At 40.6% G+C, this 144,179-nt stretch overlaps 1 protein-coding gene, 1 long non-coding RNA gene and 3 pseudogenes across 6 annotated transcripts; 3 read left to right on the forward strand and 2 right to left on the reverse strand.

The window, feature by feature from the left end:
• Positions 1-14,852: 14,852 nt before the first annotated feature.
• On the reverse strand, positions 14,853-16,127 carry LOC140507451 (serine hydroxymethyltransferase, cytosolic-like; annotated as a pseudogene).
• A 799-nt stretch (positions 16,128-16,926) lies between these two features.
• Positions 16,927-29,970, forward strand: LOC140503859 (cytochrome P450 2A13-like; annotated as a pseudogene).
• A 1,505-nt stretch (positions 29,971-31,475) lies between these two features.
• Positions 31,476-65,072, reverse strand: LOC140503886 (uncharacterized). 5 transcript variants are annotated; one of them, XR_011966903.1, is made up of 4 exons: positions 64,978-65,072; positions 64,710-64,753; positions 33,332-33,581; positions 31,476-32,557 (listed from the first exon to the last, which is right to left on the reverse strand). It is a non-coding gene; the product is annotated as an uncharacterized lncRNA (long non-coding RNA). The 5 variants fall into 5 exon arrangements; XR_011966901.1 differs by having other exon boundaries at positions 64,710-65,072; XR_011966904.1 differs by lacking the exons at positions 64,710-64,753; positions 64,978-65,072 and adding an exon at positions 42,970-44,321.
• Positions 65,073-65,174: 102 nt separating this feature from the next.
• Positions 65,175-79,708, forward strand: LOC140503884 (cytochrome P450 2A13-like). Its single transcript, XM_072608237.1, has 9 exons — positions 65,175-65,426; positions 67,024-67,186; positions 68,725-68,874; positions 71,561-71,721; positions 72,007-72,183; positions 73,505-73,646; positions 73,946-74,133; positions 77,489-77,630; positions 79,413-79,708. The coding sequence occupies exons 1-9, from the start codon at positions 65,247-65,249 to the stop codon at positions 79,592-79,594; spliced, it is 1,485 nt and encodes a 494-aa protein (XP_072464338.1). The 5' UTR covers positions 65,175-65,246; the 3' UTR covers positions 79,595-79,708.
• Positions 79,709-101,212: 21,504 nt separating this feature from the next.
• Positions 101,213-118,032, forward strand: LOC140503861 (cytochrome P450 2A5-like; annotated as a pseudogene).
• The last annotated feature ends 26,147 nt before the right edge of the window (positions 118,033-144,179 follow it).

Genomic DNA, 144,179 nt, shown 5'->3' on the forward strand with positions numbered 1-144,179 from the left:
TTTCCAGATCTCTTTGGGATACAAATCTATCAGTGGCATTTCTGGGTCAGAGGGTATTCACAGTGTTATAGCTATTTGGGCATAATTACTAATTGCTCTCCAGAATTGTTGGACAAGTTCACAATTCCATCAACATTGTCCCTAGTTTCTCAGATCCCATCTAACATTCGTCACTTTCCCTTTTTATCATATTAGCCAATCTGATCAGTGTGAGGCAGTATTTCAGAGTTGTTTTGATTTGCATTTCTCTAATCAATAGTGAATAGGAGCATTTTTTTCATATAATTATAGATAACTTTGATTTCTTTATCTGAAAAAGCTGTTATATCCTTAGACCACTTATCAGTTGGGAAATGAGTCATATTCTTATAAATTTGAATCAATTCTTTACGTTCTCAATGAGAAAGGAGGCCTTTATTAGAGAAATTTGCTGTAAAATCTCCTTCCTCCTACACTGCCCCCTGGTTTTCTTCTTTTCTTGACTGCAAAGGTTTTGGTTGTACAAAACTTTTAAAATTTAATGTAATAAAAATTTTTCATTTTACATCCTATTTACTGTTTCTTGTTTGGTCAGAAATTATTCCCTCTGCCCTAGTGCTAACAAGTAAAATATTTCATACTCCCCTAAACTGCTTATGGTATCACCCTTTGTGTTTCAATCATGTATCCATTTTGATCTTATCTTGTTATATGGTGTGAGATATTAGTCTAATTTGTGCCAATTTGCATCTCAGTTTTCCCCATCAATTTTTGTTAAATAATGAGTTTTTGTTCCCAAAGGTTGGATCGTTGGGTTTATCTGTAAGGTCTTAAATCTCCAATGTACTGAGACACTCACATTGTCCCCAAACACCATATTTGTATCATAAAAAGAATTTGGTAGGACTCTTCATCTATTTTCCAAGTGGTTTATATAGTATTGGAATCAATTGTTCTTTAAATGTTTGTTAGAATTCATTTATAAATCCATCTGACTCCGGAGATTTTTTCTTAGGGAGTTTATTGATGGCTTGTTCAATTTCTTTTTCTGAAATGGAGTTATTTACGTATTTTATTTCCTCTTTGTCATTCTGGGCAATTTATATTTTTGTAGCTATTCATCCATCTCACTTAGATTATCAGATCTATTGGCATAGAGTTGGGCAAAATAGCTCCTAATTATTGTTTGAATTTCTTCTTCACTGGAGGTGAATTCACCCTTTTCATTTTTGATACTAGTAATTTGGTTTTCTTCTTTCTTTTTAAAAATAAAATTAGCCAAAGGTTTATCTATTTTATTGTTTTTTTCATAAGACCAACTCTTAACTTTACTTGTTATTCAATAATTGTCTTAATTTCAGTTTTATTAACCTTTTCTTTGATTTGCAGAATTTCCAATTTAGTAATTGGGGATTTTAAATTTGTTCTTTTTCTAGATTTTTTAGTCACATGCCAGATTCATGGATCTCCTCTTTCTCTGTTTTATTCATGTAAGCATTTAGAGATATAAAATTTCCCCTAAGAACTGCTTTGGTTGCCTCTCATAAGTTTTGGTATGTTGTCTCATTATTGTCATTTTCTTACATGAAGTTATTGAGTTTTCTGTGATTTGTTGTTTGAACCACTCATTCTTTAGGATTAGATTAGTTTCCAATTAATTTTTAGTCTATTTTTCAATGGCCCTTTATTACATGTAATTTTCATGCATCATGATCTGAAAAGGATGCATTTAATATTTCTGCCTTTCTGCTTTGGATTGTGAGGTTTTTATTCCCTAATACATGGTCAATTTTTGTGTAGGTGTCATGTATCATTGAGAACAAGGTATTCTCCTTTCTTTTAATTTTATTCTCCTTTCATTTAATTTTCTCTACACGTCTACCACATCTAAGTTTTCTAAAATTTTATTCACCTCCTTAACTTCTTTCTTGTTTATTTTGTGATCAGATTTCTCTAGTTTTGACAGGGGAAAGTTGAGGATCCCCCTAGTAGAATTTTATTGTCTATTTCTTCCTGTAACACACTTAACTTCTTCTGTAAGAATTTGGATGCTATACCACTTGGTGCATATATGTTTAGTAATGAAATTACTTCACTGTCTATAGTACTTTTAGTGGGTTATATTTTGCTTTTTCATTTCTTTTAATTAGATCTATTTTTGCTTTTGTTTTGTCTCAGATCAGGATTGCTACCTCTGCGTTTTTTACGTCAGCTGAAGCATAATACATCCTACTCCACTCTTTTACCTTTACTCTGTGTGTATCTCTCTGCTTCAGATGTGTTTCTTGTAAACAACATATTGTAAGATTATGGTTTTTAATCCACTCTGGTATCCATTTCATTTTCATTTTCATTTTGTGGGAGAAATTATTACATTCACATTCACAGTTTTGATTACTATCTGTGTCTTTCTCCACATGCTATTTCCACCACTTTCCTCCTTCCCCCATTTATCCTTTTCTCTCTTCTTTCACCCTTTCCCTCCTGTAAAGGCACCCACACTGCCTTACCCAGGATGGCTGCTAACACAGGTTCTTGAATTTGCTTTACTAGGAAAGATAACTTTAAAAAATATTTAAAAATTTTTTTATTTAAATTTATTTATTTAAGTTTTCCACATTCATTTCCACAAAATTTTGGGTTCTAAATTTTCTCCCCATTTCTCCCCTCCTCCCACCTCAAAACACCGAGCATTCTAATTACCCCTATCACCAATTTGCCCTCCCTTCTAACATCCCTCCCTTCCTTTATCCCCATCTTCTCTTTTGTCCTGTAGGGCAAGATAACTTTCTATACCCCATTACCTGTATTTCTCATTTCCTAGTTGTATACAAGAACAATACTCAACAGTTGTTCCCAAAACTTTGAGTTCCAACTTCTCTTCCTTCCTCCCTCCCCACCCATCCCCATTGGGAAGGCAAGCAATTCAATATAGGCCATATCTGTGTAGTTTTGCAAATGACTTCCATAATAGTCGTGTTGTGTAAGACTAACTATATTTCCCTCGATCCTCTCCTACCCCCCATTTCTTCTATTTTCTCTTTTGACCTTTTTCCTCCCCAAGAGTGTTGACTTCTAATTGATCCCTCCTCTCATTCCCCTCTGTTCCATCATTGCCCCCACCCTGCTTATCCCCTTCTCCTCCACTTTCTTGTATTGTAAGATAGGTTTTCATACCAAAATGAGTGTGCATTTTATTCCTTCCTTTAGTCGAATGTGATGAGAGTAAGCTTCATGTTTTTTCTCTCACCTCCCCCCTTTTCCTCTCCACTGAAAAGTCTTTTACTTGCTTCTTTTACGACAGATAATTTGTCCCATTCCATTTCTCCTTTTCTGCTCGCAATATATTTCTCTCTCACCCCTTAATTTCATTTTTTAAAGATATGATCCCATCCTATTCAATTCACTCTGTGCTCTCTGTTTCTCTCTGTGTGTGCGTGTGTGTGTGTGTGTGTGTGTGTGTGTGTGTGTAATCCCACCTACTACCCAGATATTGAAAAGTTTCAAGAGTTACAAATATTTTCTTTCCATGTAGGAATGTAAACAGTTCAACTTTAGTAAAGTCCCTTATGACTTCTCTTTGCTGTTCACTTTTTCATGCTTCTTTGAAAGTCAAATTTTCTTTTCAGCTCTGGTCTTTTCATCAAGAATGCTTGAAAGTCCTCTATTTCATTGAAAGACGATTTTTTTCCCCTGAAGTATTATACTCAATTTTGCAGGGTAGGTGATTCTTGGTTTTAGTCCTGGTTCCTTTGACTTCTGGAATATTATATTCCAGGTCCTTCAGTCCCTTAATGTAGATGCTGCTAGAGCTTGTGTTATCCTGATTGTATTCCCACAATACTTGAATTGTTTCTTTCTAGCTGCTTGCAATATTTTCTCCTTGACCAGGGAACTCTGACATTTGGCCGCAATATTCCTAAGAGTTTCTCTTTTTGGATCTGTTTCAGGTGGTGGTTGGTGGATTCCTTGAATCCTCATTTTGCCCTCTGGTTCTAGAATCTCAGGCCAGTTTTCCTTGATAATTTCATGAAAGATGATGTCTAGGCTCTTTTCTTGATCGTGGCTTTCAGGTAGTTCCATAATTTTTAAATTGTCTCTCCTGTATCTGTTTTCCAGGTCAGTTGTTTTTCCAATGAGATATTTCACATTATCTTCCATTTTTTCATTCTTTTGGTTTTGTTTTGTGATTTCTTGGTTTCTCATAAAGTCATTAGCCTCCATCTGTTCCATTTTGATTTTGAAAGAAGTATTTTCTTCAGTGAGCTTTTGAATCTCCTTTTCCATTTGGTTAATTCTGCTTTTTAAAGCATTCTTCTCCTCGTTGGCTTTTTGAACCTCTTTTGCCAATTGAGTTAGCCTATTTTTCAAGGTGTTATTTTCTTCAGTATTTTTCTGAGTCTCCTTTAGCAAGGTGTTGACCTGCTTTTCATACTTTTCTTGCATCTCTTTCTTTTCTCTTCCCAGTTTTTCCTCCACCTCTCTAGCTTGATTTTCAAAATCCTTTTTGAGCTCTTCCATGGCCTGAGCCCATTGAATATTTGTTTTTTCTGTTTGGGATACAGGATCCTTGACTTTTACATCTTTCTCTGATGGTAAGCATTGTTCTTCCTCATCCGAAAGGAAGGGAGGAGATATCTGTTCACCAAGAATGTAACCTTCTATGTTCTTATTTTTTTTCCCCTTTTCTGGGCATTTTCCCAGCCAGTGACTTGACTGCTGGGCTTCCTCTTCACACCTACCTCACCTCCATATCCACCCAGCCTCCACCTAGCTGGTGCTTGGGGTCTGAGATTCAAATGCTGCTTCGCAGTCTTAAGGCTTTGGGCAGGGGAGGGGCTGCTATTCAGTGTGAGATTAATTTCAGGTGCTCAGGTGAGGGCAGGGCCATCTCACGGCGTTCAGTTCCCTCAGGAGGTTTATGCAGAGACCTTCAACAATGGATCCGAGCTCCTGCCTGCTCTGGGAGCCCCTGTCCACTGCCGCCTCCACGCTGCCTCCCAAGAGGGCTGAGTTATGGGGGCACCCCACTGCGCTCTCCAAGAACTGAAAAGCCCCTCTTACTGATCTTTGGTGCCTGTTGGTAGAGGGACCTGCGCAGCTGCTGGAGATTCCATCCCTGGAGCCTGCTCGGATCTGCTCCTCTTGATGCCACATGGCCAGGGCAGGGCTGGGCTCTGCTCTGGGTCTGGTGCTCCATGGATCTTTGGTGTTGGTTTCTCAGGTCCCTCTGGAGAAGAAATCTCCTCCACTCCATTATTTTGTGGCTACTGCTGCTCCAGAATTTGTTGGGAGTTCTTCTTTACAGATATTTTATGGGCTGTGGGTTTGGAGCTAGCATATGTGTATCTTTCTACTCCACCATCTTGGCTCCTCCCCATCTACTTTCTTGCTGAGCCAGGAATCCTGCATCTCTCTAAGTTTTGCTTGTACTTTTCTTTTGATGGAATTAAGTGCTACCTTCTTAGAGTGGATGAACTACCCTTCTGGTAAATCCTATAGAGTTCTCTTTTTATATTTATCAGTTTCTGGATTTCCCCATTATTTTCATCAAAGCAGTCTTGGTGTTTGCTAGTGTTCTGACCCAGATGAGTAAATGCAGTGCTATTCACTAAATCTCTGAAAGCTGCCCACTCCTTTTCTGCTCCACTGTTGCCAACTGTGTGTTGGCTTTCCCTCCAAGTTAGCAACAAACTGTTCACATTCAGAGAAGAGCTCTAATTTATTGACATTAAATCTTCTGATAGATATTTTGCCTAGGGGCAGCACTTTTGATGAATGTGAATATTTATCTTGGAAAGGATAAGTCTATGATCAGTCCAGCACTCTGCACCACACATTGCCTGTGTTACTCTCACATCTTGTATGTCTCATCTCCTTATAATCACATAGTCTATTAGATGCCAATGTTTGCTGCTAGGGTGCATCCATGAAGTTTTATTGTGTTTAGGTAAATGGAATACAGTGTTGGTGATTAAAAGGTCATGTGATGCACAAGTCTTCAGTAGTGAATGACCATTACTGTTGCTGTTTCCAACTGTATGCCTCCCTAGGACTCCTTGCCAGGTCTGTAGTCTGAGCCTACTGTAGCATTAAAATCTTCCAGAATTACAAGGTTGTCCTCTATTGGCACATTGATGATAAGGGTCTTCAGGTCTTCATAAAATTTTTCTTTGATCTCATCAGAGTTCATCGTGGTGAGAGCATAGGCACTGATGATGATGGCATGGTGTTTTCCTGCAAGTAACAATTGCATTTTCATGAGCCTATCATTTGCTCCTTTTGGCAGGCATACCAGCTTGCTGACTAGATTAGTTTTGATCGCAAAACCTATGGCACCTTTACTGTGCTCCCCTTCACTGTAGCCACTCCAGAAAAAAATGTGTATCCAGCTCCAACTTCAGTAAACTGGCCTTCATTTTCCAGCCTTGTTTCAATCAGGGCTGCCATTTGGATGTGATACCTGTTGAGTTCTCTTGCAATAAGAGCACGCTGTTTTTCAGGTCTACTGAATTTTCTATTATCTATAAGTGTGCGCACGTTTCATGTACTCATGGTGAGTAGAATCATCTTTGCAGATGTTTTTGTACATTTTGTACATTTTTTTGTGTGTTTTGGTGGCACAGTGGGATTTCCTGCTTGCTGTGGTATTCAGGCCAGGCCTGGGTAAGCAGACAACGTTTAGGGTACCTTCTCTAGCCCCCTTCCTCACACCAGGAAGTGAGTAGTGCAATCCTTAAAAGACTGCTCAAACATCCAGGGGGCTGCCAAATCCCACTGCTGCTTCCAGTGAGAAATGACCCTATGGCCTGGGTCACCTGTGTGCAGAATTGTGATTACAGTTCCCAATGTATCCCCACCTGCTGCTTCATCACTTGCCTGTTGCCACAGGACTTTGAGATATAGTAGTAAAATGGTATGGGTGATGTCTTTTGATTCATGCGTAAATTGAATTTAAATGAAACAAAGTTGCACAAAGTTGTCAGCCTCACTCTCTCTCCTCCAGAGTCATTATAGTCCAATAGCAGGACAGAGTCAAGACAACTGGTGATGACTCAGGATGCAGTGGATGACATTGGCCTCTTTGGTGTCTAACCAAGCTTTAAGCATTGTGCATCACCTGCTTCAACTGCCTTCATGGCCATTGGAACAAATTGTTCTCATCAACCCATTCCACCAGGAGAAGTCTTCACATGCTTTGAGTAGAAACCCCCCTAGCTCATCAATGGTTACCCTCAACCTGGTTTGGCTTGTCTACCGAAACAGTTTACTAGGGTGTGCTCATTGTGCATGCTGCAGCTTCTTGGAGGCACAGGTGAGAGTTGGGTGGAACAGGTGGACACCAAAGGTGGAAGGAGCTCCAAAAAGGGCTCAGCAGCCGTTACACCAAAGATACTGGTCTTCCCTGAACACACCCTGCGTCCTGGTCAGATAAATAAGAGAACCAAGAGAGAGAAGTTTCAAGAAAACTTAGAGAGAAGAGAGTATCAAGGGAAGGAAGGTGATAAATAGTGTCAAGGGCTATAGAGAAGGATGAAGACTGAGAAAAAGATACCATTAGATTTGGAAATTAAGAGATAATTAGTAACTTTGGAAAGAGAGGTTACAGTTGAATGATGAAGGTAGAAGCAAGATTATAATAGAAAATTAAGAGTCAGAAGAAAGGAAGTTGTAACACCAATTGTAGATGGCCTTCCCAAGGAAGTTAGTCATCAAAGGAAGGAAGGGTTTGGGATAATAGCAAGCCGAGGTTGAGATGGGTGGATCAAAGGAGAGGTTTTCAGGATGGAGGAGAGATAGACATGTTTCCAGATCGTAGGAAAACAAAGGGCTAGATAAGAAGAGAATGAAGATAAGAGAGAGAGTGGGAGTGATTGAGGGGGCAGTCTGCTGGGGAAGACATGCCTGTAAAGCAGTTTGCCTTGGACAAGAATGAAGGAGACAATAGTGACAGAAGGCATCAGGGTGGTGTGAGATATAGAGGAGGAGAGATGAAGGCTTTCTAGGTGGAAGGTTTACTTAAAGATTACCCAATCTACCTCCCTTTAGCAATTAGCATCAATTTTTTTCAGTAAAGTATGAGATTCTTGTCTTAGAGATGGGTGGAAGTGGAATGAATGGAAATTTGAAGTGGGGGAATAAAAGTTTTTGGAAGATCCACCATAGTTAGTAAGATAGTGAGCTAATTAGAATGCTGTGAAAGGATTAGCTTGCAGCCAGTGTGGAGCCAGCAGAGGATATATAAACTAAATTTGTAGTGCACCCGTTCAGCAGGGATTTGAGATTGTATCCGACTTTGTTCAGCAGCACAAGTGTAGGAGTAATTCAAGGCTGAGGCTTTTTATGGCAAGATCAGCAGTATAAAGGGGCAAAGGACACAAGAGAAGAAGGTAGTGTGGAATTGAATTGATTTGCCCAGGGATTAATTAGTGGAGGGAAGACAGTGTAGTAGGTGTAGGAGCCTGGGAAAGAATTGAGGTGTGAAGGTATTGGAAGCCTGGGTGTGGAGAAAGAACAGAGTTTGGGATTTCAAGGCAGAGGGAGAGGTAGCAAGACAACAGATCATGATCAGATAAAGGAATTTCACAGTTCATGAATATGAAAGTAGTCTATATTAGTGGTAGATGGAAAGATGAAGGTTATTTTTGTGTGCAACTGAGACAAGGTGGAGGAGTAGATTATAGAAAGTGAAGAAATTGAGGGACTATGAGATTAAGGTCTTTGAGGGAGTTTTTTGGTTGTTGGTTTGGTTGCCTATTATGAGGATATGATTTGAGAAGGGGAGAAGACTGTGCCAGGAACTAAACACTGAGGAAGGGAGGAAGGACAGATGGAGACAGGGTAGTAGACAACATAGCCTTTAAAATACAACAGGGTCATGAGATCAAATATCTAAATTTGGAAGGGATCTGAGAGGCCATCTAGTCAAATACAGTAGAGGAAACTTATTGGCTGGGCATGGGTGAAGGAGTTCAGTAGAATCTGCCTGTTTCATATCTAATACCATGAACAATAAGTGCCTTTTCCTTGTTCTCCTTAGTTATGAATTTCTATTAGTTTATCCTCAATCATTCTGACTGCGATTCTGATACAAGCTTCACTCCTCCCCATCCCCTCCCAACTTTTCCCATCTTGCTTCACATCCAAGTCTCTCTTCACTCTCTTTCAGTTTCTTCCCTCTTCCCCAATCCTTTTTGGGTTTGAAAAGGAAGAGTAGAGTTTCTATTTATGAACCTGAATGGAAGGGAAGAGGGAAGTAGGGAGAGAAAGAGAGAGAGACAGAGGGAGAGAGAGAGAGAGAGAGAGAGAGAGAGAGAGAGAGAGAGAGAGAGAGAGAGAGAGAGAGAGAGGGAGGGAGGGAGGGAGGGAAGGAGGGAGGGAGGGAAGGAGGGAGGGAGGGAGAGAGAAACATTGGGAACAAAGAAATATCCTCCAAAGTTTAAGAAGTCAAAGGTATTACCCTCATGATTCCAGGCTTTCTAGCTGGAAGGTTTACTTAAAGATTGCCTAATCTACCTCCCTCTATATTTTATAGATAAGAAAATTAAGGAGGGCTAGATCCAAAACAGTAGAGAAAAGGCAGGGATTTTTCTGAGCTCTCGAAAATTCCCCTTCAAACAACTTTAAATAACACCTCAAAACAAATTCTGTAATGGCCAAACTGAAAAATGACTGGGTGGATCAATTTTCCAGCCAAAGATAACTTAGAAGCTTGGCAGGAAAGGTCTATCATATCTGTGTGAAAGTGGAGCATGGTCCAGTTTAGTACAACCCTCGCCCCATTAAACCCACATCAGGCCTTGGGGGAAATTGAATCAGCTGAAGTAGCTGTGGCTTCTGGAGCTCTGCCCACAGATAGCAAAGGTGTTGGATAACTAACTATTCAGAAGTAGATTACAGGGGTCTCTTTTCTGTCACTGGATGCTCTTTAAAGCTTATAGCCAAAGGGAGATGGAATACAATTCATAGTTCTGTGGATGGGGAGCGTATGTGGTCTCTTAAGGACCAGAGCAAAAACAAGTAGAGATGTGACCCTACCTCTCCTTTGATTATACTACCTTGAAAGAACACAAAACTTATAGCTCCCCAGAACTTCTCTGGGAGCAGCAGTAAGAAAAGCATATACTTGGCATGGTTCACCCTTCAACCCTAGAGCAGAGCCCAATATTAACATAAAGTTAATTGTTAAAGTTATTGACTTTTGTCAATAAATAGACTGATAAAATGAACAAACAGCAAAAAAAAGAATCGGATTGTAGAAAGTTACTACGGTGACAAGGATAATTAAAATACACACTCAGAAAACAACAAAGTCAAAATTGCTACAAGCAAAACCTCAAAGAAAAATGTGAATTTGGCTTAATCCCCTCCTCCCAAACTGCTGGACAAACTAAAAAAGTATTTTAAAAACTTAATAAAAGAAGTGAAGGGAAAAAAATGGAAAAAAATTAGAGTGATGTAAGAAAATCGTGAAAAAAATTGTCACCAGCTTGCTAAGGGAGACACAGGAAACACTGAAAAGAAGAATTCCTTTTAAAAGTAGAATTGGCCAAATGGAAAAGGAGGTACCAAAGCTCCCTAAAGAAAACAATTCCTTAAAAATTAAAATTGAATGAGTGGAATACAAGATCTCCATGAAACTTCAAGAAAAAATATAATCAAAAGAAAGAAAAATAGAAGAAAGTGTGCACTATCTCATTGGAACAACAATTGACCTGGAAAACAGATTGAAGAGAGCTAATTTAAGAGTTATGGAACTACCTGAAAGCCATGGATAAAAAAGAATTGCAGATATTATCTTTCAAAAAATTGTCAAGGAAAACTGCCCTGATTCATTCCATTTTTTCATTCTTTTGAATTTGATCCATTGATTCGTGAAGTCTTATAGAGTCATTAGCTTCCACTTGCCCAATTCTAACTTTTAAGTTGTTTTCCTCAATTAACTTTTGTTCTTTCTTTTCCATTTGACTCATTGTGGTCTTTAAGAGTTGTTTTCTTCCATGGATTTTTGTGTCTCCTTTTCCATTTCTCTAATTCTACTTTTAAAGCAGTTTTCCAAGCTATTGATTCTTTTTCACAAATCTCTTGCGTTCTTATTTCTTTTCCATTTTTCTTCTATCTCTCATATGGTCTTTAGGCCCCTTTTCGAGCTCTTTCATGAGTTCTTTCTGGGTTTGAAACCACTTGCCATTTTTCTTTGGGATTTTACCATAGTTTTTTTTGAAATTGCTGTCCTCTTCTGAGTTGTGTTTTGGTTTCCCTTGTCACCATAATAACTTTCTATGGCCATATTCTTTTTTGTTGTTTTCTGTCATCTTTTTGGGGGGCTTTTTTCATTTCCTTAAAATTTGAGCTGTGCTCCTGGGGTGGAAGGGGCACTGTCTCAGGCTTCTTGCACCATTGGCTGCAGGCCCTGGCTGTTTACATGACATTTCACTGATGTTACCTGAAGCCCCAAGGGACCCCTTTTACTGGGACTATGCTGAAGAGTGGGATGGACAGTGGCTGGTGTTGCTACAGTCCATAGGGATCTTGCAGGTTACCTGGTGCCGAGCTGGGGTCCTAGTAGTGGTGTCTGGCATGTGATGAGACCTAGTGGGGTATTTCTGTATTTCCTGGGGCTACACTGACACACGTAGAGGTCTGACTGCTACTCTGCAATACAACTACCCAAGACAATTCCAAAGGACTTATGATGAAAATATGCTATTCACTGCCAGAGAAAGGACTCTTAGAGTAGAGTCTGAATGCCAATGTAAGAATTTTTTTAACATTCTTTTTCTATTTTTTGTCTGTATCTCCTTTCCCAACCTGAGCAATATGAAAATAAATTTTGCGTGACTGCACATATATAATCAATATCAAATTGATTCCTGTCTGAGGGAGGGGGTAAGAGAGAAAGGGAAGGAGAAAATTTGAAAGTCAAAATGTTTTTTAAAAATTGGATGTTAAAAATTATTTTATATATAGAGGAAAAAATATTAAATGAATATTTAAAAAAGAGAAAATAGAGGCTCAGAGGTAATGAATGACTTGCCAAAAGTCATATTGGTATTAAGCGGCAGAGTTGGATCCTGTGACTTTGACTAACTTCAGCACTCTCTCCATTGCCCAATGTTGTGACACGTATGGGGTTAAAGAGTCCCCAAGTTCCATGAGCAGTCTCTGGCATGACCTTCCCAGAATAGCAGAGTTAAGTAGCTTTTGATCCAACCCTATTTCATAGAGCTCACAGTCAATTAGGTTTACAGACAATTCATGAGCCAGGATAGATCTTATCCAAGCCTGACCTCAGGAGCTCTCACATGGTTCCTCCAGACCTGACAGACCTCAGTCTCTGATCTCCAGGTTTTCTTTCTGATGTTACTGACCTACAAAGTCAGTCCATTCTCCATTTCCACCCCATACACATATCAGCCTTGCTCCAATCAGTCTCTCTTCAACTTCTTCACATGGTAGGATCTTATGAAGCTCAAATGAGATCATGGATGGAAGACATTTGCATACCCCAAACTTATGTAATCAATCAACGTCTAATCACCAAACCCCCAGGCTGGTGTTGACTTAATTTCCTAAGCCTTCTACTGCATTCCTGCTGAGTCTATGCTTTGTTTATTGAGCAATCGATTGTGAGATGTGGGAAACACTAGCACAAGACTGATCAGCATAGTGTGCCTGTATCCACAAAGGCACTGTATTTGATAATCAAAGCAGAATTGCAATAGCCCAAAAGAAGAGTGAGATTCACAAATTTAGACGCATCTCTACTCCAAATATTCATATGGACTATTTGTGCCCCATCTTTGGTGGAGCTTTTTGAGATCATATTGGTCTGATTAGCCACAGCTGGACACATTGTACTTGAACCCAACATGGGGATGTCATTTTAGGCTTCTTTGAGAAGGAAGAACAACAACCAGCCAATCACTGAGCAATATGGGAATGGGGTGGTAAATATTTAAGTTGGGGGGAAGGGCAGAAGGAGGGGTGGTACACACACAAACTTTTAAGTTTACTCTGAATTATGAATACTTTCTTAAGACTGGATCATAAACAAAACAGTAAATCATACTCTGATTTATTGCAATTACTGTTCCAAAGTGTAAATACTCACTAAAAATCTAATCATGGTTCTTGGAATCCCTTAGAATTCATTCTAGGGTGTCCTTGGATACACACATCCTGGTTCCTGCTTACCAAAAGCAGACTTATGAAAAATTGTCCTCATTCCCCAGGCTTCTCCCTAACCCTGAGTTCTGCTGGGCTATGACCTTAGAGAGGAGGCAAGCAGGGTTATTCGTAGATGAGTAGGAGAGGAAGGTGCTTTGAGACCTAGGTCAGCCCAGGTAAAAATAATGCAATCCCAATGAGTTTTTAACTCTTGCCTAACTTGCCCTTCCCTGCATCTCCTTAAAAAAGCACCACAATCTGCTTACTTCTGTTTTCTAGCTGTGCTCCTTCTCTCCTCCCACAAGCTGCTGCCCAGAGGAAGATGTAGCAGGTATCCAATGTGGGAGTGCTGGCCACCTTCCCAGATAGAGAATCAGATGACCTGGATTCAAATCCCAGCCTTGCTACTGAACTTCATCGCTCACTTGCTTCATCTGTAAAACTAAGTTGTCAGAAATGTTTGTGTTTGTGGATAATTGTTTATTAAGTCTATCATCAAAAATACATTTAGAATTTTAAAAGAACAAAAATGAGTTTAGAGGATCCCCAGGTCAGAGAATCCCAACTCCAAATCCTAAAATGTACTAATTGCACCCCCTTTAACTCCCTAATTAGATCAAGGTATAAATGGTTCACATATGAGGATTTGGGCTAGAAATGTATTATTTTTTATTATTAAAATTAATTTATTTAAATTCAGATACTTTTGAAATCCAAACTTGGTTGTACTTTTAAAGCAATAATTCTCATCACATTCTGTGATTAATTTTATTGTGCTTATTAAAAATGGCTATTACAATTTTGCACTTAGACATCTGAAAAATAGTTTCTTTGGGAAGGTATCAGCTTCAGGTACCCTGATTGTAGGGAACAGGCCAACATCTCATACTACAATAGAAGACTGTCTTTGCAAGTACCATGACTTAGGAAGCGATTGCTCATAGGTGATCCATTCCTCTAGAAACCAGGGTCACATTTGTTATGTACCTCTTCAAAGCACTGAGGGTTAAAGACAGGATTTGTAAGGTAGTTTGAGCATCCTTGACATAATGCTGTAGCAGACACAAAACTTGCCAGGCTTACAATTCAGCTACTTCTTAGCTGAAGTTTCACAATCTTTTCCTCCACAACTAAAATGGACATGATTCAGTTCTTATGGCATCCTACGGAACAATATCATACTGAGATTGAGTAACTTTTACAAGCTATGAGCACGGCTATTTTCTGAATTGCTTCAACAAGTTAAGAGCTTGCCAGTTGACCACTGCAGAGAAGGTTAAGTACAATTCTATAAGTAATACTTTTAAATTACATACACTGAATGGCTAGAGGGTACACCAGTCATACGTAAAAATTAGATAAGAAAGTGAGACTAAATAAATTCACTAATTAGTTAAGTATCCCTCAAATAACTAATAATGAACCTTTAAAACAGAGATTCATGGTTTGTACACGATCCTCTGGAGGGGTACAAGCCCAAGTTCTCAGTTACTACCAAATGGTAATTATTATAACCTAAAGATGTTAGAAAAAGTCATTAAAAAGATTTCCCCCAAATAACCCCTAACCTTCTAACTCCCTTAAGCTCCTCTTCCATTTAAACATTCTTCTATTTTTCTTTTTTTTAAAGAAGGCTTTCAGCACTTGGGTATCCTTTAGGCTAAATATTTCTGAAATGAAGAGACTGTTGACAGTGCTCAGTCTCATTTTAAAATAAGGGATCTTAGAGGAAAAACAGCTGCAAAGCACTCCACTTTGTCTCTGATGGCCTTGATAGTACCCTGATACTTTGCAACCCCTGACAGTTTCTCCTCGAATTCTTTCAAGGTGGGCTGGGAACCAAGGTCTTTCCGAATCTACAGGATCAATTCTATTCCTTCATGAATAAAGTGAGCTACCTTCTGGAGATATTTTTCTAGTAGTCCTTAGTAGGTCAGAGCTGAGACTCCTAGTCTCAGTCCTCTAGGTCTTAATGCATCTTTGTCTCTTGGGCAGGTGTTTTGACAAGCAATAGAACAAGCGATTAGCACCTGCTCAACTCTTCCTCCATTCATGCTCTTGTGGTATAGGTCCACATGAATCACTTGTTACTATGGTAACCCAGCTCCATCATGGCTGCTGAAAGGGCCTTGCCATTGGCAGCCACCTACTGCTGAGAAGTCTTAAATTCAGATGTTAAGGCTTGTTTCAGAGCTTCAGCAAGTTCTGCAATGGCATGGTTGTGAGGCATTCCCTGTAGTCCAGATTGTGTATCATCTCTTTGCCTGTCTTAGAGTCCACATTGTTTACTCCTTGCCTGTAGAAGATCATGTCAGCCTGCCAACCTTGAAAGGTTCTGTGTGTGGTGGTGGTCACTGTATGGTAGTGATGACTCAGCTGCTACTAGCCCACTAATATGGGCCATGTCAGCTCTAAGACATGCTCTATTATCATCTGAAATCTTCTACGTGCAGGCATAGCAGCTAATTTCTGCAATGATCAGCTTTGTTTGAAAGAGGTGGGTATTTTCTTCTAGTTTGTCATAGTCATTATAGCTAATATTTGGGTTTACCATGGACTCCAAAAAGGATGGAAGTGGCAGAGACTTTCTTCTTATCTCTCATGAACCTGTGGGTGAAGTGCTCATCAGGCAGGTCTAGATGAGACCTCCCAGATGGTTCCACCAGGACAGTGTATACTGCCAAATTCACAGGAGATCCTGAGTATGGCTGAACATCGACCTGCCAACTTTGGGGGTCCAGGTCATAGATCTGCAGAGCTCTCTTCTGGCACAGAATCTCTGATTTATCCAGAAATTGGGCACCACCTTAATACTTCTGGCCTGGAGATTCTTCTGAGTATGAATTGTTCAAAAGAACTGCTCAACTTGCAAAACCCTCTGAAGCAACTAGTTCCAACTCAGCCTTCTGGTCATTATTTTCCTTCTGGATGATTGCATATCCTTCTATATCATTGTCTTTCAGTGGCTATGTCAGCATATTTTGGGGGTCTTGTCAGAGGTTAAGATTATGCTTCTTTCCACTGACTCTTGATGCCATATTTCTGGTCTAAGGATTCCTGGTTGGTCACCAATCTTCAGGTAGCAGCAAGATACCTAAGTGTGACCTTCAGTCCAATGGAAGAGAAGTCTGTTAGAGATTTATTTGTCTCATGTTTGGATCAGTTCTTGATTTGTCATGAGTATTATATTTAAAGGAATACTTGGTAACGATAGGTGCAGGATCCCATGCTCCACAGAATGATACAGAAAATATCCCACTGTGGGGGAGGGGGTCTTAGAGTTCATCTGATACAGTTCCTTCCTCACACAAGGAAGAAATGGATGGTCCAGAGAGGGAGGGACTTAGTAAGGTCACAGCCAATGAAAGGTCTATCAGTTTCATCTGCAAGTCCCAAGATGCCCTGTCCTCCAAGCCCTATTACTAAATCCTTCCCAAACTGCCACCATTGTGTTCTGAGACCCACAACTTCATTTCTGGACTTTAAACCTTGCCCATTTCTACTGTTACTCCCTGGGATCCTCAAGTCTCTGAGCCTCCACTGCACTTAATCCCTCTCCCTGTGTGGCCTTCAGCTTTGGCCGGTTCTGGGTCTCAGGAGAGGAATGGGTTTGGACTGAGAATGTTGCATAAGAGAATTGGGATCAGGGCCAGGTGACAATCTCCACCCCCGGCCCAAGCATAAAAGTCAGGAACAGCCCTATCTGGACCCCAGTCCTGGGTTAACATCTGCCCAAACCCCAGATAACGCTGCAGTGGGGCCTCTGCCACCTTCATGATGCTGGCCTCTGGGCTGCTGCTGGGGGCCATATTCTTTTGTCTCTCTGCCCTGATAGTGCTCCCTGTATGGAAACAGAGGAAAGTCCACAGTAGCCTTCCCCCTGGGTCCACCCCCCTGCCTTTCATCAGCAACTACCTGCAGCTCAACACTGGGCAGATGTATGACTCCCTCATGAAGGTACTGAGGCTGGGAGTGGGACAAGAGGGAGAACGTGGAGAGATTGAGACAGAGAAACACAGAGACTGAGTGAGACAGAGAGAGGAACAAGGAGCAAAGAGAGAGACTGGGAGGCAGGTGTTCTGACATACACAGACAGGGAGAGCCATGAAGTCACAGAGACAAAAGATCGAGACAGATAGTCACTGAGGGTAGCAGAGATGGGGGATGATGAACAGAGATGAGACAGAAAGGAAAATACAGTAACAGAGGAAGATATTGAAGTGAATACTAAAAGACATAGAGATGGACTCAGAGACATAGAGAGAGACAGAGAAATACAAGCGTCAAAGAGTCAGATGCACAGAGAGACAAGTGCATAGACAGATTTCAGTGTGCCTGGAGGGAGGCTCTGGGAGGGTCAGAGAGAAGGAGACATGGAGAAAGACAGAGAGATGGAGACAGAAAAAAACTCTCTACTTCCCACTGCTGACTTGAGGAAGATCTTTTCCATTCTGTAGTCCTCAGTTTCCTTCTCTGTAACATGGACAGACTGGGTTAGATGGTCTCTAAGAGCTAAGTTTTATGATCTTAAGATGCTTGAAGAAAATCACAGAACCTCTTTGTGGCAGAGATGGACAGAGTTGGGCTGCAATAAAGGGGTTCAGAGGAATGGTGAAGATGCCAGGAGGGTGGGAGATCCAGCCCGAGGGAGGTGGAGATGTGAGAGCCCACTGAGATCGCTTGGCAAATATAGGGACTCTGCTCTCTGGCCTGGCCATGGAGTTCTTTAGTTTCTCATTACTCTGAAGTATTGTTTAAGGAAGACCAGTGTAGGTGAGGGGCTTGGAATAGACATGCCCTCCTTCTGAAAGGGGCATCAAGAAGACATTTTTAAAATGCATTTGAAAATTCTCCTCCTGGCATTCCTGATTCCCTTCAAGTCTCAGTTAAGATCCCACCTTCCTGTCAGAGCCTTCTCTACTGACCATCTCTCATAGATACTGTCCAAGGTTTGTTTCCACCTAGTTCTTCGCATGTTGTCTCCCTCATTAGACTGTGAAGTCCTTGATGCCAGAGACTGTCTTTGCTTTCTTTCTATCCCCAGGGCTCAGGATGGTGCTTAGTGCACAGTAGAAGTCTAATAAATATGTGTTTATTGCCTTGTCCCAGAAAAATAAAACATAGACAAAGAAGTAAAACCCCCCAGCAATTTTATAACTATGTTGTTAAACTGAAGATCATGGGTTCATAAATTTAGAGTTAAAAAGAACCTGTCAGGCCATTGAGTCCAAATCCCTTTTACAGTTGAGGAAACTGAAGAAGAGATGAAGTGGTTTTCTCAGAGTCACACAGCTAAAAAGTGTCTAAGGAGTGATTTGAACCCAGGTCTCGCTGACTACCACGACAGTGTCCCATGTACCACGTAACATCTCACAAAGAAAGATGAATAAATATACATATGTGTGTAATTTATTTATTTTAATTTATTATATATATATAATTTCTTTATTTTAAAAAATAAACAGAGTGCAAGAGAGGTTTAGAAAAATTATTTATCTTTTGTGTGTCTGAAATGTTTGTGTTTTGTTACTGATGGCAAAGTCACAATTAGATTTTTTTTTTTGAAAGCTTCTGAGAGACGATGGGTGAGAAATTATTTTTCAGGGGGAGAACTAAGAGGGAGGAAATCAAGGGATTCAGAGGAAAAACTCTGGTTATTCTGACTTCTCCATACTCTTCAGATTGGGGAAAAATTTGGGCCTGTCTTCACAGTGCACCTGGGGCCCAGGACCTTTGTAGTTCTGATTGGGTATGAGGCCGTGAAGGAGCCACTTGTTGACTAAGCAGAGGAGTTCTCTGGTCGGTGGGAGCAGGCCACTTTCAACTGGCTCTTTAAGGTTTTTGATGAGTGTCTGGGAGGGAACACACATAACTCTCCCTAGGTGAATGTGGCCTCCTCTAGGCTGCTGTCCAGGGTTCCTCCATGACCTACCATCTTCATCCTGTTTATCCTGTTCCCTCCCCTCCCTTATCCCATCCTTGCCTCTTTCAATTGCCTGCTTGTCTCTTTCCTTCTCTCTCCATTTTGTTTTCCCATTTCTCTTCTTATCTTCCCACCTCTCTCCCTTTCTTATTATTTCTTGTGTCTCTTCATCTTTGTCTCTCCCAGCCTCTCCGCTTTCTCTGCCTATTCTCATCTTTCTATTTTTCTGCCTCTTTATTTCACCTTTCTACTTCTCCCTTTTCCTCTAACTCTGTCTCTGCATTTATCTCTCTTCGTATCACCATCTCCCTCTACCTCTCCATTCCTCCTTATTTCTCTGTATTCTTATCTCCCCAATCTTTCCATGTTTCTCTTGATTTCTTTTCCTAACTCCCTATCTTTACCTGTTTCTTTCACTCTCTCTCTGACTCTGTCCGTATTGTCCATCTTTCTATATTTCCCTTTCTCTCTTTCTTTTTGTCTCTCCATGTCTTCATTTGTCTTTCTCCGATTGCCTTCTTTTTCTCACGCCCTTTCTTTCCCTCCCCCTTTCTGTCTTTTCCCTTCTCCTTATCTGTTTAGTCTGTCCCTATATCACTTCCTACCTCCCCTCTTTCCCTTGTTTCTCTTTCTCTCATTGTCTCCCTATGTCCACCTCTCTTTCTCTGTCTCTCCTTGTTTTACTATCTTCCCCTTCTCTCCATCTCTGCCGGCCATCCAGTGCCTCCTTGTCTCTCTATGTCTTTGCCCCTTCCTGTCTCCACAGCCCTCTCTTACCATTTCTGTTTATCTGTATCTTTCCACCTCCTTTTCTCTCTCCATCTCTCTTTGTTTCTCCCTTTGTTCCTGCCTCTTCTTGTTTCTGTCTCCCTCCTTGGCACTCCTCAGATGCTTACTTCAAGTTTCTTTTCAGGTCTGCCTTAGCCCATTTCGTCCTTCTTGTCCCTGATTAGGTATGGTCTTCAGTAATGGGGAGTGGTCCCAGCAACTCTGACAATTCTCCATCACCACCCTCAGGGATTTTGGCATGGGCAAGAGGGGCAGTGAAGAAGCTGCTTTCCTCTTTGAGGCTTGTCAACCAACAAAAGTTGAGTATGACCTAAGAAGTTTTCAGGACCTTGGACAAAGTCAACTTCAACTATATTGTCTTTCACCAAACTGGCTATTGTTCTCTATGTCCTGTGACTTACTTCTCCCTTACATTTAACACTAGCTAGTGTCTGAGGGTGTATGGGGTGTCCCAGAAGGATTGGAACCTTTGGTGTGAGAGTTTGCAGAGTGTTTTTCAGAGCTTCTCATCCACCTTTGGTGTTCTTCTGCCACATACCTATTAATTGTGGCTCCAAGAAGCTATAGCATGCAAAGAAGCCACACAGTAGAAAAATTCTCTTGGCACATATGATAAACCAGTTTGAAGGTATGGGCCTCAAATCCATTGGTGAGTTAGGGGGATGTGTATCCCAAGAATATGAAGACTTCCTCCTGTTGGAATGGGGGATGAGAAGAAATTGCTCCAAAGCCCATGAAGGTAGTTGAAGCAGGACTATGGAGCTGTTAGAGGTTGATAAGGCATCAAAGACACCAAGGTCATTCACTGAATTCTGGACCATTGCAAGTCATCTTGACTCTTGTCTTCACACTGTATTTCAATGTATCTACTAGAGAGGATGAGACTAATAGCTTTGTACAATTATGCTTCATTTAATATCAGTTCATATGCAAGTCAAGACATTATCCCATGATGTCAACATTCCGCTTTGTAAATAAAGGACAGATGACAGTAGCTGATTTCTAAATCTTGGTGTGGCAGTGTCTTGAATTCGAAGTCAGAGGACCTGAACTTGATTCAAACTTCTTTACTTACTTGTTTTGTGATTTTGAGCAGATGACCTCCCTTTGCTGGGCCTTTGTTTCCTTTTCTGTAAAATGAGAAGGATGGAATAGATGGTGTGTTCTAGCTTCCATTCCATGTCTAAATCAATGATTCTATGATTCTTGATATCTGAATTCAGAGAATGACCTTCTCCCTGATCCAGGAGACCCAGAGTAGGGTTTTAACTTTGCCTTTCACTCAGTGTGGCCTTGGACAAATCCCTTCCTCATGTTGAACTTCAGTTTCTTCTTTTGTATAAAATGAGAGAGTTTGGAGTACTTGAGTTCATCTGGCTCTGATACTCTGTGTTCTAATTCACTGGATAGGTGACCTTGGTCAGAGTTTTCCTATCTGTAAAAACAAGGGCTTTCACTAGATAGATTAGGTAACTGCAAAGGTCTCTTCCACTCCATATACTTGGTAAGGAGAGGCAGCCTGCAGTCATGGAAAGGACCCTGAACTTAGAATCAGGAGACCTGGACATGGATCCCAGCTCTACAACTTGTTACCTGAGCAAGTCACCTCCTCTCTCTGGGGCTCAGTTTCCCTCCCTATAAAATGAACATAATATTGTTTATGGCCTAAGGTACATTCAGGGCATCATGGAATAGTGGACAGAGTGCAGATCTTGGAGTTCACAAGACTGGGGTTCAAATCCTGCACTGATTGCTCCTGGTTTTGTGATCTTGATGGCCTCTAAGATCCTTTAATTATTCTGACAGTAGAGATATTGGCTGTCCTTTGGAGGAGACTGTGAGAATCAGAGACTGAGTCCCTATCTCTTTTTCTCCCTATCTCTGCCTCAACTCACTTACTGTGTGCCTTTATTCTCTTTCCTACTCTGCTGTCACCTGTTTATACCTTTTATACTATTTCTATCCAAAACTGACTCCATGCATCTCTTGGGGGGGGTCTCTGTTCCTTTCTTCTGCTTCCTCTTTTCCCCTCTCCATCTCTCTGCCTCCATCCTCTTCTTTATGTCTCTACCACTGTGCTTCCTTATCTCTGTGTCTATGTTGACTTGACTGGGTTACAGGAGCCCCCATTCACCCCACCTTCATCCTGAGTTGTATAGTCTCCAGTGTCATCTGCTTCATTGTCTTTGGGGATCACTATGAATGTGAGGACAAGCAGTTCCTGTCTCTGTTGATAATGATGCTGGGAAGCTTCTGGTTCACAGCCACATCCACGGGACAGGTGAGCCCCAAGACCTTCTCTCCCACATTCCTGGGTCTCTACTCACCTTCATACCTCAATCCTTAGCTTTCATTTCCGTTCTTTACTTCCTATACTCTATTCCTCAACCTGACCCCACTATTCTCCATCTGACCTCATGCCCATCCTGACCCCCTTCCTCAGTCTGACTTCCTTTCCCCGTTCTTATCTCTATCTTCCACCATGTCCTGCTCACACTCTATCTAATCTTATGCCATGTCTTGATGCCCAACTCCCAGTCAGATTCTCATCTCTCATCCTGACTGATCCATTCCCAATCTGATTCTGTGCCCCCTCCTGATCATCTGTTTTCCATTATGAGCTCCATTCCTGATCTTAATCCAAATCTTTTATGCTGACAGACTGCTCTATCCTCCTCAAAGCCCTTGGGCACTTGCCCCAGGGCCCTGTACCCCTTGACTTGTCTTGTGCCCTCCTCCAGATGTTCTCTGGAGTGATGAAACACCTGCCAGGGCCTAAGCAGCAAGCATTCAAGGAATTGAAAGAACTGGAGGCCTACATTACTGAGAAGGTCCTGGAGAATCAGGCCACCCTGGATCCTAATTTCCCCTGGAACTTCACTGACTCCTTCCTGATCAAGATGCAGGAGGTAATGGCCCAGTGGGCAAGTGAAAATGGAGGAGATGGGCTGAGATTTCAGACTGAGGGTGTTATGGAACTCTGGGGGAAACCCTCAGACATTGGGAAGTGAGATTCACAGATATTGGGCAGCAAGTCTCAGAGGTGAGCAGTAAGCATGAGCACACATTAGGTGGCAAGTCTCATCCTTCCAGAGGCAAGGCTCAAAGATACTCCATGGCACATGTCAGGAGGCAGGTTCACAAATAACCCAGGTCAGGCAGTAACATAGAGCACAGATTCAGATATAACAATGACTTCTGGAGGTCGTTGACAACTTGGGGGTAGCATGGCAAAGAGATAAAGACAGAATGACAAATGGAGAAAGTGAGACACAGAGATGGGTGACACAGAATAACAAAAATGGAGAGACACGCAGAAAGATGGTGATAGGTGAAAAAAAAAGACAAAAAATTGGAAACAGAGATACAGGAAGACAAGGTCAATATAAAGAAATACGAATAGGCATTCTCCATTCTCCATGACCCTCTGCCCCTTCTGACATTCACAATCTGCATATAGGGGTTGAGGTGATGAGGAGCCCAATAATCTAGTCCCAGCAGCCTTGTCTGACTCTCCTCACAAGACCTTGGAAGTCCTTTCCTCTCTCTGTCTGTCCCTTTATCTACAAAATGTAGAATGGAGGATATTAGATTTTTTGTCTTGGTCCTCAAAGGCAGAGTCAGGAGCAATGGGAGACATGGTAAAGTGAGGAATTTAGGTCTGAAGTCAGGGAGAAACAACTTCCTAATAGTGACAACTGTCCAAAGGTGCAATGGACCACCCAGAGAACGAGCAGGTTCACCTTTTTTGAAGGTCTTCAAACAGAAACTGAACCACTACTTGTAAGGAAGCTTAAGGTGAGGGTTTCTATGACTGCTGAAGTCTCTCCCAGATCTACCATCCTGGGATTCTGAAAGGCACCATACTGTAGTGGATAGGGCTGTAGATTCAGGGGTCAAGCATTCCTGGGTTCAAATCCTACCTCAGGCACTTACTAGCTATGTTACTTTGAGCAAGTTCCAACTTTTCTGTGCCTTCATTTCTTCATGAGAGTGGTTGGATTTGACAATCTTTAAAGTCCTTTTCAGTACTAAATTTATGTTCATCTGAATTCTGAGGAATAATAAAATAAAATAATATAAAAATAAAAAATAGCTTTTTGCATCCCTTTGAACTGAGATATTTATCAGGGGCCATTGATGGATTTCCCCCTCTACCCCTGCACGTTCCTGGGGCTCAAGGAAATTGAACTGACAGGGGGGGAAGGAAGCCTTGAGGCTGAAGAGTCTAGAGGTGCAGCAAGTATGTGTATGTGGGGGTGGGGAGCCCCCAAAAAAGAAAAGGAAAATTCCAACACAGAATTCTTCATTCACAACTTAATCATGACCACTCTGAATCTATTTTTTTGCAGGCACTGAGACTGTTGGCACAACCCTTCACTATGGCTTACTTCTATTAATGAAACATCCAGAAGTGGAAGGTAAGCCCCAGTGTTCTGGTCCACTTAGAAATCCTTTGGAAGACCAGAAAGTGCCCCAAACCTGTTTCCTCATCTCCTTATCTTCCATATCCCTCTCACACAGAGAGACACACACACATTCTTGGAAAATTGATTATTCCCCTAACTCCTCACCCTTGCATCCCCTATCTCCAGGTATATCCAACCTCCACACTCTATCTGTTTCCTTGAGCTTCACTAGGGTCTCTCTGACACACGTTTTTTCTACCCCTCCCACAACCACAGCTAAAATCCATGAGGAAATCGATCAAGTGATTGGGGGAACCGATTATCCAAGTTTGAGGACAAAGTCAAGATGCCATACACAGAGGCTGTCATCCATGAGATCCAAAGCTTTGGAGATGTGCTTTCCATGGGTGTGACTCGGAGAGCCACAGAAGACACCAAATTGCAGGGCTACCTTCTTCTCAAGATAGGACACTCTTATTTTCAGCTCCACACCCCCATTCTCCTACCCTAGGAACTTCTCTATCTCTTCCATCCTCTAAATCTGCTTCTAACATCCTCACCCTTCAGTATTCACCCATTTTTTTCATGTAGATGCCTCTTATCCTGCCCTAGGACCTCTCTTATCTTTCTTCTGCCTAGAACATCCCTCCATTTTTCTTCTTCCTGCATTCAGTCATTCCTTATATTCCTCTTCCAAACCCTTTGCTCTGACAAACCTTCAGTTCAGCTCTGTTGTTCCTATTCCTTCTTTCTCTCTATTCTCCCCCATCTCTTCCTCCCCTTCTCTTCACTTCTCTCCTTTTCTGTCTCCATCAATTTCCCTTTCTTTGTTTCCCTCTCCTTCTCCTTTTCTCTCTCTCTTCCCTCCCTCTTCTCTCTGTCTTTCTCTCTCTCTTATTTCTTCTTTCTTTCTCATTCTGTCATTTTGTCTTATCTTTGTGGCAATGGCCAAGCCACTTAGTCTATTCAATCTCAGTGTGTATCAATTTCCTCATGAGTAATGATGAGGATAATTGGTACTATTGACGATATATATTATTTACACATTATGTATAATATCATATATAGATCTAAAATGATAATAATTTTTATTGTTGTGAGGTTCAAAGAAGATAATATGTGAAAAATACTTTGCTAGCCTTAAAACTTATAGAAATTATAGCTATCATTCTTATGTAGTACACCCTCTGGACAACTTGAACTTACAAGTTAGGTCTCCAGGGGCAGTTACTCCCCTGGGGTTCAATATGTTCTGTGAATTTACACTCCTAAAGGTAGAGTTCTAAAGCTGCTACTGATGGACTTATTTTTAGAAGTCAGCCAGTAGACAGTTAGCTCAAAGGAAAAAAATTGAGTTTAGTGCAATGATATCCCAAGAAGAACAATAATAGATCCCACCCCCCATAAACCTAGAGCACACTGTCCCACAAATATACCCAGATGTCAGTGGAAAAAGTGTCCATGCACTTAGTGTACATTTAAAGAGATGCACATCCTTAGAGAACATGTGTGGCCAAAGCATTTCACACCTAGGGCTACAGGGCCCCAATATCCTTTCTCCTCTTGTGGTGTCTTCATCCCTCCTGGGCACAGAATATACTGAACAGGTCTCTTAACTGGGTACCTAGGCTTGCGTGTCTCTGAAACTTAACTGAGCTCCCACCTCTGAAGATTCATTTTCATTCTCTCTGCTTCCTCTTCTCCTTAGGTCTGATGGAAACCAATGTGCCCAAAAGGACTGTAGGGAGTCCTATTCCCTTTCACTCTCCTCCTCCCCCTTTATACTCTGGCAGAAGAAAAAGCAGAAAAGTAATATTCTTCCTCAACTGCTGGTTGCTTCTTTCGTTGTTGGCTCTCTTCTAGACTGCCAGAAGTCACACTCCTTGACATTGCTTCCCAAAATAGGTCCCAGAATAGACAAGCTTCATTTTTCCAGACCACTAAGGCCATAACTGTTTTGTCAATCAAAGGCAAGCTGCCTCTCAAGTGAAAACCAGAGGGTATTTTTACACCAAAAGGGGAAACCAAGTGAAGCATCCTTCTTTGAACCTTTTAAAGACATGAACACTTTCCTGTCTTAGTGACTCATGCCTTCTGTGATTTCATCACCTGAACTGGGGAGGGAGGAAACCCGTTGATTAGGGGTGTTCTGAACAACTCCTCCCATGACACTTTATTATAATAATTGTTAATATAATCAATACACCAATGTGCATTATAATGTGCAATTAATAATGTATTAATAGTACAACATAATAATAATAATTCATTTACTATTAATCTTCTGTCAATCAATCAACCATTAACATTTATTATGGCCTTACTAGGCACTGGGATTTCACGATGGGACTAGAAAAACAAACATAAAATGGCACCTGCCTTCAAGGATCCTACATTTTCTTAGGGGAAATGTGTGCCCATGTAATTGGATACAAAGTATAAGGATAAGAACTGGACCTATTATTTCTTTGATATAGGGAACCATCTCTGCTGATGCAGGTTGGAACTTTCTCTGCAAATTGTTCGCTGACTTGCCCAGGGTCACATAGTCAGCAGGTATTGGGATATTGGAGACAATTTCAACCCAGGTTTTCTTCCCTCTGTTACTAGTTCTTAATCCATTATATAATGCTGTCTTCTCAGAAATAAAGTATTCTCTCTTTCTCTCTCTCTCTTTCCCTCTCTTCTTGTCTCTTTCTTTTCCCCTCCTTCCTTATCTTTGCCTCCCCTTCTCCTGCCCTCCTCTCTGCTTCATCCCTGACTTCCTTTCTTGTTCTTTCTCACCCCCAACTCTAGTACACAGAAGTTTATACTGGGATCAGTGTTGAGGGACCCCAACTTCTTTGCCTGCCCTGAAGCCTTCAACCCTTAACACTTCCTGGACAAAAAGGGCCAGTTTATGAAGAGTGATACCTTTGCCCTCTTCTCCATTGGTAAGCAGGAAAGTCTCTTCTCTTCCCCTCCATGACTCCCACTCTCATCCCTAGTACCAATCAGTATGGACAGAGCCTGGTGAATCCTTCCTTTCTTTTAATATACTCTGAATTCATCCTACTACTCCTCAGGTCAATTTCCATTGACTAAGCTTCTTAAGTGGTAATGGGATGCTTCCAGAGAGGGTCCAAAGGTTCCAGAAAGTACCCCTCCCAAATCTCACCAGCATCTCTTCTTCTTTAAGGAAGAAGTACATATACCAGAAGTCAGAGGCCCTTGGTCAAGTCCCATCTTGAAAGCTCTCTACCTGAGTGACCTTGGGCGCTTCATCTTCCCAGACTTCAGTTTCTTCATCTGTGAAATCAGGCCTGGTACTCAAGGGTATCTGAGGTCCCTTCCAACTCAGCATCTTGGGACAATGTGAACCTGCAATTTTGCTCAAGTCCCTTCTGTTTTCTGGGCCTCAGTTTCCTCATTTGTGAAATAAGGAGATTGGATTAGAAGGTCCTTCTCCATTCTATCATTCAATCCAATAAATACTTCTGAGGTGGGGGTAGGGTGGAGCAAAGATAAGGAAAAACAGTGCCTACCCTGAAGGAGTTTATATTCTGTTGGAAGGGGATCAAGCTAAGATAGATAAATAAGGACCAGATAATTTTTGGATCAAGAGCACTGGCAACTACCAGAATCAGGAAAGATTTGTTGTAGGAGGTGGGATCAAAGGTTACTTTGAAGGAAGTTAAGGAGGCTAAGAAGGAGAGGTGAGGAGGGAGGGCATTCCGGTCAAGAAATCTCTTCAAAGGCATGGAGGTTGGAGATGGAACAGTCACCTAGGGCAATAAGAAATAGGCCAGTATGTTTAGAATGTAGAAAGCCAGATGGGGAATTCTGTAAGATTGGGAAGGATAGTGTCAAGGGAAAAGGGAGGAGAAGGGTCACCTCTTTGACAGACCATGGAGCAGACAGGAACAGTAGGGGAAAGTGTAGGAGGCTTTTGAGGTATACCATAAGTTATAAGAGGAGTCTCACATGGGATGGTTGCCATTTTCTCCTCAAAGGAATCAAGGGCTTCTCCTGAGAAGGAAGTACGAGGGTTGAGGAAAAAGAGCTGCTTTTGTTGTTGTCTAGATAGACCCATACCTAGGTGAGGCAATGGGCAATGACCCAGAGCATGAAAATTAGAAATTCAGTAACTACTGATAATACTTGTGGTCCTTTGTCAGCCTAAAAATACCCAACAAAAGTATAGTAGCTGATGAGCAATAAAAAATAGATAAAGTAGGAAGTTTCCAAAATCTGCCCTTGCTACAGATGAGTGCCTCCTAATAAAGTCTTTTCTGGCACAAGACTCAAGCATGTTCTGTACTACTTCTCCCTCCCCACCCCCCCAAATTCCCTCTCAAATCTCACATTTTACGTCCTAAAGGATTACAGATTTTAAGCAGGAAGGGACCTTTTGAACCATCAAGTTCAATCCCTGTATTTTGTAGATGAGAAAACAGAAGCTTGGAGAGTTTAAATGACTTGACCAGGAAGACAAAGATACTAAATTTCTAAGAAACATTTGGACTTGGATCTTCTTGACTCCAAGCCCAGCAAACTATCATTTTCTTTTTTTTTTAAATTTATTTATTTAACTTTTAACATTCATTTTCACAAAATTTTGGGTTACAAATTTTCTCCCCTTTTATCCCCCCCCCAAACACCAAGCATTCTAATTGCCCCTATGACCAATCTGCTCTCTCTTCTATCATCCCTCTCTGCCCTTGTCTCTGTCTTCTCTTTTGTCCTGTAGGGCCAGATAGCTTTCTATACCCCTTTACCTGTATTTCTTATTTCCTAGTGGTAAGAACGTTACAGTTGATCCTAACACTTTGAGTTCCAACTTCTTTAGCTCCCTCCCTCTCCACCCCTTCCATTTGGAAGGCAAGCAATTCAATATAGGCCAAATCTGTGTAGTTTTGCAGATGACTTCCATAATAGTTGTGTTGTATAAGACTAACTATATTTCCCTCCATCCTATCCTGTCCCCCTTTACTTCTATTCTCTTTTGATCCTATCCCTCCTCATGAGTGTCGACCTCAAATTGCACCCTCCTCCCCATGCCCTCCCTTCTATCATCCCCCCCACCCTGCTTATCCCCTTATCCCCCACTTTCCTGTATTGTAAGATAGGTTTTCATACCAAAATGAGTGTGCATTTTATTCTTTCCTTTAGTGGAATGTGATGAGAGTAGACTTCATGTTTTTCTCTTACCTCCCCTCTTTATCCCTCCACTAATGAGTTTTTTGCTTGCCTCTTTTATGAGAGATAATTTGCCCCATTCAATTTCTCCCTTTCTCCTCCCAATATTTTTCTCTCTCACTGTTTGATTTCATTTTTTTTTTAAGATATGATCCCATCCTCTTCAATTCAAACTATCATTTTCTTTCACCACCTAGCTTCCTCCCAGTCTGAACATTGTCTGTTCTAGGGACCCTCTTATGACTGACAACTCCTGTTCTAAGGTTCCTCCCCCTTCTAACATTCTCTGTTCTAAGAGCCCTCCCCACTATGATCTGCTCTGACTCTGGCTCCCCATGCAAATGTTACTGTTTTGGAGAAGGCTTGGCCAGAATGGAACTATTCCTCTTCCTCACTACCATCCTGCAGAAATTCTATTTCCAGTCTCCACTTCCAACAGAGGTCATCGATATCTCCCCTTAGATGGTGGGCTTTGCCACCATCCCCCAGAGCTACACCATCTCATTCCTGCCTCGAGGATGAGGCTTAACCCAGGAAGCCACAGCTGAAGCAGGAGAAGTCTGTGGGACTCCTGGGTGAGGCAGCAGATGTATTAATAAATTCTGGGCAGCTCTGAGTCATTGATTCCAACCTCCTTAGGTAACGCATAAGGTAACTGAAACTCCCAGAGGGGAAGAGACAAGTCCCCAGGTCACAAAGAGAGGCAGTGGGAGAGCCTGGCCTTGGAAGCAGAGGACCTGGATTCATATCTTGCCTCTGACACTTACCAGCTGTGTGACTTGAGAAAGTCACTTCCCCTCTCTTTTTTGGAAGCATGCTGAGGTTTGCTAGATGATCTTTGAGGTTCCTTCTAGATCTAGATCCTTTGATTTTCATTCTGAAGCTTTCCCCACTACTTCACCCAGGAAACAAACAGTCACTGGCAGACAGAAACAAACTGACTGGCTCAGAAGACTCTTGGCTCATAAATGAGAGATATGTCTTGCATCATAGTACCCCCTTGTGGCTGGTTCTGCCCCCCCCCCCCCCTCTCTCTGTCTCTCTCTCTGTCTCTGTCTCTCTGTCTCTCTCTCTCTCTTTCACTCTCTTTCCCCATATCTCTCTCCTCATCTCTCTCCCCCATTTCTCTCTCTTCATCTCTGTCTCTGTCCTTTTCTCTTTTTCTTTTGTTTCTTTTCCTCTTTTCTGTCTTTTTTTGATCCACAAATTACTTTCTCTGCCTCTGTTCATATCTTCCTCTGACTCTCTCTCTTGCTATCTTTCCCTATATCTGTCTCTCTGTGACTCTGTCTCTGTCTCTATCTATCTGTGTCTCTCTCTAGCTTTCCTATTACTACTATTAGTGAGAAAGAGACCATAAATATTTGTTAACAAATATCTGAAACGTCACAGAATGACTGGCCCCTCCTATTAGACAGAAAGGAAAAGTGAAGCCAAGAGAGGGGAAGGAATTTACTCAAGGCCAAGGGGCAGTCGAGTTGCATACAGTAGCAAGAGGGAAGAATAGATGACTCTAAGTGACGAATATGTAGAGAGAGGTGGGTTAGATGAGAGAGCAGTCAGGTAGACTCAGCTCAGGGTGGTGCTGTGAGTTGAGCATAGGGCTTGGACTCTGGAAGACCAGAGTTCAAAGCTTGCTAAATATGTGGGTGAGTCATCTCTGGGCCTCAGTCTCTCATTTGTAAACAGATAAGGTTGGATTCAGTGACCTCAGAGGTTTCCTCCAACTCTAAGTCTGTGATCCTTTAATCCTATGAATACTTGGACCCAAAGAATTATTATTCACAGGTACAAGTCAACTTAGAGGGAAGTGTCCATTGGACTGCCCTGGGGTTCTGTTCTTGACACTGTACTATTCAATATGTTTCTAAGTGACCTGGGTGAAGGAATAGAAAACTTTTGTAGAATCGCAGAGGACACAGATCATTGATGGAGAGCTATTCAATTGGATAGCAGAGTAGGGATTCAAAAAAGCTTGACTGGTGGGAATGACAGGATGACTCCATGACAAAAAAATGTAATACAGGTAAATGTTAAATCTTATACTTTTATTTAAAAAATTAGTTCAGTAAGAATAAACTAGGTTTCACACAAAAATTCTCGTGGAAATGATCTGAGGGGATTAGTGCAGAGGAGTCAGTAGTGTGTCATGGTAGTGTCCAGAACCAATCAGAGAAAATTTGTACTTTGCCTGTTCAGACTACACTGGGAACATTGTGTTTGCTTCTTGGCACTATACAGTTTAATAGCATAACCTGTGCCCCAGCATTGCAAGTTCTGGACTTAAATGAACTGAATCCAATCTTGGGAGCCCCTCCAAAAAAGTTGTTCTGTATGACTCATTTTGCCCCTAACTAGAGTTTCTTTTGGAAACATCAGAATATACCTTCTATAAAGTTCATGACTATGGAGAAAGAATTCCCAGCCCCTTTACAAGCACTCAGAGTAAAAACATGTAGATGGTATAGGACAGCATTTTTTTTCACTCCACATATTTTACAGAAAAGGGAAAAAAAAATTCAGATTAGCCTATAAATAATCAAGACAAATTTTCACCATGTTTAATGAGTCCTACCTATCCCATTCAGCTTTATAGAGTCCTGTGGTTTGAAATTCCCCTGAAAAGGAAATGAGTTTGGTGTCACCAGAGCAGTAATCCTCTCAACATTCCAGTGAGTTTCAATTGTACCCCAAGGGTGTTTATAGGCCTTTAGCCCTATGGAATTACATTAAGAGTTCAGAGTCACCCCAGAAGAAAAAGGAGTTTGAGGTGCCAGAAGGGTAAATCCCTTCCCATTGAACTTTTGCTGATTGAATCATAATGAAAGCCGAGGGCAAATACCAGGAAATTTGTTCCCCCAGGTTGTGTCTTTGTCTCTTCCTGCTTTTCCAGCTCTGGGGCTACAAGAGTGATCCTCTTCTTTGCAAGAGGCTGGCTTTCACTCTCTGTGAGCTTTTCTTTTCTTTTTTTTAACTAGAAGGCTACGTTCGAGGATCCCCTCTTCCTTTTTTGCTCCCCTCTTTTTCAAGAGGTTGGTCCTATCAAATATTCTCCCCCTTCTCTTCAGAAACTTGGGTCCTGGAACTCTGAAATTGCAGATAAATAAATCTAAAATGAGAACAGAAGAGGAGATACCAAAAATTAGAGGAGAAATAGATTAACTGGAAAGTAAAAAAAAAAAAAAGTCTTCCAGAAATTAAAAATGAAAGTAAATGTTTGTTCTTTGAAAACACTGAAAAAATCTTAATGCGTTATTCAATCTGACTAAAAAGATGAGGGTAGAAAATCAAAGCAGCAAAACAGTAAAAGAGCAAGGAGAAAACATAACAAAATTATAAGATTTAAGTAGAATAATCAGAACCTATTATGCTCTGTTATATGCTAACAAAATTGAGAACATAAAAGAAAAAGATCAATACCTTCAGAAATATAAATTACTCAAACTACCAGAAGACCAATATCACTGTGTACAACCAAATCTTAGAAAATGAAATAGAACTAATTGTATTGGAGTTAACCAAAGGAAAAAATCCTGCTCCCTGTGGATTCACAAAAGAATCCTATTAAATTGTTTTGGACCAAAATAATTTGATTAGAATTACTAAGTTTTTCAAGTTGATTTTTCTGTTTAATATTTTATTTTTTCCTTATTATACGTAAAATCAATTTTTAATATTTGTTTTTATAAAATTTTTAGTTCCAAATTCTCTGCCATCCTTCTCTCCTTGAGAAGGTGAGTATTATTATATAGATCATACATGTGCAGTCATACAAAATATATTTTTATATTAGTCACATTGTAAAAGAAAACACAGAAACCCTCTCCCCCAGAAAAACAAAGAAATAAAGTAAGTTTTTTAAAGTATATTTCAATCTGCATACAGACTCCCATAGTTCTCTCTTTGGAGGTGGATAGCCTTTTTCATCATAGGTCCTTTGGAATTGTCTTGGATCGTTGAATAGCTCCGTCATTCACACTTCATCACCATACAGTATTGCTGTTATTGTGTACCATGTTCTCCTGGTTCTGCTCATTTCACTTCACATCAGTACATCAAAGGCTTTCTAGATCTTTCTGAGTGCATCCTCTTCATCATTTCTTTTTAAAAAAGTTTTATTTTTGACTCAAACGCTAGAACACAAACAGAAAATAGAGAATAGAATCAAAAACATATCACAAATTTAAATATTGAAACTTAATCACAAATTTAAAAAGAAAAAAAGCATGTCATATGTATAGCGGAATGTAAAAGGATTCAATTTATGTAACAATGAATTTCCACTTCAAGAAAGTCTATATAATAAATAACACTTGTGTTGAAAATTGTCCATCTTTTCTTTGCTTCCTCGTGAGTTTTGTTCTTTGCTGTGCACTTTTTTACTTTGTTATTTTTCCCCTCTTCCCAGCCCCCCCCCCCGAAGGCTACTATAAAGTTTACATGTGTTTCTCTATAGCTATAGACATATACATACACAGACACACACACACATATACATATAGAAATATACTATCCCAAGCATATTCTATTCCTGATCTTTGTTTGTGCGAATCTCATTTCCTATGCCTCCTACTTCTTCTACTTTACTTCTACTCACTACCTTGCCCTCCTATTACTTGCCTACCCTCCTCCAAGGATCCCTCCCCTATCCTTCCATTCCCATAAATCTAAACACCCTTCTACATCCACTCTTTACCTAAACCCTCCCCTCCCATCTAAAGATCCCTCCCTTGTCCTCTTCCCCCTCCCTATGTGCGTATCATTTCATTTCTTCTGAATGTAGAAGACTTATACTCTTCTAAATGTATATGTATTGTTCCCTCTTAAACCCATTCTTGATGAGCCCCATTTCCTGCTCATCATTTCTTATAAAACCATCATGTGCCATCGCAATCATATAGCAGAACTTATTCAGCCATTCCCCAGTGGATGGGCATTTCCTCAATGTCTAATTCTTTGCCACCATAAAAAGAACTGCTATAAATACTGTTGTATATGTAGGCTCTTTTCCTTTTTTGGATTTCTCTGGGATATAGACTAGTAGTGGTATTGCTGGGTCAAAGGGTATGACCACTTTATAGCCTTTGGATATAGTTCTAAATTGTTCTTCAGAATGGTTGAATGACTTCACAAATGCACCACCAGTCCATTAGTAGCTCAATTTCCCCACATCTCTTTTAACATTTATCATTTTCCTTTTCTATCATATCAGCCCATTTAATAGGTATGGGGTGATATCTCAGTGTTGTTTTAATTTTTATTTCTCTAATCATTAGTGATTTAAAGAAATTTTTCATCGGACTAGAGATAACTTTGATTGCTTCTTCTGAAAACTTCTCTTTCATGCCTCTCTTATATGAGATAGTTTATCTTATTCTACCTTTCCCTCCCCTCTTTTCCCAATGCATTCTTCTTTCTCAACCTTTAATTCTATTTTTTAAAGTATGATTCCATCATATTGACCTCATACCCATGGCATCTATCTATACATATGCCTTCTAACTGCCCTAATGATGATGAAGAATTTAGGAGTTACAAGCATCATCTTCCTATGGAGGAATGTAAACAGTTTTACCTTACTAAATCCTACCTCTTTCTCCCTCTTCCATTCTTCATTTGAGATCCTCCTAACATGTTTCCTCTATGTAGACTCCTTCTGATCGTCCCACTAGTGATAAAGTTCTTAGGAGTTACATCTATCATCTTCTTATATAGAAATGTAATTTATATATCATATAAATGTAATTTATATATCATATATTTATATATCATAATTTATATATCATATAAATGTATAATTTATATATATTACATATATTTATATAACATACATATATAGTATATAATTTTTATATATTATTTGCAATATAAATATATAAAATGTAATTTTATATATTATATAAAAATATATTATAAATCCCTTATTAAGTTCGACATCATTAAGTCCATTATGATTTCACACTCAGATTATCTTTTAATGTTTCTCTTGAGTCTTTTGTTCAAGTGCCAGATTTTCTATTCATCTCTGGTCCTTTCATCAGAAATGTTTAAAAGTTCTCTATTTCTTTAAGTGTCCATTTCCCCCCAGTTTTTTCCTCGACAACTCTTATTTGATTTTTAAAATAATATTTTTTGCTCTTTTTATCTCTTTCTTTATTTCTTCTAGGAATTCTTGTTGGACTTGTGTCCAACTGAGAAATTTATCTCTTACAACTCTGGTCTCAGACATTTATTAAGACTGTGACCCTTGCAAAATTCTTTGTCTTACTCACTTTCACATTTATAAACTAGGGATTATAATAGCACCTTCTTCTAGGGCAGTAGTAAATGTCTGAGACTGGATTTTAACTTGAGTCTTCCTGATGCCAGGAGCAGCACTCTATTCACTGCATCATCTAGCCTGCAAGATATGTCTACAAACTTCTTAATCTACTATGATTTATAAGAATTAAACTACATGTGTAATTAAGGAATGCATTTGAAAATCACTGATAAGTAATTTATTAGTAGTTTACTAATATTCCCTTTTGATTCATGGGAGATATTTCTTTATCTAAAGACAATCCATATTGGCAGAAAGCATGATCATGGAAGCAAAGACAGCTAACTAAAAGAAGCTTGATTCATCCATATCAAAACAATCCTCTAATATTTGCTATCAACACAATTGGTAAACAAATACAACTATAAGGGTTATTAATATGAATAGTGTCCTTAGTTTCCTAATAACCTGTGACCCATCAAAAGTAATGTAACAATAACAAGGACTTGGAACCAGGGCACTTTTTCCTTTGAACTATGATGACAAGCCTAAAACTCACAGAGACCTTGAGACACAAGATATTTAAGAAAAACCACCTTTCCTTTGATCATACAACCATGAAAAAACTATAAATTAACAAGTCCCTAGAAATATCTCTGAAAACAGCTATGCTAAACTCCTGAAACTTGAGACAGTACACTTTCCACTCTCCACTCTAGAAGCAGGCCCATACCTTAATAAAAAGCTCAAAAGGCAATAATTGGCTGGGAAAATGAGCGAACTGAGGAAAAAAACAGGCTATAGGATCTTACTTCGGTGGCAAGGAAGATCAAAACATCCAACCAGAAGAAGACAACAAAGTCAAAGCTCCTAACCAGAAGAAGACAACGAAGTCAGAGCTCCTACACTCAAAGCCTCCAAGAAAAATGTGAATTGGTCTCAAACTATGAAAGAGCTCAAAAAGGATTTTGAAAATCAAGTAAGAGAAGTAAAGGAAAAACTTGGTAGAGAAATGAGAGTGATGCAAGAAAATCATGAAAAATGAATCAACAGTTTGCTAAAAGATACTAAAAAAATTGCTGAAGAAAATAACACCTTAAAAATCGACTAACCCAAATGACAAAGAAGTTCCAAAAAGCCAACGAGGTGAAGAATGCCTTTAAAAGCAGAATTGCCCAGATAGAATAGGGAGTCCAAAAACTCACTGAAGAAAATAATTCCTTAAAAATTAGAATGGAGGAAATGGAGGCTAATGACTCAATGAGAAATCAAGAAATTCTAAAACAAAAATAAAAAAACTGAAAAAACAATAGAAGACAATATCTCATTGGAAAAACAGCTGCCCTAGAAAATAGATCAAGGAGAGAGAATTTTAAAATTATTGGACTACCTGAAAGCCATGATCAACAAAAGAGCCTGGACATCATCTTTCAAGACATGCTTTGAGATTGTAGAACCAGAGGATAAAATAGAAATGGAAAGAATCCACTGATAACCTCCTGAAAGAAAGCCTCAAAAGAACTTCTAGGAATATCGTAGCAAATTCCAAAGTTCCCAGGTCAAGGGTAAAATATTACAAGCAACCTGAAAGAAACAATTCAAGTATTGTGGAAACACAATCAAGATAACACAAGATTTAGCAGCTCCTACATTAAGGGATCAGAGGGTCAGGAAAATAATATTCCAGAGGTCACAGGTGTTAGGATTAAGACCAGGAATCACCTTCACAGTAAAACTGAGACAGATGTTAGGATTAAAATCAGGAATCACCTACCCAGTATAATACTTCAAGGGGAAAAAATTGACATTCAATGAAATGGAGGACTTGAAAACATTCTTGATGAAAAGACCAGAGCTGAATAGAAAATGTGATGTTCAAATACATGATTCAAGAGAAGCAGGAAAAAGTAAACAGGAAAGAAAAATTATAAGAGATTTATTAAAGTTGAACTGTGTATATTCTGACATGGAAGGATTATATTTGTAACTCATGAGACTTTTCTCATTATTAGGGTAGTTGGAGAAAACATACATACACACACATACACACACACACACACAAAAGACACAGGGTGAGTTGAATATGAATGGATGATATCTAAAAAGTAAAATTAAGGGGTGGGAGAGGAATGTACTGGGAAAAGGTGAAAGGGAAAAGTAGTATAGAATAATTTATCTCACATAAAAAACACACAAAAAAAGCTTGTAATCTGAGGGGAAAGGGGGAGATGAGAGGGAATGAGTGAACCTTATTCCTATGAGATTTGGCTGAAGGAAAGAATAACATACAAACTCAGCTGGGTATGGAAATCTATCTTACCTACAGGAAAGTAGGGAGGAAGAGGATAAGAGGGGGCAGGACTATAGAAAAGAGGGCAAATAGGGGAAGGAGCAATCAGAAGAAAACATTTTTGACAAGATAAAAGGAGAGAATAGAACAAATAGGAGGGGGAGCCAGAATAGGATGGAAGAAAATATAGTTAGTCTTTCTCAACATGACTATTATGGAAGTGTTTTCCATGACTACACATGTATAACCTACATCAAATTGCTTGCCTTCTCATTGAGGGTAGATGAGGATGGGGGGAGGGGAGTGATGAGGAAGTAAATATTGAAAACTAAAAATAAATTTTAAAAATTTACTTTCTTCTATGACCAGTTTGTTGACAAACTCTTTAAGGTGCAGCTCCCTTGGTACAGTAGAGTTGACACTTGGGAAAAGAGAACTGATGAGATTAACAAAGTCCTTTTGTATCCCACTCTCAATGTCCATGTAATCAGTGTCTTGATATCTTATATATCCCAGGTAGTTGTCATCATGACTTTTCTTGGATATTTTTGGAGCAAACCACATTATTAGGATAGATCTGAAGGGGTTCTTCCTCCCAGGTCTGCTTCTCAGGTTTCTGGAGCTTGTAAGAAGACTTAATACACACTTGATATAATTTAATAAAACTTTCTAGCTCAAACCAAACCTTTCTGATTGTATTAGTAGAGATATAAGAAGAATATGTAATTAAGAACAAAATTCATCTGAAACTTCAGAGAATTTCAATTGTTACATCATGAGGGCCTGAATTGGAAAACCAGCTTTTCTTTCTCTACCATTATTAGCTAAATACTTCAAATAGGAAAATCATTTAACCCTCTTCACAATTATCAATGCAATTTTGCAGGTAAAATCTTTATTCCAATTTTAAAAACTGACATATTTCCCTTTAATTTCTTCCTTGTTATTCTTCAGTTGTTTCAGTCATGTCCAACTCTTGATGACCCCTTTTGGGATTTTCTTGGCAAAGATACTAGAGTAGTTTGCCATTTCCTTCTCCAGCTCATTTTCCAGTTTAGGAACTGAGGCAAACAGGATTAAGTGACTTGCCCAGGGTCTCACAACTACTAAGTGTCTGAGGCTAGATTTGAACTCATGAAGATCAGTTTTCTTGACTTCAGGCCTGGCACCCTCTCCACCAAGCCACTAGCTGCCCTCCCAGGAGGAGATTATTCCTATATCATATACACAAATAAAACTGTAAGTCAGAGGAAAATCAAGAAAGATGTTTTGTATTTACATTTAATATTTAATAATATTTATATTTAAGATAACTCAAGTTTCAGTACTAACAACCCATTGTATGCCCATAATCATTAGAATGTGGTTCCATTTTATAATCTGAAGTGCTTTAATTTGCACACATATATACTTCCAAATTCAAGGCCCCAATTACAGACATTTGCTCTGAAAGGAAAATGAGGGACATGATTATGAAGATATGGAGAAACCATAACAAGTAAAAGACTCCCTTAGCTGTATTTTGATTCCAGGCAAAGGTGATAACTAACAGCCAGTTACAGCTCCACATTTTTCAAAAGGTGTCAAAAGTCAACCTCGAAATTATCCAGGTGGGAAAATTTCTTTTTGAGAAAGGAGATAACTCAATGAGAAACCAACTTAAAAGGAGCCTACATTTGCCTTCACAAGGTCACCCTCTCATCTTTCTCCCAAGGATAAACATCAACCTATCTCTATAGCAATCACTCTATCGACTGAGCCATCTGGTGGCCTAAGAGAGTCAAGGATGACACGTAGGTTGTGGGCCTGGGAAACTAAGAGGGTGATGGTCATCCTAAACAGTAAAAGGAAAGTTAAGAAAAAGTGTGCTCATTATCATCACTATTATTCAGTATTGTAGCAGAAATGCTACCTAGAGCAATTAGAGAAAAAAAAGAAATTGAAGGAATTAGAACAGGCAAAGAGGAAACAAAACTGTCACTCTTTTTTTTTTTTTAATTTTTTAACTTTAATTTTTTATTTTTAATGTTCTACAATCACTACAATAAAACTTAGACTTTCCCCTTTACCTACTCCCCACTAGTCCCCTCCCTCCAGAAGATGGCATACAATTCTATATAGGATCTACACATACTTTCCTATAGAATACGTTTTCACTGTAGTCATGCTGTGTAGATGAACTAAAATAAATGGCAGAAATCATATAACAAATCAAAACATAATACACACACACACACACACACACACACACACACACACACACACACACACGATCTGCTACATTCTGCGAAAGAATTCCGTAGTTCTTTCTCTGAGTGTGGAAGGCATTTTGCCTTGAAAGATCATTGGGAAATTTTTTTTTAAGTTCTTGCGTTGTTACAAAGTTCTTGCACACTGTGGTCTCTGCTGTGCACAAAATTCTCCTGGTTCTGCTCCTTTCACTCAGCGTCAGATCATAGAAGTCCTTCCAGGCCCTTCTGAAGTCTTCTTGTTCATCATTTCTTATGGCACAATAGTACTCCATTACATTCACATACCATAATTTGATCAGCCATTCCCCAATTGATGGGCATCCCCTTGATTTCCAGTTCTTGGCAACTACAAAGAGTGGTGCTATAAATATTTTTGTACATGTGGGACCCTTTGCCACTTTTATGTTCTCTTGGGGATACAGTCCTAGAAGCGATAATGCTGGGTCAAAGGGTATGCACATTTTTGTAACCCTTTGGGCATAGTTCCAAATTGCTCTCCAAAATGGTTGGATGAGCTCACAGCTCCATTAACAATGAATTAGTGTTCCAACTCTCCCACATCTCCAATATTTATCATTTTCCTGTTCTGTCATGTTTGCCAATCTGATAGGTATGATGTGGTACCCCAGAGTTGTTTTGATATGCATCTCTGTAATCAAAAGTGATTTAGAGCATTTTTTCACATGATTATAGATATCTTTAATTTCTTCCTCTGAAAGTTGCCTGTTCATATCCTTTGACCATTTATCAACTGGGGAATTATTTTTCATTTTTAACACAGTTCATATTATATAAAACCATTCCAACTTTTGGTCAGGTGATATTTCTTTTAAAGCATTCACAATAGAGGCCACAAACGAATTTTTTTTTTTAACATTAACCAACTGAGACACAAATAATAACTACGTATGCTAACTTCACAAGCCCTTGACCTAATTGTCTCCATACTATTACTAAGAATTAAAGGACCTTAACTTATTGTTGTTGGTCTAAAGTCCTAAGCCTAATAGCTTAATTTTAGACTTAACCTCAGATGTTCCCCTACCAACAATCTATAATTTAATAGATCTGGTATTAAGCTTACAAACCTTTTGACTATAGGAAATTCCCACTAAGAGTAGGGACATTGCAGGGAAACAATATCTCCCGAACTTCATGTCAGTTCCAGGCAGGAGTAGATTGTCAACTTGCCTTCAGTCAGGCTTAAAGTTGCCAGATGTCAGTGGAGAAACTGAGTCAGGAGAATCCTACCTTAACCCAGGCTGAACAGCCACTCTTCCACCCTTCCCATGAGATCACTTTTTGCAGTTCATACCAGCATTTCACTGGCTTACTGGCATCATGGATTGGAAACTCAGACCACCTTTCTTTCTATCCATACCTGGAGTTAGACTCAGAAGAATAGTCAGTTCATAGTCTCATAGAATCTTAAAATAGCAAGTTCCAGTAACCAGGTTTCAGATGGGACTATAATTTCACATTGGCTAAGGAACATCTTTTGAGGCAAGTCTTAAGTGGTTTACATGCCTTTCCATACATGTTCTAGTTCCTGATTAAATAAAAGTCATAAAATCATATTTACCATTAAAACCTTAACTTTTCCATCAGTGCCAAATTTTACCCGAGGTTTCCTGCCTCTAGGAAACTTAGACTAAAATTCTTTCCCCTAAACTAAATCTGTCGCTGACTTAGTCTCAGTAATTAATTCAGTCAATTGTTTTAATACTAATGGCTTTTACATCACTTTGCAACATGTCTAATTTTTCTCCCCATCTCTCCCCTCCCCCACCCCCTAATAACTTACATTCTGATTACCCCTTCCCTTAATGTACCCTCCCTTCTATCACACCCCACTCTTCCCATATCAACACCCCATCTTCTCTCTTTTCTTGTAGGGCAAGATAAATTTCTATACCCCATTACCTGTGTTTCTTATTTTGCAGTTATATACAATAATAATTCTCAACATTCGTTTCTAATACTTTGAATTTCAACTCCTCTCCCTCCCTCCCTCCCTCTCTACCCATCCCCAATGAGAAGGCAAGCAATTCGATACAGACTAAACATGTATTGTTTTGCAAAAGACTTCCATAATAATTATGTTGTGTAATACTAACTATCATGTCCTCTACCCTACTCTATTCCCCCCTTATTTTTTTAATTCCCTCATTTGACCTTGTTCCTTCCCAAAAGTGTTTATTTCTAGTTACTCCCTTCTCCCATTTGCCTTCCCTTCTATCATTCCCCTCACCTCACTTGTTGCCTCCTCCCCTACTTTCCTGTACTGTAAGATAGATTTTCATACCAAATTTAGTGAGCATGTTATTCCCTCCTTAAACAATATGTGAAGAGAGTAAGCTTCACTTTTTCCCTCTCTCTTTCTCCCTTTTCTCCTCCATTGAACAAGATTTTTCTTATCCCTTTTATGAGTTATAATCTGCCTCATTCCATTTCTCCCTTTCTCCTCCCAATATTTTCCTCCCTCACCCCTTAATTTTTATTTTATCATTTTTTTGTGGATAGCATCTCTTCTGATTCAACTCAACCTATACTCTGTCTATATGTGTATGTGTATCTGTGTGTGTATGTATGTATGTAGAATCCCTACTTACCCATATACTGAGAAAAGTCTTAAGGCATACAAATATTATCTTTCCATGTAGAAATGTAAACAGTTTAGTTTAGAAAGTCTTTTATGATTTCTCTTTCCTATTTACCTTTTCATGCTTCTCTTGATTCTTGCATTTGAAAGTCAAATTTTCTCTTTAGTTCTGGTCTTTTCATCATGAATGTTTGAAAGTCCTCTATATCATTGAATAACCATTTATTCCCTTGAAGTATTATACTCAGTTTTGATGGATAGGTGATTCTTGGTTTTGATGCCAGTTCCTTTGACTTCTGGAATATCCTATTCCAAGCCCTTCAATCCCTTAATGTTGAAGCCCCCAGATTCTGTGTTATCCTGATTGTATTTCCACAACACTCAAATTGTTTCTTTCTAATTGCTTGCAGAATTTTCTCCTTGACCTGGGAACTCTGAAATTTGGACACAATATTCCTAGAAGTTTTTCCTCTTCGGGTCTCTTTCAGGAGGTGATCTGTGGATTCTTTCAATATTTATTTTGCCCTCTGGTTTTAGAATATCAGGACAATTTTCCTTGATATTTGCACGGAAGATAATGTCTAGGCTCTTTTTTTTTTTTTATCTTGGCTTTCAGCTAGTCCCGTAATTTTTAAATTGTCTCTCCTGGATCTATTTTCCAGGTCAGTTGTTTTTCCAATGAGATGTTTCACATTATCTTCTATTTTTTCAAACTTTTGGTTTTGTTTTTTAACTGCTTGGTTTATCTCATAGTCATTCAGTTCCCTTAACTCAATTATCTTTTTCAAAGAACGATTTTGTTCAGTGAGGTTTTGAACCTTCTGTTCCTTTTGGCTAATTCTGCTTTTTAAAGCCTCCTTCTCCTCACTGGCTTTTTGGACCTCTTTTTCCAATTGAGTTAGCCTCTTCTTAAAGGTGTTATTTTCCTCAGCATTTTTTTGTTCTCCATTAGCAAGCTACTAACTCACTTTTCAAGCTCTTCTGTTGCCTGATCCCAGTTTAAATTCACTTTAGGGGTACTGGAGGCAGGGGCCTTGACTTCCTGTGACAGTATGCCTCGTCCTTCCTCATGTGAAAGGATGGGAGGAGACACCTATTCATCAAGAAAGTAACCTTCTATGATCTTATTTTTTCCCTTTTTTGTGCATTTCCCCAGCCAGTTACCTGATTTCTGAATCCTTCGTCAAGAGTATGGTCCTGTTGCCCCTCCGCTCCCCAGTACCATGTTCAAAGCTGAGGTTTGACTCAGCTGCTCCTTACCACCAGAGGCTTTAAGCTGAACTGCCTGGACAATGGACCCAGGTTGGTTCCCGGCCACTGTAGCTACCTGCAGTCTCCTGTTGCTGCTGCTGTTGCCTAAGACTATTGCTGGAGGAACTCCATTGCCCTCTCACCCAGCTGGGAAAGCTGTCCTCCAAAGTGACCTTTGGAGCTTTCTTTGTCACTTGTGGAGTGAGGAATCTGGGACCCTCCCTGCTGGAAACTCTGTCCTGGAGGTGTGTTGAGGTCCTGTTCCTCCCAGTGCCATGTGGCCAGGGCTGGGCTCTGCTGCACACAGTGTCCTGTGAGATAAACCTTTCCTTTTGGCCTTCCAGGTTACCTTTCACTGGAAACCTCTTTCCTTCTGTTGTTCTGTGGCTTCTGCTTCTCTAGAATTTGTTGAGTCATTTTGTACAGGTATTTTGTGGGCTGTGGGGGAAGTGCTAGAGTATATGCATCTTTCTACTCCACCATCTTGGCTCTGCCCCAACTATCACTCTTTGAAGATGATACGTTGGTATACTTAAAGAGTCCTAGAAAATTAACTAAAAACTACATGAAATAGTTAACAACTTCAGCAAAGTTGTTATGTAATATATAAAGGTATAAAATATAACATAAATCATCAGCTTTTTTTTGTATTACCTACCAAGTCTAGCAGCAAGATACTGAAGTCGAATTCCATTTAAAATTACTGTAGACAATATACACTACTTGGGAGTCTACCACACAGAACCAGGAACAATTTGAACAAAATTGTAAAACACAAATAAAGTCTGATCTAAACAATTATCAAAATATGAATGGCACAGGTGTAGACTGAGCTAACATAACAAAAATTTTAATTCTACCTAAATTAATTTACTTTTTCAGTCTCATACCAATCAAATTACCAAAATAATTTTTTAGAGCTAGAAAAAACAATGACAAAGTTCATCTGGAAGCTCATCAATGAAGAAATGTGAAGGAAGGTGATGTAGTAGTGCCAACTCTCAAACTGCATTATAAAGTGACAATTATCAAAACGATCTGGTAGTGAACAAGAATCAGAGTGGTGGGTTATTGGAATACATTAGGAACATAATACATTGCAATAAATTATCATAATCTAGGGTTTGATAAATGCAAAGATCCAAACTTTTGGGACAAAAACTACTAGGAAAATTGGAAAACAATAACCAGGCAAAATTAACATCACCACATAAGGTCAAAATGGGTACACGAATTAGACATAAAAAGAGATACCATAAGCAGATGAGGAGATGAAATAGTTTACCTGTCAGACAAGTCTTTATAGAATCTCATTTTGTGGTGGCAAAGAATTTGAAACAGAGAGGATGCCCATCAATTGAGTGGTATGTGATTGTAATGGAGTATTATTATACTATGAGAAATGACAAATGGAGAGATTTCAGAAAGATCTGGAAAGACTTACACAAACTTATACAAAGTGAAGTAAGCAGAACTGGGAAAACATTGTACACTCTAACAGCAATATTGTATGACAAAGAATTGTGAATGACTTGGCTATTTTGAGAAATACAATGATCCAAGACAATCCCAAAGGACTCGATGAAAAATGTTATCTGCTTTCAGAGAAAGAACTGTATTCAGACTGAAGAAGACTATTTTTTCTTCCTTCCCTTTTTCCTTTCTTCCTCTTTTCTTTCTCCTTCCTTCCTTCCTTCCTTCCTTCCTTCCTTCCTTCCTTCCTTCCTTCCTTTCCTTCCTTCCTTCCTTCCTTCCTTCCTTCCTTCCTTCCCTCTTTCCTTTCTTTCTTTCTTTTTTTCTTTCTTTCTTTCTTTCTTTCTTTCTTTCTTTCTTTCTTTCTTTCTTTCTTTCTTTCTTTCTTTCTTTCTTTCTTTCTTTCTTTCTTTCTTTCTTTCTTTCTTTCTTTCTTTCTTTCTTTCTTTCTTTCTTTCTTTCTTTCTTTCTTCCTTCCTTCCTTCCTTTCTTCCTTCCTTCCTTCCTTTCTTTCTTTCTTTTTCTTTCTTCCTTCCTCCCTTCGTTCCTTTCTTTCTTGCACAAAATGAGTAATATAGAAATGTTTTACATAATTACACTTGTTTAATCTATATCATATGGTTTACTGTTTCAGGGAAAGGGAAGGGGAGAGAGGGAGGTTTAGAATTTGGAACTCAGAGCTTTTAAAAAATTCACTAAAATTGTTGTTGTATGTAGTTGAGGGAAAAATTATTAAAAATGGAAAAGAAAAATTGTCACGATATCCCAGTCTTCTCCCTAAACTTGAGTTCTGTCAGACTAAGACCTTAGATAAGAGGTAACCAGGGCTTGGCACTAGATGAAAAGAGGAGAGAGGACCTGGATCAGCCTAGGTAAACATAATTGTCAATCCCCTTGTCTAACCTGCCCCTCTCTGTACCTTCCTAAAAGACACCCACAATCCATTTCTGTTTGCTATCTCTGCCCCCTCTCTCCTCCCCCAAACTGATGCCCAGAGGCCGATATGGCAGGTACTCAAATTGAGGGTGCTGTTTATGACCACTTCCCAAATGACCTAGGTTCAAATACCAGCCTTGCCTCTGGCTAACTCTCTTATCTTTACCTCTCAGTTGCTTCATCTGCAAAATGAGCAGGTCAGAAATGCTCATATTTGTGGATAATGGTTAAATCCATCCTCAAAAATGCATTTTCAATTTTAAAAGAACAAAAATGAAGTTAGAAGATTCTCTGGTTACAGGAACCCAACTCTAAGTCTTAAGATTTAATAATTGCCTTCCCTCCCTCCCTGTAACTCCCTAATGAAATCAAAATATAAATGGTTTGCATATAGAGGTTTGGGTTAGAGATTTATTTGTCTCGTTTTTGAATCAGTTCTTCGTTTGTTGTGATTATATTTAAAGGAATACTTGTTTAACAATAGTTATTGGATCCCATGCTCCACAGGAAGAGAGAATATCCCATGGAAGGGATTCGTAGAGCTCATCTGATACAATTCCCTCCTCACACAAAGAAGAAAAGGATGGCCCAGAGAGAGGGACGGACTTACTTAAATAAAAGATCTATTCTGGGCTTTCCTTTTGACTCCCTACAGCCTCATCTTCAAGTCTTAAAGACACTTTTTTCCCTCTAAGCCATAATACTAGGGCTTCCTACCTCCATCTCTGGTCTTAAAGTCCTCTGCAATTTTCATCTCTACATTCTGAGGTTTCCCCTGAACTTGTCTGCAAGCTCCAAGACATTCCCTGGAGACTCAAGGTCCCCCAAAACAAACGCTATCCTGTTTTGAGATCCCCATCTCTGTCTCTGGACCACAACACCCCCTAGAGCCTCCCCTATTTCTTCTTTTACCCCCTGAGATTCTCAAGTCTCTGAGCCCTTACTGCATTTGATCCCTCCCCTTCTTTGGCCTTCAGGCTTGACTAGTCCTGGGGCTCAGGAGAGGAATGAGTTGGGATTGAGAATGTTATATAAGAGGACTAAGACCAATGCCAAGTACTAACCCCTACCTCCAGGCCTAAAAATAAAAGACAAGAACATTTCAACTTGAACCCAGTCTTGGCTCAGCACCTTGAAACTCCTAGACAACATTGTAGAGGAGGCTTCTGCTACCTCCACAATGTTGGCCTCTTGGCTGCTCCTGGGGGCCCTATTCTTTTGTCTCTCAACCCTGTTGGTGATCTCTGTATGGAGAGAGAGGAAGATCCACAGCAACCTTCTCCTGGGGCCCACCGCACTGCTCATCATTGGCAACTACCTGAAACTCAACACCCAGCAGATGTATGACTCTCACATGAAGATACAAAGGCTGGGAGGCTGGAGACAAGAGGAAGAACATGGAGAGACTGAATGTAGTAACACAATAGCACACAGGATGAGCTGATAACACAGATTCTTTGACCTGCTTTTCTAAAGGAAAGACAGCTTCAAAGGGGTCAATCATCTTACTTTAATTGCAAATAAGTAGAAAGAAGTGAGTATAGAAAGTACAAGCAGAGAAACTGGCATAGACATTCAACAGACAGGACTCCAATTGTCTGAACAAAGTAATACAACCACCAGACTGGGAGAGCACCAACATCTGAATAGTCAAGGGGCCTCTTAATAAATGGCTACTCAGAGTCCCATCTGGGGAATCAAAAGGTCCTTCTCATGAGCGAGCCCCCAAAGCAAAATGCCAAACTCCCAGAATATGTAACAAAAACTCGGCCCCTGTTTGGCTCTGAGCCAGAAAGCACAAAACCTATGCGACTCAGCAGTACTGTAAATTATCAGGGTTCAAAGGAGATTAATCCTTTGGATGTTTACAATTTAGTCTGAGCCTGGGAAACTGAACTCCAAAAAGAAAAATATCAAAAAATCCCACTTTGCTTACACTTACACAGAGACAGAGAAACACAAAAATTGAGGGAGAGATAGAGAGAGATGCAAAGAGAAAAGAGAGAGACTGAATGGGTAGAAGACAAGTGCTCAGACATACAGGGAGAGCCATGAAGTCACAGAGATACTGAAACAAATACTCAGCGTGACAGAGAAAGACACAGAAAAGCAGAGAGACTGTAAAGACATTGAGAGATAGATATAGAGATGTGAAGAAAGAAACATCCAGAGAGGTACAGAGTAGAAAACAGACAAACACATAAAGATAGGGAAACAGTTGGATATAGAGACATAGGTATGGAGAGACAGACCCATAGACAAAGATATCCAGAGGAGCAAAAGCAATAAGACTCAGAGACAAATTAACAGGGAGAGACACAGTAACAGAGGAAACAAGAGACACAGAGAGTAACTGTGACAGAGAGAATCACAGAGCACATTACAAATACATAAAGAAAGACATACTGGAACAAAGACAGAAACAGGCAAAACCAGAGAAAATGATAGTCAAATAGGCAGGGAGAGACACACAAAGAATTTAGCAGAGAAGAAAAAAGTAGAGACAGAGAGGAAAACACATAATCCCAAAGAGAGAGATACAGAGAGATATATTCAGACACATAGAGTGAGACAGAGGAACACAAACAGCAAAGACACATGAACACACACACACACACACAGATATCTCTTACATGCATAAGTAGGTTCCAGGGTGCCTGGAGGGAGGCCCCTGATGAGAGAGAAGAAGACACGGAGGAAGACAGAGATAGAGAGAAAAAGTCTCTGCTTCTTGCTACTGATTGGAGCAATGTCCTTTCCTCTCTCTATTCCTCAGTTTCCCTCTCTACAACAAGGCCAGGTTAGATGGTCTCTAAGGTCTATGTTTTATGTTCTTATGGGAAAGAGGCTCCAAGAATAGCCCAGAACCTCTTTGTGGGGAGGCATGGGCTCAGCTGGGGTACAAGAGGAGGAGTGAGGAGAAATGGTGGACAAGAAAACTGGCAAGTCAGCTGGAGGGCCTGAGAGAGAGGACCTGAGGGAAACAGTGAAAAATTAAGAAATGAGAGGTCGGAGAGATTTCTTGGCACAAAATGAGGACTAGAGGCACAGGATCAGACGTGCTCTCTCTGCCATGGCCATGGGGTTCTTTAGGTTCTCATGACTCTGCGGAATTGTTTCAGAAAGCCCAGCATAGGTGAGGGCCTTGGAATAGATATGCATTCCCCCCAAAGAGAATCAAGAAGATATTTAAATATGCGTTTTGAAATACTCCTCCTGACTTCCCTGGCGCCTTCCTAGTCTCAACTGAGATCCCACCTTCATTAAGAGGCAGTAGGTGAAGAGGGAAAAGGGAGATAGAAAGGGGTAGATGATCTCCCATAAAAGAGGTATGAAAAAGCTATTACAGTGGAGGGGAAGATATTGAGTGGGAAGGCAGGCAATGCTTTAACCTTATTCTCATAAGAGTTGGCTCAAAAAGGGAATAATCTACCCACTTAGTGTGATATAAAAATCAGTTTTACCCTACTAAAAAAGAATGAGGGCATAAGGGAACAGCAGGACTGATAGACCAGAAGACAGATTAGGGATGGTGGTTATCAGAAGTAAAACACCTTTGAGGAGGGACAAGATGAAAGGTAAAAGAGAGAAGAAAAAAGAAGGGAAAAATAGGATGGAGGGAAATACAGAGTTATCATAACTGCAAATGTGAATGGGCTGAACTCACCTATAAGACAGATGTGGATAGCAGAAAGGATTAGAAAGCAAAATCTTACAATATCCTGTTTAAAAGAAATACATTTGAAGCACAGAGACACACACAGAAAAAAGGTAAGACACTGGAGCAAAATCTATTGTGCTTCAGTTGAAGTAAAAAAGGCAGGAGTATCAATCATGATCTCAGACAAAGCAAAAAGAAGAATAGATCTAAATAAACGAGATAAGGAAGCAAACTATATCTTGCTAAAAGGTACCACAGACAATGCAGTAAAATCAATATTCAAGATATATTCATCAAATGGTATAATATTTAAATTGTAAAAGAAGTGAAATGAAGTACAAGAGGAAATACAATAAAACTGTACTAGTGGGAGACCTCAATTTTCCCCTCTCAGAATTAGATAAATCTAAGCCAAAAATAAAGAAGTAATAACGTAAGGAGTGATCAAAATTCTTACCCCACAGATTTCTGGAGAAAATTGAATGAGAATACAAAGGAGTGTAACTTTTTCTCAGCAGTACATGGCACCTACACAAAAATTGACCATGTAGAAAGATGGAACCAAGATAGTGGAATAAATGCAGAGACTTGCCAGAGATCTGCCCCATACTGATCCAAAAACCTTTGAATAAAGACTATAACCAAATTCTAGAATGTCAGAACCAACAAAAAGATGGAATGAAACAATTTCCCAGCCCAAGACAACTTGGAAGGTCAGCATGAAAGGTCTGTTGCACCAGGGTGGGAGAGAACCACAGAAAACCAGGAGCAGAGCTCCAGATGACTGAATCAGTTGCAACAGTGATGATTTCCAGACCTCCCAGCCCACAGATACCAAAGACAATTTAGAAGGCCAGCAACAAAGGTCTGTATCACCTGGGTGAAAGTGGAGCACAGTACAGCACAGGTTGTGATAACACAGTTCAGGCCCCAGCAAATTAGGAGCAGGCCTTGGGAGCCACTGAATCATCATCATCCTAAGCAGTAGCTGTTTCTGGATCTCTCAGTCCACAGATCACAAGGGAGTCTAATAACTGGTCAGAAGATTACAAGGATCTCTTTGCTAGCACTGAGGCAGACTTCTGTTGCTCTATCCATACTTGAGTCTGGGTCACAATCTGGGGTTGGCAGCCCCAGAGAAAGAAGGAGCACTGGCACAATAGAGCTTGTGGTACAGTAGAAAGGGAACACTCCTCACAGTTACAGGGCATAAAAGAGTCCTTGTGGTCACTGACAGACCAAAGCACAGGCTGGGAAAGTAGTAAACACCTCTCCTTAGATCATACCACCTTGGAAGAAATGAAAACTTAAAGGCCCCTTGAAGTATCTCTGAAAAAAGTTACACAGATCCCTGAACCCTGGGACAATGTACCCTCCATCCCAGAAGCAGAACCCTACTTTAACAAAGAATTGAAAGTGAACTAATAGGCTGGGAAGATGAGCAAACAGTAAAAACTTCTGACCATTCAAAGTTACTATGGTGACAAGGAAGATCAAAACACAGACTCGGAAAATAACAAAATCAAAGCTTTTGCATACAAAACCTCCAAGAAGTATTTAAAACGGGTCTCAAGCCATGCAAGAGCTCAAAAAGGATTTTGAAAATCAAGTAAGAGAAGTAGGGGAAAAATTCGGAGAGAAATGGGAGTGATGCAAGAAAATCATGAAAAATGTGTCAATAACTTGGTAAAGGAAACACAAAGAATACTAAAGGAAAAACAGGTTAGGGTAAGTGGTAAAAGAGGTCCAAAAAGGCAAAGAAGAGAAGAATGCCTTAAAAAGCAGAACTGGCCAAGTAGTAAAGGGGATCCAAAAAGTTCACTGAAGAAAATAATTCCTTAAAATTAGAATGGAGTAAATGGAAGCTAATGATTGTATGAGAAATCAAGAAACAATAAAACAAAATCAAAAGAATGAAAAAATAGAAGACAATGTGAAATATCTCACTGGAAAAACAACTTATCTGAAAAATAGATCCGGGAGAGATAGCTAAAAATTATTGGACTACCTGAAGAGCCTAGGCATCATCTTTCAAGAAATTATAAAGGAAAACTGTCTTGATATTCTAGAACCAGGGGATAAAATAGAATTTGAAAGAATTCACTGAGCACCTACCGGAAGAAATCCTCAGATAAAATTTGCCAGGAATATTATAACCATATTCCAGAATTCTAACATCAATGAGAAGATATTGCAAGCAGAAAGAAGGAAAAAATCAAGTATTATGGAAGCACAGTCAGGATAACACAAGATTTAGCCATTTCTACACTGAAGGATTAGAGGGCTTGAAATATGGTGTTTCAGAGGCAAAGAAGCTAGAGTTACAACCAAGAGTCCCCTACCCAACAAACCTGAATATAATCCTTAGGGGAAAAAAATTAACATTCAATGAAGCAGAGGACTTTCAAACATTCTTGATGAAAAGACCATAGCTAAATAGAAAATTTGACTTTCAGATACAAGACTCAAGACAAACATAAAAAAAGTAAACAGGAAAGGGAAATCGTAAGCGACTTAATAAGGTTAAATTATTTACATTCCTCCATGGGAAGATGATATTTGTAACTCATAAGACCTTTGTCAGTATTAGGGTAGTTAGAAGGAGTATATATAGACAGGGGGCACAGGTGTGAGTTGAATATGAAAGGATGATACCTAAAAAAACAAAAATAAGGAATTAGAGAGGAATGTACAGAGAGAAAGAGAAAGGGACTGATAGAGTGTGGTAATTTTCTCACATTAAATAGGCAAGAAAAAACTTTTATAATAGAGGGAAAGAGCAGGGGAAGGTAAGGGAGAGTGAACGAACCTTGCTCTCATCAGAACCGGCTCAAAGAGGGAATAGCATACACACCCAATTGGGTATATAAATCTATTTTACCATACAGGAAAATAAGAGGGGAAGGGAATAAGAGAAGGTGGGGTGACAGAAGAGAGTGAAGATTGGTGGAGGGGACAGTCAAAACATTTTGAGGAGGGACAGGGTGAAACGAGAGAAAGAATAGAATAAATAGGGAAGGTGAATAGGATGGAAGGAAATACGATTGGCAATAGTAACCGTGAAAAAAAATTTTGAAGTAATTTTTTCCTGATAAAGGTCTCATTGCTCAAACGTAGAAAACAGTCAAATTTATAAAAATAAGAGTCATTCCACAATTGATAAATGATCAAAAGATATGATCAGTTTCTAGATGAAGTGATCAAAGTTATCTATAGCTATATTTAAAAATTCTCTAATTCACTACTGATTGTAGAAATGCAAATTAAAATAATTCTGAGGTACTACCTCATACCTATTAGATTGGCTAATAGGACAGAAAAGAAGAATGACAGATGTTGGAGGAGATTTGGGGAAAATGAGACATTAATGTGCTTTTGCTGGAGTTGTGAACTGATTCAACCATTTGGTAGGGCAATTTGAAACTATGTACAAAGTAACAGCAATATTGTAAGATGAACAATTGTGAATGATTTAGCTATTTTCAGCAATTTTTTTTACCCTAGACACTCCTTAATATTATGCTTTGTTGCTTATCATTGTTTCTTTGAATCTAACCTCCCTCTTACCACCCAGTCCCTTTCTATTAGCCCTTTCTCCTTTTCCTTTGCGTCCGGGTAAGATGAATTTCCATCACAACTCTGTGTCTGAGAAAAGGTTACTATTAGATTTGGAAATTAAAATGTAATTGGTAACTTTGGAAAGAGAGACTACAATTGATTGATGAAAGTGGAAACCAAACAGTTAAAAATAAAGTAGAAAGAAAGGAAGTTGGAGGATCAGTTGTAGATGGCATTCTCAAGGAGTTTAGCCCTGAAAGGGAGGAAAGATTTTCAACAAACCAAGCAGGGATGAAGATGGATGGATCAAGAGAGAGGTCTGGAGGATGAGGAAGACTTGGGCATATTTCCAGGTAGTAGGAAAACAAAAGGATAGATAGGGAGGGATTGAAGGTAAATGAGAAAGTGGGGATGATTGAGGAGATAATCTGCTAGGAAAGACAGAAAGGAATGGGATCCTTGTGCATATAAAGGAATTTGCCTTTGTTGAGAGTACAAGTGCTTCATGATGTGAGATCAGGATGAAGAAGACAATAGTGACAGAAGGCATCTGGGTGATGTGACATGAAGAGAAAGAGAGTTAAAGGAGCTCTTGGCAAAAAAGCATCAAATTTTTCTGTAAAATATGAGATTCTCATCTTACAGGCTGGGCAGGGGGGAATCAATGGAAATTTGAGGGAAGAGAGAAAGATTTTTGAAAGAGTTACCATACCTAGTGGCATAGTGAGCTAATTAGGGAGTTGTAAAAGATGTCTTGCAGCAAAGATGATCTGTTAGAAATTATATAACCCAAATTTATAGTGGGCCTAGTCAACAGGAATTTGAGATTTTCTCTGACTGTTCTGCAGCACAAGTGTAGGAGCAAAGGCAGGTGATGGTAGGAATGATTCAAGTTTCAGGCTTAGCAAGGCAAGATCAGCAATATAATGGGGCAAAGGACATAAAAAGAGGACAGTGCAGAGTTGAATTAATTCACCAAGGGATTAAAATTGGCGAGGGAACAAAATGTAGTTAGTGGAAGGGTGATGATCTGGAAAACAACTGAGGTGTGGAGGAATTGGACATATGGGTGTGGAAGAAGAACAGAATTTTTGATTTCAAGGCAAAGGGAAAAGTGGAAAGAAAACAGCTCGTGATCAGATAAGGGAATTTCAGAGGTCATGAATATGGAAGTGGTATATTTTTGTGATCTATGGCAACATGAAAGTTATCTTTGTGCGTGGCAAAGAAGCAAATTATAGGAAGAGAGTAAATTGAGGGGCTGTGAGGTTAGGGTCTTTTAAGGACTAATATGTGTGTATTGAAGTCTCCTAGTATGAAAGTAGGAGTAGAGAAGCAGAGAAAAACTGAGCCAGTCACTGAACTCAATGAGAAAATAAGGAAGGAGAGTGTCTTAGAGGGTGATAGACAATAGCCACCAGAATGCCATGGGGTTATGAGATCAAAGAAGCTAAGTTGGAAGGGGCCTCAGAGGCCACCCAATCCAACACAATAGAGAAAACTGATTTGCTGGGCATGGGTGAAGGAGCTCAGTGTTTGTTGTTGTTATTTAGCTGTTTTTAGTTGTGCCCTACTCTCCATGGCCATTTTTTGTGATTTTCTTAGCGAAGTTGCTCAAGTGGCTTGCCATTTCCTTCCCCAGCTCATTTCACAGAAGAGGAAAGTGAAAGAAACAAAGGTAAGTGACTTGCTCAGGTCACACAACTAGTAACTGTCTGATGCTGGACTTAAACCAAGATCTTCCTGATTTTTGATCTGACACTCTATCTGCTTTGCCACCTAGCTGTTCAGTTGTGGAGGCACAGGCTCAGTCTCACAGGAACAGTCTCAGGTCAGGTAAAGGTGAGGGTCTCTTGAAACTGCAGAGCTCTCACGAGGCCCCCCAGATAACAGCCGGGAATTGAGGGAGTGAGCCAGGTTACATCCTGTTTTACACCTCTTCTTTGTGGGAACGTGCTGTGGAGAGCATTCCACCCTTGAGATTGGTCAGTGGTCTGAACATGCCTTTGTTCCCCATACTCTAATTGGCTGATAAGCTGGGAGCATGTGCTGTCCACAAGTGAACCATGCATCTTGGAGGGCTTAAGTAGGGACCAAAAAGCCTGAGGAGGGGGGGCTCCCTCTGGGAGAGCTCGCCCTGCATGCTGATATGTAGTTTTATCCTGAATAAAGCCTACACCTCTACTTCACTCTGGTGGTCTCTTCTCCTGTACTTTCATCTGGCTGATCACTGAAGACCTGGTATAGGTAAGTGACCCAGCAGCCCGTGGCATTAGGCTGGACATTCAGTAAGATCTGCCCATCTGATATCTAATACCCATTGATAATAAGAGTCTATTCCTTGTCCTTTTCAGTTATGAATTTCTATTATTCTAACCTAAATCACTCTATATTCAGTTCTGGTGCAGTCTTCCTTCTTCCCCATCCCCTCCCAAACTTTTGTCTTTTGCTCCTGTCAACCCTGAAAATAAATTATCAAAGAGCCACAGAGATTATCCTTTTGAAATTTCTTTCAGGAGGTTATCAGTGGGTACTTTCAATTTCTATTTTACCCTCTGGTTCCAGAACATCATGACAGTTTTTGTTGACAATTTCTTGAAAGATGATGTTTAGGCTTTGATATTGGTCACGGCCTTCAGGCAATCCAATAATAAGTGATCTTTCTTGGATTTATTTTCCAGGTCAGTGGTTTTTCCAATGAGATATTTCACAGTATCTTCTATTTTTTCATTTTTTGGTTTTGTTTTATAATTTCTTAATTTTTCAAAGAGTCATTAGCTTCCATTTGCTCCATTCTAATTTTTAAGGAATTATTTTCTTCAGTGAGTTTTTGCATCACTTTTTCTATTTGGCCAATTCTGCTTTTTAATGCATTCTTCTCTTCCTTGGCTTTTTGTGCTTATTTTACCATTTGGCATAATCTGTTTTTCAAGTTGTTATTTTCTTCAGTATTTTTGTGTCTCCTTTATCAAACTGTTGACTCCTTTTTCATGATTTTTTTGCACCACTCTGTAAGAGACAAACATCTTACCAAGAACTCCACAAAGCCACTGGTTGAACTAGGAAGCACTTTTATTAATATTCTTTCAAGAGTTCAACGAGTAGGCATATCCATTGAGACAAATACACAACTTTTTATTCTCGATTCCCGATGTGTATTTCCCCTCCTGTGTTCCCATTGGCTGGGTACCACAGGGTTTACAGCCTCTCCAGTGTGCCTAAACTCCTCATGTGGGTCTCCACCCATCTTCATGAAGGATCTTTCCAGTTGCCCCTTAGGCACCTGCATCCTTTTTATCAACTTAACTTTTATGCAGAAGCAACAATCTCCTATAGTGATTTCCCACAACTCCCATTTCTTTTTCCATTTTTTCCTTTACTTCCATTACTTGATTTTTAAAATCCTTTTTGAGCTCTTCCATGGTCTGAGACCAACTGATATTTTTCTTGAATGCTTTGGATGCAGGAGCTTTGACTTTGCTATCTTCTTCTGAGTATAAGTTTTGATCTTCCTTGCCACCAAAGTAAGATTCTATAGTTTGGGTTTTTCCCCATTGTTTATTCATTTTCCCAGTCTATTACTTGACTTCTCATCTCTTTGCTAAGGTAGGGCTCTGCTTCCAGTGTGGGGGGCATATTATTCCAAGCTTCAGGGGCTTTGTACAGCTGTTTCCAGAGATACTTCTAGGAACATGTAAGTTTTCAATTTTTCCAAGGTAGAATGATCTAAGGAGAGGTGTTTACTCCCTCCTAGACTGTGCTCAGATCTATGAGTTACCACAAGCACTCTTTTACATTCTGGAACTGTGAGGAGGGCTCCCTCTCCATTATTTCCACAAGGTCTGCTATGCTAGTGCTCCTCTTTGCCCCAACACTACCATCCAGAATGCAGCCCAGGTCCAAGTATGGGCAAAGCAATAGAGTCCTGCCTTAGTGCCAGTAAAGAGAGCCTGTAATATCCTTCTGACCAATTGTTTGATCACCTTACCTTCTGTAGGCTTAGAGCTCCAGAAACAGCCATTGCTGCTGCTGCCACAGCTGCTGATTCAGTCACTACCAAGGCTTATTCCTGGTTTGCTGGGGCCTAGTCTGTGCTGGCACAGTCTGTGATGGACTGAGCTCCTCTCTCAGTCTGGTGCAACAAAACTCTTCTGTCCACCTTTCAGGTTGTCTTGAGCTAGAGATTTGTTTAACTCTGTCTTTTTATGGGTTCTGCTACAAATGGAATTCATTTAGAGCCACTTTTACAGGTATTTGGAGGGGTCTGGGGGAGAGCTCTGGCAAATCTCTGCTTTCATTCTGCCAACTTGGCTCTGCCCTCCCTTCCAAACAAGACATTTCCTAAGGTAACTTATTTTTTCCTGGTCTAAAGAACCCCGTGTTGGCCAACAAGGTCAAATTATGCCAATTAATAAAAACTTAGAAGTGTCTAGTTGATAGATTAAATGCATATGCCCTGCAGCCAAGTTCTTTGGCAGTTCATTCTTAGATCCCAGACTTCCCATATTGCAGCTGAGGGAAACAAACACAAGGTACCTGTTCCAAAGAAATCAAGAGACTTCATCAAGAAGAGGTAGACAAATCCTGTCTTCAGTAAATACACCAAAATTTCAATCCTTGAAGGGAGCAGAGCTTGACCAAAGATGGAAGTTCAGTAACTGAGAAGGAAAAAACACTCATTGCCACCCTTGAACTAGCAAATTGAGCAGAAGGCTCTTGGAAGGTACTACACCTACAAGGTTGCACTGGGCAAGGGAAGAAGCAGGAATTAACCCTTTCTGATTCCACTTTTGACACCAACTGTCAATCCTGAAAATAAATTATCAAAGAGTCATAGAAGTTATAGACAAAAAATCTTCTTTATCCTGTTGGAAGAGGGAAATTAGAATGTGTGCTGGAGTCTTCTCTAGGAGCAAGGAGATCCAAGGCAGTGAGGCTAAGCTTCGAGATGTATATATAGTTGTGGGAAGACAAAGAATCAAGCAATGTAGTGTAACAGCAGTGATGAAGTAAAATAGCAATAGTGAGGTAGTGAGGCAAGGTTGCCTAGTGACAAAATGTCCATTCATAGCAGGGCTTCAGGACTAGTGCTTGCTCAGTCTAAGGGACTGCCAGTTCTGTGATTTAGCTGTGGCAGAGTTCCTCTAAAGGCTAAGTGCAAAGGGCTGTTGTTAACTGAAACTCAGGACACAGTTTGCTTGTTGTGCCTTAGCTCTGGAAAATAAGATTCCCGCTCTCTCTGAAATTATTTTAAGGTTTGAAGAGGAGGAATAAGCTTTCTGTTTATAATCCATAGTAGGGAGGAACAGGGAATTAGGCAGACAGAGAGAGAACATTGTGACCAAAGATATGTCCTTCCAAGCACACAAAGCCAAAGTCAAACCTTCCTGATTCCAGCATTTCTAGTTGGAAGGTTTACTTAGAGATTACCCAGTCTACCTCCTCTCACATTTTACAGACAAGAACATTGAAGTGGGCTAGAGCCAAGATGGTGGAGAAAAGTCAGGAACTCATCTGAACTCTCCCAAGTTCCATTCCAAACAACTTTAAATAATGTTTAAATAAATAATTAAAAAAACAAGTTCTACAGTGGCAAAACTCACAAGAGAACTGAGTGCAACAATTTTCTAGCCAAAGATAACTTAGAAATTTGGCAAGAAGGGTCTGACACACCAAGGTCAGAGTGGAGCTCAGGGCACAGGACAGCAAAAGTCTCACTCCACCAAATCAACTGCAGGCCTTGGTGGTGACTGAATTAGAAGTGGCAGTTGAGGTTTCTGGAACTCTCAGCCCACACACAGTAAGGCAATGTAACAACTGATCAGACGATTACTAGGATCTCTTTGTTGGCCCTTGATGCAGAACTTTTTTACACTATCCATAAGCAGATCTGGGTTTCAGTCCTGGGTCACAGTCCAAGGGTGAAAAGGAGGACTAGCACAACAGAATTTAAAGCCACAGGGGAGCAGAGATACTGGCCATAGTTTCAGGTGGAAAAGAGCACTTATGGTTCCTCACAGACCAGAGAAAAAGGCAGGAGAGTAATGATCATACAACACCTTAGATTATACTATCTTGGAAGAACTCTAAACTTAAAGTCTACCAGAACTAACTCTAAAAATAGCAAAAACAAAAGGCATGAAGTTTACGATAGTGCCCCCTCCACCCAGGGAGCAGAGCCCAACTTTAACATAGAACTAAAAGTCAAGAAATAGGTTGATAAAATGAGGAAACAAACAGATACTGGCCATCGAAACTTAATGTGGTGAGAAGGAAGTTCAAAACACCAACTCAGAAGGAGACAACAAAGTCAAAACTGCTACACCCTCAAAGAAAAATGTGAATTGGTCTGAGATACTAAAAAAAGAATTTTGGGGAGAGGTGAAAAAGGATTTCTAAAATCAAATAAGAGAGTTAGTTGGAGGAAAGATTGGGAAAATAAATAAGAGTGATGCAAGAAAATCATGAAGAAAAAAAGAGTGAACGGCTTGGTAAAGGAGGAACAAAACCACTGACAAGAAGAACTCGTTTGAAAAGTGGAATTGGCCAAATGTAACAGAAGGTACACTGAAAGAAATAATTCTTTAAAAATTAGAGTTGGGCAAGGTGAAGCTAAGAACTCCATGAGACATGAATAAAATATAAAACAAAATCCAAAAAATGAAAAGTAGAAGAATATTGTGAAATATCTCTTTGGAAAAATAACTGACTTGGAAAATACATTGAGGAGAGGTAATTTAAGAATTATTGGATAGCCTTAAAGCCATGCTCAGAAAAGAGTCTAGGCTTCATCTCTGAAGAAATTATCAAGAAAAACTTCCCTGGTAATCTAGAACCAGAGGATAAAGGAGAAATTTAAAGAATCCACTGATTACCTCTTGGAAGAGATCCCAAAATGAAAATTTCCAAGAATATTATAGACAATTTCCAGATCTCCCAGGTCAAGGAGAAAAATAATGCAAGCAAGCAGAAATAAATAACACAAATGTCATAAATCCAAAGTCAGAATAACACAAGATTTAGAAACTTCTACATTAAAGGATTAGAGGGTTTGTCATATGATATTCTAGAGGACAATGGAGGAAGGATTGCAACCAAGAATCATCTGCCAAACAAAACTGAATATAATCCTTCAGGAGACAAAAAAGTGTCCTCAAAAAAATTGGAGACTTTCAAGTGTTCCTGATGAAAAGACCTAAACTGAAGAGAAAACTGACTTTCAAATACAAGACTCAAAAGAAGGATAAAAAGGTAAGCAGGAAAGAGAAATCTTAAGAGATTGCATAATGTTAAATTGTTTACATTCCAACATAAGAAGATTATACTTGTAACTCATAAGTACTTTCTAATTAGTAGGGCAATTAGAAGCAATATACATAGACAGAGGACTTGTATGCAAATTGACTAATAAAATGATATTAAAAAAAATAAGGGTGAGAAGAACGCACTGGTTGAAAGGGGAAGACAGAGGTAGAATGGAGTAAATTTTCTCACAGAAAAGGGGCTTTCAAAGTAAATGGGAAGATGGGGGATTAGTAGGGAGCACTTAAACATTATTCTTATGAGAATTTCCTCAAAGAAAGAATAAAAAACACTCATTTGCATGTTGATATGAACTGATGCAATGTTAAGTGAGTGGAACCAGGAGGACATCGTACACAGTAACAGCAATATTGTATGATGATCAGCTGCGAATGACTTAGCTATTTTCAGCAACACAATTCAAAACAATTCCAAAGGATTCATGGTAAAAAATTTTATCCACTACCAGAGAAAGAACTGATGGCATCTGAATTCAGATCAAAGCAAATTATTAATCAAATTATTTTGTTTATTTTTTTCCTTTGGGTCTGTGTCTTCATTCACAACATAACTAATACCGAAAAATGTTTTGCATGATTACACATATATAACCTATGTCAAATTGCTTATTCTCTTGGGGGGGAGGAGAGAAAGGAGAGGAAATTTGGAACTCAAGTTTTAAAAGTATGTTCAAAATTGTCTTTGCATGTTATTGAGGATATTATTTTATTTCTAAAGGCTACTCTGAGGTACCACCCCACGCCTATCAGATTGGCTAATATGAAAGCAAAGAAAAATTATAATGGAGGGGATGTGGGAAAATTGAGATACTAATGCACTATTGGATTTTTGAACTAATTTAACCATTCTGGGCAGAAATTTGGAACTATGCTCAAAGGCTTATCAAACCATGCATACCCTTGGCCCAGCAACACCACTAATAGGTCTGTATCCCAAAGAAATCTTTTTTAAAAAGAAGAGGGACTTATATGCTATTTATAGCAGCATTTATAGTTGTGGCAAAGAATTAGAAATTGAGGAGATGCTGATCAATTGGGAAATGCTTGAACAACATATGTTATATGGTTGTGAAGGAATATGACTATACTATCAGCTATCATGAGTAGAATGTTTTCAGAAAGCCTGGAAAGACTTACATGAACTGATTCAAAATGAAGTGAATTGAGTGAGGAGAACAGTGTAGCAATATTATATAATGATCAACTGTGAATGACTTAGTTATTCCCAGCAATACAATGATGCAAGAAGATTCTGAAAGATGCATGATGAAAAATGCTATCCATTTTCAGAGAAAGAAATGAAGGATTCTGAATATGAATTGATGCATACTCTTTTTTAACTTTCTTTGTTATTCTTGGATGGGGGGTTATGTTTTCTTTCATAACCTGAGCAATATGAAAATATATTTTGCATGACTGTATATGTATAACCTATGTCAAATTTATTGCCTCCTCAAGGGAGGTGGAGAGAATTTGGAGCTCAAAATTAAAAAAAAATGAATGTTAAATTTTGTGTATACATGTAGTTTGGGGAAAATAAAATATTAAATAAATATATTTTTTTAAAAAAGTAAATGGAGAAGTATTGAGGTATTGAGTCCAGAGATACTGAGTGACTTGCCCAAAGTCATATTGGCATTAAGATGAAGAGCTGGATGCCACGACTTTGATCAAATACAGCACTCCTTCCATTGCCCAATGTTGCATTAAGTAGGGGGTTGAGTCCCCAAGTTCCGTGGTGAGTCTCTGGTCTGACATTCTTAGAACAGCAGAGGCAGGTGGCTTTGGATCCAATTCCATTTCACAGAGTTCACAGTCAACCAGGTTTATAGAGGGTACATGAACTAGTGATAGATCTTAGGGAAGCCTGATGTCAGGACCTCTCACATAATTCCTCCAGATTTGACTGACCCACACTCAAGTGTAGTGCTGGTCTGACCTTCCCAGAACAGCAGAGGCAGGTGCCTTTTGATCTAACTCCATTACAGAGTTCACAGTCAACCAGGCTTAAAGAGGGTACATGAACTAGCAATAGATCTTAGCGAAGTCTGATCTCAGGAGCTCTTGAATGACTCCTAAAGGCCTGACAGACCCCAGGCTCAAGAGCTGTGTCTCTAATATCTAGGGCTTTCTTTGTGGATTGAGTCCACGTTTTGCAGAACAAATCCTTTTACTAAACGGATTAATTCTATGAAGTTTGGATTCAGTCAAAGGGCAGCATTTGAGGACCTACAGGATCATATGTGGGCTTGAGGCCATAGGTTCCCCACCACTGCAATCTTCTACTGAATTTCTGTGAGTTCACAAACTCTTTATTGAGTGAATTCATTCAGAGACATGGGACACACTGGCACAGGATCCCCCAGTATGATGTGAACACCATAAAAGAAAACACATGGAGAGACTGCTTTATGAGCAAAGCAGAATTGCAGTAGGTCAAAAGAAACATGGGATGTGCACATTTAGAGACATTTCCACTCCATATGTTTGCAAGGAAGATCTGTGGCTCAACCTGTGGTAGAGCATTCCAAGTTCTGATTGGCCTGATTATCAAAGTTCGACTCACCGTACCGTACCTCGACCCCAACATAGTGTTTTCATTTCAGTCTTTTAGAAGAAAGGACAACAATAAACCAATCCACAATTGCGCAAAACAAGAGTAAATTGGTAAATATTTAAGGAGGGGGGAGGGCAGAGTGAGGGGGCTCATGCAAATAAGTTTATCTGCCTTGTTATTTCTTTAAGTCCAGATTATGAACAAAACAATAAATCAAGCTCTGATTTCTAGCAATCACTGATTTCTGAGGTATAAGCATTCACAACAAAAATCTCACCATGGTTCTTTGAATCCTTGGAGTTCATTCCAGTGTACCCCTTCCCACCCTGGTTCCCTTTTAGCAAAAGTACACTTAACAAAGATTGCCCTGATTTCCTAGGCTTCTCCTCAACCCTGAGTTCTTCTAAGCTATGACATTAGCCAACAGGTAACTAGGAGAAAGAGGGCTGTGAGGACCTTGGTCACCCAGGTAAAAATACTGTCAATCCCAATTAGTTTCCAATCCTTGTCTAACCTGCCCCTTCCTGCATCTCCCTAAAAAAACACCACAATCCATTTACTTCTGTTGGCTAGTTCTATTCCTTCTCTCCTCCATCAAACTGCAGCCCAGAGGCAGTTATGGCAGGTACTCAGCTTGGCTGTGTTGTCCATAGCGACCCTCCTGGATGACCTGGGTTGAAATCCTAATCTTGCCCCTGGCTACCTATCTGAACTTCCCCTTTCAGATTCATCTGCAAAACCAAGAGGTCACAAATGTTCATATTTGTGAATAATTGTTAAGTCTATCATCAAGAAGATATTTAAAATTTCAAAGAAAAGAACACAAATGAGATTAGAGCTTAGAGGATCTCTAAGTTAGAGGATCCCAACTCCAAATCCTAAGATCTAATTACTGCCCCTTCTAACTCCTGAATTAGATCAAAGTAAAAAACGGGTCACGTGGGCTTTGGGTTAGAGTGTTATTTGCCACACATTTGGATCAGTTCTTGGTTTGTTGTCAATACTGTTTAAAGGAATACTTGGTAAACAATAGGTGGAGATCCCATGCTCCACAGGTGCACAGGATATTTCCCATGGAAGGGGTGCATAGGACTCACCTGATGATAGAGTTCTCTCCTCACACAAAGGAGAAATGGATGGTCTAGAGAGAGGGAGAGACTTGCTTAAGGTCACAGCCGGTAAGAAATCTATTTTTACCCGTCTCCCACTTTGACCTTCTATGGCCTCATCTTCAAGTCTTGAGACACCTTGCCCTCCAAGCCCTATTACTAGATCCCTCACAGCTTCTGCCATCGAATTCTGAGACTCCAAACTCCATGTCTCAGCTAGGATACCCCATTGAGCCTTTCCCTTTTCTACTTTTACCCTCTGGCATCTTCAAGTCTCTGAGGCCCCACTGCACTCAATCCCTCTTCTTCTGTGACCTTCAGATTTGACCAGTCCTGGAGCTCAGGGGACGAATGGGTTAGGACTGAAAATGTTGCATAAAAGAGCTGAGATCAGTGCCAGGTGACAGCCTCCACCCCCTGGCCCAAGCATAAAAGTCAGGAACAGCCCTATCTGGACCCCATTTTTGAGTCAGCATCTGCCCAAAACCCAGGTAACAGCGCAGTGGGGCCTCTGCTACCTTCACCATGGTAGCCTCTGGGCTGCTTCTGGGGGCCATATTCTTTTGCGTCTCAGCTCTGGTCGTGCTCTCTGTGTGGAAACAGAGGAAGATCTGTCGAACCCTTCCCCCTGGACCCACCCCCCTGCCTTTCATCGGCAACTACCTGCAGCTCAACACCGAGCAGATGTATGACTCCCTCATGAAGGTACTGAGGCTGGGGACAAGAGGGAGAACATGGAGAGACTGAGACAGAGAAATAGAGATTGAGAGAAATAGAGAGAGAGGAACAAGGAGCAAAGATACGGAGAGATTGACCTATAGACAAAGACACTCAGAGGAGCAAAGAGACAGTGAGATCCAAAGACAAATTAACAGGGAGAGACATAGTAACAGAGAGAGTCACACAAAGAATAACAGTGACAGAGATAGAATCACGGAGTATATTAGAAACACACAAAAGAAATACTTAGAAGTAGAGACAGAAAATATGACAAATGGTCAGAAACAGAGGCAAACTAGCAGAAAAGGAAAAGCAGAGACAGAGATGAAAACACATAATCCCAAAGAGACAGTGACACAGAGTGATGGACTCGGAGACACAGAGTGAGACACAGAAATGCAAGCATCAAAGACAGATGGAGACGGAGATAACTCTCATGTGCATAAGTAGCTTCCAGGGTAGTTGGAAGAAGGCTCTGGGAAAGTCAGAGAGAAGGGGAGATGGAGGCAGAAAAAAGTCTCTGCTTCTCACTACTGACTTGAGGAAGGTCTTTTCCATTCTCTAGTCCTCAGTTTCCTGTCCATAACATGGACAGACTGGGTTAGATGGTCTATAAGGGCTAAGTTTTATGATCTTATGGGCAAGATGCTCTAAGGAAAGTGCAGAACATCTTCATGGGAGGGAAGGACAGAGCTGGGGAGCAAGAGAGGGATTCATAAGGATGGTGGAGAAGAGGCCAGGAGGATGGGAGAGCTGGCCTGAGGGCTGGAGAGAGAGGACCGAAGGAGAGGGTGGGAGGTGGAGATTTGAGAGCCCAGAGAAATCTCGTGGCAAATATGGGGACTCCTGCTCTCTCTGGCCCACCCATGAGGGTCATTAGCTTCTTATAACCCTGCAAAATTATTTAAGAAAGCCAGTGTAGGTGAGGGGCTTGGAATAGACATGCCCCATTAGACTGAGAGGTCCTCGAGGGGAGGGACAGTCTTTGCCTTTGTCTTTCTATCTGCAGTGCTTAGCACACAGTAGGTTTCTGACAGTGCTTGTTACCTTGACTTGTCATAGGAAAAAAAAAGGCAAAGAAGTAAAAAAACAGCATTTTTTGTTCTGATCTTGTTCAACAGAGGGTCATGGGCTCATAGATTCAGAGCTGGAAATAACAAGACAAACCATTGTATCCAAACTCCTCACTTTGCACATGACAAAAGTGAGGCAGAGGTGAAGTTACTTGCTCAGAGTCACACAGTAAGTGTTTGAGGAAGGATTTGAACCCAGGAACCCATGCTTCCTCAAAAAAGAAAAAGAAAAATTTATATATAGATGCCTATTTTACATATATATGCATATTTACCCTTACACATACATTTTAAAATAAACAAAGTGTTCACAAGGATTCACAATCCTGTTCCTTGTTCCTTGCGTACTGAAATGTTTGCGATGTCTAGATCACAATTACACATTGTTTTGAAAGCAGCTGAGAGATGGTGGGTGAGGGGTTATGTTTCAGGGCAGAGAACTAAGAGGGGGGAAATCATGGGGCTGAGAGGCCACTCTCTGGTTATTCTGACGTCTTCACCCCCTCCAGATTGGGAAAAAATATGGACCTGTGTTTACAGTCCACCTGGGACAGAGGACCATTGTAGTCCTAACTGGGTATGAGGCTGTGAAGGAGGCGCTGATTGACCAAGCAGAGGAGTTCTCTGGTCGGGGGAAGCAGGCCACATTTGAATGGATCTTTAAGGGGTTCGGTGAGTGTCTGCGCAGGGACACACACATGCACACTCACATACATACACACACCACACACACATACACACCCCACACAGACATACATATACACATATAACACACACATCACACACATACACAACTTCCACACACACACCTCATACACATACACACCACATACATCCCCCCCACATACACACACACTCATTTGCATACCCCAATTCCCCTAACAACCCTACACACACTGCACACACATCAAACGTGCACACACACACACACACACACACACACACACACACACACATACACACATACATCTCCCCAGGCCAATGTGATCTCCTCTAGTCTGCTGATCAGGGTTCTAAATCTTCTCTCCTGACTGGCCTTTCCCTTTATGACCATGGCCTCCCTCCACCACCTGCTCCTCTCTGTTTCTTTTTCTTTCTTGGTTTCTCCATTTGTGTCTCATCTGTCTCCCTGTTTTTCCATCCTTCTCCATTGCTTTGTCTCTTCATCTTTCTTGGTCTTTCACAATCTGTCCATTTCTGGCTATTCTTCTCCCTGTATTTTTCATCTTTCCCTTGTCTCTCCTCTCCGCACTTTTCTTTCTCTTTCCTTCACCTTTCTCCACCTTCTATCTTTCTCTGTCTCTATTTGACTATCTCCCTTTGACTTTCCATCTCTCTGTCTCTCAACTTCTGCATCTTTCTGTCTGCCCCTTTATCTCTATCTCTCCTTGCCTCCTTCTGTCTCTCCTTGTCTAACTATCTCCCCAAATCTCTCCATTTGTCTGCCTTTCTGTTTCCCTCCCTATATCCCCAGTTCTTCCATATATCTCCTGATTTATCTTCCTATCTCCCCACCCTTCTTCATTTCTTCTCCTTTCTTTTTCTCCCCATATCCCTTATCTCTCTAGCTTTCTCTTTTGGTTTGACTTTTTCCTCCATCTCTTCCTGTCTGCCCTTCTCTCCATATCTCCCTTTTTCTTCATCTCTGTCTTTCCCTAACTGCTTTCCCATTTCCTCCCTCTCTCACTCTTCATTTTTCTGTATTTTCCTCTCTCCCCATCAGCCCAGTCCTTCTGTGTCTCTCTTGGTGTCTCTTCTTATCTTCCCATTTCTCCTTGTTTCTCGTTCTCTCACTATATCCCCATCTGTACCTCTTTTCCATTTTCTGTTTCTCCTTGTTTCACCTTCTTCCCTATATCTCCATCTTCTGCCTTCCCATCCCCCCTCCATCTCTCTGTCCCTCCCTGTCTCCCCAGTTCTCTCCTCTCTTCCCCATTCTTGCTATTCCTGTCTCACCTCCCCCATTTCCCCATTTCTCTGTCTCTCCCTTTATCCCTTTGCCTCTCCATCTCTTTTTTCTTCCCTGTCTCCATACCTTTCCTCATCTTCTTTCTCTCTCCCTCTCTTTCCTATTTCCTCCCTCACTCCCTCTCTTTCTTTCTCTCCTGGTTTCATTCTGGACACCCACCTCTCATCCTATATCAGGACCTGGGATCCTGCAGGATCTCCAGTGTTCCCTGAGCTCCTTCCTCCCTCTTGCCAATGAGCAGGTGTGGCCTTCAGCAATGGAGAAACGGCCCGGCAGCTCCGACGATTCTCCATCACCACCCTCAGGGACTTTGGCATGGGCAAGAGAGGCATTGAGGAGCGCATCCAAGAAGAAGCTGGCTTCCTCATTGAGGCTTTCCGAGGCACAAAAGGTGAGTGGACGCTAAGAATGTTCTGCAGCCTTGTGCATGGTCAGCATCAACTATCTTGTTATTGTTGTTGCTCAGTTGTTTCAATCATATCTGACTTTCTAGATGCCATTTTGGAGTTTTTCCCAGCAAAGACACTGGAGTGAGTTGCCGTTTCCTTGTCCACCTCATCTTACAGATGAGGAAACTGAGGCAACAGGGTTAAGTGATCTGTCCAGGGAGTCACTTGTCTGACATTTGTCAGACAACTAGCAATTGTCTGAGGCCAGAACTGAACAGATACGAAAATGAGTCTTAATGATTCCAAATCCAGTGGTCTATCCACTGCACCACCTAGCTGCCATCAGTTAAAATGTCCTGCCCTCGAACTTGGTTGCTGTCATCCCTGACCCCCAAGAATCTATCTCTGTGCCCTGTCACTTGCTTTTGCCTTGCATCTAACACTAGCTGATCTCTATATCTTGGTGTAATGAAAATGCTTAAATATCCATATTTGAGGTCCTCCACTCATTTACTTGGTGATTTGAAATAGGTGACCTCGCTTCTCTGGACCTCAGTTTCTTTTCTGTAAAATGAGAAGGATGGATTATATGGTGGCCTCTAGGTTCCCTTCCATATCTAAATGAATGACTCTATGATTATTGGAGTCTGGGTTCAGAGACTGATCCCCTCCCTAAACCAGGACACCCAGATTAGAGTTTTAGCTTTGCCTTTCACTCACTATGTGACCTTGGGCAAATCCCTTCCTCATCCTGACTTTGAGTTTTTTCTACCCTCTAAAACAAAAGGAGTCGGATTTTTTTAAAAATGATACTAAAGGAAAACATTTATATAACACATCAAGGTTTCTAAAGTACTTTATATTTCTCTTTTGATTTTCATAAGAACACTAGAGAAGTAGATACTATTATTACTCCCATTTTAAAGATGAGGAAACTGAAGCAGAGGTCAAGCAACTTCCCATGTTTACACAGCTAGTCTGAGGTCAGATATGGGCTTAGGTCTTCACAATTTCAATAAGCCAGCTAGGTGGTGCAGTAGATAAAGTGCTGGACTTGATATCAGAAAGACTCATCATGAGTTCTAATCTGACCTCAGACACTTCCTAGGTGTGTGACTCTGGGCAAGACACTTAACCCCCTGTGCCTCCTTTTTCTCATCTTCAAAATGAGCTCGAGAAGAAAATGAAAACCTTTATTTCTGTCAAGAAAACCCCAAATGGGGCCATGAAGCATTGGACATGAATGAAATGACTGGATAGCAATGAGTGTGATCTATCTCTGTGCTTTTCTACATTCTCATTCAGTGAATGGGTGAGGTTGGTCAGAATTATCCCATCTAGAAACAAAAGAGTTTTGGACGAGATTGCTGCAAAGGTTTTTTCCAGCTGACATGCTAGATAAGGGAAGGCAGCCTGGGATCAGGAAAGGGTCCAGAATTTAGAATCATTAAAACTAGACATGGATCCCAGCTTCACCACTTCTTACCTGAGCAAGTTCCCTTCCCTGTCTAGGCCTCAGTTTCATTTCATTTCAGGGCAACCTTGGAGTCCAAAGGCAGGGGTAGATGAGAGAGATATGTGTGTGTGTGTGTGTGTGTGTGTGTGTGTGCGTGAGAGAGAGAGAGAGACAGAGACAGAGACAGAGACAGAGAGACAGAGACAGAGAGATAGACAGACAGACAGACAGAGAGAGGACAGAGGGGGCAACTGCTCCTCTGGAATCTAATTTCCCTTCTCTATGGGATTTGGGGATGAGAACAATGACTGTCTTTTGGAGGATGAGAAAACTGAGTCTCTGTCTCTCTGTCTGTCTCTATCTTTGCCTCTTTCCCTTTTCTATCCCTATCCATTCCATATGGATCCTCCTCCCCAGAAGGCTCCATCCAGAGCACCACCTAGATGCCATCAATTAAAATGTCCAGCTCCACCTCACTTTTTCAACTTCATCTTTCTGCCTCTCTCTCAAACCCTGTCTCCATGTATCTGTTGGCCTCTTTACCTCTGTGGTGGTCTATGTTTCTTTTTTCTCTTCTTTCTATTAACTCCTCTTGATCTCTCTGCCTTTGGCCTCTTCCTCCTTGGGTCTTCTTCATCATTATATCACCGTGCTTCCTTACTTCTCTTCCCAAATAAATGTACATTTTCATCTCTAAAACCTTGCAAGATAGACATAAGCTAGGTTTCTTTCCTATGCACTAAGCCTTAAACCCATATCACTCAGACTTTCTTTGATTGGCCATCAATGGATTCCTGGTCAAGCCTCATTTGACTCAGAGTTAATGTAAACGGCAATAGCTTCTGTTTTGACCAAAAACATTGAGAGTCTCCCCCTCCCAGAATGATTTTTTTTTAATAGGGGAAGACTTTGCCTCTTTTCTTGCTTGGCCTTAATTGCTGATTGGGCCTTACCTTAGACTGACACCTGTTAAAGATCTTAGCTTAAAACAGTCAAGGTCTCTCACTTATACCAGGGTCATCTCCAGTTGTCCTGATCAATATCTGCCTCTGGACACAGATGGATTTGGAGGATGAGAAAGTGACTTTGCACAGCCCTCCCTCACTTAAATCCAATTCACTTTCATGTCATGGCATCACTTCCCTGATGTCATGGTGCTTTGTGAAGGACAAAAGGCAAATAACAACAGCAATCCTTATTTCTGTGCCTCTGTTGACCTGGTTGGGCTACAGGAGCTGCCATCGACCCCACCTTCTTCCTAAGCCGCACTGTCTCCAATGTCATCAGCTCCATCGTCTTTGGTGACAGATTTGAATATGAGGACAAACAGTTCCTGTCCTTGTTGCGTATGATTCTGGGAAGCTTCCAGTTCACAGCCACATCCATGGGACAGGTGACCCTCAAGACATTCTGTCCCACTCACTTGGGTCTTGACTTATCTTCAACCCTTAATCCTCTTTAATGCTTTCCTGTATCTCCTGTACCCTATTCCACAATCTGACTTCCTGATCACAATCTGACTGTATGCCCTGTCCTGATGACCAGTTCTCCATGATGACCCTCATTGATACCCTAAGAGTTCATCTTTCATGATGATTACCCTATCATTTTTCTCACATCCCTCAAGAACCTACCCCCAGGGCCCTGTACCCTATGACTTGTCTTGTGCCCTCCCCAGCTATATGAGATGTTCTCTGGAGTGATGAAGCACCTGCCAGGACCTCAGCAGCAAGCGTTCAAGGAACTGAAAGGGCTGGATGATTTCATCACTGAGAAGGTCCGGGAAAACCAGGCCACCCTGGACCCTAACTCCCCCCGTAACTTCATTGACTCCTTCCTGATCAAGATGCAGGAGGTAATGGCCCAGTGGGCAAGTGAAAATGGAGGGGATGGGGTGAGATCTCAGATGGAGGGAGTTATGGATCTTTGGGACAATCCCCAGACATTGGGAAGTGGGCATCATAGATATTGGGCAGCAGGTCTCAGAGGTGAGCAGGAAGCACGAGCAGACATTAGGTGGCAAACCTTAGGCTTCCAGAGACAAGGCTCAAAAGCATCTTGTGGCACATGTCAGGAGGTAGGTTCACAAATACCCCAGGGTCAGGCAGTAACACAGAGCACAGATTCAGATATACCAAGGACATCTGGAAGTCATTGCCAACTTGGTGTTAGAATGCCAAAGAGAGAAAGAAATACAAATGGAGAAAATGAGACACAGAGATACAGGGACATAGTATAACACAGAAACAGAGAACGATGAAGATAGATGCAGAGACAGAGACAGAAATTGGGAAACAGAAACACATGAAGGCAAGGCCAGCACAAAGAAATATTTTCCATTCTCCACACTCCCTGCCCCTTTAGACATTCATCCTCTGAGTATAGGGCTTTGGGGGATGAGAAACCCAATCATATAGTCCCAGCAGCCTTGCCTGACTCTCTATAGAAGACCTTGGGAAGTACTTTCCTCTTCCTGGGTCCCTGTCTCTTCATCTATAAAATGTAGGATGGAGCATATTAACTTATTGTCTTTGTCCTGGAGGGAGGAAACAGGAGCAATAGGAAAAAAAGGTAAATGGAGGAATTTAAATGTCTTGGACAAAAGACTTCCTAACAATGAGAACTGTCCAAAAGTGTGATGGGCTACCCAGAGAGCTAGTGGGTTCCCCCTCCTTGGAGGTCTTCCAACAGAGGTTCTACGACCACTTGTCAGGAAGATCAAGGTGAGGGTTTCCATGGTTGCTAAAGTCTCTTCGAGCTCTATAATTCTGGGATTCTGGAAGGCACCATACTGTAGTGGGTAGGGCTGTAGACTCAGGAGTTCCACATTCCTGAGTTCAAATATCACCTCAGACAGCTATGTTCATCTGAACAGGTCCCAATCTCTGTACCTTAACTTTCTGATGAAAGTGGTTGGATTTTACAATCTCTAATGTACTTTTCCACACTAAATTTATGTTCATCTAAATTCTGAGAATAGGTATGTATTTGAGTTCCTTTGAAGTGACATATCCTACAGTATTCAGGTGCCACTGAAGGATCCCATTGCTGGCACTCAAGGAAACTAAGATGGCATTTAGGGAAAGGAGCCTTTGAGGGGGAAAAGTCTAGAGGTGAAGCAAGTGTGTGTATGTGGGGGTCGGGTCACCTGGGATGTGTCCACATTTTCCTCCCAGGAAAAGAAAAATCCAAACACAGATTTTGACATGAGGAACTTGGTCAAGACCACTCTGAGCCTGTTTTTTGCGGGCACTGAGACTATTAGCACGACCCTTCGCTATGGCTTCCTTCTGCTAATGAAGCATCCAGAGGTAGAAGGTGAGCCCCCTTCCCATAGTTCACTTAGAAGTCCTTTGGTGTCCTGGGAGTTGCCCATAACATCCATACATAACATCCATATATTCATACAGACAGACAGACACACACTCACACATGCACACATCATCATTATCATCATGATCATTGTCACTGGAACGTGGATTATTCACCACTCCTCGTTCCAGCCTTCTCTCACCTCAGGGTATACCCATTTTCCCCATGCCATCTGCTCCCTTAGGACTTCCCCAGGTTCTCTCTGACCCTCCTGAATCCTATTTCCTCACCACCACCAACCACAGCTAAAATCCATGAGGAAATTGATCAGGTCATAGGACGGATCCGACCACCCAAGTTTGAGGACAAAGCCAAGATGCCATACACAGAGGCCGTCATCCATGAGATCCAAAGGTTTGGAGATGTGATTCCCATGAATCTGCCCCGGAGAGTCACGAAGGACACCAAATTCCGAGGCTACCTTATTCCCAAGGTAGGAGTCCCTCGCTCTTAGCATCTCCAGCTCCAACATCTACATCCTTCTGCCCCAGAACCTTCTCCATTTCTGTCATCCTCTAAATGCCCGTATGTGTTCTGACACCTGAGAGTTCCCCCACTCTCTTCTCTTAAGTCTCCTCATCCTGCCTTGTGTCTCCTGGAACTTCGTTTGTGCCCTATATTAGCACATCCATCCATCTGTCTTGCTCCGATTCCAATATTCTCCTGAGAATAATTTTGATATCTCTGCTCAATTTGATCAACATTTGGTTAGTTCATTGTGATTTATGGGTATTAGTGATTGTCTAGAAGAAAGATAAAGAGAGAATTAAGTTTAATTGTTAGCATAAGAATTATTTAAGTTGGAATGAATTAACCCCCTATGTCTTGATGATTATACTGCTTTTACCTGGTAGATTTATACTATATCAATTTTTAGTTTGTTATTTAGGCATGTATTAACCTGTTTTAGGAACGGATTGAGACTTGTATCACACCTCACCCCGCTCCCACCCTCTGTTCTCTAAGAGCAGCTATGTACCAGAAAACACAGATTCTCCATTTTACTTTGTTCTTGTTCATCTAATGCTCAAAATATGCTAGTAGAAATTCCCAGAATTGTCTTGCCCAGCCATTGACTAAACACTCATGATTGATGATGTGTGAAAAGCCTAATGACTAAATTTTGGTGATTGATGGACATTTCTCTCTGACCAGTCATTTAGACTTCCCCTTTTGGAACTGACCAATGGAAGTATTGGACCCCTCGTTCTATTTTTAGTCCTCTCATTCCTTATAAATATTTGTCACCTTCAAGCAGAAGGGGTCCCTGATTGTAGAGTCTTGAATCCAATTCATTAAGCACCACCAGTCTTCCTAATGCACTGATACATGTTAAGAGCTCTGTCTCAGTTTCCCTTTATTGCAGAATGGCTTTTGTGGGTCACATTTTTCTCCAATGTAACCTCAACTGATTTCTCTGAATCCCATTCTCTCTCCCTCCCTTTCTCGCTCTCTCTCTCCTTGTATGTTTTCCTCAAGTTATTCTACACCCTTAAATATAATGATTTTAATTTCCTGATTTGAAACGAAGGGTACAGTTTTATATTAAGTGCCTCCTATGTGCCAGTCACTATGTTATGCACTTTATAACTATCTCATATGATCTTCACAACAGACGCACAAGGTAGGTGTTATTATTATCTTTGTGATGAGGGTGACAAATAAGAAAATTGAATCCGACTGAGACTTAGTGACTTACCCAGGGTCACCCACTTTGTAGGTTTCTGAAGTGGAATTTGAGCTTGGGTCTTCCTGATTTGTGGACCACTATTCTACCCACTGCACCACTTAGCTCCTTCTAAAGTTCTGAAATATTCTCCTCTTTCGAATTAGCAAAAAAAAAAAAAAAAAAAAGTGAACCTCAGTGCTGTCATGTCAAAATGTGTGGTCATGAATTGTATTTATGCTAAAACGATCCTTCTAGTAATTGAAGCAGGATTAATTGCCCAGCCAAGATATTGCTTTCCTACTTGTACTGATTGATTGTCAAATGAGACACATTTTAAGTTTTTCTCCTTGCATGTTTTATATAGTAAACTTAGCCTGTTTCAAAGACTTAGTTTCAGGATGTAGTTTGAAAAATAGTTTTATTACTAGCACTTGCCCAGGAGGTAATAATCCCAGAATGTGATCAGTGTAAATGAAGTATGAGTTTGGAAAGAACCTAGGATGGAAAAGGATATTGAAATGAAGAGAAAGTGTGTTTGAACGAAAAGCCACCTTGTGGTTGAAAAATGAAGACGGCAATAGCACATGTTGTTTGACTCAGAGCAGTTAATTTATTATCTTTTAGCACACCCTTGGGGCTGCCCCTTCAACTTGAACTAATAGGTTGGGTCACCAGAGGGCAGCTAATAGCCCAGGGTTCGAGATACTTTGTGAGTCCACACTCTTAAAATGAGAGCTCACAAGCCCCCACTGATAAACTTACCTTTCATACTCTGCCAGTAGACAGTTACCTCAAAGCAAAAATAGTTACTGAAATAATATCATAAAAACAATAGTAATAAACATTCCCTCCTTCCCATAAACCTGAGGCACACTCTTCCACCACTCCACAAACTGTAAATGGAAAGAATGTCCATACAATTAGAATATCCTTGGAGTGATGCACAAGCTTAGAGAACACATATGGTTAAGATGAGTCAGACCTCTGGGGCTATGGGGCCAAATATCCTTTACCTTCTTGTGGTATCCTCATGGTGCTTCTCTTGGGCACAGAGTCTATTGAGGAGGTCTCCTAACTGAGTCTTTGGTATCATTCTGAAGTTTGAATCCTACTTTTGAGGATTCACTCTGATCCTCTCTGATCCCAGCCTCCTGTTCAGTCATTAGTTCTGATGCAAATCAGTATGACCAATGGTGGTGAAGGGAAGAGAAAGATATTCCCTCTCCCTTTCCTTCCCTTTCCTCTTACCCTCTGGTAGAGGTGACGTTGGAAGAGCAAAGATTCTTAAGAGCTTAGTTATTTCTTCATTGCTGTCTCTTCTTTTGACTGCCAGAGGTCACACTCCTGAAAGCTGCCTCCTGTTTCCAATGTGTCCAGACCAGAGAAGCTCCCTTTTTCCAGGCCACCAAAGGCATAGTTGTTCTTCTGTCAGTCAAAGGCAAGCTGCCTCTCCAAAGAATCCAAAGACAAATTTTTCACTCTAAAGGGGACTTTCCCCTTCTGTTACAACTGAAGTGGGGAAGAGGGAAAATGCATTGATTAGGGGTGTTCTCACCAACAGTCTCTCCATTACACTTAGCATTATCACTGTTAATATAATTCAATTCTTATTAATTCTCTCTGCCAACCATTCAATCACTAACACAATCAAGATACTGGAATTGATGGAAACACAAAGGCAAAAATGAAACAGGCCCTGGCCTCAAGGACCTTACATTCCATCAGGGCAAACAACATGTGTCCGTATAGTGGGATACAAAAATAAGGCTAAGGGCTGGACTTGGGATTTCATTGACAGGAGGACTCCCTCTGCTGATTCAGGTTGGCACCTTCTCTGCATATTACAGTCTTAAGACTGAGTGACTTGCCCAGGTAACATAGTCAGTATGTATTGGAGACAATTTGAACTTGGTTATTCCTCCATCTGAGACTAGCTTTCCATACATTCTATAACCTCATTTATTCAGAAGCAATATACTCTTTCTCTGCCTCTGTCCCTCTCTGTCTCCTCCCTTCCCTCTCCCAGGTTCTCTCCTTGTCTTTGTCTCCCCTCTTTCTGTCCTCCTCTCTTCACTTTACCCATCATTGTCTTTTTTGTTCTCTCTCACCCCCACTTTAGGGCACAGAAGTTTTTGCCATGCTTGGCTCAGTACTGAGGGACCACAACTTCTTTGCCTGCCCTGAAGCCTTCAATCCTCAACACTTCTTGGATGAAAAGGGCCAGTTCAAGAAGAGTGATGCCTTTGTCCCATTCTCCATTGGTGAGTAGGATAACCTTCTCTCTTCCCCTCCACGACCCCCACTCTCATCTCTAGTACCAACCAGTATGGACAGAGCCTAGTGAATCCTTCCTTTCTTTCAATCTACTCTCAATTCATCCTGTTATCACTCAGGTCAATTTCTGTTGACCAGTCTTCTCAAGTGGGAGTGGCATGGTTCCAGATAGGCCCCTCAGAGGGTCCAAGAGTTCCAGAAAGGACACCCCCCAAAAATCTCCAGAGTCCCTTCTTCTGTAAGGACGAAGTACATACACTGGAAAGAGCCCTGGCCCTAGAATCAGAGGCCCTTGTTCAAGTCCCCTCTCTAAACCTCCCTAGTGGGTGACCTTGGTCAAATCATTTCATCTCCCTATACCTCAGTCTCTTCATCTGTAAAATTCAGTTCTGGTACTCCAGAGTGACTGAGGTCCCTTCCAGCTCAGCATCTATCATCTCAGGCCTCTATGAGCCTGCAGCTTTGGCCAAGTACCTTCCCTTCTCCAGACCTCAGTTTCCTCATTTGTAAAATGAGGTTATTGGACTAGATGACATTTAAGGTTTTTCTCCATTCTAACATTCAAGAAAATAACTACTTATGAGATGGGGGGCAAAAACTAGGAAAAGTTGTCTCTGCCCTCAAGAGTTTACATTCTACTGGAGAGGGCCAAGTTTAGGAAGAAAAGAGAAGTAATTAAAAAACAATTTGCAAATGGAGAGTACTGACTACTAAGACAATGAAGGAAGGCTTCCTGTTGGAGATGGTACTAAAGTGCCTTGGAAGTTAAGGATCCTAAAAGCAGGGGGAGGAGAAGGGCACTCCAGCTGAGAGCTGTTTTGATGAAAATGGAATGATCAATTTAGGCAACAGCAAATACACCCATTAGTTTAGAATGTAGAAATCCAGGTGAGGAATTCTGTGAGATGGGGAGGGATGGAATCAAGGGAACAGGACGGAGGAGGGTCCCTGCTTTGACAGACCTTGGAGCAAAGACAGAGAGAACCGAGGATGGTATAGACAGCGTGGGAAGCATTCCATAGATTAGAAGAGGGATCTCCCAAGGGACGGCTCGTATTGTCTCTTGAGAAGAGGCAAAGGGCTCTGCTGAGAACGAGGTGTAAGAAGGTTGAGGAACAAGAGCAACTCCATGTTGCAAAGGTTCTCCTACCTCTGATGTCCTGTCATCTAAACACACCAAAAAACTAGGGTGTCGCAATGGGACATTGACTTTGGGCATCAAAATTTAGTAGATATTGATAGCACTTGTGATCCTTCATCAGCTTAAAAACAAACAAAAAAAGCTTCGTAGCTAATTACCAAGAAGAATTAAACAAAAGAGGAAGTCTTTTGTGGCACCAGACCCAAACATATTCTGTACTACTTGTCTTTTTCTAAGTTATCTACCATTACTCTCTGGTATAAGATCCCTCTCAGATATGACTTTTCTTTGTTTTAATGTCGCTTCCGTGTGTGGCAATCTTTTCCCTTTAAGGGATTATAGACTTAAGGCTGTAAGTTACCTCGGGGCCATAGAGTCCAAATCTCTAATTCTGAGGGTGAGAGAGGGAAAGTGATTTACTTAAAGTGATGTAATTAATCAAGATCCAATTTGTCACCAGAACACTTTCCATTGTGCCTTCTCGTTTTCTCCCAGTTCTGACATTCTCTCTGCTAAGGGAGGGTCCTTACACCCTGGGAGAGCCCAGGACTGACACTCTATCTTCTAAGAACCCTCCAAGCTCTAAGGGCCTTCCCCACTCTGAACTGTTCTGACTCTGGCTCCTCAGGCAAACGCTACTGTTTTGGTGAAAGTTTGGCCAGAATGGAGCTGTTTCTCTTCCTCACTACCATCCTGCAGACCTTTCGCTTCCAGTCTCCACTCCCAAAAGAAGCCATTGATATCTCCCCCAAGATGGTGGGCTTTGCCACCATTCCCCGCACCTACACCATGTCATTCTTGCCTCGCTGATGAGACTGAGCTCAGGCAGCCACAGCAGAAACAGGAGGAACTCGTGCAACTCCAGGGGTGGTGGTGGTTTAGGATGTATTAATAAAGTCTGAGCCTCAGGAAGCTCTGTCTGTATCTCTGTTTGGCTCCTGGAATCTGTGACACAGCATAGAACTCATTGAATATAATCCCTTCAAGTTACAGATGAGGTGACTTGTTCCAGGTCATACGGAGAGTAAAGAAAAAAATTGAGACTGGAAGTCTTTTAGTTTACAAAGGAATTTTGCCTTGCATCATACCCCTCACTTGTGACTAATTTCTACCTTAGTCTCTGTCTCTTTGTCCCTTCTGTCTGCCTCTGTCACTCTTCCATCTTTGTCTTTGTCTCCCCTGGCTCTTTCCTCTGTCTTTCACTATCCATAAATGTTTCTCTGCTTCTTTGTCTTTCTCTATGTCTCTCTTTCCCTATGTCTATCTCTCTATGACTATGTCTCTGTCTCTGTTCCTGCATCTCTGTGTGTCTCTCTCCAGTTCTGTTATCACAGAGCAGATTTCTTTGGGAGGAAGAGTTAAGTCATATATGCTTGTCAACAAACTTGTGATCACTCAAAGAATGACCAATACCTTCTATATACAGATGGAAATATTGAGGCCAAGAGAGTGGAAGGGATTTACTTAAGACTAAGGCAGGCAGCTAGGTGGCATAGTAGATAAAGTACCAGATCTGAAATCTCATTTTGCTGAATTCAAATCCAGCTCCTGATACTTACTAAGAGGGTGATCTTGGGCAAGTCACTTAACTCTGTTCACCTCATTTTGTCATCTCTAAAATGAGCTGGCAAATTGTAATGCCAATCAATACAGTACACTTGAGAGCTGTTGCTGTGAATACATACACATACATGCACATGTACATGTACATACATACTTGTACACACACACATATATACATGTTTTTAGGGTTGACTTGCACAGTATAACGAGTTCTGTATTCAAAACAAAACCTTATTCAAGAAACTAAAGCATTCATAGTTCAACACAACATGGCCTTAAGGAGTCACCAAATTACACAACACAATATAGCATTTCTCTTTCTACTTATTTATACAATCAGGGGATCCCAGACCAAGGTATTCTCTTGCTCTGCACATCCCCAGGGATAGGAAAGAACACAATATACTCTGCCCCTAGGTCAGAATAAGTTACAATCCCTTCAGTCCAAACAGAGTGTCCAAGTAAAGCCCTCTTGGCGGGGTGTCCTTCTCTCCACGCTGCTGTTGCAGGCTCCCCTCTGTCACTCTCAGATGCACACAGGCTCTCATAAACAAGAGTCCAAGTTCTAATACTGGTCCGACCCCCACTTCGAAGTTCTGATAAATACCTAGGTGACAAAGCCAAGAGGGTGGGTCTCTGGAAGTCACAGTACATTCCCGACAGCTCCACCACCTGGGTCCCAACCCATTGCAGGGATATGCAGCAGAAAGCAGGTTCACTGCTCCTGCCCTGCCGCAAAGCCTCCATCTCGACTTCAGGCTGAGTCCCAAGTTCCATGGTTCCTTCTTCTGCAGGCCCATCTTCAAAAACAAAAAGGGTGAATTCACTACTAGTGAAGCAGAAATTAAAGCAATAAGTAAGAGCTACTTTGCCCAATTGTATGCCAACAAATCAGACAATCTAAATGAAATGAATGATTTTTAAAAATATATTTTACCCATGTTAACAGAAGAGGAAATGGAATACTTAAATAACTCCTTTTTAGAAACAGAATTTGAACAAGCCATCAATGAATCCCCTAAGGAAAAATTGTAAGGGCCAGATGGATTTATAAGCAAATTCTACCAAACCTTTAAAGAACAATTTATTCCAATACGACATAAGCAATTTGTGAAAATAGGTAAAGATGGAGTCCTACCAAATTGCTTTTATGTCACAAATATGGTGTCAATATCTAGATCAGGAAGAGCCAAAACAGAGAAAGAAAATTATGAACCAATTTCCCTAATGAATATTGATGCAAAAATTTTGAAAATATTAGATAGGCACTTACACCAATATAGGACGATGATTACACACTGTGACCAAGTAGGATTTATATCAGGAAGGCAAGACTGGTTCAATATTGGGAAAACTATGATCATAATTGCCCATTTTAATAACAAAGCCAACCCCTATGAATATCTCAACAGATGGTGAAAAAGCTTTTGACAAAATACGGCAACGATTCCTATTAAAAACACTAAAGAGCATAATAATAAAGGGAACATTCCTTTAAAATGTTAAGCAGTGTCGATAGAAAACCATCCACAAGCATCATCTCTAATGGGGATAAGCTAGAGACCTTTCCAATAAGATCATAGGGGAAGCAAATAGGCCCATTATCACCACTATTATTCAACATTGTGCTAGAAATGTTAGCTTTAGAAAGAAGAGAAGAAAAAGAACTTGGAACAATTAGAATAGGCAAGGAAAAAACAAAAGAATCACTCTGCAGATGATATGATGGCATACTTAGAGAATCCTAGAGAACAACTAAAAACTACTAGAAATAATTAACAAAATGGACAAAGCTGCAGAATGTAAAATAAACCCACATAAATTATGAGCATTTCTATAGATCCATCAAAGTCCATTAGGAGGATATAGAAAGAGAAATTCCATTCGAAATAACTGTAGACAGTATAAAATACTTGTGAGTCTGGCTGCCAACAGAAACCTAAGAACTATATCAGCACAGTTACAAACTTTTTTTTTTCACACACATAAAGCAAGATCCAAACATTTAGAAAAATAGCAATTGTTTATGGGTAGGCCAAGCTAATGTAATAAAATGACAAATTAATATACTTCTTCAGTTTCATACCATTCAAATTACCAACAATTATTTTATGGAGCTCGAAAAAAGACCAACAAAATTCATCTGAAAAAGCAAAAGATCAAGAATATAAAGGGAATTCCTGAAAAATGAAAGGAATATGACTTAGGCATACCCAATATAAAACTATATTATAAAGCAGCAATCCTCTATCTATCTGGTACTAGCTAACAAATAGCATGGCGAGTCAGTGGAGTAGATTAGGTACACAACACACAGTAGTAAATGACCACGGTAATCTACTGTTTGAGAAACTCAAAGAACCTAGATTCTGGTGTAAAAGCTCACTATTTGACAAAGACAACTGAGAAAACTAGAAAACAGTATGTCAGAAACTAAGTATAGACCAACATCTTGCACTTTATACCAAGATAATGCCAAAATTGGTACGTGATTTAGACATTAAAGAGTGATGTCATAAGCAAATTAGGAGAACAAAGAATAGTTTACCTTTCAGATCTTTGAGGAAGGGAAGAATTTATGACCAAACAACTTATAGAGAAAAGTAAATTGGATAATTTCGATTGCATTAAATTAATGTTTTTCACAAACAAAGCCAATGCAATCAAGATTAGAGGGAAACAGATAGCTTAGAAAAATTTTTACAACCAGTGTCTCTGATAAAGGCCTCATTTCTAAAATATGTAGAGAACTGCATCAAATTTATAAGAATACAAGACCTTACCCAATTGATAAATGGTCCAAGGATATGAACAAACAGTTTGCAGATGAAGAAATTAAAGCTATCTAAAGTCGTATAAAAAATGCTCTAAATCACTACTGAACAGAGAAATGCAAATTAAAACAACTCTGAGCTACCTCATCACACTTATCAGATTGACTAGCATGACAAAGCAGGAAAGTGATAAACGTTGGAGAAGATGTGGGAAAACTGGAACACTAATGCATTGTTGGTGGATTGTGAACTGATCCAACCATTCTGGAAAACAATTTGGAACTATGCCCAAAGGGCTATAAAACTGTGCATACCCTTTGACCCAGCAATCCCTGTTCTAGGTCTGCATTCCAAAGAGATCATAAAAATAAGAAAATGACCCACAAGTACAAAAATATTTATACCTGCTCTTTCTGTGGTGGCCAAGAATGGGAAACTGAGGGGATGCTCATCAATTGGGAAATGGCAGAACAAGTTGTAGTATATGATTGTGAAGAAATATTATACCATAATAAATGATGAAAGGGATGCTCTCAGAAATACCTGTAGAGAGTTACATGAACTTATGTGAAGTGAAGTGGCCAGAACCAAGAGAACATTGTACACAGTAAAAGCAGCATTGTATGATAATCACCTATGATGGACTTAGCTCTTCTCAGCAATAGAATGATCTCAGAGAAGTACAAAGGACTTCTGAAGGAAAATACTATACACACAGAGAGAAAGAACCTATGCAGTCTGAATGTGAATCTAAACATACTATTTTCACCTTATTTTTTCATAGTTCCCACTTTTGCTCTGTTTCTTCTTTCACAATATGACTATTGTGGAAATCCTGGCATTTCTCCTAGAGTTGTTGGGCAGCAAACACTATATTGACTGTACCTCGGGCCTTTCTGAAGCCACACTGGCTCTCAGGTATATGCCCATGTTCCAGGTGAAAGATCAGCCTATTAAGGAGGACTCTAGCAAGAATTTTGCCAGCAGTGACTAAGAGAGAGGTCCCTTTGTGATCGTCCCAGGACAATCTATTCCCTTTACCCTTACAGAGATGGATAATGGAGGCATCCTTGAACTCCTGGGGGGATAACCTCCTCTTGCCATATAGCATGGAAAATTCAGTCAGCTTTTGTATGAGCAATGGTCCCTCTGCCTGGTAAATCTCAGCTGGAATAGAATCAGCACCAGGTGCTTTGCCACATGAAAGGAGCCTAATGGCCCTCAAAACCTCTTCTTCAGTTGGAAGTTCAGCTAAGGAGGGATTGACTTCAACATGAGGTAAACAGTCAATGTCCTCAGTATTGATTGATGATGGTCTCTTGAGAACACTATGGAAGTGTTCAGCTCATGTCTGTAGGATCATGTCCTTATCAACGCGGCTCCATCAGCACTGAATACACTTACCTTGGTATTGTACTTTCCACTGATGTGCACATTGACAATGTGGTGGATGCACGCATTGCCAGAGCTAGCTCAGTGTTTGGAAGGCTCCAAAGAAAGGTTTGGAAGAGAAGAGGTATTAGACTGACTACCAAACTGAAGGTCTACAGAGCCGTTGTGCTGACCTCATTGTTATATGCTTGTGAAACATGAACAGTCTTATCAGTGCCATGTTAGGAAACTGAATTGCTTCCATTTGAACTGGCTTAGGAAGATTCTGAGGATCATCTGGCAGGATAAGGTACCAGACACTGAAGTCCTTGCTTGACTCAAACTATGCTTCAGAGGGCGCAACTCCAATGGGCTGGCCACGTTGTTCCAATGCAAAACGCACACTTGCCAAAAAGACTCTTTTATGGAGAACTCCCATGAGGCAGGCTATCACATGGTGGTCAGAAGAAAGGATACAAGGACACTTTCAAGGTCTCTCTCAAGAACTTTGGATTTGACTGTGCAACATGGGAGACACTGGCACAGGACTGCTCAGCATGGTGTGCCCACATAAGAAAAGGTACTGTGCTCTTTGAGCAAAGCAGAATGAGGAGAACACAAAGTACATGCAGGATATGCAAATTTGGGATATCCACCCCAAACGTTCAGAAGGACTATTTGTGCCCAACCCATAGTACAGCAGTCTGAGCTGATATTGGTCTGATCAGCCACAGTGGGACACACTGAAATTTCCCTTTACAATGGTGATGTCATTTTGGTCCTCTTGAAAGACGAAGGACAATAACCAACTATTTGTGGAAATAGGGTTTACATGATTGCACATATATAATTTATATCAAATTGTTTACTATTATAGGGAAGATGCGGGGGAGGGAAGACATTTGGAACTCAAAATTTTGTTGAAAAATGATGACTGAAATTTGCATTTACAGGTAATTAAAAAACTATTAAAAAGGAATAAAAGTGAAAAAATAGGCCTAAAACATCATGGACTAAACTTCACAACTACCCACTTACAGGTGAATCAAGGTTTTCTTGTTGGGAATAGATTACAAAATGGGAGGGTACATTAAAATGAGAGGAGGCAGATATTGATAGAGTAGAAGGTATCATGTACTCTAATCAATTCAAGGGGAAAATAACTCGTATAGTCAATCAGGAAGAAGAAAGCCTACAGGAGGATGGATGAGAAGGCAAAGGGAGAAATTAGGAGGAGGAAAGAAGGACTAAACCTTATTTGAATGGTTTGAGGGGGGTAACACTAATGAATGCCCCTATGGGAGAAATTATATTTAACAACGGAGATGGGGAATTCAAAATGAGTATTTTCTGCAGGGATCTGCTACTTAGAGAAGTCATTCATCCTGTCTCAGGATAAGTGGAATCAGAGGTTTTAGGGACAACCCATAAGGCAGCTAGGTGGTGCAGTGGATGAGTGCTGGGTGTAGATTCAGGAAGATCTGAACCCAATTTTGGATTCAGATACTAGCTGTGTGACTCTGGGAAAATCACTTAACTGTTTGTCTCAGTTTCCTCATGTGTACAAATGAACTGGAGAAGGAAATCAGAGTCACTTTAGCATATCTGTCAGAAAACCCTATAAAGAGCTCAGAAGGAGTTGGACATGACTGTATTGATTGTATCAGGGAAAACTTAAACCCTGAAAAGTGGGAGGATCTGATTGAAAGAACAATTTTTGAGGTCAATGGAGGCAAATTACCAAGAGAAAACCAGTCAATAATAAACCAAATAGTTAGGAACATAAGAAACATCCTAATATGGGGCAATATCCTCTCTAGTACCTGCAGGGATAGGTAATTTTCCAAGAGTGAGGCACAACAACAAAAAAGTGGGGTCAAGAGAGCAAGCTCTAAAGGGAGTAATCAAAACCTAAATGAAGAACATAAAAAATTTAATTCCCTGAGGATTATGGAGACTAAAGAAGGACTAAATAACTATAAGTGGCATGTTCGAATGAAAAAAGTCTAGAATAATTAGAAGATAAATAACAAAGAGAATGAGGAAATAAAATCCATTGGATAAAGCAAAGCACAAGAAAAGAAAAATTAAAAACTTATCAAACAAAATCAACTTAAAAGTAAGAGATGTCTTTTTGGGCCTCGTCAAGAAGGAAGGACAACAACTAACTCACCAACCACTGAGCAATATTGGACTGGTAAATGTTTAAGATGGGGGGCAGAGTGAGGGGATTCATGCAAACGCGCTTTAAGCTTACTCTGAATTACTAATACTTTCTTATGTCTAGATTAGAAACAAAACAATAAATCAAACTCTGATTTGCAGCAATCACTCTTTCTGAGGTGTGAACACACACAGTAAAAATCTCAGCGTCATTCTTGGAATTCCTTAGAGTTCATTACAGCTCATACCTGCTCACACCCATCCTGGCTCCTACTCACCAAACTAGACTTAAGAAACATTGTCGTGATCCACAAGCCTTCTCCTTAAACCAGAGTTCTGCTAGACTATGACCATAGAGATGAGGTAATCAGGGTTAATCCTAGATGGAGAGGGGAGGAAGGGCCATTGATACTTATGTCAACCCAGGTAAAAATAACTCCAATTCCAGTTAATTTCCTGCAGTTGCCTAACCTGCCCCTCCCTGAATCTCTCTAAAAAATACCAGAACCCACTTACTTCTGTTTGTTAGCTCTGCTACCTCTCTCCTCTCACAAACAGCAGCCCAAAAGCAAATATGGCAGGTACCCAATGTGGCAGTGGTATCCTTGACCTCTACCCTCCGAGGCAGAGAATCAGATGACCTTGATTCAAATTCCAGCCTTGCCACTGGCTAGCTGTCAGACCTTCACCTCTCATTGTCTTCATCTGTAAAACCAGCTAATCAGAAACGTTCATATTTGTGGATGATGGTTGAATTTATCCTCAAATGCAGTTACAAGTTTAAAAGGAAAGGACACAGATGAGGTCAGAGGATCCCCAAATTAGAAGACATCAACTCTAAATCCTAAGACTTAATAATTGCCCCTCCCCAAGTCCCTTATTAGATCAAAGTATAAATGTCACATACATGAGTTGGGGTTAGAGTTTTACTTGTCTCTTTTTTGGGTCAGTTCTCAGTTTGTTATGATTATATTTAAAGTAACACTTGGTTTACAGTAGGTGGAGGATTCCATGCTCTACAAGCAGAGAGAATATTCTGTGGTGGGTGTTCTTAGGGCTCATCTGATGAAGTTTCTTCCTAATACAAAGGAGAAAGCAATGTCCCAGAGAGAGGGAGGACTTACTTAAGGTCAAAGCCAGTAAAAGATCTCATCTAGGCCCTCTCTTTAATTCCCTACAGCCACACCTTCAAGCCTTAAGATGCCTTGTCCTCCAAGACCTAGTAGTAGGGCTTTCTAACTCCATCTGTGGTCTTAGAGTCCCCCAAAATATTCATCTCTACATTCTGGGATTCCCCCTGAATTTGTTTCCTAGCTCCAAGACGCCCCTTGTAGACTCAAGATCCCTTTGCAAATATACACCATCATGTTCTGAGATCCCCAGCTCTATCTCTGGACCATGGCACCCCTTTGAACCTCACTCATTTCTATTTTTAGCCTTTGGAAATATGAGGTCTCTGAGCCCTCACTGCACTTGATCACTCTCTTTCTTTGACCTTCAAGGTTGCATAGACCTGAGGTTCAGAGAGGACTAGTTTGGGACTTCTAATGTTATCTAAGAGAGCTGGGACTGGTACCAGGTGCCAACCCTTACCTCCAAGCATAAAAGAAAAAAGACAGTCCAATTTGGTCCTAGCCTTGACTCCACACATTACAAGCCCTAGACAACACTGTAGAAGTAATCTCTGCCAGCTCCATCATGCTGGCCTCCAAGTTGCTGCTGGGAATCCTATCGTTTTGCCTTTCAGCCCTAGTGGTGCTCTCTGTCTGGAAAGAGAGGAAGGTCCTCAGCAGACTTCCCCCTGGGTCCAATTCCCTGCCTATCATTGGCAACTACCTGAAGCTCAACACCCAACAGATGTATGACTCCCTCATGAAGGTACTGAGAGTGGAAGTGGGGTGGGAACAAGAGAGAAAAATGGATCAATTGATAGAAACACAAAGTTCAAGAGAGACATCGTGAAAAATGCAAGGAGCAAAGAAAAAGAGAAACTGGGTGGGGAAGAGACAAGAGCTCAGACAGATGGACAGGGAGATCCATGAAGTCACAGAGACACTGAAACAGATACTCAATGTGACAGAAACAGACATAGAAAAGCAAAGAGATAGTAGAGACACTAAGAGATAGACATAGAGGTACGAAGAGAGAAACATCCAGAGAGGTACAGAGCAGAAAACAGACAGCACATGAAGATAGGAAAACAGTTGAATATAGAGACACAGCTATGGAACCATAGACAAAGACACCCAGAGGAGCAAATACAGTGAGACCCAAAGACAAATGAACAGGGAGAGACACAGTAACAGAGAAAGAAACACAGGGAGTAACTGTGACAAAGAGAATCACAGAGCACATTAGAAGCACACAAAGACAGATGTTCAGAACCAATGACAGAAATAGATAAAGACCAAGAAAATGAGAATCAAATTGGCAGGAAAACACAGATGAATAAATTAGCAGAAAAGAAAAAAGGCAGAGACAGAGATGAAAACACATAACCCCAAGAGACAGAGATGCAAGAGATGGACTCAGAGACATAGACTGAGACAGAAACACAAGCAGCAAAGAGACAGACAGACAGACAGACACACAGATATCTCTTACTTGTATAAATGTGTTCGAGGGTGGTGGTGGGGGGCTCTGGGTGAGAGAGAAGGAGACATGGGGAAAGAGAAATGGAGACAGGAAAAAGTTTCTGCTTCTTGTTACTGATATGAGCAAAGTCTTTTCCTCTCTCTAGTCCTCAGTTTCCCTCTCTACAACATAGCCAGGTTCGGTTAGATGGTTTCTGAGGTTTATGTTTTGTGATCTTATGGGAAAGGGCCTCCAAGAAAAGCACAGAACCTGTTTGTGTGGAGGGATGGGTTCATCTGGGATACAAGAGAAGAATTCAGGGGAAATGGTGGCCAAGAAAACTGGAAAACCAGCCTGAGGACTTGAGAGAGAGAACTTGAATTAGGCAATGGAATATGAGGGATGAGAGACCAGGGAGATATCTTGGCAGAAAATGAGGAGTAGAGGAACAGCATCAGATATGCTCTCTGTGCCATGGCCATGGGGTTCATTAGTTTTATGACTCTGCAGAATTGTTTAAGGAAGCCCAATGCAGGTTGGGGGCTTGGAATGGATATGCCCATCCTCACCCAAGAGCATCAAGAGGACATTTAAATGTGCGTTTTGAAATACTCCTTCTGGCTTCCCTGGCTCCCTCCAAGTCTCAGCTGAGATCCCACCTTCAGCAAGAGACACTGGGAGAAAAGGAAAAGGGAGATAGAATGGGGTTAGTTATCTTCCACAAAAGAGATATGAAAACTATTACAGTGGAGGGGAAGATGTTGGGTGGGAAGGCAGGCAATGCTTGAATCTTATTCTCATTAGAATTGGATCAAAAAGAAATAACTTTCCCATTCAGTTTGATATAAACTCTATCTTACCCCACAGGCAACTAAAAAAGAATGAGGGTATAAGGGAAGAGCAGGACAGACAGAATGGAGGACAGATGAGGGGAGTTGGTTATCAGAAGTAAAACATCTTTGAGGCGGGACAAGATGAAAGGTAGAAGAGTGAAGGACAAGGAGGGGAAAAATAGGAAGGAGGGAAATACACAGTTATAGTAACTGCAAATGTGAATGAGATGAACTCACCTATAAGACAGATGAATATAGCAGAATGGATTAAAAAATGAGAATCTTACAATATGCCATTTGCAAGAAACCCATTTGAAGTGCAGAGACACACAGAGAGAAGGTAAGGGACTGGAGCAAAATCTATTGTCCTTTAGCTGAAGCAAAAAAGACGGAGTTGCAATCATGACCTCAGACAAAGTAAAAACAAAAATAGATCTAATGAAGAGAGATAAGGAAGCAAACTATATCTTGCTAAAAGGTAACATAGACAATGCAGTAATATCAGTACTCCAGATATATGCACCAAATTGTATAGTATCTAAATTGTAAAAAAAAATTAAGTGAATTACAGTGGACAATATACAATAAAACTAAAATAGCTGGGGACCTCAATTTTCCCCTCTCAGAACTAGATAAATCTAAACATAAAATAAACAAGAAATAAGCTAGGGAGAAAACAAATTTCTTACCCCACAGATTTCTGGAGAAAATTTAATGAGAATACAAAGCAATACATCTTTTTCTCAGCAGTACATGGTACTTACACAAAAATTAACCATGTAGGAAGATGGAACCAAGATGGTGGAGTAAAGAGAGGGACTCACTGGAATTGTGCCCCAAACACATTGAAAAACCTTTAGATGATGACTATAGCCAAATTCTAGAGTGGCAGAATGAACCAAAAGATGTGATGAAACAATTTTCCCACCCAAGACTACTTGGAAGGTCAACAGGAAAAGTCTGTTGCACCCGGGTGGGAGAGGACCACAGCAAACCAGAAACAGAGTTCGAGATGACTGAATCAGTTGCAGCAGTGGTGATTTCCAGACCTCTCAGCCCACAGACACCAAAGACAACTTAGAAAGTCAGCAGTAAATGTCTGTTGCACCTGGGTGAGAGTACAGCACAAGACAGAACAGGCAGTGATGGCACAGTTCAAGCCCCAGCAAACGAGGAGTAGGCCTTGGGAGTCACTGTATCAGCAGTAGATACAGGTGATAAGGGAGTAAAACAACCTATGAAAAGATGGCAGGTGTCTCACTGAAGCAGAACTCTGTTGCTTTGCCCATACTTGAATCTGGGTCATAATTCTGGGTAGCAGTCGCAGAGCAAGGAGGAGCACTAGCACACCAGAGCTTGTGGCGAAAGTGGGAAGGGGATCTTCTTCACAGGTCCAGGGCATAAAAGATTTCTTGTGGTCAGTGACAGACCAGAGCACAGGCCAGGAAAGTAGCAAACACCTCTCTTTAAATCATGCCACCTTAAGAGAACTAAAAATTTACAGATCCCTAAAAGTACCTCTGAAAGCAGCTACACAAACCCGTAATGCTTTGGATGGTGTGCCCTCCACCCTAAAGTACCCAGAGCCGTACTTTACCAAAGAGTTAAAAGGCAAGTAATAGACTGGCAAAATGAGCAAACAACAGAAAAAATTCTGAACATAGAAAGCTACTATGCTGACAAGCAAGATCAAAACATACACTCAGGAGAAAATAAAAATCCAAAACTTTTACATCCAAATCCTCTAAGAAATTTTTTGTTAAAATTTGTCTGAGACAATGGATGATCTCAAAAATTATTTTGAAAATCAAGTAGAGGAAAAACTGGGAAGAAAAATGAGTGAAGTAAGAAAATAATGAAAACTGAATCAACAACTTGGTAAAGGAGAAACAAAAATACTGAGGAAAAAACACTTTAAAAACAGACTAGGCTAAATGGTAAAAGAGGAATCAAAAACAACTAGGAGAATGCCTTAAAAATCACAAGTGGCCAATTGAAAGCTAGGTCCAAAAGTTCACTGAAGAAAACAATTTCTTAAAAATGAGAATGGAGCAAAATGACTTTATGAGATGTCAAGTAACAATAAGGCAAAACCAAAAGAATGAAAAGCTAGAGGACAATGTGAAATATCTCATTGAAAAACAGCAAACCTGGAAAATAGATTCAGGAGAGATAATTTAAAAAACAGTGGACTACCTAAAGAGTTCAGAAATCATCTTTCAAGAAATTATCAAAACAGCTAAGTGAGTCTCTGCTTCCTGCTGAACTTAAAAGTTCTTTGTCACAGTCCCTGTGCTATTTTGAAAAATGCCAAATTGTGACTAGTGATGAATTTACATGCTTTATATACCCTTCATGAAATGGTCCCCATTGACCCCAAGTCACGTCATTCCTCCTTATTTCCCTGGGGCTTTATTCTACTGCTCAATCCACCCCAAGTCTTTGGCCTAGGTGGGGTAGGGATGGGGGTGGGGGAGGTCCCCAGGTCTGCTGGAGGAGAGTGTCATTATGTCCTGACTCTTTAAGGGAAAGAGACTGACAGAGGAGGGAGACAATCCAAGATGTAAATGACAATGAGAAGTGTTAGACAGATCTGATTTTCTGGCATCAGTTACTGTTTCAATCCCTTATAGCTCTATGCCCACCAGAATTACAATTCAAGAACAACAAACAATTTAGTGAGTCACCCTGCCAAGATGTAGGGCACAAGAGACATAAAGTTCAGATAAAGTTTAGTCTACTATAGGCTGTGGGGTTCCAAGTATAGTTCACTCCAAAATGCCTGAGATTTACTTAAGGCCTTTCAAAACAAGTGCCAGGAATGTAGCTGACATCTGTCTGTAGCTTCATTTTTCACTTCACTACCCAACCCTAGACTTCATAAAACGATCCCCTGAAGTGACACAGGGCTCTTTTCTCAGCTCTGCCTGCATTGATTCTCAGGCTCATACTGAAGGATAGATATTCATTTACTATTCTTTGTTCCTCCCCCTGTGAATAAATCAATAAATTATTTAACACTATTTTCCAAGACCCATACTGTGAGCTGGGCATGAAAACACAGACAAAGGTAGTCCCTGCCCTCAGATTATATTCTCATATGAGAAGTGACAAGAGAGAGGCCTTTTGGATTAGTAAATTACAGGAATAGGAAGCAGATGGAAAAGATGAACACAGTCCTTATAGGAGAAATGATAGAATTGATATGATTATGGTTCAAGTACTGGATGGCAGGTGTGGTTGTCATTTTTTAGTGGTAGAATAGTCTGGGAAGTGAAATGAAGGATAGCTGGAGCTAGGCTTACATGTGGTCAATGTAAGCAGTCATGGATGAAGACAGTGGGACCCAGGGCAGGATTTGGGAGGTAGGATTCCTCCAGATAATGTCTGCCCTAGGCAACCAGCACTTGGTAAGATAATGGCCAAGGAGTGAAATGTACCTATAGATCTTCACCTTTCACTGCCCACATCCCACACAACCTGGGCATACTTGGGATTAGTCATTTCTCTGTCTTTAAGATCCAGTCAATGACTCAGTCAGGCTCCTAAGACTTTACCAGTGGGCTTGGAAGTGCTTTGAGGGCAAAAGGTTTTGTATTCAATTCTGACCCTTTTCAGGATGTAAATAAATTTTGCAATGAATATATTTGAAACTCTCCCCTCCCCAAAGAAATTATCAAGGATGTTCTCGAACCAGAGGGAAAAATAGAAATTGAAAGACCCCAGTTGAAAGTACTCTGAAAGAGCTCTCCAAACCAAACCTGCCAGAGATATTATAGTCAAATCCCAGAGGTCCAAGGACAATGAAAATATTGCAAGCAGCCAGAAGGAAAAAATGACTATCTTGAAGCCACAGCCAGGATGACACAAGATTTAGAGGTTTCTACGTTAAAGGACTAGAATGCTTGGAGTATGATATTTCATAGGGCAAAGGAGCTAGAATCACAGTTAAAAATTCCCTCTCAAAAAACAAGGGGAAAAATGGACATTCAGTGAAATAGAGGACTGTCAAGCATTCTTTTTTTTTCTTTAAATTTACTGTCAGTTTTCAACATTTACTTCCACAAAAGTCTTGAATTTCAAAATTTCTCCCAATCTTCTTCCTCCCATCATCCCAGGACAGCGTGTATTCTTTTTTTATTTTTTTGTTTTTTATTTTTTAAAATTTATTTATTTATTTAACTTTTAACATTCATTTTCACAGAATTTTGGGCTCCAAATTTTCTCCCCCCTTGTCCCCTCCCCAACCCCTAAACACCGAGCATTCCAATTGCCCCCATCACCAATCTGCTCTCTCCTCCATCATTCTTCTCTGCCCTTGTCTCCATCCTGTCCTCTGTCCTGTTGGGCCAAATAACTTTCTATACCCCTTTACTGTATTTCTTATTTCCTAGTGGCAAGAACAGTACTCAACAGTTGTTCCTAAAACTTTGAGTTCCAACTTCTCTTCCTCCCTCCCTCCCCACCCCTTCCCTTTGGAAGGCAAGCAATTCAATATAGGCCAAATCTGTGTAGTTTTGCAAATGACTTCCATAATAGTCGTGTTGTATAAGACTAACTATATTTCCCTCCATCCTATCCTGTCCCCCATTACTTCTATTCTCTCTTTTGATCCTGTCCCTCCCCATGAGTGACAACCTCAGATTGCACCCTCCTCCCCATGCCCTCCCTTCCATCGTCCCCCCAACCCTGTTTATCCCCTTGTCCCCCGCTTTCCTGTATTGTAAGATAGGTTTCCATACCAAAATGAGTGTGCATTTTATTCCTTCCTTTAGTGGAATGTGATGAGAGTAAACTTCATGTTTTTCTCTCCCGTCCCTTCTTTTTCCCTCCACTAATAAGTCTTTTGCTTGCCTCTTTTATGAGAGATAATTTGCCCCATTTCATTTCTCCCTTTCTCCTCCCAATATATTTCTCTCTCACTGCTTGATTTCATTTTTTAAAGATATGATCCCATCCTCTTCAATTCATTCTGTGCACTCTGTCTGTATGTGTGTGTGCGTGTGCATGTGCATGTGTGTGTGTGTAATCCCACCAAGTACCCAGATACTGAAAAGTTTCAAGAGTTACAAATATTGTCTTTCCATGTAGGAATGTAAACAGTTCAAATTTAGTAAGTCCCTCATGACTTCTCTTTGCTGTTCACCTTTTCCTGGTTCTCTTCATTCTTGTGTTTGAAAGTCAAATTTTCTTTTCAGATCTGGTCTTTTCATCAAGAATGCTTGAAAATCCTCTATTTCATTGAAAGACCAATTTTTCCCCTGAAGTATTATACTCAGTTTTGCTGGGTAGGTGATTCTTGGTTTTAGTCCTAGTTCCTTTGACTTCTGGAATATCCTCTTCCATGCCCTTTGATCCCTTAATGTAGAAGCTGCTAGATCTTGTGTTATCCTGATTGTATTTCCACAATACTTGAATTGTTTCTTTCTAGCTCCTTGCAATATTTTCTTCTTGACCTGGGAACTCTGGAATTTGGGCACAATGTTCCTAGGCATTTCTCTTTTTGGATCTCTTTCAGGCATTGTAATATGGATTCCTTGAATACTTATTTTGCCCTCTGGCTTTAGAATCTCAGGGCAGTTTTCCTTGATAATTTCATGAAAGATGATGTCTAGGCTCTTTTTTTGATCATGGCTTTCAGGTAGTCCCACAATTTTTAAATTGTCTCTCCTGGATATATTTTCCAGGTCAGTTGTTTTTTCAATGAGATATTTCACATTATCTTCCATTTTTTCATTCTTTTGGTTTTGTTTTGTGATTTCTTGGTTTCTCATAAAGTCATTAGCCTCCATCTGTTCCATTCTAATTTTGAAAGAACTATTTTCTTCAGTGAGCTTTTGAACCTCCTTTTCCATTTGGCTAATTCGGCTTTTGAAAGCATTCTTCTCCTCATTGGCTTTTTGAACCTCTTTTGCCAATTGAGTTAGCCTATTTTTCAAGGTGTTATTTTCTTCAGCATTTTTTTGGGTCTCCTTTAGCAGGGTGCTGACCTGCTGTTCATGCTTTACCTGCATGTCTCTCATTTCTCTTCCCAGCTTTTCCTCCACCTCTCTAACTTAATTTTCAAAATCGTTTTTGAGCTCTTCCATGGCCTGAGCCCATTGGGTGGGCTGGGATACAGAAGCCTTGACTTCTGTGTCTTTCCCTGATGTTAAGCATTGCTCTTCCTCATCAGAAAGGAAGGGAGGAAATACCTGTTTACCAAGAAAGTAACCTTCTATAGTCTTATTTCTTTTCCTTTTTCTGGGCATTTTCCCAAGCAGTGACTTGAATTCTGAGTATTCTCTTCACACCCACTTCGCCTCTGGATCCTCCCAGCCAGCACTTGGGGTCTGAGATTCAAATGCAGCTTCCCAGCCTCAGGGCTTTGGGTGGGGGCGGGGCTGCTATTCAGTGTGAGATTAAGTTTAGGTGCTCAGGTGGGGACAGGGCCGCCTCTCAGGCTCAGTTCCCTCAGGGGGTTTATGCAGAGACCTTCAACAATGTATCCAGGCTTCTGCCTGCTTGGGGAGCCCCTTTCCACCGCTACCTCCTTTGCTGCCTCCCCAGGGGGCCTGAGTTATGAAGGCACCCCACTCCCCTCTCAACCCACCAAAGAGAACCTCTCACCAACCCTTGTCACCTGTGGGTGGAGGGACCCACGTGGCAGCTGGAGATTCTGTCCCTGAAGCCTGCTCGGATCCGCTCCGCCTGGTGCCCTGAGGCCACGGCAGGGCTTGGCTCGACTTCCCTGTCCACAGTGTGATGGACCTTTTGTGAGAGGTTTGCAGGGCTCTCTGGAACAGAAATCTCCTCCACTCTGCTGTTCTGTGGTTTCTGCTGCTCCAGAATTTTCCAGGGGTTCTTTTTTAAAGATATTCTATGGGTTGTGGGTTCGGAGCTAGTGTATGTGCATCTCTCTACTCCGCCATCTTGGCTCCGCCCCCCGACTCTGTCATCTTCTTGTGAGTATGTGTTTTGATTTTCTTTGTCTTCAAAGCAAGATTTTATAGTCTCAGGGTTTTTCTGTTGTTTGCCCATTTCCTCAGCCTATTACTTAACTTTTTAAATCTTAGTTAGGGCTCTACTTCCAGTGTGGAGTGCATGCTGTCCTAACCTTCAGGGATTATGTACAGTTATATTCAGAGATACTTCTAGGGACCTCTAAGTTTTCATTTCTTCTAATGTGCTATGATCAACAAGAGGTGTTCAGTACTCTTCTTGTCTGTGCTCAGGTCAGTGAGTGACTACAAGCACTCTTTTCTTTTCAGAAGTGTGAGGAGGGTTCTCTCTCCACTGTTGCCACAAGCTCTGCTGTGCCAGTGCTCCTACTTGCCCCTACACACCCACCCAAGACTGCAAGCCAGAACCAAGTTTGAACAAGTCAACAGACTCATACCTCAGTGCCAAGAAAAAGACCCCTGGTATCTCATTCTGACTAGTTCAATTCCCCTTACCATCTGTTGGCTGAGAGTTCCAGGAAAGGTCCCTGCTGCTGCCAAATACAAGACTCCAAAGAATTATGAAAAGGTAAGCAGCAAAGAGAAATCTAAGGGATTCTATAATGTCAAATTGTGTACATTCCAACAGAGAAAGATTATGTTTGTAAATCCTAAGCATTTTCTAATTATCAGGGCAATTACAAGCAATATACACATAAAGACAGCAAGTGTGCACGTTGGCTATGATGAAATTATATTTCAAAATAAAGTCAAGGGTGAGAAATAGGAATGCACTTGGAGAAAGGGGAAGACAGAGGTAGAATGGAGTAAATTTTCTCACATAAAATCGGCATGAAAGAACTTTTACAGTGAATGGGAGAGGGGGGTTTAGTGGGGAGCACAAAAAGCTTACTCTTATGAGAATTGACTCAAAGAAGGAATAAAAAACACTCAGTTGGGTATAGAAATGAACTGGTGCAACATTAAGTGAGTGGAACCAGGAGAATATTGTACACAGTCATGGCAATATTGCATGATGATCAGCTGTGAATGACTTAGCTATTTTCACAATTCAAAACAATTCCAAAGGACTCATGATGTTATATGTTATCTACTACCAGAGAAAGAAGTGATAGCATCTGCATGCAGATCAAACATACTATCATTCACATTACTTTTTCCTGGTTTTCCCTCTGTGTGTGCATCTTCATTCACAACATAACAAATATGGAAAAATATTTTGCATGGCTGCACATATATATAACTCATGTCCAATTGCTTATTCTCTTGGAGTGGAGGTGAGGGTAAAGAAGAGAGGGAGAAAATTTGGAGATCAAATTTTTAAAAGTATGTTTAAAATTGTCTTTACATGTTATTGAGAATATTATTTTGTTTTTAAAAATCTTGTACCGCTGCACACCTATCACATTGCCCAATATGCCAGAAAACAAAAATGATAGTATTGGAGGGATGCAGAAAAATGGAGATATTAATGCATTGTTGATGCATTTTTAATTGATTTAACCATTCTGGGGAGAAATTATTTCCAAATGGTTACAAAACCATGCATACCCTTGGCCCAGAAATACCACTAGTAGGTCTGTATCTCAAAGAATGTGTTTTTTAAAGGAAAGGGACCTATATGTACTATTCATAGCAACTCTCAGAATGGTGGTAATGAATTAGAAATTGAAGGTATGCTAGTCAATTGGGAAATGGTTGAACAAGTTCTTGTATATGATTGTGAGGGAACATAATTGTACTAAAAGAAATTATTGTAGATCTGTGCCCAGCCTGATCTCAAGAGTTCTTACATGACTTCTCCAGATCTGGATGACCCCAACTCAAGTACTATGCTTCTAATTCCCTGGAATTTTCTTTCTGAAGTCAATGACCTCCAAAGCCAGTTCATTTTCCATTTCCACACACGCCCCATGCATATATCAGCCTTGCTCCCATCAGTCTCTCTCCAACTTCTACACATTGTAGGGTGTTGTGAAGCTTAAATGAAATCATGGATGGAAGACATGTTGCACATTTTAAAGTTATATTAATAAATAACAATTAACCACCAAGCTTCCATTTTGACATTGACTTCATTCCCCACCAGGGATGGGGAAACTGAAACCTTGAGACCACATCTGAGTGCAGCCTTTTGGATTCAGTCCATATTTTACAGAACAAACCTTTTTATTAAGGGGATTTGTTCTATGATGTATGGATTCAGTCAAAGAGCCAGACTTGAGGACTAAGTGGCCTGGAGACCAAAGATTCCCCATCCCTGCAATCTTCTACTGCATTTCTGTTGTGTTCACGAACTGTTCATTGACTGAATCAATTCAGAGACATGGGGCACACTGGGACAAGATCCCGCAGCATGGTGGGACCCCATACAAGAAGGTGCATGGAGACACTGCTCCATGAATAAAGCAGAATTGCTTTGTAATTCCAAAGAAACATGAGATGTGCAAATTTAGAGACATCTCCACGCCAAATGTTTGAACATTTGTTTGCACCTCTGGAGCCATTATTTGTGTGACATAGTGGGTTAATCTGTGGTAGAGCATTCTGAGCTCGTATTGGTCAGCTCTCCAAAGTCAGGCTCATTGTACAGTATCTTGACCCCAACATAGTGATATCATTTCAATCTTTTAGAACAAATGAAAACAATAAACCAATCCACCACTGAGCAATACAGAGTGAGCTGGCAAATATTTCAGGTGGGGGTTGGAAGAGCAACGTGAGGGAGCTCATGCACACACACTTTTAAGTTTTTCTGAATTATTAACAATTCTTTCAGTCCAGATTATGTACAAAACAGTAAATCAAGCTCTGATTTCTAGTAATCACTAATTTGTGAGGTATAAGCAGTCACAACAAAAATCTCACCATGGTTCTTCAAATCCCTTACACTTCATTCCAGTATACCGCTTCTCACACTTGCACCCTCTTGCCAAAAATACATTTAGAAAATGTTGTCCTGGTTTCCTAAGCTCCTCCCTATCCCTGGGTTCTCCTAGGCTATGAACTTAGTGAGCGGGTAACTGGGGTTAATCCTAGAGTGTAAGGAGAAGGAGGGCTATGGGGACCTTGGTCAGTCCAGGTGAAAACATTGTCAGTCTCAGTTTCCAACACTTTCCAAACCTGCTCCTCCCTTCATCTCCCCAAAACCCACCATAATCCATTTACTTCCGTTTGCTGGCTCTGTTCCCTCTCACCTCCCCCAAATTGCAGCCCAGAGGCATATATGCTTGTACTCAATCTGGGGATACTGTCTAAGTCCACGCTCCAGGATAGAGAATCAGATGACCTGGGTTCAAATCTTAGCCTTGCCACTGGCTACCAATCTGAACTTCATCTCTGAGTTTCTTCCTCTGCAAAACCAAGAGGTCATAAATGTTTATGCTTGTGATTAATTGTTAAGTCTGTCTTCAAAAACACATTTACAATTTTAAAAGAAAAGAACCCACATAAGCTTAGAGCTTAGAGATCTCCAAGGTAGAGGTTCCCAATTCTAAATTCTAAGATGTAATTACTGACTCTTCTAACTCCTGAATTATATCAAAGTTTAAATGGGTCACATATCGAGCTTTGGGTTAGAAATTTATTTGCCTCATATTTGGATCAGTTCTTGGTTGTTGTGAATACTGTGTTTAAAGGAATACTTGGTAAACAGTAAGTGGAGATCACATGCTCCACAGGTGCAGATATCTCACTGGAGTCCTTAGGGCTCATTTGATAATGCCGTTCTCTCCTCACAAAGGAGACATAGATGGTCTAGAGAGAGGGAGGGACTTGCTTAAGGTCACAGTCATTAAGAGATCTATTCTTACCCCTCTCCCCCTTTGACCTCCTATGACCTCACCTTTAAGTCTTGAGACACCATGCCCTCCAAGCCTTATTACCAGATCCCTCACAGCTTCTGTCATCGCATTCTGAGACTCCAAACTCCATCTCTCGGCTATGGTACTCCATTGAACCTTGCCCATTTTTATTTTTACCCATGAGTAAAATCTCTCAGCCCCCACTGCACTCAATCCCTCTCCCTCTGTAACCCTCAGATTTGGCCAGTTCTGGAGCTCAGGGGATGAATGCATTACGACTGAAAATGTTGCACAATGGAGCTGAGATCAGTGCCAGGTGACAGCCTCCACCCCCCGGCCCAAGCATAAAAGTCAGGAACAGCCCTATCTGGACCCCATTTTTGAGTCAGCATCTGCCCAAAACCCAGGTAACAGCGCAGTGGGGCCTCTGCTAACTTCACCATGGTGGCCTCTGGGCTGCTTCTGGGGGCCATATTCTTTTGCGTCTCAGCTCTGGTCGTGCTCTCTGTGTGGAAACAGAGGAAGATCTCTCGAAACCTTCCCCCTGGGCCCGCCCCTCTGCCTTTCATTGGCAACTTCCTGCAGCTCAACACCGAGCAGATGTATGACTCCCTCATGAAGGTACTGAGGCTGGGGACAAGGGGGAGAACATGGAGAGACTGAGACAGAGAAATACAGAAAGTGAGAGAGAAACAGAGAGAGGAAAGAGACAGAGAGATTGACCTATAAAAAGACACTCAGAAGAGCAAAGAGACAGTGAGATCCAAAGGCAAATTAACAGGGAGAGACACAGTAACAGAGAGAGTCACACAAAGAGTAACAGTGATAGAGACAGAATCACGGAGTATATTAGAAACACACAAAAGAGGTACTCAGAAATAGAGACAGAAAAAATGACAAACTGGCAGAGACAGAGACAAAGTAGCAGAAAGGGAAAAGCAGAGACAGAGATGCAAACACATAATCCCAAAGAGACAGTGACTCAGAGAGATGGACTCAGAGACATAGAGTGAGACACAGAAACACAAGCATCAAAGACAGATGGAGATGGAGATAACTCTCATCTGCATAAGTAGCTTCCAGGGTGGTTGGAAGAAGGCTCTGGGAAAGTCAGAGAGAAGGGGAGATGGAGGCAGAAAAATGTCTCTGCTTCTCACTACCGACTTGGGGAAGGTCTTTTCCATTCTCTAGTCCTGAGTTTCCTCTCCATAATGTGGACAGACTGGGTTAGATGGTCTCTAAGGGCAAAGTTTTATGATCTTATGGCAAAGATCCTCTAAGAAAAACATAGAACTTCTTCATGGGAGGGATGGACAGAGCTAGGGAGCAAAAGAGAGATTCATAGGGATGGTGGAGAAGAGGACAGGAAGGTGGGAGAGCAAGCCCGAGAGCTGGAGAGAGAGGACCGAAGGAGAGGGTGGGAGGTGGAGATTTGAGAGCCCAGAGACATCTCTTGTTAAATATGGGGACTCCTGCTCTCTCTGACCTGGCCATGAGCTTCGTTAGTTTCTCATAACCCTGCAGAACTATTTTTTGAAAACCAGTGTAGGTGAGGGGCTCGGGATAGATATGCCCCATTATACTGGGAGGTCCTCAAGGGGTGGGACAGTCTTAGCCTTTATCTTTCTATCTGCAATGCCTAGCACAGAGTATATTTCTAACAATGCTTGCTCCCTTGACTTGTCATAGGCAAAAAAACAGACAAAGAAGGAAAAAAACAGACAAAGAATGAAAAAAACAGCATTTTTTTGTTCTGATCTTGTTAAACGGAGTGTCCTGGCCTCAGATTCAGAACTGGAAAGAACAAGACAAGTCATGGTATCCAAATACCTCACTTTACACATGAGAAAACTGAGGCAGAGGTGAAGTTACTTGCTCAGGGTCGCACAGTTAGTGTTTGAGGAAGGATTTGAACCCAGGTCCCACCATGTTTCCTCTAAAAAAAAAAAAGAAAAATTTATATATTGATGCATATTTTACATACGTGCATATTTACCCATACATATACATTTTAAAATAAACAAAACTGTTTACAAGGATTCAAAATCCTCTTCCTTATTCCTTGTATGCTGAAATGTTTGTGATGCCTAGGTCACAATTAGAAATTGTTCTGAAAGCAGCTGAGAGATGATGGCTGAGAGGTAATCTTTCAGGGAAGAGAACTACGAAGAAGGAAATCATGGGGCTTAGAGGCCACTCTCTGGTTATTCTGACTTCTCCATCCCCTCTAGATTGGGAAAAAATATGGACCTGTGTTTACAGTCCACTTGGGACAGAGGGTCATGGTAGTCCTGACTGGGTATGAGGCTGTGAAGGAGGCGCTGGTTGACTAAGCAGAAGAGTTCTCTGGTCGGGGAGAGCAGCCCATCTTCGACTGGCACTTTAAGGGATTTGGTGAGTATCTGTAGAGGAACATACACATGCACACTCACACACATACACACACCACACACAGACATACATATACAGACACCACACACACATCACACACATACACACCTTCCACACACACACCCCATACACATACACACCACACACATCCCCCCCATACACTCATTTGCACACCCCAATCCCACTAACAGCCTCCCACACACTGTACACCAAACGTGCACACACATACATCCAGGCCAATGTGATCTCCCCTAGACTGTTGGTCGGGGTTCTGATCTTCTCTCCTTGCTTCCTCTGAAGAGCATTGCCTCCCTCAACCATCTGCTTCTCTCTGTTTCTCTTTCTTTTTCTGTTTTTCCACTTGTGTCTCCTCATATGTCTCCCTGCTTTTCCAGCCCTCTCCATTGTTTTGTCTCTTCATCTTTCTTGGTCTCTTGCTATCTCCCCATCTCTTTGGCTATTCTTGTATTTCCTTCTCCCTGTATTTTTCATCTCTCCCTTGCCTCTCCTCTCCACACTTTTTCTTTCTCTTTCCTTAACCTTTCTTTGCCTTCTGTCTCTCTTTGACTTTATCTCCCTTTGACTTTCCATCTTGCTGTCTCTCAAGTTCCACATCTTTCTCTCTATCCCTTTATCTCTGTCTCTCCTTGTCTGTTTCTGTCTCTCCTTGTTTATCTCCCCAGACCTCTTCATATGTTTGCCTTTCTGTTTCCCTCTGTACATCCCCAGTTTTTCCATATGTTTCCTGATTTATCTTCTTATCTCCCCATCCTTTCCCATTTCTCCTCCTTTCTTTGTCTCCCCACATCCCTCATATAGCTTTCCCTTTTGGTTTGATTCTTTCCTCCATCTCTCCCTGCTGTCCTTCTCTCCCTATTTCTTCATCTCTGTCTCTCTGTCTTCCCATTTCCACCGTCTCTCTCCCCACTTCTCTGTCTTTTCCTCTCTCCCCATCAATGCAGTTCTTCCATGTCTCTCTTTGTGTCTCTTCTTATCTCCCCATTTCTCCTTGTTTTGAATTCTCTCACTATATGCCCATCTCCTCCACCTCCTTATTATTTTCTGTCTCTCTTTGTTTCACCTTCTTCCCTATCTCTCTGTCTTGGGCCTTCCCATTTCACCCCCTTCCATCTCTCTGTCCCTCCTGTCTCCCCAGTTTTCTACTCTCTTCTCCATTTTTGCTATTTCTGTCTCACCTCCCCCCTCTCCCCATTTCTCTGTCACTCCCTATATCCCTCGGTCTCCATTCCTCCACTTGTTTTATTATTTCACGTTGTCTCTCCATCTCTTTTTTCATTTATGTCTTCATACTTTTGCTCATATCTCTCTCTCTCTCTCTCTCTCTCTCTCTCTCTCTCTCTCTCTCTCTCTCTCTCTCTCTCTCTCTCTCTCTCTCCTCCCCCCTCCATTTCCCACTCTCTCCCTCCCTTTCTTTCTCTCCTGGTTTCACTTTGGACATCCACCTCTCACCCTATACCAGGACCTGGGATCCTGCAGGATCTCTGCTCTTCCCTGAGCTCCTTCCTCCCTCTTGCCAATGACCAGGTGTGATCTTCAGCAATGGAGAGAGGGCCCGGCAGCTCCGACGATTCTCCATCACCACCCTCAGGGACTTTGGCATGGGCAAGAGAGGCATTGAGGAGCGCATCCAAGAAGAAGCTGGCTTCCTCACTGAGGCTTTCCGAGGCACAAATGGTGAGTGGACCCTAAGAATATTCCAGAGCCTTGTGCCTGGTCAACATCAGCTATCTTTTTGCTGTTATTACTCGTTTCTTTCAATAATATCTGACTATCGAGATGCCATTTTGGAGGTTTTCTCGGCAAAGATACTGGAGTGAGTTGTCATTTTTTTCTCCACCTCATCTTACAGATGAGGAAAGTGAGGCAGAGGTCAAGTAATTGCCCATGTTTACACATCTAGCTTGAAGTCATATAGGCTCAGGTCTTCATGACTTCAATAAACCAGTTAGCTGGTGCAGTGAATAAAGTACTGGACTTGATATCAGGAAGACTCATCATGAGTTCAAATCTGACCTCAGACACTTCCTAGCCATGTGGGCAAAACACTTAACCCTCTGTGCCTCCTTTTCTTCATCCACAAAATGAACTCGAGAAGAAACTGCCAAGAAAACCACAAATGGGGCCATGAAGCATGAGACATGAATGAAATGACTGGACAGCAATGAGTGTGATCTATCTCTGTGCTGTTCTACATTCTCAACCTCTGAATAGGTGAGCTTGATCAGAGTTATCCCATCTATAAAAAAAGGGTTTTGGACAAGATGGCTGCAAAGGTCTTTTCCAGCTGACATGCTGAATAAGGGGAGGCAGTCTGGATTCCTGAAAGGGCCCTGAACTTAGAATCAGGAGAACTAGACATGGATCCCAGCTTTACCACTTGTTATCTGAACAAGTTCCCTTCCCTGTGTGGGCCTCAGTTTCACTTCATTTTAGGGCAGCCCTGGAGTACAAAGGCAGGGATAGATGAGGGAGATGTGTGTGTGTGTGTGTGTGTGTGTGTGTGTGTGTGTGTGTGTGTGTGAGAGAGAGAGAGAGAGAGAGAGAGAGAGAGAGAGAGAGAGAGAGAGAGAGAGACAGAGACAGAGACAGAGACAGAGACAGAGAGGCAGTGAGAGACAGAGACAGAGGGGGAACTGTTCCTCTAGCATCTAATCTCCCTTCTCCTTGGAATTTGGAGATGGGGACAATGACTGTCCTTTGGAGGGCCAGAAAACTGAGTGTCTGTCTTTCTCTGTCTCTACCTCTCTTCCTTCTCTATCACTGTCCAATCTCTATGGATCCTCCTCTTTAGAAGTACACAGCTCCACCTCACTTTTTCAGCTTCATCTCTCTCTTCCTCTCTCTCCAACCCTGGATCCATGTATGTGTTGGCCTCTACTTCTATGGTGGTCTATGTTTCTTTTTTCTCTTTTTCCTATTAACCCCTCTTGCTCTCTCTACCTCTGGCCTCTTTCTCCCTGGATCTTCTTTGTCATTATATCACTGTGCTTCCTTATCACTCTACCCAAAGGAATGTAAATTTTGACCTCAGAAATCTTGCAAGATATTTGAGATTTTTAAACTAGGTTTCTTTCTTTTTTTTATTTAAATTTAAGTTTTCAACATTCATTTCTACAAAATTTTGGGTTCCAAATTTTCTCCCCATTTCTCCCCTCCCCCTGCCCAAAATGCTGTGCATTCTAATTACTTCTATCACTAATCTGCCCTCCCTTCTAACATTCCTCCCTTCCCTTATCCCCATCTTCTCTTTTGTCCTGTAGGGCAAGATAACTTTCTATACCCCATTGCCTGTATATCTCATTTCCCAGTTGTATGCAAGAATAATACTCAATAGTTGTTCCTAAAATTTTGAGTTCCAACTTCTCTTCTTCCCTCCCTCCCCACCCATCCCCTGTGGGAGGGCAAGCAATTCAATATAGGCCATACCTGTGAGGCTTTACAAATGACTTCAATAATAGTCATGTTGTGCAAGACTAACTATATTTCCCTCCATCCTACCCTGCCCCTCATTTCTTCTGCTCTCTCTTTTGACCCTGTCCCTCTCCAAGAGTGTTGACTTCTAATTTCTCCCTCCTCCCACTGCCCTCCCTTCCATCCTCCCCCCCACCCTGCTTATCCCCTTCTCCCCAACTTTCCTGTATTGTAAGATAGGTTTTCATACCAAAATGAGTGTGAATTTTATTTCTTCCTTTAGTCAAATGTGACGAGAGTAAGTTTCATGTTTTTTCTCTCACCTCCCTGCTTTTTTCCTCCACTGAAAAGTCTTTACTTGCGTCTTTTATGAGAGATGATTTGCCCCATTCCATTTCTCCCTTTCTTCTCCCAATATATTTCTCTCTCACCGCTTAATTTCATTTTTTAAGGTATGGTCCCATCTTATTAAATTCACCCTGTGCTCTCTGTCTCTGTCTCTGTCTCTCTTTCTCTGTGTGTGTGTGTGTGTGTGTGTGTGTGTGTGTGTGTGTGCGTGTGTGTGTAATCCCACCAACTACCCAGATACTGAAAAAAGTTTCAAGAGTTATAAGTACTGTCTTCCCATGTAGGATGTAAACAGTTCAACTTTAGTAAGTCCCTTATGACTTCTCTTTGTTGTTTACCTTTTCATGCTTCTCTTCATTCTTGTGTTTGAAAGTCAAATTTTCTTTTCAGCTCTGGTCTTTTCATCAAGAATGCTTGAAAGTCCTCTATTTCATTGACAGACCATTTTTCCCCCGGAGTATTATACTCAGTTTTGCTGGGTAGGTGATTCTTGCTTTTAGTCCTACTTTCTTTGATTTCTGGAATATCATATTCCACGCCCTTCGATCCCTTAATGTAGAAGCTGCTAGATCTTGTGTTATCCTGATTGTATTCCCACAATATTTGAATTGTTTCTTTCTGGCTCCTTCAAATATTTTCTCCTTGACCTGGGAACTCTGAAATTTGGTCACAATGTTCCTAGGAGTTTCTCTTTTTGGATTTCTTTCAGGAGGTGATGGGTGGATTCCTTGAGTGCTTATTTTACCCCCTGGTTCTAGAATATCAGGGCAGTTTTCCTTGATAATTTCATGAAAGATGATGTCTAAGCTCTTTTTTGATCATGGCTTTCAGGTAGTCCCATAATCTTTAAATTGTCTCTCCTGGATCTATTTTCCATGTCAGTTGTTTTTCCAATGAGATATTTCACATTATCTTCCATTTTTTAATTCTTTTGATTTTGTTTTGTGATTTCTTGATTTCTCATAAAGTCATTAGCCTGCATCTGTTCCATTCTAATTTTGAAAGAACTATTTTCTTCAGTGAGCTTTTGAACCTCCTTTCCCATTTGGTTAATTCTTCTTTTTAAAGCATTCTTCTCCCCATTGGCTTTTTAGACCTCTTTTGCTAACCGAGTTAGCCTATTTTTCAAGATGTTATTTTCTTCAGCATTTTTTTGGATCTCCTTTAGCAAGGTGTTGACCTGCTTTTCATGCTTTTCTTGCATCTCTCATTTCTCTTCCCAGTTTTTCCTCCACCTCTCTTACTTGATTTTCAAAATCCTTTTTGAGCTCTTCCATGGCCTGAGACCAGTGAATATTTATTTTGGATGTTTGGGATACAGAAGTCTTGACTTTTACATCTTTCCCTGATGGTAAGCATTGTTTTTCCTCATCAGAAAGGATGGGAGAAGATATCTGTTCACCAAGAAAGTAACCTTCTATAGTCTTATTTTTTTTCCCCTTTTTTGGGCATTTTCCCAACCAGTTACTTGACTTTTGGGTACTTTCTCAAGAGTAGGGTATACTCTGGGAATGTGTAAAATCTCATTTCCTCCAAAGTGGCACAATCAAGTGTGCACACTGGTCTGGGAGCAGAGAGAGATTTCTGTGTCCAGAATCTCAGCGGGGGGGGGGGGGAAGGTTGGGGTTTGGGATTCATTCAAGCTATGGGGGGAGGGCCACCATTCAATTCGAGACAAAGACCAGTTCCCTCAGGGCCTCTACACAGGGCCAAGATAATGATTAGCTCCTTAGTACCCCCAGGGGTTTTTACTACCAACAATGGATGCGGGCTGCTGTGGAGGCTGTCATGAGAACTGCTGGCACCCACCGGATGTGGCCTCTGCACCAGCCTCTGCCTGAGGCCAGAGCTATGGGAAGGCCCTTCTCCCTTCTGGGCCAGCTGAAAAAACCCCGTCACTGACCTTTGGTGCCTGTGGGTTGAGGGATCTGTGAACCTGCTGCTACTGGGACTGGGGATTCTGCCCCCGAGGGCTGTACACAAGCTGCATAGCCAAGGCTGGGCTGGACTCCACTCCGAGTCTGGTGGAACAGACGTTTCCCATGGGCCTTTTAGGTCACCCTGTGCTAGAAATCTCCTCCACTCTGTTGTTCTCCACTTCTGCTGCTCCTAAATTTGTTGAGACTCCCTCTCTACAGGTATTTTATGGGCTGTGTGGGGAGAGCCTCCATATGTGTGCCTTTCTACTACACCATCTTGGCTCTGCCCCCTAAATGCTTGTCACTAGATTTCTTTCTTAAGGACTATGCATTAAACCCATATCACTCAGACTTTCTTTGACTGACCAACAATAGATTTCTTGTCAAGCCTCATTTGACTCAGAGTGAATATAAATTGCAATTGTTTCTGTTTTGGCCAAAAACACCAAGGGTCTCCTCCTCTCAGATTGATTTTTTCATACGTGAAAGAGGTCATTCTATGTCTCATTTCTTACTTAGCCTTAATTGCTGATTGGGCATTACCTCAGCCTGACACTTGTTAAAAATCTAAGCTTAAGAAGGTCAAGGTCTCTCACTTGTATCAGGGCCATCTCCAGTTGTCCTGATCAATATCTGCCTCTGGATACAGATGGCTCTGGAGGACCAGAGAGCAACTTTGAACAGCCCTCCCTCACTTAAATTCAATCCACTTGCATGTCATTGCATCACTTCCCTGATGTTATGGCCCTTTTTGAAGAAAGAAGGACAAATAACAACAATAGTCCTGATTTCTGTGTCTCTGTTGACCTGTCTGGGCTAAAGGAGCTGCCATCGACCCCACCTTCTTCCTGAGCCGCGCTGTCTCCAATGTCATCTGCTCCATTGTCTTTGGTGATCGATTTGAATTTGAGGACAAACAGTTCCTGTCCCTGTTGCGTATGATGCAGGGGAGCTTCCAGTTCACAGCCACATCCATGGGACAGGTGACCTCCAAGACCTCTGTCCCACCCACTTGGGTCTTGACTTATCTTCATCCCTTAATCCTTTACTTTCCTGTATCTCCTGTACCCTATTTCACAATCTGACTCCATGATCCCAGTCTGACTGTATGCCCTTTCCTGACCACCCATTCTCAATGATGACCCTCATTGATACCCTAAACTTTCATCTTTCATGATGATTACCCCCCCCCCACCCCCCGGATTCTTCCCACATCCTTCAGGCATCTACCCAAGGGTCCTGTACTGCATGACTTCTTTTGTGGCATTCCCAGCTATTTGAGATGTTCTCTGGAGTGATGAAGCTCCTGCCCGGGCCACAGCAGCAAGCATTCAAGGAATTGCAAGGACTGGAAGATTTCATCACTGACAAGGTCCAGGAGAATCAGGCCACCCTGGACCCTAAATCTCCCCGAAATTTCATTGACTCCTTCCTGATCAAGATGCAGGAGGTAATGGTCCAGTAGACAGGTGACAATGGAGGGGATGGACTGAGATCTCAGAACAAGGATGTTATGGATCTTTTGGGGAATCCCCAGACATTGGGAAGTGGACTTCACAGACATTGGGCAGCAGATCTCTGAAGTGAGCACTAAGCATGAGCACACATTAGGTGGCAAATCTCATGCTTCCAGAGGCACGGCTCAAAAGTATCTTGTGGCACATGTCAGGAGGTACGTTCAAAAACATCCCAGAGTCAGGAAGTAACACAGAGCGCAGATTGAGATACACCAACGACATCTGAAGGTCATTGCCATCTTGGGGTTATAATGGCAAAGAGAGAAAAACAAAATTATAAATAGAGAAAGTGAGACAGAGACAGGGGACATGGCGTAATAGAAACAGAGACAGAAAGATGAAGACAGATGCAGAAACAGAAACAGAAAATGGAGAACAGAAACACGTGAATACAAGGTTAACACAAAGAAATGTTCCCGTTCTCTATGCTCCCTGCCCCTTTAGACTTTCACAAGCTATGTGAAGGGACTTGGGGTATGAGGAACCCAATCATCTAGTCTCAGCAGCCTTGCCTGTCTCTCTGCATAAGGTCTTGGGAAGTGCTTTCCTCTTCCTGGGTCCCTGTCTCTTCATCTATAAAATGTGGGATGGAGCACATTAAATTATTGTTTTTGTCCTGGAGGGACGAAGAAGGAGCAATGAGAGAAATGGTAAATGGAGGAATTTAAATATCCTGGAGAAAAGACTTCCTAACAATGAGAACTGTCCAAAAGTGTGATGAGCTCCCCAGAGAACTAGCAGGTTCCCCCTGTTTGGAGGTCTTTCAACAGAGGCTGTATGACCACTTTTCAGGAAGCTCAAGGTGAGGGTTTTCATGGTTGCTAAAGTCTCTTCCAGCTCTATAATTCTGGGATTCTGGAAGACACCATACTGTAGTGGGTAGGGCTATAGACTCAGAAGGCACATATTTCTGGGTTCAAATATCACCTCAGATAGCTACATTCATCTGTACAGGTCCCAGTCTCTGTGCCTTAACTTTCTGATGAGAGTGGTTGGATTTTACAATTTCTAAGGTGCTTTTCCACACTAAATCTTTGTTCAGCTATATTCTGAGAACAGAGATGTATTTGAGTTCCTTAGAAGTGAGATAACCCAGAGAATTCAGGTGCCAATGAAGGATCTCATTGCTGGAACTCAAGGAAATTAAGCTGGCATTTGGGAAAATTAGGCGTTGAGGTTGAAGAGTCTAGAGGTGATGCAAGTGTGTGTATGTGGGGTTCAGGTCACCTGAGGTGTGTCCACATTTTCCTCTCAGGAAAAGAAAAATCCAAACACAGAATTCGACATGAGGAACTTGGTCAGCACCACTTTGAACCTCTTTTTGGGGGGCACTGAGACTGTTAGCACAACCCTTCGCTATGGCTTCCTTGTGCTAATGAAGCATCCAGAGGTAGAAGGTGAGCCCCCTTCCCATAGTTCACTTAGAAGTCCTTTGGTGTCCTGGGATGTGCCCAGAACATATTACATCCATCAATCCATCCCTCCATCCATCCCTCCATCCATACATGCATGCATACATGCATGCATGCATACATACATACATACATACATACATACATACATACATACAGAAACACTCGCACATGCACACGTCATCATTTTCATCATCATCGTTTATGGAACATGGATTATCCTCTTCACTCCTCGTCCCAGCCTCCTCTTACATCAGGATATACCCACCCTCCACATGACATCTGCTCCCTTGGGACTTCCCCAGGTTCTCTCTGACCCTCCTGAATGCTATTTCCTCACCCCACCAAACACAGCCAAAATCCATGAGGAGATTGATCGGGTGATTGGACAGAACCGACCACCCAAGTTTGAGGACAAAGCCAAGATGCCATACACAGAGGCCGTCATCCATGAGATCCAAAGGTTTGCACATATCATCCCCATGGGTGTGCCCCGGAGAGTCACGAAGGACACCAAATTCCGGGGCTACCTTATTCCCAAGGTAGGAGTCCCTCACTCTTAGCATCTCCAGCTCCAACATCTACATCCTTCTGCCCCAGAACCTTCTCCATTTCTGTCATCCTTTAAATGCCCGTATATGTTCTGACACCTGAGAGTTTCCTCATTCTCTTCTCTTAAGTCTCCTCATCCTGTCTTGTGTCTCCTGGAAACTCACTTGTGCACTATATTAGCAGGTCCATCCATCTGTCTTGCTCCGATTCCAATATTCTCCTGAGAATAATTTTGATATCTCTACTCAATTTGATCAACATTTGGTTAGTTCATTGTGATTTATGGGTATTAGTGATTGTCTAGAAGAAAGATAAAGAGAGAATTAAGTTTCGTTGTTAGCATAAGAATAATTTAGGTCTGAATGAATTAACCCATTATGTATTGATGATTACACTGCTTTTACCTGGTAGATTTATATTATACCAATTTGTTTGTTATTTAGGCTTGTATTAACCTGTGTTAGGAATGGATTGAGATTTGTATCACACCTCACCCCGCCCCGACCCTCTGTGCTCTAAGAGCAGCTATACACCAGAAAAACACGGATTCTCCATTTTACTTTGTTCTTTTGCCTCCAATGTTCAAAATATGCTAGTAGAAATTCCCAGAATTCTCTTGTCTAGTCATTCACTAAACACTCATGATTGATGATGTGTGAAAAGCCTAATGACTAAATTTTGGTGATTGATGGACTTTTCTCCTTGACCAGTCATTTAGACTTCCCCTTTTGGAACTGACCCATGGACCGACTGGACCACCTGGTTCTATTTTTAGTGCTCTCATTCCCTATAAATATTTGTCACCTTCAAGCAGAAGGGGTCCCTGAATGTAGAGTCTTGAATCCAATTCATTAAGCACCACCAGTCTTCCTAATGCACTGATACATGTTAAGAGCTCTGTCTCAGCTTCCCTTTATTGCAGAATGCTTTTTTGTGGGTCACACTTTTCTCTAATGTACTCTCAGTTAACTTCTCTTAATCCCATTCTCTCTCTCTCTCTCTCTCTCTCTCTCTCTCTCTCTCTCTCTCTCTCTCTCTCTTTTATGTTTTCAACAAGTTAGTCTAAATCCTTAAATATAATGATTTTAATTTCCTGATTTGAAACGAAGGAAACAGTTATATATTAAGTGCCTCCTATGTGCCAGTCACTATGTTACGCACTTTATAAATATCTCATATGATCTTCACAACAGACCCACAAGGTAGGTGTTATTATTATTTTTGTTATGAGGGTGACAAATGAGAAAATTGAATCCGACTGAGACTTAGTGACTTACCCAGGGTCACGCACTTTGTAAGTGTCTGAAGTGGAATTTGAACTTGGGTCTTCCTGACTTGTGGACCACTATTCTACCCACTGCACCACTTAGCTCCTTCTAAAGTTCTGAAATATTCTCCTTTTTTGAATTAGCAAAAAAAAAAAAAAAAAGTGAACCTCAGTGCTGTCATGTCAAAATGTGTGGTCATGAATTGTATGTATGCCAAGAGGGTCTTTCTTGTAATCGAAGCAGGATTAATTGCCCAGCCAAGATATTGCTTTCCCGCTTATATTGATTGATTGTCAAATGAGACAAATTTTAAGTTTTTCTCCTTGCATGTTGTATATAGTAGACTTAGCCTGTTTCAAAGACTTAGTTTCAGGATGTAGGTTGAAAAATAGTTTTATTAATAGCACTTGCCCAGGAGGTAATAATCCCAGAATGTGATCAGTGTAAATGAAGTACAAGTTTGGAAAGAACCTAGGATGGAAAAGGATATTGAAATGAAGAGAAAGTGTGTTTGAATGAAAAGCCACCTTGTGGCTGAAAAAATGAAGACAGCAATAGCACATGTTGTTGTTTGACTCAGAGCAGATAACTTATTATCTTTTAGCACACCCTTGGGGCTGCCCCTTCAACTTGAACTAATAGGTTGGGTCTCCAGAGGGCAGCTAATGCCCCGGGGTTCAAGATACTTTGTGAGTCCACACTCTTAAAATGAGAGCTCAGAAGTCCCCACTGGTAAAGTTACTTTTCATAGTCTGGCAGTAGAGAGTTACCCCAAAGAAAAATGCTTACAGAAACGATATCATAAAAACAATAGTAATAAACATTTCCTCCTCCCCATAAACCTGGGGAATACTCTTTCACAACTCCACCAACTGAAACTGGAAAGAATGGCCGTACAATTAGAATACACTTGGAGTGATGCACAAGCTTAGAGAACACGTGACCAAGACAAACCAGACCTCTGGGGCTATGGAGCTGAATGTCCTTTCCCTTAGTGTGGTGTCCTCATGCTACTTCTCCTGGACATAGAGTCTATTAAGGAGGTCTCCTAACTGAGTCTTTGGACTGGTTTGACTCTGAAGTTTGAATCTCACCTTTGAGGATTTTTTTTTCTCATCCTCTCTGTTCCCAACCTCCTACTCAGTCATTAGTTCTGATGCAAATCAGTATGACCAATGGTGGTGAAGGGAAGAGAAAGATATTCTCTCTTCCCTTCCTTCCCTTACCTCTTATCCTCTCATACAGATGAAATTACAAGAGCAAAGATTCTTAAGAGTTTGGTTATTTCTTCATTGCTGTCTCTTCTTTTGACTGCCAGAGGTCACGCTCCTCAAAGCTGCTTACTGTATGCAATGAGTCCAGACCAGAGAAGCTCCAGTTTTACAGGCCACCAAAGGCATAGTTGTTCTTCTGTCAGTCAAAGGCAAGCTGCCCCTCCAAAGAATCCAAAGACAATATTTTCATTCTAAAGGGCTGACAAAGTGTAAATCCCTGTTGGTCTTGGGACTTTCCCCTTCTGTTGCAAATGAAATGGAGAAGGGGGAAATGAATTGATTAGGGGTGTTCTGACCAACACCACCTCCCATTATACTCAGGATTATCACTGTTAATATAATTCAATTCTTATTAATTTTCTCTTTCAATCATTCAATCAGCAAGATGAGCAAGGTACTGAAACTGATGGGAATACAAAGGCAAAAATGAAACAGGCCTTGCCCTCAAGGACCTTACATTCTATCAGGGCAAACAACATTTGTCTGTATATTGGGATACAATAACAAGGCTAAGGATTGGGCTTAGGATTTCATTGACACAAGGGACTCCCTCTGCTGATTCAGATTGGCACCTTCTCTGCAAATTTCAGTCTTAAGGCTAAGTTACTTGCTCAGTAGCTAGTATGTGTTGGAGACGACTTGAACTTGGTTATTCCTCCATCTGAGACTAGCTTTCATTACACTCTATGACCTTATTGCTTCAGAAGGAAAGCATTCTCTGTCTCTCTCTCTCTCTCTGTTTCTCTCTCTGTCTCTTTCTGACTCTCTGTTTCTGTCTCTGTCTCTTTCTCTCTCCCCCCTTTCCCAGGTTCTCTCCCTGTCTTTGTCTCCTCTTCTTCTGCCCTCCTCTCTTCCCCTGATCAATCATTTTCTTTCTTGATCTCTCTCACTTCCAATCTAGGGCACAGAAGTTTTTCCCATGCTTGGTTCAGCACTGTGGGACACCAACTTCTTTGCTTGCCCTGAAGCCTTCAACCCTCAACACTTTCTGGATGAAGAGGGCCAGTTCAAGAAGAGTGATGCCTTTGTCCCCTTCTCCATTGGTGAGCAGGAAAGCCTTCTCTCTTCCCTTCCATGATCCCCACTCTCATCTCTAGTATCAACCAGTATGGACAGAGCCTAGTTAATTCTTCCTCTCTTTCAATCTACTTTTAGTTCATCCTGTTACCACTCAGGTAAATTTCCATTGACTAAGTTTCTTAAGTGGGAGTGGGATCGTTTCTGATAGACCCCAGAGGAGGGTCAAGTGTTCCAGAAAGTACACCCCCCCCCCCAAATCACTAGAGTTCATTCTTCGTTAAGGAAGTACTTACAATAGAAAGAGTCCTCACCCTGGAGTCAAAAGCCTTTGGTCAAGTCCCCTCTCTAAAATTCCCTACCTTGGTGACCTTAGGCAAATCCCTTCATCTCCCTGGACCTCATTTTCCTCATCTGTGAAACTCAGGCCTGGGACTCTGGAGGGGCCGAGGTCCTTTCCAACTAAGTATCTATCATCTCAGAACTCTATGAGTCTGTAACTTTGGCCAAGTACCTTCCCTTCTCTGGACCTCAGTTTCCTCATTTGTAAAATGAGATTGTTGAACTAGATGGCATTTAAGATTTTTTTCCATTTTAATATTCAGTCCAACAAGTTCTTATGATATGGGAGGGGGCGAAGACTAGGAAAAATTGTCTCTGCCCTCAAGGAGTTTACATTCTACTAGAGAGGGCCAAGTTTAGGTAGAAAAGAGAAGTAATTAAAAAACAATTTGCAAATGGAGAGTACTGACTACTAAGACAATGAAGAAAGGCTTCCTGTTGGAGATGGTACTAAAGTGACTTGGTAGGAAGTTAAGGATCTTAAAAGCAGGGGGGAGGAGAAGGACATTCAAGCTTAGAGCTGCTTTGAAGAAAGTGGAATGATCAATTTAGGCAATAGCAAATACACCCATTAGTTGAGAATGCAGAAATCCAGATGAGGAATTCTGTGAGATTGGGAAGGATAGAATCAAGGGAACAAGATGGAGGAGGGCTCCTGCTTTGACAGACCATGGAGCAAAGACAGAGAGAACAGAGGATGGTATAGACAGCTTGGGAAGTGTTCCATAGGTTGGAAGAGGGATCTCCCAAGGGATGGCTCTCATTGTGTCTTCAGAAGAAGCAAAGAGCTCTGCTGAGGAGGAGGTGTAGGAACGTTGAGGAACAAAAGCAACTACATGTGGCAAAGGTTCTCCTACTTCTGATGTCCTGTCCTCCATAATTAGGGTGTGACAGTTGGACATTGACCTGGGGCATCAAAATTCAGTAGATATTAATAGCACTTGTGGTCTTCATCAGCTTAAAAACAAACAAAAAAAAACAGAGTAGCCAGTTATCAAGAAGAATTAAACAAAGGAAGAAGTCTTTTGTGGCACCACACTCAAACATGTTCTGTACTACATGTTTTTTTCTAAGTTATCTACCAATGCTGACGTTCTCTAGCCTAAGATCCCTCCCAGCTATGATTTTTCTCGGTTTTAATGTCACTTCCATGTCTGGCAATTTTTTCCCTCTAGGGGATTGTAGACTTAAGGCTCGAAGTTACCTCGGGGCCATAAAGTCCAAATCTCTAATTCTGAGGGTGAGAGAGGGAAAGTGATTTACTCAAAGTGATGCAATTAGTCAACATCCAATTTATCACTAGACCACTTTCCATTGTGCCTTCTAATTTTCTCCCAGTTCTGACATTCTCTCTTCTAAGGAAGGGTCCTTAGCCCCTGGGAGAGCCCAGGACTGACACTCTGTCTTCTAAGGACACTTCAAACTCTAAGGGCCTTCCCCACTCTGACCAGCTCTGACTCTGGCTCTTTAGGCAAACGTTACTGTTTTGGTGAAGGTTTGGCCAGAATGGAGCTGTTCCTCTTCCTCACTACCATCCTGCAGAGCTTTCATTTACAGTCCCCACTCCCAAAAGAGGCCATCGATATCTCCCCCATGGCGGTGAGCTTTGCCACCATACCCCGCACCTACACCATGTCATTCCTGCCTCGATGATGAGACTGAGCCCAGACAGCCACAGCAGAAACACAGGAACTATTGCGACTCCTGGGTGGTGGTGGTTTAGGATGTGTTAATAAAGTCTGAGACCCCAGGCAGCTCTCTTGTCGCTTTGTTCAGCTCCTAAAAACTGTAACACAGCATAGAACTCATTCAATATAATCCCTTCAAGTTACAGATGAGGTGACTGTGGGGAAGTGACTTGTTCCAGGGCATACAGAGAGTAAAGAAAAAAGTGAAACTGGAAGCTTACAAAGGAGTTTTGCCTTGCATCATACCACTCCCTTTTGACTAATTTCTATCTTAGTCTCTGTCTCTTTCTCCCCTTCTCTCTGCCTCTGTCACTCTGACATCTATCTTTGTCTCCCCTGGCTCTTTCCTCTGTCTTTCACTATCCTTGAATGTTTCTCTGCTGCTATGTCTTTCTCGATCTCTCTCTTTTCCAATGTCTGTCTCTCTATGACTACGTCTCTGTCTCTACTCCTGCATCTCTGTGTGTGTCTCTCTACAGCTCTCCTATCACAGAGAAGATTCCTTTGGGAGGAAGGGTTAGGTCATAAATGTTCATCAACAAACGTGATCACTCAAGGAATGACAAATAGCTTCTATATAAAGGTAGAAAAATTGAGGCCAAAAAAGGGGAAGGAGTTTACTTAAGACCAAGGCAGAAAGTTAGGTGGCATAATAAATTAAGTACCAGATCCGAAATCTCATTTTCCTGAGTTGAAATACAGCTTCTGACACTAACTGGGTAATCTTGGGCAAGTCACTTAACCCTGTTTACGTCACTTTCTCATCTGTAAAATGAGGTGGAGAATTGTAACGCCAAACAATCCAGTACACTTGAGGGTTGTTGTTGTGAATATATACATATACATGTACATATACATATACATACATACATGTACAAACACAGAGACATATATATTATATATATATTCTTTTTTTAGGGTTGAATTGCACTGTATAATGAGCACTCTATTCAACACTAAAACTTATTCAAGAAACTAAAGCATTCATAATTCAAAACAACATGACAACTTATTACCAGGGTGGCCACATGGCCTTAAGGAGTCATCAAATTATGACACAAATGAGACACAACATAGCATTCCACTTTGTACTTATTTATACAATCAGGGGATCCCAGGTTAAGGTCATCTCTTACTCTGCACATCCCCAGGGGTAGGAAAGAACATAATATACTCTGCCCCTAGGTCACAATAAGTTACCATCCCCTCAATTCAGTGTCCAAGTAAAGTTCCCTTGGGAGTGTGTCCTCTCCATGTTGCTGTTGCAAGTTTCCACCTGTCACTCTCAGGTGCACACGTACTCTAATGAGCCAAGTTCTAATACTGGTACAGTCCCCACTTTCAAGTCCTGATCAACAGTTGGGTGGCAAAGTCAACAAGGAGCTACAGCACATTCTCGATTGCACCATAGACAGCTCCACCGCCTGAGTCCCAACCTATTGCAGGAGAATGCAGCAGGAAAGCAGGCTCACTGCTCCTGCCCTGCTGCAAAGTTTCCATCTCTATTTCAGGCTGAGTCCCAAGTTCCATGGTTCCTTCTCCTGCAGGCACATCTTCAAAAATGAAAAGGGTGAATTCACTACTAGTGAAGCAGAAATTAAAGCAATAATTAAGAGCTACTTTGCCCAGTTGTATGTCAAAAAATGAGACAATCTAAATGAAATGAATGATTTTTAAAAATGTATCTTACCCACATCAACAGAAGAGGAAATAGAATACTTAAGTAACTCCATTTTAGAAAAAGAATTTGAACAAGCCATCAATGAATCTCCTAAGGAAAAATTCTAATGTCCAGATGGAATTACAAGGGAATTCTACCAAACATTTAAAGAACAATTTACTCCAATACTACACAAACTATTTGAGAAAATAGGTAAAGAAGAGTCCCAACAAATTACTTTTATGACACAAATATGTTGCCAATATCTAAATCAAGAATAGCCGAAACATAGAAGGAAAATTATGGACCAATTTTCCTCATGAATATTGATGGAAAAAATTTTGAAAATACTAGAGAGGCACTTGCAGCAGTATAGCACAAGGATTATATGATATGACCAAGTTGGATTTATACCAGGAGTTCAAGGTTGGTTCAATACTAGGAAAACAATGAGCATAATTGGCTGTATCAATAACAAAACCAACAGAAATTGTATGATTATCTCAATAGATGCTGAAAAAGCTTTTGACAAAATACAGCAAGCATTCCTATTTAAAACACTAAAGAGCATAGTAATAAAGGGAGAATTTCTTTAAAATGACAAGCCGTATCCATCAAAACCATCCACAAGCATTATCTGTAATCAGGATAAACTACAGACCTTTCCAGGAAGATTAGAGGGGAAACAAAGAGGCCAATTATCATCACTACTAATTAATATTTTGCTAGAAATATTAGCTTTAGAAATAAGAGAAGAAAAAGAACTTAAAACAATTAGAATGGCAATGAGGAAACAAAAGAATCGCTCTGCAGATGATATGATGGCATACTTAGATAATCCTAGAGAACAACTAAAATCTACTTGAAATAATTAACAAATTTAGCAAAGTTGCAGAATGTAAAATAAATTCATATAAATTATGAACATTTCTATGTATCCAGCAAGGTCTATCAGGAGGATATAGACAGAGAAATTCCATTTAAAGTAACTGTGGACAACATAAAATATTTGGGAATCTGCTTGTCAACACAAACTTAAGAACGATATCAACAAAATTACAAACTCTTTCTCACATAAATAAAGCCAGATCTAAACATTCGGAAAAATAGCAATTATTCGTTGGCAGACCAAGTCAATATAATAAAATGACAATTTTACCTAAATTAATATGCTTATTCAGTGTTATACCATTGAAACTACCAAAAATTATTTTATGGACCTGGAAAAAATGATAACAAAATTCATCTGAAAAAACAAAAGATCAAGAATATAAAGGAAATTGATGAAAAAATGCAAGGAAGGTGACTTAGGCATATCAGATATAAAACTATACTATAAAGTAGCAATCATTTTAACTATCTAGTACTAGCTAATCAATAGCATGGTGGATCAGTGGAGTAGGTTAGGTACACAACACACAGTAGCAAATGACCACAGTAATCTGCTGTTTGAGAAGAACCTAGCATCTTTTGGTATAAAACTCACTATTTGAAAAAAAAAAGCTACTGAGAGATGTCCGAAATCATGTCAGAAATTAAGTATAGACCAACATCTTATACTATATACCAAGATAAGGTCAAAATTGGTACATGATTTAGACATTAAAGAGTGATGTCATAAGCAAATTAGGAGAGCAAAGAGTAGTTTACCTTTCATATCTGTGAAGAAGAGAAGAATTAATGACCAAACAAGTTATAGAGAACATTATGAAAAGTAAATTGGATAATTTCGATGGCATTAAATCAATAGGTTTTTCACAAACAAAGCCAATGCAATCAAGATTAGAGGGAAACAGAAAGCTTAGAAAAATTTTTACAACCAGTGTCTCTGATAAAGGCCTCATTTCTAAAATATGTAGAGAACTGCATCAAATTTATAAGAATACAAGTCCTTACCCAATTGATAAATGGTCCAAGGATATGAACAAACAGTTTGCAGATGAAGAAATTAAAGCTATCTAAAGTCGTATAAAAAATGCTCTAAATCACTACTGAACAGAGAAATGCAAATTAAAACAACTCTGAACTACCTCATCACACTTATCAGATTGACTAATATGACAAAACAGGAACATGATAAATGTTGGAGAAGATGTGGGAAAATTGGAACACTAATACATTGTTGGTGGATTGTGAACTGACCCAACTCTTCTGGAAAGCAATTTGGAACTATGCCCAAAGGGCTATAAAACTGTGCATACCCTTCAACCCAGCAATCCACTTCTAGGTCCTTATCCCAAAGAGATCATAAAAATAGGAAAAGGACCCGCATGTACGAAAATATTTATGGCAGCTCTTTTTGTAGCGGCCAAGAATGGGAAATTGAGGGGATGCCCATCAACTGGGAAATGGCTGAATAAGCTGTGGTATACGATTGTGAAGAAATATGATTATACTTTAATAAATGATGAGAAGGATGCTCTCAGAAAGACCTGGAAAGACCTGCATGAATTGACGGAAAGAGAAATGGCTAGAACCAAGAGAACATTGTACACAGTAACAGCAGCACTGTATCATGATCACCTATGATGGACTGAGCTCCTCTCAGCAACAGAATGATCAAAGACAAATACAAAGGACTCGAAAATGCCCTCCATATCCAGAGAAAAAACTGATAGAGTTTGAATGAAGATCTAAGCATACTATTTTCACTTTATTTTTCCATAGTTTCCCCCTTTTGTACTGTTTTTTCTTTTGTAATACGAAAAATGTGGAAATACGTTTTACATGATTGCACATATATAATCTATATCAAACTATTTACTGTCATAGGGAAGATGGAGGGGAGGGACAAAATTTCGAACTCAAAATTTTGTTGAGAAATGACTATTAAAATTTGCATTTATGCATAATTGAAAAAACAAAATACTGTTAAAAAAGGAATAAAAGTGAAAAAAAAAAAGCCTAAAACATCATGGAGTAAACTTCACAACCACCCACCTACAGGTGAATCAATATTTTTTTGTTGGGACTAGATTGATTACAAAATGGGAGGGCACATTACAATGAGAGGAAGAAGATGATGATAGAGTAGAAGGTATCATGTACTCTAATCAAATCAAAGGGAAAATAACTCCTATAGTCAATCGGGAAGAAGAAAGCCTACAGGAGGATGGGTGAGGAGACAAAGAGAGAAATTAGGAGGAGGAAAGAAGAAAGGAATAAACCTTTTTTAAATGATGGGAGTAGGGATAACACTAATGAATGCTCCTATGGGTGAAGATATATTTGACGAGGAAGATGGGGAACTCAAAATGAGTATTTTCTTCAGAGATCTGCCACTTAGAGAAGTCATTCATTCTGCCTCAGGATAAGTGGAATCAGAGGTTCTAGGGAGAACTCATAAGGCAGCTAGGTGGTGCAGTGGATGAGTGCTGGGTGTAGATTTAGGAAGACCTGAACCCAATTTTGGCTTCGGATACTACCTGTGTGACTCTGGATAAATCACTTGACTGTTTGTCTCAATTTCCTCATCTGTAAAAATGAACTGGAAAGGAAATCAGAGTCACTTTAGTATCTCTGCCAAGAAAACCTTAGAAAGGCGTGAGAAAGAGTTGTTCCTGACTGAAATGACTACATAAGGGACAATTAAAACCCTGAAAAGTGGGAGGATCTGATTGAGGGAAGAGTTTTTGAGGTCAATGGAGACAAATTACCAAGGAAAAACCAGTCAATAATAAACCAAATAGTTAAGAACACAGGAAGAATCCTAACATGGGGCAGTATCCTCTCTAGTACCTGCAGGGATAAGTATTTCTTCAAAAGTTAGGCCAACAACAAAAAAGTGGGATTAAGAGAGCAAGCTCTAAAGGGAGTAATCAAAACTCAAATGACGAATATAAAAAATTTTAATTCCCTGAGGACTATGGAGGCTGAAGAAGGACTAAATAACTGTAAGTGGTATGTTCTAAGGAAAAAAGTGTAGAATAAATATAAAATAAATAATAAAAAGAATGAGGAAATGGAATCCATTGGAGAAAGCAAAGCACAAAAAAAGAAAAACATTAAAAACTTACCAAATAAAACTAATTGAAAGGTAAGAGACGTCTTTTTGGGGCCTGTTCAAGAAAGAAGAACGACAAGCCTTCTCCCTAACCCAGGGTTCTGCTAGACTATGACCACAGAGATGAGGTAATCACTGCTAATTCTAGATGGAGAGGGGAGGAAGGGCCATTGACACCTATGTCAACTCAGGTAAAAATAACTGCAATTCCAATTAGTTTCCTGCAATTGCCTAACGTACCCCTCCCTGCATCTCCCTAAAAATACCACAATTCATTTATTTCTGTTTGTTAGCTCTGCTCCCACTCTCCTTCCACAAACTTTAGCCCAGAAGCAAATATGACAGGTATCCAATGTGGCAGTGCTATTTCTGGACTCTACCCTTCCAGGTAGAGAATCAGATGACCTTGATTCAAATTCCAGTCTTGTCACTGACTACCTGTCTGACCATTACCTCTCATTTTCTTCATCTACAAAACCAACAGATCAAAAACGTCCATATTTGTGGATAATGGTTAAATCTATCTTCAAAATACATTTACAAGTTTAAAAGAAAAGAACACACATCAGGATAGAGATTAGAGAATCCCTAAGTTAGAGGATCCCAACTCTAAATCCTAAGATTTAATAATTGCTCCCCCATAACTCCTAAATTAGATCAAAGTATAAATGACTCACATATATAGGTTTGGGTTAGAGCTTTACTTGTCTCTTTTTTTGGGTCAATTCTTGGTTTGTTGTGATTATTTTTAAAAGAATACTTGGTTAACAGCAGGTGGAGGATTCCATGCTCCACAGGCAGAGAGAATATCCCATGGAGGGGATCCTTAGGGCTCATCTGATACAGTTTCCTCCTAACACAAAGGAGAAAGGGATGGCCTAGAGAGAGGGAGGACTTACTTAAGGTCATAGCCAGTAAAAGATCTATTTTGGGCCCTACCTTTGACTCCCTACAGCCTTACCTTCAAACCTTAAGATGCCTTGTCCTCCAAGCCTAGTAATAGGGCTTCCTAACTTCTTCTGTGGTCTTAGAGTCCTCCAAAATTTTCGTCTCTACATTCTGGGATTCCCCCTGAACTTGTTTCTGAGCTCCAAGATGCCGCTTGTAGACTCAAGATTCCTTTGCAAATATACACCATCATGTTTTGAGATCATCAGGTCTATCTCTGGCACTCTTTTGAGTCTCATTCATTTCTACTTTTACCCCCCAGGAATATCAAGTCTCTGAGCCCTCACTGCACTTGATTCCTCCCTTTTTTTGACTTTCAAGGTTGCCTAGACCTGGGGCTCAGAGAGGACTGGGTTGGGATTGTGAACGTTATCTAAGAGAGCTGGGAATGGAACCAAGTACCAACCCTTCCTTCCAGCATAAAAGAAAAAGACAGCCCAATTTGGACCCAGTCTTGACTCCACACATTGCCAACCATAGACAACAGTATAGAGCTAACCTCTGCCACCTCTACCATACTGGCCTTCAGTCTCCTGCTGGGGGTCATATTCTTTTGTCTCGCAGGCTTTTTGGTGCTCTCTGTCTGGAAAGAGAGGAACGTCTACAGCAGCCTTCCCACTGGGTGCACCCCCCTGCCTATCATTGTCAACTACCTGAATCTCAACACCCAACAGATGTATGACTCCCTCATGAAGGTACTGAGACTGGGAGTGGGGTGGGAACAAGATGGAGAAAAAGATAGACTGATAGAAACACAAAGTTTGAGATAGATATTGAGAGAAATGCAAGGAGCAAAGAGAAAGAGAGACTGGGTGGGGAAGAGACAAGTGCTCAGACAGACAGACAGGGAGATCCATGAAGTCACAGAGACACTGAAACAGATACTCAATGTGACAGAAACAGACACAGAAAAGCAAAGAGACAGTAGAGACACTGAGAGATAGACATCAAGATATGAAGAGAGAAACATCCAGAGAGGTACAGAGTAGAAAACAGACAGACACATAAAGATAGGGAAACAGTTGCATATAGATCCACAACTATGGAGAGACAGAATCATAAACAGAGACACCCAGAGGAGCAAAGACAGTGAGACCAAAAGACAAATTAGCAGGGAGATACACAGTAACAGAGAAAGAAACACAGAGAGTAACTGTGACAGAGAATCACAGAGCGCATTAGAAGCACACAAAGAAAGATATTCAGAACCAAAGACAGAGAAAATGACAATCAAATTGGCAGGAAAACACAGAGAAACAAACTATCAGAAAAGAAACAAAGCAGAGCCTGAGATAAAAACACATAACTTTAATGAGATGGATACACAGAGAGATGGACTCAAAGACATAGAGTGAGATAGAGAAGCACAAGCAGCAAAGAGACAGAGAGACAGACAGACACAACCCCCTAACACAGAGATATCTCTTACATGTATCAATAGGTTCTAGGGTGGTGGTGGGAGCCTCTGGGTCAGAGAGAAAGAGATATGGAGAAAGACAGATAAATGGAGATGGGAAAAAGTCTCTGCTTCTTGTTACTGATTTGACCAACGTCCTTTCCTCTCTCTAATCCTCAGTTTCCCTCTCTAAAATATGGCCATGTTAGGTTAGATGGTCTCTAGGGTTCATGTCTTATGATCCTATGGGGAAAAGCCTCCAAGAAAAGCACAGAACCTGTTTGTGGGGAGGTATGTGTTCAACTGGGGTACAAGAGAAGGATTCAGGGGAAATGGTGGCCAAGAAAACTGGAAAGCCAGCCTGAAGACCTGAGAGAGAGAACTTGAGGTAGATAATGGAATATGAGAGATGAGAGGCCAGGGAGATCTCTTGGCAGAAAATGAGGACTAGAGGAGCAGCATCAGACATGCCTGCTGTGCCATGGCCATGGGGTTCATTAGTTTCTCATGACTCAGCAGAATTGTTTAAGGAAGCCCAGTATAGGTCAGGGACTTGGAAAATGATATGCCCATCCCCATAGAGCATCAAGAGGACATTTAAATATACACTTTGAAATACTCCTCCTGGATTCCCTGGCTCCCTCCAAGTCAGTCTCAGGTGAGATCCCACCTTCAGCATGTGACACTGGGAGAAAAGGGAAAAGGGAGATAGAATGGGGCAAAATATCTTCCATAAAAGAGGTATGAAAAAAGAATTACAGTAGAGGGGAAGATGGTGGGTGGGAAGGCAGGCAGTGCTTGAACCTTATTCTCATTATAATTTGCTCAAAAAGGGAATAACCTTTCCACTCAGTTTGATATAAAAATCTATCTTACCCCACAGGCAACTAAAAATAATGAGGGCACAAGGGAAGAGCAGGATTGATAGAATGGAGGACAGATTAGGGGAGATGGTTATCAGAAGTAAAGCACCTTTGAGGAGGGACAAGATGAAAGATAAAATAGAGAAGGACAAACAAGGGAAAAATAGGAAGGAGAGAAATACACAGTTATAATAACTGCAAATGTGAATGAGATGAACTCACCCATAAGACAGATGGAAGTAGCAGGATGGATTAAAAAACTGGAATCTTACAATATGCCATTTGTAAGAAACCCATTTGAAGTGCAGAAACACACAGAGTAAAGGTAAGGGACTGGAGCAAAATCTATCGTCCTTCAACTGAAGTAAAAAAGACAGGGGTACCAATCATGTTTTTACTAGTAAAGTAAAAACAAAAATAGATCTAATTAAGAGAGATAAGGAAGCAAACTATATCTTGCTAAAAGGTAACATAGACAATGCAGTTATAGCAGTACTCAAGACATAGACACCAAATTGTATATTATCTAAATTGTAAAAGAAGATAAATGAATTACAATAGGAAATATAAAATAAAACTACAGTAGCAAGGGACCTCAATTTCCCCCTTGGAACTAGATAAAATCTAAGCACGAGATAAACAAGAAATAAGCTAAAGAGTGAACAAAATTCTTACCCCACATATCTCTGGAGAAAATTGAATGAGAATACAAAGGAATATACCTTTTCCTCAGCAGCACATGGTACCTGCAGAAAAATTGACCATGTAGAAAGATGGAACCAAGATGGTGGAGTAAAGGGAGGGAATCGCTGGAGCTCTCCCCAAAACACATCCCAAAACCTCTAAATAATGACTGTAACCAATTTCTAGAGTGAGAGGACCAACAAAAAGATGGAATGAAGCACTTTTCCTACCCAAAACAACTTGGAAGGTCAGCAGGAAAAGTCTCTTATACTAGGGTGGGAGAGGATCACAGCAAACCAGGAACAGAGTTTGAGATGACTAAATCAGTTGCAGTAGTGGTGGTTTCCAGACCTCTCAGTCTACAGACACCAAACACAACTTAGAAAATATGCAGGAAAGGTCTGTTCTTTCTGAGTGAGAGTGGAGCACAATACAGCAGTGACAGCACAGTTCAGGTCCCAGCAGATGAGGAGTACACCTTGGGAGCCATTGTATCAACAGTAGCAGCAGCAGCAGCAGCTACTTCTGCAGCTCTCCGTCCACAGATGATAAGGGGATCACAGAACTGGTCAAAATATTACAGGTGTCTCACTGAAGCAAAACTCTGTTGCTTTGCCCATACTTGGATCTGGGTCATAATCCTGTGTGACAGTCCCAGAGAAAGGAGGAGCACTAGCATACCAGAGCTTGTGACCAAAGTGGAAAGGGGAGCCTCCTCACAGTTCCAGGAAATAAACGACTGCTTGTGGTCACTGACAGACCAGAGCACAGGCCAGGAAAGTAGTAAGCACTTCTCTTTAAACCATAGCACCTTAGAAGAACTAAAAATTTACAGGCCCTTAGAAGTATCTCTGAAAACAGCTACACAAATCCCTGAGGTTTTGGACAGTGAGCTCTCCACCCTGGAAGCAGAGCTGTACTTTACCAAAGAGTTAAGAGACAAGTAATAGGCTGGCAAAATGAGCAAACAACAGAAAAATTCTGACCATAGAAAGTTACTATGCTGACAAGGAAGATCAAAACATACACTCAGAAGAAGACAACAAAGGCAAAACTTCTATATCCAAAGCCTCCAAGAGAAAAATCAATGAGGAGAATGCCATAAAAATCAGAAGTGGCCAATTGAAAGCTAGGTCCAAAAGTTCACTGAAGAAAATAATTTCTTAAAAATGAGAATGGAGCAAAATGACTTCATGAGAAATGAAGAAACAATAAGACCAAATCAAAAGAATGAAAAAATAGAGGACAATGTGAAATCTCATTGGAAAAACAGCTAACTTGGAAAATAGATCCAGAAGAGATAATTTAAAAAACAGTGAACTAGCTAAAGAGTCTAGAAATCATCTTTCAATAAATCATCAAGGAACACTGCCTTGATGTTCTAGAACTAGAGGGAAAAACAGAAATTGAAAGAACACTAAAAGAGATCCCAAATACAAACCTCCCAGGAATATTATAGTCACATCCCAGAGGTCTAAGGTCAATGAAAATATGGCAAGCAGAAAGAATGAAAAAAAATTAACTATCTTGGAACCACAGCCAGGATAACACAAGATTTAGCAGTTTCTACATTAAAGGACTAGAATGCTTGGGATATGATATTTCATAGGGCAAAGAACCTGGGATTACAACTAAAAATCTCCTACCCAACAAAAGAGGATAATCCTTCAGGGGGAATAATGCACATTCAATGCAATAGAGGACTTCCAAGAATTCTTTTTTTCTTTAAATTTACTGTCAGTTTTCAACTTTCACTTCCACAAAAATTTTCAATTTCAAAATTTCTTCCCATCTCCCTCCCACCACCCCAGGAGAGTGTGTATTCTGATTATCCTTTCCTCCTTTCTATTACACTCCCCCTACTCCCTGAAATCCCTTTCCCTTCTATTTTCCTATAGGGCAAGACATATTTCAAACTATTCAGCATCTGGGTACAGGGTGGGATAACACACACACACATGCACATGCACACGCACACACACATAGAAACAGAGTGCACAGAGTGAACTGAAGAGGAGGGGATCATATCTTAAAAAAAATGAAATCAAGCAGTGAGAGAGAAATATATTGGGAGGAGAAAGGGAGAAATGGAATGGGCAAATTATCTCTCATAAAAGAGGCAAGCAAAAGACTTTTTAGCGAAGGGAAAAAGAGGGGAGGTGAGAGAAAAACATGAAGTTTACTCTCATCACATTCCACTAAAAGAAGGAATAAAATGCACACTCATTTTGGTATGAAAACCTATCTTACAATACAGGAAAGTGGGGGATAAGGGGATAAGCAGGGTGGGGGGGATGATGGAAGGGAGGTCACGGGGAGGAGGGAGCAATTTGAGGTCAACACTCATGGAGAGGGTCAGGATCAAAAGAGAGAACAGAAGTAATGGGGGACAGGATAGGATGGAGGGAAATATAATTAGTTCTTACACAACACTACTATTATGGAAGTCATTTGCAAAACTACACAGATCTGGCCTATATTGAATTGCTTGCCTTCCAAAGGGAAGGGGTGGGGAGGGAGGGAGGGCAGAATGGCAGACAGGGGGAATTAGAACACTCCGTGTTTTGGGGTTGGGGGAAGGGACAAAAGGGGAGAAAATGTGGAACCCAAAATTTTGTGAAAATGAATGTTAAAAGTTAGATAAATTAATTTTAAAAAAAGATGTATTTCAATACACCATTGCCTATATATTTCCTAATTTCATGTAAAAACAATTTTTAACATTCACTTTTAATGCTTTGAGTTATATTGTGAAATCCTAGCTATATTTTCCTTTTTTCCTAACCCACCCTCCATTTATTCTATTCTCTCCTTTGATCTTTCTACAAAGGTCTTTTTTTCCAATTACCTCTTCCCTGAGTCTGCTGTCCCTTCTAGTATCCTCCCTCTCTTATCCCTTTCCCCCCTGTTTTCCTGTATGGTAGAATCAACTTCCTTACACAACTGAGTGTATTCCCTCATGAGGCCAAATCCGATGAAAGTATGGCTCCCTTATATCCTCTCACATTCCCCCTCGTCCCCTCCATTACAAAAGCTCCTTCTTGTCTCATTTGTGTGAGGTGATTTATTACATTCAACCTCTCCCTTTCTCTTTCTCCCAGTACATTCCTCTTAAATTTTAGTTTTAGATATCATCCCTTCATATTGATCTCACCCTGTGCTCTCTCTGTCTCCATACACACACACACACACACACACACACACACACACACACACGCACACACACACACACGTACATAAATAGAAAATACACGTATATTCCCTCCAACTACCCTAACACTGAGAAACATCTCATGAGTTACAAATATCATCTTTCCATGTAGTAATGTAAACAGTTCTCCTTTGATAAGTCCTTTGTGGTTTTTTCTTTGCTGTTTACAGTTTCATGCTTTTCTTGATTCTCATATTTGAAAGTCAAATTTTCTATTCAGCTCTTATCTTTCCAACAAGAATGCTTGGAAGTCCTCTATTTCATTGAAATTCCATTTCCCCCTAAAGTATTATACTCATCTTTGCTGGGGAGGTGATTCTTGGTTTTAATCCTAGTTTCTTTGACCTCTGGAATACAACATTCCAAGACCTCTCATCCCTTAGTGTAGAAGCTGGTAAATCTTGTGTTATCTTGATTGTTTTCCCACAATACTTGAATTGTTTCTTTCTGGCTGATTGCAATGTTTTCTCCTTGACCTGGGAACTCTGGAATTTGGCTACAATATTCCTAGGAGTTTTCCTTTTGGTATGTCTTTCAGGAGGTGATCAATGGATTCTTTCCATTTCTATTTTCTACTCTGGTTCTAGAATATTAGGACAGTTTTCCTTGATAATTTCTTGAAAGATGATGTCTAGATACTTTTTTTTGATCATGGCTTTCAGTTACTACAATAATTTTAAATGATCTCTCCTGGACTCATTTTCCAGGTCAGTTGATTTTCCAATGAGATACTTCACATTGTCTTCTATTTTTCTATTCTTTTGGTTTTGTTTTATAATTTGTTGATTTCTCATAAAGTCATTCGTCTCCATGTGTTTCATTCGAATGTTTAAAGAATTATTTTCTTCAGTGAGCTTTTGGACTTCCTTTTACATGTGGCCCATTCTGTTTTTTAAGTCATTCTTCTCCTCAGTGGCTGGTTGAACTCCTCTTGCTATTTGACCTAGTCTCTTTTTTAAGGTGTTATTATCTTCAATTTTTTGTGTGTCTCCTTTACCAAGCTGTTGACTCATTTTTCATGATTTTCTTGCATTACTCTCACTTCTCTTTCAAATTTTTCCTCCACTTCTCTTAGTTGAGTTTCAAAATCTTTTTTTGACCTCTACCATGACCTGAGACCTATTCATTTTTTTGGAAGCTTTGGATTCAGGAGCCTTGACTTTGTTGTCTTCTTCTGGTTGCATACCTTGATCTTCCTCATTACCAATGATATAAGAAAATAACTTTTCATGGAGCAAGTAAGAATCTATAGTCTGCTTTTTTCTACTCCTTTGCTCATCCTCCTAGCCAATCATTTGACCTTTGAGCTCTTTGTTAAGTGTATCACTTCAGAAACAGTGGCAGCTTAGGTAGGAGCTGTTGCTGCCCTGAGGCCAGTGCCAGGGCTGGGAGCCCTGGTCTCTCAGCCAGGTGAGAGACCCTTCTCACTCACCTTCACAGCTGTCTTTGGTACTTGTGGGTTGAGAAGTCTGGAAATTGCCTCCAGGGATTCAGTCCCCTAAAGCCTGCTCCATCTCTGTCTGTGTTCATGTGGCCCATGCTAAACTATGCTCTGCTCTCAGCCAAATGTGATAGACTCTTCCTGTCGACCTTCCAGATTCTCTTGGGCTGCAAATTTGTTTCCGACTGTTATTTTGTGACTTCTGCTGCTCTAGAATTTGTTAAGAGTAATTTTTAAAGGTTTTACGAGGGGGTTAGGGGAAGAGCTCAAGCGGGTCCCTGGTTCTACTCTGCCGTATTGGCTCTGTTCCTTCGCTTTCAAGCATTCTTGATGGAAAGACTTGAGTGGAATAGAAAGATTGACTTTCAAATACAAGACTCAAGAGAAGCATTAAAAAGTAATCAGGAAAGGGAAAACATAACGGACTTAGTAAGGTTAAACTGTTTACATTCCTACTTGGGAAGATGATATTTTCAACTCATGAGACCTTTCTCATTACTAGTGTATGTAGGTAGAATGCGTGTATATAGAGTGCACAGGTGTGAGCTGAATATGAAGGGATGATATCTAAAAAAATAAAATTAAGGCATGAGAGGGGAATGTACAGAGAGAAAGAGACAGGGAGAGGTAGAATGGTGTAAATTATCTCACATGAAGGAGTCAAGAGAATGATTTTATAGTGGAGGGGAAGAGCAGGCAGAGGTGAGGGGGAGTGAATGAACCTTATTCTAATCAGAATAGGCTCAAAAAGGGAGTCACATACACACCTAATTGGGTGTAGAAATCTATCTTACCCTACACGAAAGTAGGAGGGGAAAGGAATAAGAGAAGGTGGGATGATAGAAGGAAGTATAGATTTGGGGAGGGGTGGTCAAAACACTTTTGAGGACGGATAGAGTTAAAAGAGAGAGAGAGTAGAATAAAGAGTGGTGGTGAATAGGATGGAAGGAAATACGTGGGCAACAGTTACTATGAAAAAAATTTTGAAGCAATTTTTTCTGATAAAGGTTTTATTTCTCAAACATATAGAGAACTGAGTCAAACTTAAGAAAAAATAAAAGTCATTCATCAACTGATACCTGATCAAAAGATATAATCAGTTTTCAGACGAAGTAATCAAAGTTACCTCTACCCATATTTTAAAAATGTTCTAACTCACTATTGATTGGAGAAATGCAAATTAAAACAATTCTGAGGTACTATCTCATACCTACTAGCTTGGCTAGTAGGACAGAAAAGAAAAATGGTGGATATTAGAGGGAATGTGGGGAAAATGAGACATCAATGCACTTTTGCTGGAGTTGTGAACTGATACAACCATTCTGTAGAGCAATTTGGAACTATGTACAAAGTAACAGCTTATTGTAAGATGAATATCTATGAATGACTTAGCTATTTTCAGCAATACAACGATAAAAGACAATTCTGAAGGACTTATGGTGAAAAATGGTATCCATCCCCAGAGAAAGAATTGATTGATGGTTTCTGAATACAGATTGGAGCATGCATTTTTTTACTTTATTTTTCCTGAGTATTTTGCCAATGTTTTCTTTCACAATATGACTATTATGGAAATGTTTTGCATGACTACACATATATAGCCTATACTGAATTGCTTGCCTTCTCAGTGGGGGAGGGAGTTGGAGAGAGAGGAAGGAAGAGAATTTAGGCCTCAAAATTTTAAAAATGAATGGTAAAATTGTTTTTCTTTGTAGGTAGGGAAAATAAAATGTTAAATATTTGACCATATATTAAGTCATAAAAACCTCACAACCAAATGCAGAAAAGCAGAAATATTACGTGCATCCTTCTTGAGACCTTAATGCAATAAAAATACATTAAATAAAGGACAGGGGAAATATAGATTAACATTAATTGGAAACTGGTAGAATTCCAAAAGATAAATGGGTCAAAGAACAAATTGTAGAAACAATCAATAAATTCTTTAAAGAGGATGCCAACAATGAGACACTATACCAGAATTTACGGGATGCAGCCAAAGAAGTAGTGGGGAGAACATTTATACCTACAAATCCTTAGATTAAGAAAATAGAGAAAGAGCAGATCAATCAATTGGGCATACAACTAAACAACCCAGAAAAAAAAAACAAATTAAAAATCCTCAGTTAAACGCCAAATTAGAAAGTCTGCCAATCAAAGAAGTAAATAAAATTGAAAGTAAGAAAACCATTCAAATAATGAATAAAGCTCAAAGTTAGTTTATGGAAGTCCTTCATAGTTAATCATTGTACAATATTGCTATTGCTGTGCACAAAGCACTCCTATTATTATAAATTTGATTCAATTCTCTACATAATTGAGAAATGGGGCCTTTATCACAGACACTATTTGCAAAAAAATTTTCACCAGTTTTCTGCACCCCTTTGAATCTTGGTTGCATTGGGTTTGGTTGTACAAAAACTTTTCAGTTTAATGTAATCAAAATTATCCATCTTGCACTTCATAATTCTTTCTATCTCTTCTTTAGCCAACAATTCTTCCCTTCTCCACAAATCTGATAAATACACTAGTTCTTGCTCCATCGATTTGTCCATAGTATCAATCTTTATACTTAGATAGTGTACCCATTTGGACTTTATTCTTGTGTATGGTGTCAGGCATTGGTCTAAGCCTAGTTTCAGCCACACTGTTGTCCAGTTTTCCCAGCAATTTTTGTCAAACAGCGAGTTCTTATCCCAGAAGCTGGGGTCCTTGGGTTTATCAAACAGTAGATTGCTATAATCATTGTCTTGAGTACCTAGCATATTCCACTTGTCCAGTCTTTGGCTTCTAAGCCAATACCAAGTGGTTTTGATAACTGCTGCTGTATGCAACTTGAGATCTGGTAGCGGTAGGCCACCTTTCCTAGCATTACCTTTCATTAGTTCCCTTGATATTCTGGACCTCTTGTTCTTCCAGATGAATTTTTATATTATTTTTTCCAGCTCTAGAAAATAATTCTCTGATACTTTGATTGGGATGGCACTAAATAAGTAAATTAATTTATGCAGAATTGTCATTTTTATTATATTGGCTTGGACTACCCATGAATAACTGATGCTTTTCCATTTACTTAGATTTGACTTTATCTGCGAGAAAAACGTTTTATAATTTTGTTCACATAGTCCATGGGCTTGTTTTGGCAGGAAGACTCTCAAATATTTTATAGTGTCTATTGTAGCTTTAAATGGGATTTCTCTTTCTATTTCTTGCTGTTGGACTTTGTTTATAATATATAGAAATGCAGCAGATTTGTGTGGGTTTATTTTGTAACCTGAAACTCTGCAAAAGTTGTTTATTATTTCAAGTAGTTTTTACTTGATCTTCTAGGATTCTCTAAGTGTATCAACATATCATCTGCAAAGAGCGATAACTTAGTTTCTTCTTTGCCTATTCTAATTCCTGCAATTTCTTTTTCTTCTCTTATTGCTACAGGGAACATTTCCAGTACCATACTGAATAAAAGTGGTGATAATGTACATCCTTGTTTCACCTCTGATCTTATGGGAAATGTATCTAGCTTATCCCCGTTGCATATAATGCTTGCTGAAGGTTTTAGGTAGATACTTCTTATTATTTTATGGAAAGTTCCATTTATTCCTATGTTCTCCAGTGATTTCAATAGGAATGAGTGTTGTATTTTCTCAAAAGGTTTTTCTGCATCTATTGAGATAATCATATGGTGCCTGTTACTTTGTTGTTGATATACTCAATAATGTTAATAATTTTTCTAATATTGAACTAGTCCTGTATTCCTGGTATAAATCCTACTTGATGGTAATGCATTGCTTTTGTGATTAGATGCTGTATTCTTTTTGCTAAAATCTTATTTAAAATTTTTGCATCTATATTCATTAGAGAAATTGGTCTATAATTTTCTTTGTCTGTCTTGGTTCTTCCTGGTTTAGGTATCAAAACCATGTTTGTATCATAAAAGAAATTTGGGAGGACTCCTTCCTCAATTTTTCAAAATAGTCTATATGGTATTGGAATTAATTATTCTTAATGTTTGATAGAATTCACTTGTGAATCCATCAGGACCTGGAGATTTTTTCCCTAGGAAGTTCATTGGTGACTTGTCCAATTTCTTTTTCTGAGAGGTTATTTAGGGTTATTTAGGTTATTTAGAGGTTGTTTAGGTATTCAACATCCTCCTCTGCTAGTCTGGGCAATTTGTGTCTTTTGAAATAATCATCCATCTCATACTGATTGTCGAATTTATGGGCATACAGTTGAGTAAAGTAATTTCTTATTATTGTTTTATTTTCCTCCTCATTGGAAGTGATTTTACCCTTTTCATTTTTGATATTGGTAATTTGGTTTTCTTCTTTATTTGTTTTAATCAAATTGATCAAAGGTTTATCAATTTTGTTGGTTTTTTAATAAAACCAACTCCTAGTTTTATTTATTAGTTCAGTAGTTTCCTTAATTTCAATTTTATTAATCTCTCCTTTGATTTTTAGTATTTCTAATTTGGTATTTACTTGGGGATTTTCAATTTGTTCTTTTTCGAGCTTTCTCAGCTGCATGCCCAATCTATTGATCTCCTCTTTCTCTATTTTATTCATGTAGGCACTCAAAGACATAAAGCTTCCCCTAAGAACTGCTTTTGCAGTATTCCATAAGATTGAGTAGGTTGTCTCATTATTGTCATTCTCTTGAATGAAGTTGTTGATTGTTTCTATAATTTGTTGTACAACTCACTCATTCTTTAGGATTTGATTGTTTAGTTTCTAATTAGTTTTTGGTTTATGCTTTCATGGCCTTTGATTACATATAAGTGTTATTGCATTACGATCTGAGAAGGATGCATTAACTATCGCTGCCTTTCTGTACTGGATTGTGAGGTTTTTATGGCCTAGTATATGGTCAATTTTTGTATATGTATCGTGTACCACTGAGAAAAAGGTATATTCCTCTCTATCCCCATTAAGTTTTCTCCAGAAACCTATCATATCTACCTTATCCAGAGTTCTAGTCACCACATTGACTTATTGCTTGTTTATTTTGAGGTTAGATTTATCAAATTCAGAGAGGGGGAGGTTGAGGTCCCCCACTAGTTTAATTTTGCTGTCTATTTCTTCCTGTAACTCCCTCAACTTCTCCTCTATGAATTTGGATGCTATACCACTTTGGAACATATATGTTTAGTAATGAAATTGCTTCATTGTCTGTGGTGCCTTTTAGCAGGATATAGTTTCCTTCCTTATCTCTTTTGATTAGATCTATTTCTGCTTTTGCTTTGTCTGAGATTAGGATTGCTACCTCTGCTTTTTTTACATCAGCTGAAGCACAATAAATTCTGATCCAGCCTTTTACTTTTACCCTATGTGTATCTTCCCTTTTCAAATGTGTTTCCTGTAAACAACTTGTTGTTGGATTATAGTTTTTAATCCATTCTGCTACCCGTCTCCGTTTTATGGGAGAGTTCATCCCATTCGCATTCACAGTTATGATTACTATCTGTGTCTTTCCCTCCATCCCCTTTCCCCTTGTTTATGCTTTTAGTTCTCCCTTCTCCCTTCCCCTCTCCAATAGAGTTTTAATTTTTGACCACTGCCTCCCTCAGTCTTCCCTCCCTTCTTTAAGACCCTTCCCTTTTATTCCACTTTTCCCTTACTACTTCTTCCCTCCCTTTTAGCCTCCCCACCCTTTTCTTTCCTGCTTCCCCTCCTATTACCTATAGAGATAGTTGTATTTCTATACTTAACTGAATTTGTTGTACCCTCCTTGAATCCAATCAGATGAGGGTACCTCTCAAACTATAGTCATCTCTTTGCCCTCTTTCTCTCTACTGTAATATATTTTTGTGCCTTTTCCTGTGATGGAATTTATTTTTTTTCTGCCTCTTACTTTTCACGTCTCGCATTACAATCCCTTACACTCTTAAATCACATTTGTCATCAATACATCATTTAATTTATACCCATTTCCTCTATCAATGTATATCTCTTTTACTTTTCATAACAAATATATAATTCTCAAGATTAACAAGTATCATCTTCCTCATAGGGGTGTAAACAGCTTGCCCATATTATGCATCAAGATTTTTTTTCCCCATTTACCTTTTTCTGCCTCTCTTGAGACCTGCATTTGAAGATCAAATTTTCTATTTAGTTCTGACCTTTTCATCGGGAAGGTCTGGAAATCCCTTATTTCATTGAATGTCCATTTCCTGGCCTGAAATAGTATGCTCAAATTTGCTGGATAATTAATCCTTGGTTGTAGTCCCAGCTCCTTTGCCTTATGCAATATCATATTCCAATTCCTTTGATCTTTTAATGGGGCAGCTGCAAGGTCCTGTGAGATCCTAACTGTAGCTCCTTGATATTTCCATGGTTTGTTTCTGGCTGCCTACAGTATTTTCTCCTTCACTTGATAGTTCTGGAATTTGGCAATGATATTCCTTGGTATTTTTAGTTTGAAGTCCCTTTTCAGAAGGTGAACAGTGGATTCTTTCGATGACTATTTTGCCCTCTGGATCTAGGACTTCTGGGCAATTTTCTTTGATGATTTCTTGGATTATATTGTCCAGGCTCTTTTCTTCATCATGGCTTTCTGGTAGGCCAATAATCCTTAGATTTTTCTCTCCTGGATCTATTTTCCAGGTCAGTTGTTTTTCCAATTAGATATTTTACATTTTCGTCTGTCTTTACATTCTTTTGTTTCTGTTTGAGTGATTCTTGATGTTTCATAGATTCATTAGCTTCTACTTGCCCGATTCTATTTTTTATCAAATTATTTTCTTCAGTTAACTTTTGTATCTGTTTTTCCATCTGTCTAATCGTTCCTTTTAAGGAGTTATTTTCACCAGTTGGGTTTTGTACTTCCTTTTCCATTTGTCCAGTTTTCCTTTTTAAGGAGCTGTTCTCGTCAGTGAATTCTTTTTTCATATTTTTAAAGTGATTGGCCAGTTTTTCTTCCATTTCTCTAATTTTGGTTTTAAAATCCTTCCAGAGTTCTTCCAAGAAGGTCCTTTGTGCTTCTGGACTTTGTGCTTCATATTGCCTTCTGAAGATTCGAATGGGAGTAGAGTCTCAATGCTGACCTCTTTGGTATTTGTGTTTTGGTCCTTGTCCCCATAGAAAGATTCTATGGTCTTTTCCTTTTTGTTTTGCTTTTTACTCATGATAATAACCCTTTTTCTGGCTTTTAAGGTAGATCTCTGCATCTGTAGCACAGGGAGTTCTGTCCCACAGTGCTTATGCCTAAAACTTGAGGCTTTGTGTGTTGTGGCCTCTGGTTCTTTCAGCTAGAAATTAAATGCTGCAGCTTACCTGGTGCTGAGCTGCCTGGTGTTTGAAAGCAGAGGCCAGTTAGGTCTTTTGGGGTTTCCCTGAAGTTACCCTGGAGGAATCTCATTAAGTGTGAGGGAAGGGTGGTCTGGATGCCAGAGGCTCCTCTGCTGAGCTAGAGCACAGGCAAGCTCAGCTTTCTGCACTAGAGTCTTTCCGATTCCCCTGGGGTGCTGAGGCATACCTGCAGTCCTGGTGTTGGCAGTTGCTGGTTTCACTCCCTGGGGTTCAGGATCTCCTCCCAGTTTGTTGAGGTGGGACTGTCTGGGACAGCTCTGATCCTGCACTGGTCGCCTTTGGCCATAGAAACAGGCCTCCTTAGCAATCTTTCTTGCCTCCCATGCTGAGAGTCTATTTACCACTTCTGCTGCACCCACTGTCCCAAGGATTTTCTGGGGAGATAATCTCTGGGCTGCTCAAGGTCAAGGGAAGGGAGATGGCAGTTACCGATCACTCCACCATTTGGCTCCTGGAACCAAAAATCTGCTGTGTCTCCTCTTGACTGCCAGAGGTCATCCTGTTTGAGGATGCCTCCAGTTTTCAATGTGTGCAGACCAGAGAAACTCCATTTTTTCAGGCCACCAAAGGCATAGTTGTTCTTCCATCAGTCAAAGGCAAGCTGCCCCTCCAAAGAATCCAAAGACAATATTTTCACTCTAAAGGGATAACGAAGTGAAAATTCTTTGGGACTTACAGCTGAACTAGAGAAGGGGGAAATGAATTGATCAGGGGTGTTCTGACCAACTCCCTCTCCTACTACACTTAGCATTATCACCGTTAATATAATTCAAGTCTTATTAATTCTCCCTCCCAATCATTCAATCAGTAACATGAGCAAGGCACTGGAATTGATGGGAATACAAAGGCAAAGATAAAACAGATGCTGCCTTCAAGAACTTTCCATTCTATCAGTTCAAAGAATATGTGTCTGTATATTTGGGTACAAAATACAAAGATAATGACTGGTCTTAGAACTTCATTGATATGGGGGACTCCTTCAAATGATTCAGGTTGGCACCTTCTCTGCAAATTACAGTCTTAAGTGACTTACCCAGATCACATGGCCAGTTTGTGTTGAAGACAACTTCAGTTCAGGTTTTCTTGCCTCCAAGACTAGCGTTCAATGTTCTACATAATTTTATCGTCTCCGAAACAAAACATTTTCTTTCATTCTTGATCGCTCTCTCGCTCTCATCTTTCTGTCTCCTTCTCTCTCCGTCTGTCTCCCTCTCTGTCTCTGTCTCTCGGTCTCTACCTGTCTCTCTTCTCTCTCCCCTCCCCCGGCTTCTTTCCCTATCTTTGTCTCTTCTTCCTTCTGCCCTCCTCTCTTCATTGATCCATCATTTTTTTCTTGTTCTTTCTCGTCCCCACTGTAAGGCAGAGAAGTTTTTCCAATGCTTTGCTCAGTACTGAGGGACCGCTACTTTGCCTGCCCTGAAGCCTTCAAGCCCCAACACTTCCTGGATGAAAAGGGCCCGTTCAAGAAAAGTGATGCCTTTGTCCCCTTCTCCAATGGTGAGCAGGAAAGCTTTCCCTCTTCCCCTCCATGACCCCCATTCTCATCCCTAGTACCAACCAGTATGGCCAGTGTATGATAAATCCTTCCTTTCCTTCAGTCTACTCTCAATTCATCCTGTTACCCCTCAGGTCAATTTACATTGACCAAGTTTCTTATGTGGAAGTGGGATGGTTCCAGATAGACGCCAGAGAGGGGCCAAGACTTCCAGAAAGTACATCCCCCAAATAATACCAGAGTCCCTCCTTCTTTAAGGAAGAAGTATATACACTAGAAAAAGCCCTGACTCTGAAGTGAGAGGCCCTTGGTCAAGTCCCCTCTCTAAAATTCCCTACCTGTGGGATCTTGGGCAAATCACATCATCTCCCTGGGCCTTGGTTTCCTAATTTGTGAAATTCAGGTCTGTTACTCCAGAGTGTCTGAGGTCCTTTCCAACTCAGCATCTATCATGTCAGGACTCCATGGGCCTGTAATTTAAGTCAAATACCTTCCCTTCTCTGGGCCTCAGTTTCCTCATTTGTAAAATGAGGTCATGGGACTAGATGACATTTAAGATCCTTCTCCATTCTAACATTCGATTCAAAGTACTTCTAAGATGGGGGGCAAAGACTAGAAAAAACTGTCTCTGCCCTCAAGGAGTTTACATTTTACTGGAGGGGGCCAAGTTTAGGGAGAAAAGAGAAGTAATTACAAGATAATTTGCAAATGGGACCACTGAGAGCATCAGGAAAGGCTTCCTGTAGGAGGTGGTACCAAAGCTGACTTGGAAGCAAGGGGGAGGGGGAGGGCATTTCAACTTAGAGCTTCTTTGATGAAAATGGAATGATCAATTTAGGCAACAGCAGATACACCAATTAGTTTAGAATGCAGAAATTCAGATGAAGAATTCTGTGAGATTGGGAGGGATGGAATCAAGAGAACAGGAAGGAGGAGGGCCACTGCTTTGACAGACTGTGGATGAATGACAGAGAGAATAAAAGATAGTATAGAGAGCTTTTGAAGTGTTCCATAGGTTAGAAGAAGGATCTCACAAGGGATGGTTTTCATTGTCTCTTCAAAAGAGGCAAAGGGCTCTGTTGAGAAAGAAGTGTAAGAAGGTTGAGGAATAAGAGCAACTCCATGTTGCAAGAGCCCTCCTACCTCTGATGTCCTGTGATCTAGACACACCCATACCTAGGGTGTGGCAATGGGGCATTGACTTTGGGCATCAAAATTTAGTAGATATTAATAGCACTTGTGGTCCTTCATCAGCTTAAAGACAAACAAAGAAAAAAAAGCATAGCAGCTAATTACCAAGATGAGTTAGACAAAGTAGGAAGTTTCCAGAATCTTTACTTATTACAGATGAGCTCCTGCTAGAGGAAGTCTTTTGTGGCACAAGACCCAAATATGTTCTGTGATACTTGTCTTTTTCTAAGTTATCTACCAATGATGACATTCTCTATCCTAAAATCCCTTCCAATTTTGATTTTTCTGTGTTTTAAGGTTCCTTACAGTTCTGGCACTTTTTTTGTCCTAAGGAACTATAGACTTAAGGCTGGAAGCAACGTTAAGTGTCATAGAGTCCAATCTTCTAATTTTGAGACTGAGAGAGGGAAAGTGACTTACCCAAAGTGACACAAATTAGTCAATATCTAATTTACTACAGGCCAACTTTTCATTGTGACCTCTAGTTTCCTCCCATCTCTGACATTCTCTTTTCGAAGGAAGGGACCTTAGACCCTGGAAGTGCCCAGGACTGACATTCTAAGCCCCTTCCCATCTCAGACAGTCCCTGTTTGAAGGGCTTTCTCCACTCTGACCAGCTCTTACTGGCTCCTCAGGCAAACACTACTGTTTAGGTGAAGGATTGGCCAGAATGGAGCTGTTCCTCTTCCTTACCACCATCCTACAGAGCTTTCATTTCCAGTCTCCACTCCCAAAGGAGACCATCAATATCTCCCCCAAGATTGTGGGCTTTGTCACCATTCCCTGCAGTTACACCATCTCATTCCTGCCTCTAGGATGAGGATGAGCCCAGGCAGTCACAGCAGAAGTTGGAGGCACCTGTACACCCCCTGCGCGGGGAAATTTAGGATATATTAATAAAGTCTGAATGCCAAAGCAGCAGAGTCTGTTACTCCAGTTGGCTCCTGGAAGGTGGAACACAGCTTAGATGTCGCGGAATACAATATCTTCAGATTACAGATGAAGTTACTGTGGGAAAGGGACTTTTTCAGTTTGTACAGGGAGAAAACGTACAAGAAAAAAAAAAGACTGGAAGTTTCTTAGCTTACAAATGAGAGCTTTTCCTTGCATCATACCACTCACTTGTGACCAATTTCTACCTTAGTCTCTGTCTCTCTTTGTCCATTTCTGTCTGCCCCTGTCACTCTGTGGTCTGTCTTTGTCTCTCTGGCTCTTTCCTTTGTCTCACTATCCCTGAATGCTTCTTTGCTTCTCTCTCTCTGTCTCTCTCTGTCTCTCTGTCTCTCTCTGTCTCTCTCTCTCTCTCTCTCTCTCTCTCTCTCTCTCTCTCTCTCTCTCTCTCTCTCTCTCTCTCTCTCTCCCTATATCTGTCTCTCTATGACTATGTCTCTATCTCTGTTTCTGCATCTCTGTGTGTGTCTCTCTCTAGCTCTCCCCTCTTTGGGAGGAAGATTTAGGTCATAAGTGTTGATCTCATCTGATCTGATCATATCTCATCATTCAAAGAATGACCAATCCCTTCTACATACAGATAGGAAAATTGAGGCCAAGAGAGGGGAAGGAATTTACTTAAGGCCTCGACATGCAGCTAGGTGGCATAATAAATAAAGTACTGGATCTGAAGTCTCATTTTCCTGAGTTCAAATCCAGTTTCAGACACTTACTAGCTAGGTTATCCTGGGCAAATCACTTAACCCTATTTGCCTCAGTTTCCTCATATGTAAAATGAACTGGAGAGGAAAATTGCAAACCACTCCAGTATCTTTGCCAAGAAACTCCCAAATAGGGTCATCAAGTGTCAGACACAACTGAAACAACTGAATAACAAAGGGGGCAGTCAGACTGTATGTAGCAGCAAGAAGGTTGAGGGGGTGATTCTAATTAGGAGAAAATATGAGAAAAAGGATATGTGGGCTAGATGAGAGAGCAGTCAGGTAGACTCAGTTCTAGGTTAGAGGCATGATGGCACAGTGTGTTCAGCATAGGGTTCAGAGTCAGGAAGACCCGA

This window comes from Notamacropus eugenii, chromosome 5, assembly GCF_028372415.1.
Source record: "Notamacropus eugenii isolate mMacEug1 chromosome 5, mMacEug1.pri_v2, whole genome shotgun sequence".
Classification (NCBI taxonomy): domain Eukaryota; kingdom Metazoa; phylum Chordata; class Mammalia; order Diprotodontia; family Macropodidae; genus Notamacropus; species Notamacropus eugenii.

Excerpts from the sequence above, each read along its gene's own strand:
- LOC140503884 (XM_072608237.1), top strand. The coding sequence starts at position 65,247 with ATGGTAGCCTCTGGGCTGCTTCTGGGGGCCATATTCTTTTGCGTCTCA. Across the intron at positions 65,427-67,023 it reads TGTATGACTCCCTCATGAAG|ATTGGGAAAAAATATGGACC; the intron begins GTACTGAGGCTG and ends CACCCCCTCCAG. Across the intron at positions 72,184-73,504 it reads TCCTGATCAAGATGCAGGAG|GAAAAGAAAAATCCAAACAC; the intron begins GTAATGGCCCAG and ends TTTTCCTCCCAG.